General features: G+C 52.3%; 2 protein-coding genes and 1 pseudogene across 2 annotated transcripts in view; 1 reads left to right on the forward strand and 2 right to left on the reverse strand.

The window, feature by feature from the left end:
• The window catches only part of LOC129783530 (E3 ubiquitin-protein ligase RBBP6-like), a 5,065-nt gene extending 2,277 nt beyond the window's left edge, over positions 1 to 2,788 (reverse strand). The window contains exons 1-2 of the mRNA XM_055793481.1: positions 2,623 to 2,788; positions 322 to 421 (exon numbers count right to left, since the gene is read on the reverse strand). Of these exons, the coding sequence (XP_055649456.1) occupies positions 322 to 421; positions 2,623 to 2,788 (266 nt within the window). The remainder of the gene's footprint in view (positions 1 to 321; positions 422 to 2,622) is intronic.
• A 17,379-nt stretch (positions 2,789 to 20,167) lies between these two features.
• LOC129783561 (hydrocephalus-inducing protein homolog) lies at positions 20,168 to 92,324 on the reverse strand (annotated as a pseudogene).
• A 7,611-nt stretch (positions 92,325 to 99,935) lies between these two features.
• On the forward strand, positions 99,936 to 105,001 carry LOC129783529 (E3 ubiquitin-protein ligase RBBP6-like). Its single transcript, XM_055793480.1, has 3 exons — positions 99,936 to 100,101; positions 102,304 to 102,403; positions 104,944 to 105,001. Exons 1-3 carry the CDS (start codon positions 99,936 to 99,938, stop codon positions 104,999 to 105,001), a joined length of 324 nt encoding a protein of 107 aa, XP_055649455.1.
• The last annotated feature ends 29,453 nt before the right edge of the window (positions 105,002 to 134,454 follow it).

The raw sequence follows: 134,454 nt of genomic DNA on the forward strand, positions 1-134,454 counted from the left end.
AAGCATAAAGTAAGGAATCTCTCTGCTTAGAGGAAACAGGATGGAGAACTTGACTCTCAGAAAAACCAACCCCAAGAACAAACCCAATTCAAACGTCTGAACAGCTACCACTGTTGGACTTTGAATGCCACGTCCCAGCGGGCTGAAAAATCTAAGTCTGCTTTGGGACAGATACATTCAAATCTGCCCTGTCACAACACAATTTAACAGCAGCTTTAACAAGAAAGAGACAACCGGAATGCCTCCGTAAACTAACAGCCACAAAGAAGGTGAACACACTGAAACCCCTCCCACAGAACACAACGCGTTATGGCTACTTACCCAAGGTCTGTCTTGCCGGTAGCTTTAACTCCTCTAACGGGGACTCTCCTAACAGTTACCGATGAGTGCCTTGGAATAAGGGCATTGTCATCTGTGTATTCTGGAAACAACATCAATACAGAGAAAGCATCAGTCAGTTCGTAAGAGTGATATTAATATGTCATGACACAGCACTTCAGGGAATCCCTTTACAGATAGAAAGGCAACATTTTACACACAGCGTCATGCTTTTATCATGTCCACACACTCACGGTACCTTTCCAGAAATCTGCAGGTCTGATAGTCAAACACAAGCAGCAAAATCTTTTCCATTTGTTTTGAATCGTTTCAATGCCAACAGCAAAATGGTCTCTAAAGTCACTAAAGCAGAGTCTGCTAAAACATGAGGCTCTTTCCTGATCTAACTTTCATTGCTTTTGCTCCTGTTAGCTTATAAAACCCTAGAACATGTCTCTATAATAGCGAGCACGGAAGAGGACACCCCCACCCCGCCTCCCACCTTTTCAAACACATCCCAACCATCCATTTTGCCTTCCCACCATCTTCAAAAAGATTCCACCATCTCTTTTTTTTTTTTTTCCCCCAGTGATGTGTAAAATCCTGTTTACTTTTAGCTTCTATTAGCATTGCTTCTATTACGAGATTTCCGTGATCACGTGGCTCGGAAAAATCTGAACAAGTTGGCCATCTTCACTCAAGGTTCACTGAAGGGTCTTTCCAAGATCATGCCAACATTTAGTCAGGACTCCTGCACAAAGTTATAAAACCCACTACCATATCTCCACAGGGAAGATCTCCAAGAACCCCCTTTAGGCAGAGCATCCTGGCCTAGTTCTTTCCTTCGTCTTCTGAAGGTGACTTTAAGCACGTAGATGCTGTTCAATAAAAACGGAAATTCACGGTTATGTGTAAAACCCCAAAATCTGGCATACATGTGTATGACACTGAATTGTATTCCTTAGCTTTGCTCTGACAACCACTGGGGGATTTTTGCATTTTCACGGGGAAAACACCCTTACAAAAGTTCCAGTAAGCATCTGTGTCACAACCTGCACGTCTGCCTCTACCTGCATGTCTGTCTCTACTGCTGTATATGACACGCGATCCCGTAACACCCCCAAGACCCCTAACACCGTGCTGTTAAGTCTCCTCACAGATACTCTCCTGAACATGCTTTACCTATCTGTAGGTAAACAGCGTGTTTAGGTCCAACCACTTGAAAGGCTGGGGCCAAAGTTACAGTTACCGCAGCAGACATGTTATTCTGTTTAAGTTTTAATACATCAAAGAGGAAGAGGAAAAAATCCTGTGAGCACACATTGTCAAGAAAAGACTGTTGTGGGAATGTCACAGAACCACAGGAAAAAAGAAAAAAAACCCAACCGATAAAATTTGAATGTTTAAGGAATGGAGATGGTTTCCAAGTCTTTGTATTTCTGACAAGTCATATCCCAAAGTCTTTAATCACATGCAAGCTTTGCCAGACGGTAGATTACCAAACTGAAACAGCACACTCAGTAATACAAAACCATTACCGTCTCTGAGAATCAAGCACCATTTCTCAGATTCAAAAGAACTGAGGGTTTCTCTAAGAACATTTTTAGGTATATTCACCATAACTAATCTGCCATAAAACTTCAGTACTGCCCTGACACCGTTTGACAGAAATGAAGAAATGATGCTCAATAGCATCTGAATGAAAATGTCTTTGGTGTAGCAAAGAAGCTGTATTAGCAAGAAATGCCAAGTATACTTTAGACAGAACACCCGTCTACAAGATGGCTTGCCAGGGTCTGCATAGATTCTCACTCACAGATACACTCTTGATCCAAAACGTTGCTACTGAGCACTTTCTGCAGCAGCCAAGCACCACTTTTCCAATGCGGTGGAGTGAAAGTAGCTGAAGACAAATTTCAGTCACCAAACCCACTTTTTTTTCCCCTTTAAATTAGCCACCCACTCCTTTTCTATCACGATCAGCCTTCTCTGCCGGCTTTCAAAGAAATCTGGCAGGTCTGTGATGACAAGGCATTGTCCCACATTCCCTTATCGTTTTAGCTAGAAGGGTTCCCGGAAACCAAACCTCTTCCACGCGCGGTGTCGCACACGGACCCCGTACGCTGCTGTGCCTGGCTGCGCACACAGCCCTCATGCCAGCTGCCAGCGCACAACCACCCAAGAGCAGCTCTGAGGCCCCAGCACAAGTCACCGCTGCCGGCCGTGGCCCAACCGCCTCACTGGCCGCCTGCGCCGCCGCCAGCCGGCCGGTCCCCGGTCCCCGCGCCCGCCGCCCCCACGCACCTTCCATGGTCTGGGCGTTGGTGACCTGCAGGTCGCAGTGGGTCGCCTTCAGCCTCTCGCGGCCCATGATCTGGCGCCTGAGGTCGCGCAGGGAGATGTGGGGGCCGTGAAAGGTGACCACATCGGAGTTCAGCCTGGAGGAGAACTTGTAGTGGACACACGACATGGCCGGGGCCAGGCGGTGCCCGCTCCGTGATGGCACCTCACGCAGCCCCTGGCCTCGCGGCCCCCACAGCAGGTCAGGGCCCACCAAGGGGCTGGGGCCAGCAGCGCGGGCTGAGCCCGCCGGCTCCTCCTCGCAGCCCCGGTGGGAGGACGATGGGGACAGGCCCTGGCTCGGCCTCCGCTCCCTCCTCGCACCAGCGCTGCCAGGCCAAGCTGCTCGCTATGGCAACCCAGGCGGCTCCGCATTGTGACAGAGGGGCTCAGGGGGCCACTCAGCGCCCCTGGGGGAGGGGCCTTCATCAGCCCCGCCTGGGCCGCCGGTGTCCCTGCTGTCCCCCAGCCTGTCACCGCCCCGTGCCCTGTCACCCCCCAGGGCTGCGGTGTCCCTGCTGTCACCCCCTGGGGCCTTCACCACCCAGTGTCACCTGTCAGCCCCTGCGCCTGTGGGGGCTCTCCCAACAGCCCTGGGCACATCACCGCCCCGTGCCCTGTCACCCCCCAGGCTGTCACGGCCTGCTGTCCCCTCCTGTCACCTTCCAGGCTGTCACTGCCTGCTGTCCCCTCCTGTCACCCCCCAGCCTGTCACAGCCTGCTGTCCCCTCCTGTCACCCCCTGGCTGTCACGGCCTGCTGTCCCCTCCTGTCACCTTCCAGGCTGTCACTACCTGCTGTCCCCTCCTGTCACCCCCCAGGCTGTCACGGCCTGCTGTCCCCTCCTGTCACCCCCAGGCTGTCACGGCCTGCTGTCCCCTCCTGTCACCCCCCAGCCTGTCACAGCCTGCTGTCCCCTCCTGTCACCCCCCAGGCTGTCACGGCCTGCTGTCCCCTCCTGTCACCCCCCAGGCTGTCACAGCCTGCTGTCCCCTCCTGTCACCCCCCAGGCTGTCACGGCCTGCTGTCCCCTCCTGTCACCCCCAGGCTGTCACGGCCTGCTGTCCCCTCCTGTCACCCCCAGGCTTTCCCCAGCCGCTGACCCTTCCCGTCACCCCCAGGCTTTCCCCAACAGTTGTCCCCTCCTGTCACCCACCAGGCTGTCCCCATCAGCTGTCTCTCCTGTCACCCCCCAGGCCTGTTACTACCAGCTGTCCCCTCTTGTCACCCCCGGGCTGTCCCCACCTGCTGTCCCCTCCTGTCCCAAGGCAGCCTGGGGGAGATGCTGGGGCTCTGCCGAGTGGCACTTGGCTGCCCGCACCCTAGGGACAGCGCAGGGAGGGGACATCTCAGGGTGTCGCAGTGTTGTCCTTGTTGTACTCCTCCATGGTATTAATGATGGTTCCTTTTGTAACTGGCTTTTATTCACTCCGTCTGACGGGGCTTCCTCTGGTAGAACCAGTGCCAAGAGGAAAAAAGGGCGCAGTCCAGTCGTAACGGGCGAGGTGCACACTGTCATCTTTTGTAATGCTTCATAAAATAGCTTTTATTTAAATTCTGTATCCGCAGTTTTTTTTCCAAAAATGTTCAGTTAAGGGAAGATGAGAGAAAGGGTGAGTCCACTAGCACGAGCGGGGAGAGCCAGGTGACCTTGACCTTGAGCGGGGATAACCACGTGACCTTGAGCTAGAATGACAGCCCCGACTCTTCTCTCTGCCTCTTCTTGGATATGGTGGTGATCGTGGGTAGGAATGAGAGGGGGCACGACTAGATGATTGAGAGCAGCAGCGAGGGTGGGAAGGGCCTGATCTTGACTTGCAGTAGGTATGCGAACTTCTAGAGCGAGAGGAAGTGGCACAGGGAGACCTGGACCTTAAAAAACAGAACGCAACACAAAGGAAATGAATGAAGTTAATTCAAAACAGTCACTCACACCATTTTTTTTTTTCCCAGATTTTTTTGGGTTTGGGTTTTTTTCCTCTCCATACGCTTATGTCAAAGCTTCTTTCAGCTGCTGATATACTGCGCTGCAAACCAAAGAGCACGGCGGCATGTAAAGGTTTCTGCTTACGAGCCAGAACGGCTGCTGCTGTGGTAGTGTAAAAACACGCAGGAAGGGTAAGTCTGTTCCCACTCACTTCTATCGCATGGACTGCCCTAGCTATGGATGGATTCCAGGGGTGTCTACTGGTCTCTGCTGGTACATGGACATGCAGATGTCTCACTACCCAGCATCCACCTGCAGCGCAAATCACTCTTGTTGCCGTAAGATGCAAAACAAGTGAGTCTCAATGGCTACAGCGCAGTATCAACTGTCAGGAAAGCAGGGTTTAGCCTGGAGGCAGTAAAGCTCCATTTGAAAATGCCAGCTTAGTCTATTTAACTTCACTACATATTTGGCAATTTGTACAGGATGCAAAATGCCCCACTTCTAGCCAGTGGTAGCCAAATTCTGCACATACCTCTAGCTCCAACCAAGGCCAGTGACTGCATTTCAAGAAAAATCCTAGCTAAAAGCTTCTAAACTCAGTCTCTAGTAAGCTGACGGAATGCCACTACTCTGGGAAAGATACTGACAGCATTACTACAGAGAGCTCTTCAGATTCCTGCCCAAGGGCTTTTTAAGGACAGAAGACAGCAGCTATCTTTAGATTTTTCTTCACAAGTTATTCCACGTATGTTCATTCCTCCTCCAACTTAAGATTTCCTTACGCAAGTCTGATCTTTTAATTTGTAAGAAAAATTTAAGGATGTCAGCAGAATCTGAGCCAAAGGCACCAGTTTGCAGTCCAGGTTGCAATCCGTCTGTGTGAGATTAGATGACAGAGGCAACAAAGGCAATTCCTCTCACGGATCTCCTCCAAAGTGCTTTGAGGTAACAGTTACAGTCAGAGCACGGAGGCGCAGGAATCCACACCTGTCCAGTTTCTAGCCTCCTCAGGGCTGTCAGGAGGCGAAGGATGTCACTGCAGAGAAGCTCTGGCAAAGAGACACCCGTTCCTTCTCAACTGCTGCCCAGTTATAACTATCAGTCGCCTCCCTAAGGATGGCTCTAAAGTCGCTGAAAAGGAAAAAAAAGAAGGTAAGTTCTTAGCCTGGAATGCAAAGGCACCATCTTGGCTCCCAGGCAGGTGGCACAGATGGCCCAACAGGGTCATGTCCCCACCTTCCAGGGAAGATAAAAAAAGCGCAGGACGTCTTAGTGGGGTGGGTTTGTTGCATCCTTTCCGTTTGCTGAAAGCCTGAGGAAGGATGTATTCCACGGTAGGACCAGTGGCACATTAGACCTGAGGTTAAAAAAGTGCTGCACATCAGTGACGCTCCCCAAGCTGCTTTCACCACCAAACAGAAAAAGATTTGCTTTCTCCACTATGGTGGGAATGATACCATAAAGTCTGTCAGGGAGAAAAACCCTCTAAGACTTGCTTGCAAGTTTCAGAAGGCCGGCATTCTTTAAGGCAGTGCTGGGAGCACGGGGGAATGTTTCCTCTGAGCGTGCTCACCCAGTTCCTCGAGGGCACGCACTATGGACAGCAGAGCACTTGCACACTCATAGCGCATTACACATGCATTTTCAGTCAGGCACGGGATGGGTTACAAGTTGCTTGCTTTAATGCAAACGAGCACACACCCTCAGACAGCACTGCTGAGGTTTTTTACTAGCTCCCCGTGCTCCCCAAGCGGGGCCTTGCCCTCTCTCGGGGGGCTATCTGAGTCAGAGGTCATGATCTCCCCCCACAACAATTACCTTTGTCCGAATTCCAACCAGCGTTCTGCGGATCGCAGCACTCTATCGGCTTGTCTCCTCCTGCGGCCACAACGTCCTCACCCAGAGGCGCTTTCTGCATCACTGAAGAGAACGGAGATCTTTTCCCCATCCATTCCTTGATCCCCATCCCTCCCAAGGCTGACTCCCTGGATGAGAGGTCCCTTAATTCGTCACTTCTAACAGCTTTAGAGAGTCAGCTTGGCCTAACCTTTGTGCGCAGGTGTGTTTAACGTAGAGCTAAACAGCAAATCAGAGCGTGGTAACTGGGGAGCTCAGACATCTTGTCCCTTTGCCGAGCCAGCAGCCTTCCCTTAACAGAATCCCTGGACACAAACGTATATACAGTGGAATCTATACAGTGGCATCAAAGGTCTCCCCAGACACCACATCCGTCCCTAAAATCCTTCCCCCCAAACAACCCTGAAAGACTTCCCTTGACCCCCTCCTCCACCCTGGCTGTTCCTGAAATCATCCCCCACCTCCACCTCCCCGCCCTGGCCCTAAAACATTTCCCCTGGACCCTGGTGTAGCCCTAAAGTCCCTCCCCCAGACCCTCGGTCTAGCCCTAAAGTCCTTCCCCCAACCCCCCCGTCCTTCCCTAAAGGCCTTCATCAAACCCCCGTCCGTCCCTAAAACCCTTCCCCCAGACTCCCGAATCTGTTCTCTAAATAACACACACACCCTCTGCCCCCCCCACCCGGTTTATCAATACACACACACCCGCCTCCTCAAACCTCCCCCACCCCCCATACACCCACTCCCACAAACACACATCCTTGCCCCACCCCCCACCCCCGCACACCCCGCTCCATCCCTAAACACCTTCACCCATTCCCACCCATCCGTCCCTAAACCCCTTCCCCCCGCCCCCTCCCCTGCCCCCGTCCCTCTCTCCCTGGCATGGCCCAACTGCCCAGCACCACCAGACCACTCTGGCCCAAACACCGTAAGGCAATGGTTCCCACCTGACAATAGCAAGTCGAGGAACATTTTTTTTTCCCTAAATAGAGAGAGTTTTACTTCGTACGTTGCCAACTATGCCAAATTATGTTTTGCTGACTGACTGGATACACAGCAAAGCTGAACTCCACATCAAATATAATCAAGTCTATCAAGTATATCAAATAATGGAATACATCAAATGCAGTTTCTTATATTACAATAAAAGAAAATAGCATGCAATATAATAAAAGGAACCAGTAGCAGTTACTGTGAGCGATATGATAAAAGAGCAATAGGAGCGAAGCATCCATTTGTTATCCCAAAGTGTTAACGTGACTAAGGAATGGAGACATCACTGATTCCCACCCCAACAACACCCAGGCCCACCCTTCGGCTGGGAGCCCCCTTGCAGCCGGTGCCAGGAGTCTCTCGGGAACTGGGAAATTCCCCTGGAGAAGGTACCAGGAAGGAATTCTCTTGCTGCTTCCCACCGTGCATGGCAGCCATGTGAAGCACAGCACAAGAGTTCTGCTCCCTGCCTTCTGTGGTGAGAATATTGACACAGCACTTTTGAACTCATACAGAAGCAAAAAACGTGGCTTGGGAAAGTGCAGCGCTGCTCCCCTGGAGAGAGTTCCAGGCAGGAATTCTCTTGCTGCTTCTCACCCTGCCCCGGCAGCCATGCCAGGCACAGCACAAAAGTGCTGCTCCCTGCTACCTGTGGTGAGAACATTGACCAAAACCTTCTGCACTCATGCAGAACCAGAGCTCACCTTGTGAAAGTGCAGCACTGCTCCCCTGGAGAAGATGCCAGGAAGGAATTCTCTTGCTGTTTCTCACCATGCCCTGGCAGCCATGTGAGGCACAGCAGAAAAGTGCTGCTCCCTGCTTTCTAAAGTCAGCAAAATTGACTGTCCACAGTTGCACTCATGTAGAGATAAGACTTTCTTACTCAAAAGCAAAACCCAAAAAGCCACGTAGCATTAGGAGCCCCCTTGTCCTTCCGTGTGGCTGGTGACTTCCCATGGCTCTTCCACAAGGCAGGCGAAACAACCATGAATTTGGAAGCCCACGTAAATTCAAGTACACTTAGTCCTCTGACAGTCACTACTTATGGGCCAGCGGTCCTCTCACCCCTCCACAGATCTGCCTCTTAGTCCTCTAGCAGTCATCCTCCATGGAGGGACCACAAGTCCTCCATGCCTACCCACCAGCTCACCAGAAATGAGTCAGACCACACCAGAAGTGACACTGCCTGACCTGCAGGAGATATATTAGGCCTGTAACGATGGTTTCAAGACAGAAAAAACACCACCATCCACCAGCACAGCAGAAATACAACCAGAAGAAACTACGTACACTAACCAAAGGCCCCCATGCAAACCCTACAAAGGCAAAATAGCTGAAAAAGGGCACTCTCCACAAAAAAAACCACCGCACGGAACACATGTTAAAAATGCCCTAACCCTAGGAACGCAGGGCCAACAAACACAGATTCTGTCCGTAACAATAACACACATTGACACTAACTCACCTGACCTCTGGCATACCATAACCTTGTTGCCCCCAAACCACAGCACACTGTAGCCCTAAAGCAACACAAAATGGAACGCAAAGTCCCTGAAGATCTCCGCCAGGGCAAAAGCAAAGCACAGAGCCACACAGGAGGGTGGGGTTGGAAGGGACCCGTGGAGGTCCTCTGGGCCAAGCCCTCTGCTCCAGCACGCTCACCTAGAGCAGGTCACAGAGAACTGTGTGCCCTTGGCCTTCGAAGATCTGCAAGGACAGAGACTCCACAACCTCCTTGGACAACCTCTGCCAGCCTTTGACCGCCCCGAGGGGGAAGATTTGCCATTTCTATCTCTCCTTTCACTGTACCACATTCCAGAACAGCCATGACATGACAAGCTCAGGCTTGAAACCAAGTGCTGTGGCTGGCCTGAAATTCTGTCCCCCTATTTTTCATCCACTGGTAGCTAAAGGAGGACAAACAAGGATTTCTTTCAAAGGAGAACTTCTCTTTTCCTCTGTCCTTCTTCTCTACCAGTGATCTGGATCCTGAGTGCTGTGCCACTGTCCTAATGGCTGGGATAGGGATACTTCTTGTAGGACAGGGAGGAGGTGACAGTGGAGATGATCAGGCTGGGGAAGCTGAAGGAAAACGCAAGCAACTGGAGTTGCCTGGAGCACGAGTGGCCAGCTTCAGAGCTAGGTCACCTCGTGTCCTCAGCTCCCATGCAGGAGCTGAACCACACACATGGACTGCAAAGCAGTGTGGCCCATAGAAAAAAACCTGCTTTTGGCTCGGGATCGCCCAGGGGCATTTAACTGCAATTCCGCCCTTGTCAGCAGGAAGGAAACATGCCCTGCAAGCACACACTGAGGCACGACACCTTGCCCGGGGCTAAAGGGTACCTCAGGAGACCTACATGGGACCCCCCGGCACCTGGATTGCTGGCTGGAGTATGGGTAGGTCAAAGGACCCTGATGGGAGCCCTGCAGGCTCCATACATTGGACCAACGGGCACCTTCCCTGGTCACACAGAGCATCCTCTCGGACACTCTGCACAGTTTCTGGTAGATCTCTGGAGAAGAGCTTCTCCCCAGGCCTCTCCCATGGGCTTGCCCACCCCCGGTGCCCTTCCCAAGCACAGCCCCAGCAGGTGGATGCAACTGGCGTTGCAGGGAAGAACAAGCAGCAGGCACCACACTCAGCACTGCGGGAAAGCTGGGACCCCAGACACCCACCCAGGCTCTCCAATCCCAGCCTGGCCCACAAGAGTGCCTTTATATCCCTTTCCCAGAAGCGCTGAATTCCCCTTCCAGCATTAGCCACTGGACCCACGCTGCTTCTTGCTGCAGTGTACAACAGACAACAGAGAACTTGCTACATGTCTCTGATTTCCTGCATTTTTCCTGAAAAGGGCGGGTGTGTAACTCTCTGAATCGCTTCTATTTGAAGCAAGGAATTGCTTAGGGTCAACAGTGAAACGAGCCACGGGCCATCAAAAGCTGACTACTTTTCCCCTTCTTTGCCATGGTCACGGCCTACCCCACAGACTCGCCCCTGGCCGTGTCGGCCACCGGCTGGGTGAGGGTCATGGCTAACAGGGCAGGGGCTCCTGTGTGGCGCTCATCCAGCCCTGATTGCCAAGGGTGAAGCCTTAGCACCCAGGTGGAACAAAGCCTTCCCAAGCAAGGGTGGTGCTCCAGGGGCACCACAATTCCTGCCGGAGCTCACCACACATTTCATTTCCCTGTGGCACCTGGCAGGACACGAGCGGCTCTTGACTGCTGCTAGTCCCCCCGTCTTTTGGTAAAAATGGAAGTTTTTCCTCCTGCTGGGCCTGCTCCAGTTCCAGCGCCTTGGGGCCTGAGGCCTGGCACGGCCTGTGTGCCAGAGGCCTTCCGACCGCTAGGCCGGCCTCCACCAAGAGGAGTCTGCCTCAGGCCACAACGGTCATCTCTAGGGAAAACGGCTTCTTTTATCGAGCAGGACCCTGTCCAAACCCCAGGGCAAAGCGCTGGCCGCAGGCGCAGGGAGGTGGCCCTTGCCCCCTGCCCTGTCCTGCGCGGGGCTCCCCGGGGCGAGGCAGGCCCGGCCATACTGGAGAGGGCCCCAGCCCCGCCCCCGCAGGCCCCGCCCACTTTCCGTTGGGCTCAGACCGTTGGTCACGGGGAGCCCACGGCCACCACAGGCAGCAGGGCAGAGCCGTGCTGGCACGCAGCGGCGCTGGCAGGAGGCAGCCTCTGGCCCAGCAGCGCTGCCACAGCACCAGCACCCCGCTTCCCAGCCTCGCCGTCGCCGGCTGGGCCCCCTCCTCGCTGCACGGCCAGGGCCCTCCTCTCCCGGGCAGGATGGGCCAGGCCAGCTGCTGCTGCGGCTCCAGGTGGGCTCCCCCTGGGCTCGGGGACACGCGGGCACAGCTGGGCCACGCAGCACTGGCGTTGCTCATGCCCGCCGCTCTCTGCTCTGCAGGGAGGCTCTCAGCGACGCCGAGCCGGTGCTGAGCGCGGATGTGCGGCTGACCCGGGGCCGCAAGAGGAGCAGAGGCGCCTTCTGCTCCTCCACGAGGAACTGCTGGTCGCCAAGTTGCGGTAAGACCCTCAGAGCCCAGATCCTTGCCCCCAGCCCCGGCCCAGGGACACCCTGGCACCAGCCCCAGGCCCCGGCCCCTCGGTGCTGGAGGCACCAACGTCCGTCCCAAGGGCAGGTGGGGGACAGGGCTCTGCGCGTGGGGACCCAGCCCAAGGAGCCCCCCTCCAGCTCAGTGCCCGCCTCTGCTCTCTGCAGACATGGCACCAGCCTGCGCCCACAGCTCCGCCTGGCGCTGGACCAGCTGTGGGTGCTCAGCAGTGGGAAGGAGGCTGCGGGGCAGGATGGACAGGAGGAGGAGGAGCAAGGCACCGATGAGGACAGCACCTCTGTCATCCTTGCCTGGCCCACCGGCTCCTGCATCGCCACTTTTGGGTGAGTCGTGGTCGGGCAGCAGAGCTTCCCAGCCGTGCCCACGCCATCCCATGAACACAGGCCTCTGCCTTGCGTGCAGAGCTGGGCAGGGAGCAGGCAGCTCGGTGGCAGGGAGGGAGGGACGGGGGTTGTTTCCCCATCCTGCATCCCCTGGTCACCTTTTGGTCCCCAGAAGGGAAGGGCAAATGCAGCCACTCAGGCAGGACCGAGCGACCCAGGGCTTGGACAGCGCCTCTGTCCTGCCCCACGGGGCAGGGCTGTGCAGGCACCCACCTTTGCCCAGGGCTGGGGGCAGCAGGGCCTGACGCTCTCTCTCCTCTCTTTCTGCAGCTCCCAGGCACTGAAGGAGCTGTGGGTGGCCACGCTGCTGGGGTAAGCCAGGGGGATGCTCCAGGAGAAGCTGGATGGACGGATGGGGGAACACAGCCCCCAGCTGGGGAAGGTGCCCCCGTGGCTGCAGGCAGCTCTCGGGCACAGCTGCCTGACAAGAGACAAGAGACGGCTTGGGGCTCACCCAGCTCCCTCCCTCTCCCTTCCCGGTGCACAGGACACCAGAAGGACGCACGGGAGCCCACGTCACCCATCTGACATCCATCAAGCTCCTGGAGAAGGAGCTGAGCCGCCGCCACGCCGTGAGTGTCTCTCTGCTCTGGGCCCTGTCCCCAAGCACTGCTCCTGCAGCCGAGCAGCAGAGCCATGGCTGCTCACCTTCTTCCCCTCCTTCTCTCCCGCCCAGTGGAGGACAGTGCGCGCCAGGAGCCTGGAGAGGCTGATGGAGGCACAGGCAGAGGTGAGAATGGCTGCCTTGCACCTGCCTCTGGCTGCGCCGGGATGCGCAGGGACTGGGGTGACCTTGTGCGGGAGGGACAGAGGGTCTGATGGTGCCACTCAGGGAGCAGAGAGTTTTGGGAAGCCAGCAGCACGCCAGCACGTTCTGACTGGTGACACTGGGAGGAATCCTGCCACATGGGGAAGAGAGCCTGGGAGGGCAGAGGGTCCCAGCTCTGCCGCGCTCAGGCTGCTGGTGGCCCTTTCTGCTGCGGGGCTGCTCTGCAAGCACAGCCTGATTCTTGGTTCTTGCAGGCTCATCCCAAGCAAGGGCCTGCGACGGCCCCATCTGCAAACGCAGGGGGACTTTGCCCCGCACCAGGTGAGTTTGGGAAAGCAAGGCAACCTCCTGCAATGCTGTGCTCACTTGTCCCGAGTGTCGCCATGCAGGTTGGGCAGCCCACGGAAGGATGTCACCTGGACGGACAAGGACAACTGCTGGGCCGCGGCTGCTGGACGTGCTTCTGCGGGGACACGGAGCCTCTGCTGCAGCCCGCAGCTTGCAGGAGGGCAGGGCGAAGGCTGGCACAGGCTGACCCCGTGGCACGATGGCTCTCAAGAGCCTCTAAGTCAACACCTCCGAGCCACAGCCGCGGTTCCAGCTGCTGCCTCCCTGCCCATCCTGCCGCACCACACAGCACCGTGCTGCAGGCAGGGCAGCGCAGGGCAGGGCAGGCGCTGGGACCGCTGGCCTGGGGTCTCCATTGGTGGTGTCTTACTCTGTTTTCCTTTGCAGCAGGAGGGAGCAGCAGCGGGAGCAGCACCAGCAGGAGGAGGATGGGGCTGCCCTGGCCCTTCGCCCTGCGGCGCACCCCGGCCGCTGCCCAGGCGCCAGGGCAGGCGGGCTCCAGCTGCAGCAGGGCGCTCTTTGGGCAGCCCCTGGCAGCCCTCTGTGGGGAGGACAACACGCTGCCCCGGCCCATCCAGGTAAGCCAGCCTGGACAGACGGGGTCCCCAGCCCTCCCTCCGGCTGCTCTGGAGAGGGCCTGCATGTCCCCAGCAGCTGCGGGGACAGGGCACTGGACTCTGCACCCCCAGAACCTGCTTCTGGTCCCAGACCCTTTGTGGCGCTTAGGCAACCACGTCTGGGGCAGAGCTCTGGTCCTTGCCACCGCTTGGTTCTTCAGCCAAGCAAGTGGCCTCCTGCCTCTCCTGCAGGAGCTGCTGGCTGTCCTGCGCCAGCAAGGACCGACGACGGAGGGGATATTCCGCAGAGCTGCCAGCGGCACAGAACTTCGGCAGCTACGCGAGGCCCTGGACCGTGGCAAGGACATTGACATGGGAAGCCAGCCTGCACTGCTGCTGGCCGTCATCTTGAAGGTGAGCGCTTCTGAGCTGCAGCTGGAGGAGCTCCTGGCTGGCCTGCAGCGTTCAAAGGCTCACCTGCAGCCCTTGGCATTGCAGGACTTCCTGCGAAGCATCCCCACCAAGCTCCTCATCATCGACCTCTACGAGGACTGGATGGCAGCCATGGAGAGGGCCAGCAAGCAGGCCAAGGGGGAGGAGCTGAAAGCGTAAGTGTGGGCAGCAGCCTGCCTGGTGAGCAGGGACCGGGAGAGTTCTGGGACCTGCCTGCAAAGGCACGGGCTCCTCAGAAAGCTGTCTTTTCGGGCAGCTGCAAAGCTGTGCAACACGGCTGCGGGCTCCCACCCGCCTGGGGCCAGCTGCGGGGACGGCTGTGGGCACCCTCTGCTTCATCAGCCTTGTCTTCCTCTTCCCTCAGGGTGGCCAACAAGTTGCCTGCGGCCAACCTCCTCCTCCTGAAGCGGCTGATGGCCCTGCTGCAGCACATCGGCCACAACGCAGCCACCAGCAGAATGAGCTGCAGCAACCTGGCCATCTGCGTCGGGCCCAACCTGCTGAGCCCACCCAACGAGGACCTGCTCCCGCTGCAGGCCATGCTGGCGGTGACCGAGAAGGTACGCCCTACCCAGCAGCCAGTGCTGCCTTCCCGGCCCATCGGAGCTTGGCTGTTGCGAGGTCCCTGGCTGCCTCCTCCCTTGGGCCAGTGCTGGTGGGCTGGGTGCCTGGAAGAGCAACCCCCAGCCGCAGCCGCCTGCGCAGGCGAAGGGTCAGCAGTGGGAAAGGCTGCTTGACATGTCTGCAGGCACCTGGCTTGAGACCAAGGCTTTGATGTCTGCAGGTGAACGTGCTGGTGGAGTTCCTCATTGAAAACTGCGGGGACATCTTTGGGGGGGAGGTGGCCGGCCTCTCCCCTCCATCAGCCGAGGAGGTGCCAGCACCCATGGACAGGCGCACAGGTAGGAGGAAGGGCTGAGGCTTGTCACAGGCACTGGGGCTTGGGATGCCAGAAACCTCAACGTTGAGGAGACAAGCGGTGTAGGGCTTGTCTGGGCTTTGCTTAGGTGTTCTTGACTTCCAAGAAGTCATGCTGCTGCACGTGCTTTTGCTTTCCAGAGCTGCGGTGCGAAGAGCAAAGTGGCCCCGCAGGCACAGCAGAGACCCAGCGTCCAGCAAAAGCCTTTCTGGATGCAGACGCCTCTCTGCTGGACATCGACAGCGGAGCTGGGGGAGACACAGGGGCAGGGCCCAAAGCGGCAGAGGTACGGCAGCTCCACAGACGCTGGGGCAACATGTCTCAAGTGGGACAGTAATTTCCCAGGAGGCCGAGCAGCCGCTGGGCCTCCTCCTGGCAGCCGCTCTCTTGTGCCTTTGGGGTTCCTCCTCTCCCCCCAGAGTGGTGCGTGTTAAGGAAAACTGGAAAGGCTGTTTCTGGAATGCACTTCATTAAGTATGATCTGCTTCATCAAACAAAACATACCTACAAAATACCCACAAAAGGACAGAAAGGAGTAGCTGCCACCTTGAGAGGGCTTTTGCTCAAATCCTACTCCGTCGCAGCTTCATCAAGTCTAGGCTGCGTTGGCTGGACTGTGCAAAATGTGCACGATGCAAACCAGCATCTCCTCTGTAGAGCTCATACAGCAATTTGGCAGTCAGGCCCTCACTACCCCAGGCTGTCACTTGCCACCCGTTACCTCCCAGATTTCTGGTTTAGGCACCTCCAGATTTGCCTCCAGGCACCCCCGAGGGCACGGCACAGTCCCTGGCACGCCTGCCACAACTGACCAGCCTGCCCCAGGAAACCAGGTAGGAAGAGCTCCCCTTGCCTGACCTGAGAGCTCACTGCAGGGGCTTGGGGCTTTCCCCAGCTCATCACGCTGTGGGATGGAAAGGTTTGCAGGCTCCCACCAGGAGAAGAAAAAGTCAAGCAAAAGGAAGAGAAAAGAAGCCTGGGCAGAGGAGAGGGACAGCCAAGCACAAATAAAAAGGAGAAGAGAGGAAATGACGTCGTGGACCCAAACCTGAGAAAATGCAGGAAGCTGCAGCACGTCAGGAAGGCCAGGTGCGTACCACGCGCTGCTGCCCATCTTTCCCAGCCCTGAACACGGCCCTAAGTCAGCCCAGCTGGCTGGCAAGGGCCGGCGAGGGCTGGTGCTGAGCAGGGTTTGGGATGAGCCCCACGGCAGCTCCCCGGGGGCTCCCCGTCGAGCCCTGCTGCGCAGCACAGGGGCACTGTCAGCATCCCTGCGCACGCACAGCTCCCTAGGGACATCACCCCTGGGGAGAAGGCACCGGAGCCGGCCTCGAGTGGAGGCCAGCAAGAGCTGTCCCTTCTGGGCCATGAGGAATTCCTCGGAAACAGCGTCCCCCAAAGAGGGGGGAACCAAATCCTGCCTCTTCCTGCCTCTGGGGGCTTATCAGAACTTTCTGACTCTGTCGTTGCAGGTGCTGACTGATTTTCACCGGCTGAACAGCTGTGACTCCTGGGCCCCCGCAGCTGCTGTTGACAATAAAAGAATCTTTTCCCTCTCCTGACTGTGTCTGCCATAGGGTCTTGTGGAGTGGGGAGCGCTTGTGCTGGGAAGGACCCTCGGGGAGGAGTTTGGGATCGTCCCTTGCCCCAGCACCCTTTCCAGCGGGCATCGGGGCTGAGCTGAGGGGCTTTAGGAGGAAAAGCAAAGCACAGAGCCACACGGGAGGGGGGGGTTGGAAGGGACCCGTGGAGGTCCTCTGGGCCAAGCCCTCTGCTCCAGCACGCTCACCTCGAGCAGGTTGCTGAGAACTGTGTGCCCTTGGCCTTTGAAGATCTGCAAGGACAGAGACTGCACAACCTCCTTGGGCAACCTCTGCCAGCATTTGACCACCCCAAGGGGGAAAATTTGCCATTTCTATCTCTCCTTTCACTGTACCCCATTCCAGAACAGCCATGACATGACAAGCTCCCTACAGCTCTGGCAAAACCAAACTGGGTGTAAATCAGAAACTGGTACTGCTGTATAAGCAGCACAGCCTTTAAACCCAAACCAAGGGTTTCATTCTAAAGGTCAGCTTTTGGAGCACCATGAGGCTCTGGTGGGACAGCTCTGGAAAGAGTTAAGCCTACGCATCTTCAAAAGTTCTGCTCACCTTGGAAGAGGCCACATATGCAGGGCTAGCGCTGCCCGTACCCTGGAAGGTTAATTTAACCCTAATTTCTAAATAGCACTGCAGATACCATTTGAAGGGCACAGCACTGTCTGCCTCTGTCTCACTATGAGCAAACACTGACCCGCTGGCTAATTATTCAGCTGCTTTGGGGGTGCGGGGGGTGGTGGTGGTGGTGGTGGTAATTTGCAGTAGATTTAAAAACCACCCTCTTGCCAATTCAAGTCTGCTCCGACTTCAGTGAGAGCAGCTGGGGAGAACTGCAGTCAATGCTGACATGCTCTTCAAAGCCTTCACTGCCCCCAGCCTGCACGGTTTGCTCAGAGAGCAACAGAATTGCCCGTCAGCCAGAACAAGGAACAGAATCACTAAAGCAGCATCCCCTCATCAGAACTGTTTTTAAGTTTATCTCCTCCGTGTTTTGCTGTCTCTCCATATGGCCGTTTTGTTAATAAAGGCAGTGTCGCCAAAGGCTTGAGGTAATAAACAATTAAATGAGTAAATGAAAAAAATTGTGTGCTAGAGGGGAGAAGCCAGTATGGGAATGGGAACTGCGTGTTCTGCCCTTGCTTACACCACACCTGACCAAGAGCCTTTATACATTGCCTGAAAAATCAGTTATCTGCAGTGAATCCCAGTGACAAGACAAATAGTTACGGCTTTTTTTCTTTTTTAAAAAACAAACAAAACTTGGTCTCTTCTGCAAGGTCAGCTCCAGTTGAATGTGACAGCAGCGCATCCCTGGGAACGCCGAAGGGGATCTGCACTGAGCCACCAGGCACCCTCCTGAAGACGACGCAGCTGGCTGTATGACCGCTGCTGGAAACCAGGCAGCAGCGAGCTTCACCTGGAGCACAGGGCTCTGGATCAGGGAGGTCAGGGACCAGGCTGAAGGAGGCAGGACCCCGCATTACGACTGTCATGAGAAGAGGAAATCCCAAGGAAGGTCTTCTGCCTCCTCCCTCGTTACAAGGCGCTGGGAAACCATTTGCGCCCTGTGGCAGCACATAACAGACCCAGCACGGGGGTTATGCAGGCAGAAAAAAGCTGCCACTGATGAAGAAAACTTACACCCTAGGCCTGTCTTTTCTTTCCTGATCACAGAGACGTGACATGCAGCTGCCTTCTGTGATGCCAAGAGATGTCAGCCTTAGCAGCCACACAAAAGATCCCAGAGAAGACAGCATGACAAAGAACAAGGAGGAAATGATCTAAGAATGATGCTTTTTCCTTTCTGCAGGGAGAGCAAACACTTCGTTCAGTCCATAACAAGCCTTTGGCACTTGTCAATATGGCAAAAATCAGGCACTTAGGGAGGCAGGAAAAGAAGATGACAGTGGAGCAAGGAGGAGAAACAGCCACTTTTGTCAGCAGGTTACATCCGCCCCCAGCTAAGCTGCAACAGCTCCTTCATGTTGACCCATTCCTCCAGTCTTTTTTTACCCAAGACAGACACAAATCCTCCCCTTGCTGGATCCAGAGGATTCCCTAACAGGCTGGGCTGCCTGGCAGCTGGGAAAGCAATCTGACAGGGAAAAGCACACCCGACAGACACAGGATTCACTGGGTGAGCACAGGACGACACACTGGTCCCAAGGGTCGCAGATCTGCAGACACCCTGGCAAGCAGGGATAAGCCAACCGAGGACGCAGGTATGCAGTCCCTACACCCCTCTTCCAACCCAAAAAGCCCCGTCTCAACGCACAGATTTGGCGGGGTTTTATTTATCTTCTTTGGGTGGCAGAGATGCTCCCTGCTGCTCCCTGCAACTGAGAACAGAACAGACACAACTCACCCAGCAGAGAGGAGAGGGCTACAGGGAAGCTGGTGCCTGAGGGGTACTGCAAGCAATTCCTGAAGTCACTTTCCCAAAGTGAAGTTCACCACAAATCATGCTGGCTTGCTCAGGTAATGATCTTGTCTCCCCCAAAGCCAGCAGCAAGCTTGCCTTAACAGGAAGAGCAATTATCACTCGAGGGTTAAGAGTACCATTGAGGTGGCAGCACGGCCACCTGCATTACAGCATTTTCCTTTTCTGTTTCAAACAAGACACCAGCCTTTCATTTGCCCTGTGGCTGCCCCTTCAATTAACCTCATTCAGTTTGTCAAGCTGCCCGTCAGTCTGCATAACATTCCCGATGCAACGCTCCTGTGAAAATTTCAGTCGATAACTCGCCCTTTCAATTGGAGACCATGATCTCTGAGCCTCACAGCCACCGTTTGCAGATTGGCCAACAAATGGGAGACAGGGAAATGACGGCTCACCCCCCCGCAGCAACCTCCAAGCAGGAATCAGAGCAGCGGCTTTGGCGCTTTAGAGGACACAAGGCTTGGGTTCAGGGACACGGGGGAATGAAGGATGCCCGTGTCACCCATCAGCTCCGCTCTCAGATGGACACGTGCGCGTCACCCTGACGCCCGACTGCATCCCAGGCTTTATCTCCACAATTATTCAGTCCCCTCTGCTTCCCGTCAAGGAGCTGCCAGGCAGCGTAAGGCAGCCAAGGACAAAACTTCAACTGGGGCAGCAAAAGAGCGGCAGAGCAGGCAGCTGCTGAGGGCCAGGGCGCAGCTCGGGCACATCTCGCCCACGCCCGCGCTGCTCCCATCAGGCAGCCTCAGCAGCACCGTGCCCGGAGTCTGTCTGAAGAGCCCTTGGTGAAGAGGCTGATGGAGCAGGTTCCCAGGACCTGCCTCCTGGCACGTCTCCATGAGAGCAGCAGCTGCCCTGAAAAGCAGAGATGCTCACCATGGGGGAACTCAGCCCTGTGGAGTCAGCAGGGGGGACCATCATCACACACACAGTCACAGGGCGGCTGGGGCTGGCGAGACCTCTGGAGATCATCTGGTCCAAGCCACTGCTCAAGCAGAGCCCGTCTTTATTGCAGGGAAAGAAACCGTCCCTGAGCCGCCTCGTATTACTGCTCTAGTGACTGATCAGCCCCAGGACTGGCAGAGATGGCGGTGAAGCACGACAGGCTTTATTGCCCAGTCCCATGGGTTAGGGCCCTGAGGCAACGGAGGGGCAGATGTACCCTGCAAGCCCCCCGGCTACACCGCGAGCTGCCCGGGGAGGAGGGAGGCATTGCACCGGGACAGCAGGACCTGAACAGCTCTGCGGGTCACTGCCTGCGACAGGCATGCAAACCCATCATTTCAACACCAGTACCAGCCATCCCTGGTGGCTTGCTCTCGCCACAGGTGGAAAGCGGGTTTTCATGGTGGATTCAAAGAAAGCTGCCCTGGGAATCCCTCCCCCACTTGGAGGTTACCGTTGTCCCCCAAACAGCTGGAAGAGCAGCAAGGAGGAAAGTCGCCCCCCTCCTCCTTGGCCCAGGAGGCTGAGCCTGGCCTCTCGCACACTGCCTGATGCTTTACCCGCAGACCCAACCAAGCCCACAGAGCCAGGCCTGGGTGAACCAGCTCCACAAATCCAGCCCACCTAGCGTGGAGCAGAACAAACCTCCTCCCAACCCTGTTTTTAAGCCCCTCACAGATCCCACCTCCAGTGAGCGGCACATCCCACCCAGCCTCCACACGGAGCCCTCCCTGGCTGCACCAGCCCTGCCCCTCCTGCCAGGGCAGCAACCCAACCGCCTCCTGCCACGCAGCTTGTCAGCTGCAGCCTCCATCAGTTCAACGGCCTTTCCCTGCGGCTGGCCTCCGGAGATGCCCTGCAACGTGACGGAGCCCACACGCTCTGTAGCTACACAACCCTTACCGTTATATTTTTGTGCAACACCACAGCTGGTTGGGCCCCCAGCAGGTGTGAAACTCACCTCACCACAGGCAGGCTGAGGACAAACTTCACACCCCAGACTCTGTCACAAACAGCAGTCTGACACAAAGCAAACGCAGACCTAATGGGGAAAGCGTCGGGAAATCCATGCCCTTCCAGGAGCAAAGGGCCACAGGGGCCTCTTGATCTCAGAGTTCCAAAGACACGACTCTCTGTTAAATACCGTCCAAAAAACAGAGGGAAGACTTGTAAAGATGATCCAGACTCATTTCTGCACAAGCGTCTATGCAAGCTGTCTATTTTACTGAGGGGTGCCCCAGCTAAAACTGCCCCCAAGCCAGGCTCCTCTCGCTGCGTTGGGACGGAATATCTTGCTTTCTTTCCGAGACAGCAATATGGAAACGTTGCATGTAAAAATCAGGCCACAGGCTGCTACAGACCAGTCAATTTTCATTGGGAAACAGCCCCACAGATACTTACCATCTCTACACAGAAGGATGCAGGGATGACAGCCTGATTGGAGAGGTGGAGAGTTTTGGACGCATCTTGTAGAACTTCAATACTGCCGGAATTGATCTCACTCAGATGCACGTAGACAACCCGTCCTTCTCCAACGCTCACTAAACAGATATTCTGCTCCAGGAAGCAGGTAGGAAAGAAAAAAGAAAAGCAGGGGAAGTTAAAAAATATGAGACAGCTCTAAGTGTCCTCCTGGACGGGGCGATAAGTACGGCTGTTGGAAGTTTTCAGTGTTGCAAGGCTGAAACAGAAGGCCTGGGGCAAGTGCAGGCTCGGGAGTGACCCCATCTGAAAGCCACAAGCTCCCGTTCTCAGGGGACAGAGAAACCCTGGGTCCCACGCTCTCCTTTCCAGACCTCCTCCACAGTTAGCTCTCCTTTCTCTGCCTTGTGCCTGCTCCCGCTCCTTCTGCCGCTCAGCCTTGCCCCAAACCTCCCTGACCGCTGCTGCTGCACAGCGACACTTGGACAGTTACTTCTCTGACATTCCCAAAAATGCACCTCTGAAAACCAGCACAAGCCAGAAGCGAAGCAGGCTCTTCAGAGCAGAGATCGTGCAAGTTATGGCCTCTGATGTGTGCTTATGTGTATTCCTGGTATGACATGAATAACAGGCAATAATTATTCATTACATCATTCAAGCGGTGTTTTTTCTCTTGACAGTCAGACCCAAAAGCTTTCTCCTTGCAGAACTGGCACAGACTACTGGAGGAGGAACACAGATCCCTTTGCTAAACCACCTTCCCACATCATTAAAAACAACCAGTATTTGTCCAGTCTTGCGGTGGATTTCACTGGTTCCAAACACCTCAACACTTCAACAGGGTCTGAATGCATAGAACTCCCAACACTGACCAGACGCCGTAGGATTCACTGGAGGGCACAGAGTACGATTTAACCGAAAAAGAAACCAGCCTCCACGATGAAATACCTTTAATGATGTCTGGCTCAAGGAAGTGGTATTGACCGCTGTCAGAATCACCAGCCCAACTCAGCCAGAAGCAGCAGCATCCAGAAATGCTCATCCCTTGACAGGGCACTGCTGCGTGCAACTAAGAGCCAAAAACCTCACCTGCCAAGGCTGGGGCCTCCAAAATAAGGAACTGAAGCCATGCACGATGATGCATGTCTGGGCGATGCTGCCCAAAGCTCCCGGGAAGGAGGAGCTGCAGGGAAGAGCTGCGCCTCGCCAGCCAGCTCAGCTTCCTGGTGACAGCGGGACAGCAGCAGCAAAGGCAGGGCAGAGCCCTTTGGGGATGAGCGGAACAACATCTGGAGGATGCCCAGGAGAGCTGCCTTCTGGCAGACTGTGTACTAACACCACGCATCCTCACCACCAAGGAGAGGGCTTCAAAAACCCCAACCCCTTCATCTACAGGGTTCTAAAAGGGACAAGGAAAATGCCATTCAACAGCGTTACAGGCAACATGGCACAGGGAAAGGCAGCAAGAAGCGATGGCAGCTCTGCCACCAGTAACGCCAGCGCTGGGATTTACCAGCTCCTTCATGCAGATGCCACACGCCAAACTGGAGCGGGCACACGGTCACCTGCAAACCAAATACCCGACAACAGAGCTGTGGAGGGACTCTGCACAAGCTGGATGAAAGATCTGTACCATGTTCCAACTGTAACGGTAGTAAAGACCAGGCATCGACACTGGGCACCCCAGCCTAAGGCAAGAACGAGCTTTGAAGTTCTATTGGAACACGCAGCCATTCCCAAGGTCAGACTTGCATCCGTACGGGTAGGATCTGCCACCAGTGCAGGACACGTAACAAGACAGCCAGCTCTTCTGCCAGCCCAGGGTGCGTCAGCTACCAGGGAACTGCTGGAACTGCACTGCAACCAGAAGACAGACCTATAGAAAATGCAACGCATCTAGTCCTTTCCTTAGGGACAGCTACGCTTCTCCAGCTGAAATGCTCGCCCTTTGGGCAAAACATTGACACGTTCACGTCCAAATAGAAAAGATTAAGGTAAGGTCAACTTTCAATTTATAAATTGTTAGCCCAAGGGTCAAAGCTTTTCAAGGTACCTGTAGTTCAAAAACCAGCTGACTGGTTATTCCAGTGGGGAGAAGCCCTCCTCTTTCGGGGAAGCATGCCTTCTGTTTGCAAGCAACTGTTTTGTCAGACTTGAGACTTCCCTGCAAAGCCTGCATTGCCTGGCCTTGCTGTTGACTGGTTTACATGCACATCCCCAGCAGCCAGGGTTGAGATGATCAGTGGCATCCAGGGAATTTGGCATCATCGTTTCAATTCGGTTTATAAAAAGTTTATATCCCTGCAATTGTTTTCAAAATGTCAGCCTTCCTTTCTGTTACAGAAAGCTTCAGGTTCTTGGGAATCCTCTGATATCCCCTTCCGTGCTCAGAGAGAGGACTAGACATTTTAAAACAGCTGCTTCAAAAGTTAGTATCCTTTTAAATTAAAGTTTAATTAACTATATTTGTTCTCGATTTCAGCCAGTGGAAGCCAGGACACCAGATACAACATTCTCTTGCCCGCACTTTGTTGTTGCTGCTGTATATGCCTGAATGCAAATGTCTTGTAGGAGCCTTTAGTCCAGGAATGCTTTGCCTCACCCCTTTCCAAGCTTGGTAGGGAAAAAAAAAAAAAAAAGAGCAAAAAGCCTGTGCTCCAGATGCAAGCAGTGTGGAGTCTCATGCGTCTTTGGCTGGGGCTTTTGGCAAAGAGATACGATGGCTATTTCTCAGGCGGGATGGACCTTACTTTCAGGAAAGCTTAAATCCAGCTTTACAGAAATCATCATTTCAGCACGGTCTCTTACACCGCTCCTGCTTTTAGCAGCATTCAGCGATGTCCCCGTGAGCTCCTGAACAAGAGTTCTAAAGAAGCAGCAGTTGCTGCTCATCTCGTAACGCACGAGAGAGAGACACCCAGGAATTGCTCTGGGTTTCAGACCGGGCTTGTTATCCCGCCTCACACGTCCGTAATTAAACACCATCTCAGACACTTAGATTTCCACCTAAGAGGACACCACCCTTCTCTAGGCATTAGCTGCTACTTATGCCATGAATCCCTTCTTTCCGTGTCCGCACCAGCCACATATTATGACTTTCTCCTTTTCCCTGGCAGAACCCCTGTACACTTTATGCCCGCCAAGATGAGTCACACAAAGGCACGCATCTCGCCTAGCACTCACCAGCGGGGATCTTTCATTCCCAAACACTGAGACACCAGCCATAGTGTCCTGCCTTCCTATCGCCTGGGCTTCCAGCGTAAGCGGCATCTCCACCGAGCTGTGAGGCTGGATAATCCCACACGGCACAGGGCTGGAGTACCACACAGCAGCATCCTCCTTGTGCTCCTATAAGGGACAGAATCAAAGACAACTTCAGAGTGACCTCTGAGGAAACTTCAAGCTCCTTAACATCTACCACAATGGCAATTCACCCACATTTTTAAAAATCCCTAGGAGAAAGCAGAAAGGTGCAACACAAGGTGCAAGATTTATATGGGCCTAATTAGCATCCTTGCAGGATCCAAAAGCTGCTGCACTCACAGACACCCACTCCGGTGCTGGTGGCCTCCTTGCAGCAGCTTTTCACAACCCTCAAAGTTCTCCTGCATGAAAGCACCCCAAAGACTAGAACCGAAACTGCTTCCTGAAGAGTTCAAACCGCTCCTGAAGTTCATATTCAGGTACCTTCCCGTTCTCTCCAAAACTTTAGGTTTGAATATAAAACAGCAAGGTCTTATCCAAACCCCATTTTTTTCCTAATAAACCCCTCAATAACGATGTTTGAGGGCAGGAGGCAAACACGAGGCCAAGCCTGAGGAAGGACTCCATAGCAGCCTGGAAGATCGCTGTCATTCACAAGGGTCAGCATCCACTCGTAAGGGAACTTCAGAAAGCGCCGTCCAAATGTCAGAAGAGGGCTGAGCACGTGCAGCGGAGGAACGACACATCCGGGTGAAGAGACGACCAAAGGGAATTAGAGACACTGAGAGAATGTAGAAGTTGTTTACTCCCCAAACAGCATGAAACAGACACAACGCATTTGTCTGCCAGATAGACATTTCCTACCTCTACGGCAATCGATCACCTCTAACTCCTTTTTACTCAACAGCCTCTTGTAACGGAGGGGCAGCCCCAGACTCCCGTGGCAGAGGCTGCCCCGTGCCCTGCCCCAGTGCTCTCTCATCAAGCTTTGCCCCTCCCTTGCCCCAGGAGGCCGGCAAGGACCCTCCCACAGTCCCAGCAAGGCACGAGCTCTGCGGGAGCCTTCCCGCTGAGGACCAGCGCTCCCCAAAGCTCAAGGAAAACAAGACTCCCGCATCTCAGTAAAAGCACCTCCCTCCTCTCCCGTACCGCTCTCGCCCTGCCTGAAACCTCAGCCGCTTGCCCCCGCGATGGAGGGCACCAGCACCGCCTGCCTCTCGCAGTGGGTGACCAGCCGCTCCCAGCTCCTGCAGCTGCCTGGGTCCTCCACACACCAGCCCACACACTGACTCTTCCCATTCCCACTCGTTTTACAAAATTGCAGCCCAGGCACCCAGTGGGTGACTCTGCCGGGGAGAGGGAACAGCACCAGCGAACTGCGTCCCTCTCGTCATTAAACTGGCACCCGCTGCGGCGCAACGGCATTGAACGACGCTCCAGCTTTTGGCTTAAGTCTGGGAATGTTCATGCTCAAGAGAACCAGAGAAACCTGAGCTCACCTGCCACACCAAGGACTAGTTTCCCCTCAGCAGTCCTGCCGTAAGCCCCTTTCCCATTTGCACACGCCTTCACTAACTGAGCCAGACCCCAGCTTTCAGCAGGCTGCTCGCCGCCTTCCAAACAAATGTTGCATTTTGGGCCAACCCAGCACAAGCCCACCGCTTGCAGGGAGAAGCAGGGGCAGCCCTTTGGAGATTCGTTACTCCTGAAGTCCCAGACAACAGGCCAATAGTGAATATAATCACTGCTCCCTTAAAAAAATATAAAATAAAAATAAGACAGAGACATGGCGCTGAGCACTGAGCACAGGTGCTTCTCATTATGGGCTGCTTTCAAAGCACGGCTGTGCTCACAGCGAGCTGGGCAGAACTAGCTCGCTAAGCAACATTTCTCATTTGGAGCTGAAGCCAGGACACCCCACGCCAGGCAGCGTGCTGGGCATGGGTACGCGGGGAAAGGTGGCCAGCTGCAAGGAAAGCGCCGGTACCTGGCTGTGAGAGGCAGCGCCAACACCTCCTGGCCAACACCATCCACGTCCACCACCAGCGCCAGTTCGTATCGCCTCACCGTGCTGGAACACAGGGTGACCTGGTAGAGGAGAAGAGCATCAGATACTTAATCACTGCCAGAAGCCATCAGCCACGCGTGGTGTCCTCTGGCTCTCACCCACGGTCAGGAAAGGGAGCGATATTTTGCCTTAGTTCTTCTGCTGGTCCACGTGTAGACCACTGTCTTTCCGAGTAACAAAACTCTTCTGGCGATATCCGATTTATTAAGTACGCCTTGCATACCAGGGCATATGTAAGCTAAATTAAAGCACAATTCATGTTCTACTTGCCACTGGGACCAATTTTTACTCTCGACTACACCAGCATAAATCCAGAGGAAATCTGTTGACTTTCACAGAATGAGTCCAGCTTTACAGGGGGAAGCTGAGGGCAAAACGTGGCCCAGCAGCAGCTGTGCAGCTCACGGCTGCTGGAGCTTTTCCAGTGCTCGCTGCAGTGGATGCAACCATTCTGCTCAACACGAGAGGAAAGATAAGACCGGGAAGAATAGCAAACTGCTTTATGCAATGACATCTTTCTTTTAACAGTCACCTTCTGTCCCCATCCTTCCTCGGCCCACTTTAAATCAAATTGCTCTAAGCAGCTCGGACACGCACGCACGGCTTCTGTGCTTGACCGTAGGGTACATGATCCTTGGCTTACAACTTTGGAAACAAAACGGTGCTCCGCCCCAGAGTACCCCAGCTCACAAAAACCTAACACGAACACCGATCTCTTACTTGCGTTATGCCCAAAGCCAGCAGCACTACAGCCCTCCTGCGCACCAGTGAAGCTTCAGCTCTACCTGCTGAAGCACGTACGGCCGGGCTCGTGCCATACCTGGATCCCCAGGGCTCCTTGGGAGCGGACGGTCCCCTTGCAGGGCATTATGGTGAATTCAGTTGGCTTGATGTGATGTTGGGCTCCCTTTCTCCAGGACGGGCAAGTGTTGTCTGATATCTGAGCAAAACTGGTGACGCTGCGCTGTCCTGAGCCATCGCCAGGGATGCGAAGGTTGAAAGTCATGGGAACCAAGGAGGTGTTAGTGAGGTGACACAGCAGGGTGCGAGGAAAGCCTGGAAAGGTGAGACAAATATCAGTTAAGTCCCCGGTTATCCCGTGATTCCTGGTGTGACTCTCCTGTTAGGATAGACCGGTGCTTGTTGTTTATCTCTTTTCAGTGTGAATGAGAGGTAATGGAGAAGCTCAGGGAGGAGTGAGTTGTGACCGGATTTGCTTTTTCCATGGATGGCACAGCTTGCTTCCTTGGCAATGGGCAATGCCGTTGGTGCTGAAGAGCTGTCTCTACCTGTGAGGAGCTCTCTCACCTGCCCCCAAACCAGCCCAAACTCTTTCTCACTGATCAGTGTGCACCCAGACAGAGCATTTATTCTGAAAATTCAGTCTGTAAAATCCCCCATTAACTCCATGAGCATTCCTCCAGTTTTCAATATATGAAAGTAGGGCATTGTCGTGTAAGGAAAAGAAAGGATGAAACTGGGCACTACAACATGATGCATTGCACTCTAATGCAGTTTCTCTAGGCAGGACCCTTAAGGCATCTCCTGTTTCTGGGCAACCAGACTGAGCACATGACAACTCAGCCCACCTCACTGCAGGCAAACCTGATGCTTCCTTAGAAATGAGCAGGAACTGTGTCTCACCTTACCTAACACACGGGGACATCACATCCACACTGCCTTTGATTACTGCCCACAAAGCCTGACATCACTTCAGCTCTGACACTTGCTTTCCACAACGGAAAACCAGTGGTACAACCACACTGGGTAAGGGGGTGGCTGTTCTGCAGAGGCAGGACACCAGCCCGCAGCTTGGTCTGGAGCGGACACCAGCTCTGCCAGAAGACACCTCCCATGCCCTGCTTACCAAGTGCTATTTGAATAAAGACAGGGAGGAAAACCACCTGCAGACACAGCAGATAGTTCCTCTGTGCCCAGCAGCAGTGACCATTGTCCACCGCCAGCAATTACTCCGGCAGGGAGGCGGGGGTGGGGCACAGAAAGGACATGCACCGACTGACCCACTGCACAGCCCCAAATGGGACCGAAGCCACCAGATGCAGACAACAGCCAGCAGCACAGTGACAAGAAGCAAAAATACAATAGCTGCCTTCAGCTGAAAAGGCCTTGTTAGTGAAATCAGATTAAAGTAGGATGAATCTCCTATTACACAACCGCATTTCTGCTGGTGCGCTTCTTGTGGGTTTATTTACTCAAAAGGAAGCAGAGACGTGGCCGAGTGGTGACGCAGGGAGAGGGGGAAGTGGCTCAGGGAAAGTATCGAGTTTTCCTAGAAAGTCCACGAACAGCATGAAACCACAGAGGCATCCTGGGCACAGAATGATCATGGCCCTTCAATCAGTCCACAACTGATCTCACATTTAAACTTTAGATCATCTCAGTACAAAGCCTTTTCTCTGAGACTCGAGATGGAGAATCAGAATCTGCATTTCAGTGGAGAAGCTCTGGGTGCTCAGCCACCGGCTCCGCCAGCTCCACAGTGCTTTGGCTGGGGAAGAAGGAGCCCACATCTCTGGAGACATCACTGCCCAATCCAATGCCGAGCTACTGCCTGGGCTTATTACCGGGCAGGTGATAACGAGGAGCCCTCACAGCACAAATTAACAGCTCACACTAAAGGTCAAGTGGGTAAGTGGTGTCCTCGCCTTGCAACAGGAACGTTCACCCTGAGCAGCCACAGGCTAGCGTGTGGCTCCAACGCCCTTCTCCTGCAGCCCCATCCCCTGGGCCCTTCTGGGACAAAGGCTTTCACCATCATTCTGTCGCCAAGGATTGGGAGGTTGGGGCTGAGCAGGCTCTGAGGGCACCAGAAAAATACTGACTTTCTATTCCTTTGGTCCTGTTTGATCTCACGGCAGCAAAATACCACCTGAGCAAGCGGCAGCCCTGGTTCTAACACCCTGAAGGCTGCTGTGGAGGAACACAAGCGACAGACACTCCCGAAGCGCTTCATTTCAGAAAGGCACAGACCTCCCCACCAGCGGTCCAAGCCCAGGGCACACTCACCAAAGGAGACGTCACCAAAGTGGAGGGGAGGTGCATTGAAAGGGAAAGTCGGTCCGATGACACAGCCCCTGTAAGGACAAAGGCAGAGGAGGAACTGGCTTGGTTAAAAAGAACTGCAAAGTGTTCGGCTTTCGTTACCACCGGGACGGACAGAAGCTGGTCTCAGCAGCACGGTGGGTTTCAAACCAACCCGTCACCCCTGCGCTCGGCACAGCATCCCTGTGCACAGGAGGCAGCCAAAGCAACGTGGTCAGCAGGTGGCAGCTGCTGAGGTGGCTCAGGGCACCAGGGCAGGCAGGGTACACCCCCAGGTTGCTGCTGGCCCAGTGAAGGACCCTGAACAAGTGATGGCTCTGTGCCTCAGTTTCCCCATCTGTCATGTGACGGGCAGAGCTGTCCATGCAGAAGCAGGTTCATTGTAACTAGCCCTCTCAGCCACAGGTTCCCTGCTTTGGTATCTCTTTGCTGGAACTGGCCTTTCCATGGGCTATATGGACATCTTCCTCAGACCTTATTCCACACTACCATTATGCGTGCAGGATTTTGAGGCACGAATCCACAGGAGCCCCAGACATCTACTGAGAAACGCAGCACAAGTTCTACACAGTGGATGGTGGAATCTTGGAGGAAAGTATCAGCTTGTCACCAGTGCACCGGCTGACACATCCAAGAGCAAGACTGTTTGCACGACCGAACATGAGTGTCCCGAAGCCACCACACCAGCCCGCCCATCCCTAAATTCAGAGAGGTTCCAAACTCCAAAACTCACCAACATCCACTGAAATCAGCACTTGAAGCTGCACAACATTCATTAATTTCATGGTTGATGCCAATCAATGCCAGCTCTGCCTCTTGGTGAAAAAAACAAATACAGATCAAGGACCACAGTGACCTGTGCCTTCTAGTTTTATTCACAGGACTGCCACCGGGTCTCTCGTACACATGAACAGACCCCAGCCTCCCACAGGAGGGACCTGCACTCACCCGTGGTGTCCCAGTTCCAGCATCCCTTTCTAAAGAGCAAAAGAACAAGCGTTCAGGACCTCGTCAGGTCTGTTTCCAAGTAAAGAGTGATCACCTATGGTTTGGGCATCTTCTGACTGCACAATCAAAAAGCACTCAAAATCTGACTTTCAGGAGTTTCAATCCCATGCTAATTCTCGATTCCCGGAGCTGAATTAGTTCCTGAGAACAAGTTAGGTAGCAAATCCCTTCTGACAATGAGGTTCCCTCTCCAAGGACCTCACGTAATCAGACTTAACCTGCCAAGCCCCAGCATCCTACTCTGGATGGAGCAAAGGGAGCAGACATGCTTTCCGTAATAGCACTTGCCAAAAGACAATAGAAAACTGCCTCCAAACCAGCCACAACTGGGTCTCACACTGGGAAACTGCCAAGGGTGAGCCCTGCAGCGAGGGGGGAAATAACTGCCGTTTCTGCTGAGCACACAGGAGCTGTGCTCAAGGAAGTCAGACCTGAAGGACTGCCCAGAGGGCTCGGCCAAGCAGCCAGCCCAGAGCCCTGTGCGCTACAGCCGGTAACAGCACAGCTTGCAAGAGAACGGGGGAAGAGGGCAGTCTTTATGGCAACAGCCACATCTTCCAATAGTGCTTCTGAAGGGAGATCGGGGTCCTCACAGAGCAGGAAGGAGCACAAGGTAGGAGAGGAACCACCTGCATTCCCACCGCTGTTCCTTCCTCCGCAGCCCCGTGTCCCACCGGCCAGCTCACCTCCACTCAAAAGAACTGGGAGTTTTTCCCTCCCTGGAGAAGTAAATCCAGTGCACAACCCCCCCGAAGAGGGAGGCTCGGCTTGCCCCGGTGGGTGGGCATCTCAAAAGCATTTGAAACAAACAGCTTGAGTTGTGGGGCTGGAGAATGAGAGATAAGGGCTGGACAGGGGTCCTTGGAACAAAGGCAAGACAGAAAGCAAGGAGGCAGATGCCATCTTGAGGAGAGAAGTCTGCAGTGGGAATTACTGTGGAGGGTGCTCCCCAGGCTCCTGTAACCCTCCTCACCTGACGGTCAAGGTCACGGGCTCAGGGGACCCATCCCCACTGAACCGGAATCCTTCTGCGAACTGCCCCAGGGCGGTGGAACTGAAGGAGATCTGGATGACTTGGAGGACATCTGGTAAAACGATGCCCTCCTGGGGGAGAAAGGAGAAGCAGGAGCCCAGAGCGGTCGCTGGAGGGACCAACTTGAAGGGGGCATCGATGACTCCTTTGTTAAACAGGATCACCTGCAGCAGCAAGAAAGAAAAATGGAAATACATGAGGAATCTTCTTTCCTTACAGAAGGCTGATTTGTTTTCTAATTAAACATCTACAAAAGGCAGAAGATGCTGTGTGCTGCTGCTTGGCTGAAGCCAAAGAAAACACAACAGGACAGTTTCTGCCTTTGGGGTTTTGCATGCAAAAAAACCCAGTGGTAACTTCACATAAACAGAGTCACTCTGGGTTTATTCCACTGACACAGAGCAGTCCGCTTGGACTTGCAGGGCTGAGGATGTGCTCAGCATCACCAAGGCGATGCAGACCTGCCCCAAAGAGCAGCAAAGGGCGGTCGCAGCATTACTAGCGAATCGTCACCTAAATGCTCCCGCTCCAGATGAGCCCAGTCCTGCCAAGGGCAAAACGCATTCAGCTCCCGTTACAGCCAGCAAGTTTACTGGATGTAGAAAATACCTCGGGACAGCCCTATAACCAGCGTCAGCAGCACTCCCCGACTCTGCTAGGGTACATCAGTGAGGCGCATTTTGTTCTTTTCTTTGATCTGAGAGTCTCTTTGTCTTTGCTCAACCAGACATGTCAAGAAAGGATGAGAGTGAGGTGCATAGCAGCTCCACCTGCTCTAAAGAATCTCTTTCATAACTATTCACAGCCATCGTCTACTAATTTACCATTATTTACTGTTCCAACAGCTACACAATCCTGCAGCATTTGCTGAGATTCAGCAAGAAATGCCCACACCTGCCTGTGAGTATCAGCACACTGGTGGTCACCAAACCTACCCAAAGCAAAGCTCTACAGTTTCCGAAGGCTGCAGGTGAAATCCTGCCATTTCTGTGGACTTATCTACCTGCTTGGCAGTTATTTTCCCTAAGTTTTGTCCTCGCAAAACCTGTCAGAAAAACTGAGACAGAAGCAGAGGTACAGCCCTTATTTTTTTATTTTGCAGCTGCTGTTGAAAACATCCATGTATTCAAATTCTGCACTGGTAACTTGGAAACTACTCATATGTTTTACACCTTAATTACAAATTGCACTTAGGGATCCTACATGGAGGTTTACCTCCAGTCTGGCTACTTAATACAGCACTTACAGTATCATCTACTTACTCGCATTTTCTCCAGTAATGAAACCAATACATTGATAGATATATAGAATCAATAAAGAATCAGCATTAAAAATGCATACAGTGCACAATATTTTGGCAAGAAAACACCTTAACGTGTCCTTCCCTGCAACAGTCAAGCTTTTGAAAGTGTCTGGCATGATGTATTGCCTCATTTTCTACCTCTTCCAGTCACTGTATTTTTTTTATTTTTCATTTTTTATTTTTTTGGGGGGGGAAAACTTGCCACCATCGGCGGGGGGAGGCAAATACCCAGAAAGCTCCTTTGCTTCATTTCCAGAACTGCTCTGCTCTGTTCATAGAGCCAGAGGGGCACCAGGTCTGAAGGGTGGCAGGAGGCTGGTCAGCAGGGACAGCGCTCCCGGTGCCTGCGCGGGCAGCTCTGCGCGGGGAGGCTGCCCGGCTTCCCTCCGGCGCCAGGAGCCAGCAGGATGCGCTTCACTGAAAGGTGTTTGCAACGGACTCGAGTCGGAACACAACACCTTTGTTCCAGCTGCTTTTTAACCACCAGGGTACCAGGGTGCAGTGCATCTAGGGCTGAAACAAAAGCCTCTGGATCCTGACCTTTTCGACCCGGTGTTGCTTTCATGTGTCAAGGGCTGGATCTTCTGCATGAAGCCTCCCAGCTGGTCTCAAAGGGAGGTTGCCAAAACGCAGGGATTGGGGCTTTGTGGACAACATACACACCTTTCAGACCCCATCAAAACTATCCAGATTCTGCAAAAACTCCCACATTTAACTTACATCAAATAATGCGTGCACGTAACTGCCTGTGTTGCCAGAAATCCAGCAGGTGCACAAAGCTCACCGCTGCCCCAGGAGCCATCAGGATCCACCCCAACCCCAGCAAACCCCACTGCTCACCTCGTAGCTGGGGGCTGATGCAACAAAAACCTTCCCGATGTCCAGCTGGTCAAAGCTGAAGCGCAGCTGGGGCCCTATGCCGCTCCCTTTGATGCGCAGGGGCAGCCTGGTCTCACGGCCTGGGGAGAGGTTGCCATGTCAGTACAGAATTCCTTCGGTTCGCCTGGATTTTCCAGGCAGCCTCGGAGTCAGTCCCCGACTCCGGGCTGGGTGGCACCAGCACTAGATGCTCCGCGAGAAGATACGGGACCCTTCTCTTCCCTCAGCAGATAAACTTTGCGGCTGGTTTCTAACTTCTGACGGAGCCCTTGGGCTGGTTTGTAACTTAGCAATCAGTTTGCACCCTCAGAAAGTGATGCTGCGTATAAAACATGATTTCTGAATTCCTTCCCGTGCACGTAAATGAGCTTTGAAATCCATTCAGAGAAGGCACAAAGCTCACAAAACAGAACTGGAGAGAAAAATCTGCTGTCTGTATCGCTGCAATCGGAGACGACTGCACAGGAGCTGAGAAGTATGAGCCCAAGCAAGGCAGAGCAGCCTGCTGACAGCGATACCCCAGCAGCCTGCTGACAGCGACGCGCGCACCCGAGCGCTGCCTCAAGCAGGCAGAGCATCTCAGCCACCACCTGCGCCTAACGTAGGGCTCCGTACCGGGGTGCTCCAGGTCTCACCGCCTGCAGCAGCACCTTGTTAAGACGGGGCTTTACGGTCTCCAGAGAGCAGCACTCACCTGTTCCCACCATCAAACCAAGAGCTCAGCTTTGTAAAGACGCCCCACCTGAAGCATACTGAGCAGTTACGGAAATCAGCCTCCTCGCTACTGAAACCAGATAAGCTCTAAGTGTACTGCTAACACACATATCCCTTGCTGCAAAGGCAACTGACTCCACAAGGCTTACAGCTGAACTCCAAGATGCTGATTTTCTTCCTTAAGTCTGCTAAGATGGCATAGTGCAGGATCTTTCAGTCTGAAGCCTTTCTTGAACCACTGGAGCAGCCTAAAGTGCCTGAATTCTAGCTCACATTTTGGCTTAGGTCACCCTGCCATCCCATTCTACTCTTGTACGGAAAGCGAGTAGCACAAGGAGCAGAAGAAAGCCCCAGAAGTTGTACACAACCGTCACTGTGGCTTTTGTGCAAAACTATGCCTCTATCCTTTGAGCTCCTTTTGTGTGACACCCACCATAAACTAAAGCTTAGGGACTGAAAGTTGATTTCTTTTTTTACAAATGTCTGCTGCTTAGTAATTCCAGAATGTCCAAACCAACTTCTTATTGCAAAGAGCAGCCCATGTGTGACTAGATCACAACTCGGAAAAAACCCTCCTGGAACAGCCTTTTCAGTGATCGCTGACTTTAGGCTTGCAACCGTGGCACGGGGATGTTTGATCACACCCAAAGGCAGAAAGGAAGAGCTAGGGAGCTTTTGCTGAATTCAGTGGGTTTTAAGTGGATCCAGCCAAAGCCCAGCTGACAGCAGAGATGAGTTACACTTCACAGCTCAGGCACGCATCAGAGGGCTGTGTACTTCTATTGCACAGACACCCGAAAAGATGCAGATCCATCTTGCATCACATGTGGCTTAATTTTCATTACAAAACTTGATGTTCTAAACCATCAAAGCTCTTAGGAAATGACAAAGATTTCCAAGGGACAAGTTTTGCCCATAATCATGGGTGAGGCATGTCCCATGGCCACTATCATAAAAAAAAAATCAGTGGCCATTCTTTCCCTTCTGCAGCAGGCCCTCAGTCTCTCCTGGAAGGTCTGCGGAAGCTATCCTTTCTTCTGCCCCTACATTGATGCTGGAACTTTCGGAAACCCTGGGAGTTTTACGCTCTCTCCTTCCAGGTGAACCTCAGAGAGTGCTCTCCTGAAAGGAGGAGGAGCAGAGTGAAATGCAGACCATCAGCCGAGAGAAAAAGAAAGAAAAAAGAGAGTATGTCCCGCTCCTCGCTAGCAGCTGGGGCTTCCAGGAGCACCCAGTCTCTGCCCAAGGCCTGGGTACCCCGGGCTGGGACCGTGTGATGCTCCCACCACAGCATGTCCCAGAGCACATGGACCAGGGCATGGAGGGGCCGCAGCCTCCTTGTCCTCAGTCCCAAAGCCACACCTGGTTCTGTGGAGTGAGAATTCAGATCTCAGTCGGGTTAACACCTTGGCACATCATGGAGGGATTACAACTCGGCATTCAAAGAAACAGGGGTGTGGGTGGCCCAACAGCACAGAACTGTTTCCCAAGTCCCTAACTTCTGCTGCCTTCTGGCACTCATTTTTTTGCCCACAGAACGTCCCCAGGTTTTGAGATTGGTTTTGAATGTGATTCTCATCCAACCACATCAACACAGAGATCCAGTTTTACACGATGTAGGACATGGCAAGGTGGAGGAGTGATCAGCATTTAGGATTTTGCTTCTCCCTGCAAAAGTGGCTTAGAAATGGGTTTTGGAAGAAATCAGATGTAACCCAGTACATTTCCATATCCAGAAAAAAAAACCAAAAAAAAGAATTTTAGGTGATTGAGCCCTCCCACTATGTGCTTCCTTCCAGCACTCAAGAGCTATGGCTTTATTTGCATGAATAACTAAGAAAGTTCATTTTGAGCTTAAACAAAACAAATTTCAAACCACTTCTTAACTGCTGGCTTTGCAAGTTGCACAGTGCTGATGAGTTCTGTAAATCACCTGATCCAGAAGCGTTCGGCTAAGCAATTTATGGAGGCAACTGCAAAAAAACGTGGAGGCCAGCCGCTTCCCCATGGGGCTCGAGATCCAACTGCACATTTCACAGTGCTGCACTAGGGCAAAGCTTCTAAATATTCCCTGCAAGGGGCAGACACTGTCTGCAAATTGTCCTCCAAAGGGATCTGTGACTGGCATGCAAATGCACGAGGAAGGCTGTCACACTGCTCAGAGTCGTCAAGAAGCAAAATTAATGACTCCCTAGTTAAAGATCACTGGTTTCTTCTTTAAACTCTTTTTGCACCCTGGGACAGTTTCCACCCTGACGATACAGCGGCTCAGCTCTGTTTTGTGAGGGATGGGGGGTAGGTGACCTCCTTGAGGTCCTCTCCCAAGGGGCCCATGGTAGAGTTCAGACCTCCTGAGGGACCACGAGGGTTTTTCCAGAGCAGGCTCCTCTTTCTAAACACCGATCGCTTGCCCAGCTCTGTTTCCTGTAACTCCCAGGTTGCATGTAAGTAATTTTCCTATTTCTCTGCCACAACAACAACAACAAAAGCTCTCCAGGCACAACCCCTGGAGATCCCTGCAGCAAAGTGATGGACAGCCCCACCACCAGAGCAAAAATCCCAGGGCCAGGAGCACAGCGCTGAGCCAGGATTCCCTTGGAAGCAACTTTTTAAATCAATCCTTTTCTTCCACAGCTCTAACAACTGCAGCTGGCGGCCAGGAAGGCGGTTTGTTAACATGAGCCCTGGTTAATTACTGTAGGTGGCATTTGCCAAGTAAACCCTGTGCAATTACCATATAAATAAAAAGCTGTTTCATGGCCTTTGTATCTGTCAGCTTGGAGCAGTAAGGAATGGCTCGAAGCAGCTGGGTTAGTGATCTCAGCACCCTCCAGAACGGGAGCCTGGCTGCTGGGGACCACGGGCCTCGCACCTCCTTCCTCTTAGATGGGGAAAACCAGAGTGTTCCCTGGATGGAAATCTGACAGGGGCCTCCCACACTTGAAAACCACCTCAAGCAGCACCACACAGACGGAGAGGAAGGACAAGGTAACCTGAACCACGGAGCTTGCTGCAAGCATTCCCTGCCCCGTGCCAGCAAAGCAAGGCCAGCACCTCTGTAAGGGCAAAGGCGGCATAACTCGGTGGGTCAGTGATAACCGCTCCCAGAAAAAGACCTGACAGCACTTCTGTAAGTCAGGAAGAGCATAAAGCTTGTCTAGCAGGCTGCTCACACTCTGACTTCTGGGGAGGGTGCTCACCCTGCTGAGGACAGCGAGCCCTGTAACACGCGACCCAGATGAAGCAGAGACTTGAGCCACGAGGTGACGATTCCCACGCAGGGACAGCAGCACACGTGTGGCACGTTCACAGACACCCTGCGCTCAGCGGGGCTCAGCCACCTACGGTCTGGCAGTGCCTGGAGAGCGGGAGGTGACCCAGGGGCAGGGAGCACGTTTCACTCAGCTCCTACCGCCTCAGGAGCCCAGTGGTGCATCCACGTAATAAAGGCTCATCCTGGAGGTCTATAGGGGCTTAGTGCTCGTCCACCAAAGCTCTTCTGCTGTGTACCTCTCTGCCTTTACAAACACCTTGCAGCACAACGAATGCATGGTATGAAAGCTCGCTGCTTTGGCTGCTCTGGGATCAGCGGTCGGAGCCAGGCGCGCTAAGCCCTGGCTCTGCACAGACCAGCTGGGAGCCACAGGGACAGCAGGAAGGTGCTGGCACTGCCCTGCTGACCACCGGCTCTTCCTAGGAATTCCGTGGGAACCAACTGGGCTGGAAGAGTATTTGTGCCTCGCCTTTGCTGTGGGTAGCAGGAGGAGGAGAAAGGAGCTGTACCTGAGATGTCGCAGTAGACTGTCGATACACTCTGGCTTCTCGGGGTTTGAAGATCACGTCCATTTCAACTGAAGAATTTGGCCAGACATCTCCCTCCTAAGACAGGAGACAACAAACCATTTATCTTCAAACGTTACATTTCTTGTTTTCAACCACAGCCCTGTAAGCCTTTATTTAGAGCATCAATGACAAGCAAGGAACAAACAACACTTACAAAATGTGTAAGACTTTGGAATCAGCTGTGAAAAAATTTAAGTCCCTTACCTTTACTAGCACCTGGTAAAGGCTTGCTTTTTTTTTTTTTTTTTTTTTTAATTAGGGCTATAATAAAGGACCTAAACTGGCTGGCTTCAGCATATCAAGGATCTCTTCAGAAGTGCCAGCTGACCTAAAGAAAAGATACGGTTTCCCTCCAAACCTTCCCTTATATCCCTGTGTCACTACAGCCATGTGAACACGTTTTCTCAGATCAGAAGAGATTTAGCAAGTCAAATGGATTTTTCCATTCTTAGTTACAAAGATAGAAAGAAAGAAAACCATGCCTGCCTTCATCATTGCAGAAGAGATCTGCAAACCAGCTCACAAACAAAGGCAAGGTCCCGTCAGAGCTGGCTTCCCCGGCCAGGGCTCACTGTCCAAGCCTCCCTCTGCTTGCAGGCAACAACTGGCAGAAGAGGAATATCAGGGCTTTGCAATCTGCTCCAGCTGCCTGCAGGTCTCCACAGGGGGTATGAGACATTGCCCATGACACAAAGCCCTAGTTGTCCTGGCCTCCTCCCGTTCCTGCATCACCGCTGCTGTCGGAAGCGGAACCGGAGCTGGGTCAGTGCCCACGTGGCATTTCTCTGACACTAGAATGTGATCCTGGCTCAAAATAACCCAAACCGAACACCAAAATGGTGAACTTCCGCTGCACAAAAAAAATCCAGCTTCAGCAAGAACCTGGGAGAACCCTGCAAGCGTAAATCTTCAAACAGCGAGGGAGTGGCGATGGGTCCCTGCAGGTGTTATTCCCAGCGGCCGAGGCCCCAGTGGGATGATTTGCCCAACACCACTGAGACCACGGTGATTGCTGCAGTGTTGCTGGGATCTCTCTGTACGCTGTATAATTCACCAGATGTCCTGCCATGCTCCAGGAAGCCAGTCAGTGGTGCAATAAGATCCTGGTAAGGGACATATCTCCCTACATCCAGGGTGCTGCTGGATCCCAAGGCACAGTCAGATGAGACTGCTCTAAGGCATCAGAGGAGACAAGCCTACGGACGAGCAACACAACCCATCCATTCATATGCACCCGCACAGCTCTCTGCAACAATCCTAACGCAGCATTATTGATGGAGCCTTGCACTCATATCCTCCCTCCCAAGAAAACCTGCACCAGCAGTTAATAGACTCAAATCTCTGACATGAAATCACCGTTCTCCAGGATTCAATGTATTTGGACAGAAACTAGAGGCAGTACGTCCACAATCAGCTTCCCTGTATTGTCAGTGAAGCTGCACGCCAGACTGTTTGACTCAAAGGGAGAGGGCAAGAAGAAATCATCAGTTACACATTATTTTACTATTCTGCGGCTAAAAAAAAAATTGTGAAGGACATGACTGTTTTGGGAAACCTTTGTCATTTCTCCCTTCATTACTGCTGTATGTCAGACCATAAAACTGGAAAATATTGCAAGTTATTTCTCCTGGGAAATGAAAATAGGCTGTTGGAAAGGTTCCTCACATTCCTGCTACCCCACGGGAAAGAAAGAATTGCTGGTTAAAAGGATACACTTCACTACTCACCCTTGCGGGCTACTGCTACACAGGCGTACCAGCCCTAGGACACGGCAGGAGCCAGCGGTCTGCCGCGGCTAGCATATTCTCCGTAAGATGGCAGTTGAGTCAGATCATGGAAAACTACCGTGGATGCTTGCCAGGACAGAAATGCAACTATGCAGTGCTGTGAACACGATATTGCAACACTGCTGGCTTAATGTCAGCCTCAGGCAGGCTGCAGCTGGCAGGTGGCGTAAAATACAGACGGTGGATGTATGATGATCCAGCACAAAGCCTCCTGCTGTTGTGCCCTGGCTTTGCTACAGCATATGCCAACGTGATACCCGAGGGGACGGCACACCATGACTCACCGCTACAGAAGTGACCTCAATAAGGAGACCAACCGTAAATAGATGCAGATCCTATTTCCCCTCCCTCAGCCCCTAAATAATGCGAATCTCCTCCATCTCCACCAGCCTGAAAAGGAAAAAGCTGGTCTTGGAAAGTGGGGCACCACCAACTGTCGGCCTGCTTTGTTTGGTGGAGGGAGAAGGTGATCCATGGAAAGGAAATCACTGCTCAAAGCACACCAAAACCCCCAAAGGCAGAGCTGGCAACACAAGTACTGAAGTGACTCCCCAAAGTGCATCCTGTTAGTTCAGGGCACTCAGGGAAAAGGCAACGCCAAAGCCAGTATCTGCCCCTTCCCATCAATAACCGAACCCACAGCGAGCAGAGGGATGGACCATAGCTCCCACTGGAGATGGCGCCTTCTGCCAAAAACCAAAGTGCTCTGCAGTCCCCTCTCATTTGGATGGGGACCAGCTGGGCACCTCAGCTGAGGTGGACGTTTGCAGGAACAAATATCGCTGTTATCTCCTGGCCCAACCTCTGCACCAACAGCAGTAGCACTTGCGTAACCTGCACATCTTGAAGACCACCTCCATCGGCTCAGAGCTGACACGTGGCACTGAGGAGTCGCTACCAGGCAATGACAAGACAGTGATGACTTGTCAAGGTAAGAGCAATGATTACAAATCCTTTTCCTCCCTTTCCTCTGCTTTCCATTTCCAAGGAGTCAGCTCCCACGTGTCTGTACTGTGACTTACAGCTAAGCTGTGGTGGAGAAGGTGCAGCAAAGGACTTTGTCCTTTGAGAGCCACCTGGGCTTCTACCACAGATGCTTCTGCTGACATACCATGCGTCTTTGCAAAAATAAATCAAATTTGAGACGCACTCAGAAAGTCAGAGTTACAGAACAGCTTGTTTCCCACAGGCTTGGATGGCTGCTCAAAACGTTCATGGTCACAGGCTGACTGCAAAACCGCTCCTCCTCTTTTCTCTTATTATTTTCATCAGCAAGTTAACCTTATACAGGCTGAAATAGCCTGCTGCAGCTTCCACTGAGAGCAACCCCTGGCAGCTAACGGCCCGCTTACACAGCAAAGCTGTTGCACAAACCCTGCAAAGCCACCCTGCCCAGAGAGCCTTTCCAAGGCTATCGTCCCTCCAGCAACCTCCTAACCTCTGGAAACCTCCAGCCACTTGTTCCAAGGGTTTGATTCTTTCTATAGGGTGCTCCCAGGCACCACAGGTGATAGGTGGGAAGAGCAGCTGCCGCTTTTGGCCAGGAGGTCCGAGGCAGCAAGGTCCCAGCTCTGGTGGGGCCCCTCCAGCAGATTTACACGGCGCTGCAAGAAGGGTCTCTGTCCACGCTAGAAGACACGCCTCTGTCCCACGGGACTCTCACTGGGGAGAAGGTTGTGGAAGTCAGCAGCAGTGGATTTTTAGATTTTACATTTGATAGGAAAAAACCCTAACATTTGATGTGAAAACACCCGTACGCCAGGGGGGAAGACAGACATCAGCAAAACTATGAATGTGAAACCCATTGTTCCATAAATCATGGATTTAATGGAAATCTAAAGACTGATAATGCTGAACAGGACAGGAGGGGAACAACGCCTGTAGTATCCCACTTGCACCCAGTCCTAAGCAAACTGTAACATCAACACAGCCATTTAGGAAAGGTTTCCACTCAAGACTTGAGGCCAGGCTACACTCTGGGTCCGTACAGCGCTACACGGAGCACCAGGACTCGGCGGGCAGCCAGGCTGCTGGACCTCACCCTAATGCACTTCAGGAGCCCAAGAGCAGGTTAAGCTCGTTATGGAGACCTAGCCCAGTTGTAATGAAGCAGGAGCCCTGGGACATGCTCCAAAACCAGCTGGCACAGCTCAGGCGATCGGCTCCCGCTCTCTGCAATACCCCTGCTGCTCTGACACAGGCTCTTGGTCCCATCATGCTGCTCTCAGCTGCAGTGGTGTGAAACTGCAGCTGTGCTCACACGGGGGGCTCTCAGCCTCATTCGGGCTATAGGAGTAACCAAGAAGAGAACAAGATCCCCTTCCTTAAAAAAAAAAAAAAATAGTTTCACCTACTATAAAAGAAAGAAGAGGCTCTGATTATTCTAGGGTTTGCTCCAAGATGAGAAGGGATTTTGCATTGCTCAGGCAGCAGGCATTCTTCATCTCAGACCATGCAAATACTCAGAGTCAGGGCTCTGTTTCATTGAAGGACATGAGGTTTTGATTGCGCAAACACAAAAGCAAAAAGTTTTCTCCAAGTCTGCAATGAAACTCAAAAAGTCCGTTTAAACCTGCCAGCCTTGCGTGCAGGCTCACAGACGATGCTGGGAGGGAGAGTCACACATGGTATAAATCCAGATTATATGAAGGGATTGGTCTTTCCGTGATTAAACTTGGGCTGAACCTGGCCTCTTTTCCATAGAGGACCTTTTCATTCTTCAATAATATGTGAACTAATGCCCATGGTTAATCCCCATACGCTACATGTAAGGCCTGCCCTTATATATAATAATCAGTACCCCTGAACACTGTAAGGACACTTATGAAGTGCCCTTAATTTACAGCCCTTGCAGCAGAGCTCAGCTTTAGGCAGGCTCTCGCCGCCTGCCAGGAGCTCACTGTTTAGAAACGCTTTTTGCAACAACCTCTCCCAGCTTCACTAGAAACCTCATGTCTTCCCTCTCGGCACATCAAGACGCTGACGTGGGTATCTGCCAAGTGACCTCATTCAGGGAGGAGGAGGAGGAGGAAGAGAGGTTCTCAGCTATCACTTACCACTGGCTCAATGGCAAAAATATCACTGGAGAAAAGCACAGACTCTTCTCGCACGTTTGCCCTCTGGTTCTGGAAGGCACGGGAGAGAAGGGAAAGGCGTTCTTGGAGCGTGGGGTCCATTGCACACTGCTTGAGAAAAGAATTCCTCTCATTCTCCTCCTTCTTCTGCAGCCTCCGACAGCGCCTGCAGCCATGGAGAGACACAAACCAAGCAGATCATTTAATAAAATTTGCAGAGACTGTTGCGTAAGCGCAGGAGCAGCAACGCACTGGGGGAGGAACAGCAGGAGCAGCTCAGCAAGGGGCTGACCCCAAGCCACGGGGTCCCAAGCAGATCAGGTTATCACTTGTTCGCTAGCGTGGCAGGTAGTTTTACGCCACACTCACGAGCTAAGAGGAGGTTTTTGAAAGCTAGCAACCCTCAGGAGAGCCTCCTGGCTCAAAGCTACTGCCACGACTAATGGACAACCCACCAACACCCTCAGATGGCTTTTCCTCCCGTAGAGGTGCTTGGGGGAGATGGATGAAGATGAAGGAGCACACACTGCAGTGCTTCGCTGGCAAGGGGAGAGCAGCTGGGCTTCAGCTGCAGGTTACCAGCCTCACTCTTTTTTACCTTCCCTTTTGGACTGGCAGGGATAAGCAAACTAGATCTGCTCCGTTGCCTACACTGCCATCCAGCAGAGGATCCCAGAGCATTTCATAAGCAAACTCATGGATTTTCGGGCATTGCATCACTTCAGTGAAATTAATGGGTTTATATGCATGAAGACAGAGGCCCCGAGAGGTGCCGGACTTTGCCTAGCATCACCCAATAACGAAGGCAGGACCAGCATCTCTGAATCCAAACCCTTACATCCAGCCTTGAGCCACTTCAACATTTTTCTCTTTTTGGCCTTCTCCACAGAGCTTTGACACAGGTCACCTCTCCCTTACTCGGTAGTTGTAGCAGCAATCATTCTAGTGTTTAAAGCTCGCAACCGAGAGGTGAGAAGGGAGCACTGCTGCAGAGCACTTGCTTCCCAGCTGGCACGTTGCTGTGCCCCCTTCACGCTCCAGTCCCCTGGCCACCAAGGACCAGCAGGTGACTACTCGAGGGGGATGAGGGGAAGGCTCCATACACAGCACATCAGGGCAACGTGGTATAAACAGGACCGCAATCACCACCCAGCTAAATTCCAATACATTTAGAAAGGAAACACAGCCATGGACATTACTAGCAGCACGCAGACAGAGCCTCGGGCAAATGCTGTCACCAGTGCCAAAAATACTTTCTTTGGCTTGCTCCCTGTGGAGTGTCATGAGAAATGTTTTTCCACGGCTGACCTACAGCGCTGTGCATGAGGAGGGCTTCCAGGCACCGAGATGAGCAACCCTCAACTAAGCCTTCATCAACAGACAATAATTCCATTGTTGAATCCCAGAAAGTCCTGCAGGAGGGAGACACAGCAAACCCCTGGGTAGACCTTGTGATGATCCAGGTCTTTTTGGGTGACAGCCAAGCGCAGGGTGCTGAACTGCCTCCTCCCGTTGGAAAGGTCCTCTCTGCTCTGAGATCTCAAAAGCTTCTGCTACAGCAGGACAGTGGCCTCGGAGCTATGACCACCTCTAAGACTGCAAGTAAGGAAGAACAAAGCACTCTGCTCAGAGTATAGAACACGAGCTGGCATAAGATCAAGTGCCATTGGGAAAAAATGGGTTGAAGTTAACGGTGGGGAAACCTGGTTGCCTCTGAGGGGAGAGAGGATCACTCAGGGTCCCATCTGAGATAGGCAGGTGGGAAGAGATGCTAAAAGAATGGTGCAGGGACGTACTAAGAGAAGGTCATGAGACTTTTTCTGTTAACACACTAATCTTGCACAGAAGTCACACACTGCGCAATTAAAAACAGAGAACAGTGGAAAACTAGTTTTGGCCTTCAAGGCATTTCTGACCTAATTACACTGAACTTTATTTGCTCAGAAGCCCTTAAAAAGTGCTCCAGTTGAAGGCAGTTTCCTGACCAGCTCTGGGTTCAGACTAACTCCTATACACCTACAGCCATTCAACTCTGAGAAGGCACACAAGGACTCCCTAAATCACCCCAGCTTCTAAGTGTCATTTCCAGTGCATCCCCTTGGGCTAGAAGTGTTTCCCTGCTGCCCCAAACGGAATTTCAAAGCTTCAGAGACACCCTGTGGAGAGCCTGCCCCACCTCTCAGCACCACGAAGACACAGGTGCTGACGCCCAAAGGCACTTCCAAGTCCTGTCCCTGCCTTCCCCGCAGAACCCTCCACCTCCGAACTCTCCCCAGCCCCGGAGAAGGGGCAGGGATACCTCGCTGTGCTGGAAGCCAGGACAGCGCAAGGCAATTCAGCATCCTACAGCCGGATGGCCTCAACGTTCGGGGCCAGCAAAGCACCCTGCCCTGCGCACTACTGGACAAGAAGGCTGAAGAAGGTTGCCATCTTACCAAAGGTGGAGTGGAAGAAACTGCAGTGAATATCACAGCAGGTACGCTGCCTGCAGCTGTTAGGTGCTACCGCTCAACGCAGTCCCAGGTAAGGAGTGCCGACACCTTCCTCAGCCTCACAGACCCTCTGCGAGCCCAGGGACCTGGCCTCACTGACTTAGGGCTCCCACAGATGGGAATTTGCTCTCCGAGGAAATGCAACCTTTCCTCCCCAAAACATGAGCTGGAACATGGATGGAACCGGAATGGGAAGCACTGAGCTCCATTACCCTGAAGCCCAGGGGGGGACACCCTGGTGTCGTGGATGGTTTACTTGTCCTACGCCATTCAAAAAAGCACCAACATCCCTCTGAGGCCGTACGTTAGTTTTACCCTTGGGCAGCATGTCTTACTGAAACGAATCTTCCCAACGAACCTCAGGTTCTCCTGATCCTCCCCTTCTTGACTAACAAAAGCCTTCCACTGGAGTGGGCTATGACTTTACTCCGATTGTGGATGACCACGGATCTGTGGTTTGACAGCGTGATGTAGGTCTTCCCAGCTGTCAAGGAGTTCCTGTCTAGCCTGATGTTGACATCTTCAGCGGCTCCATGAAGGCTTGTGTGAATATCTTCACCTGGAACAAAGCAAAAGGGAGACTTTGCTCATCGCCCTTGCTGATGGGAGTACAAGGAATGGAGGAAGCCACAGGGAACAGAAGTGTCACAGCCTTTAGCTGTATTAGCAGTTCCACAGATCAATACCTTTATCACAGCCTGATAGTTGCATGTGTACAGCACGAGGATGTCCTGGACACCACCTTAAGCACCTTATTTCTGGGTGGGCTTGTAAAGATTTATTCCCAAGGTGACCCTGTCTACAGGGGGACTTTTTCAGATGTGCCCAGGTGGCCATCCCACTCGGGTCACAGGGAATTCTGCATCTGAGTCGTTCAGGTGACTCTCAGGAGTCGCACCTCGGTCACGGCTTGCCCAGAGTCTCCTGCAAGCACGCCACCGGGGTTGTGTCTCTCCTGATCCCTTGTTGCCAACAAGCGAAGGTGCCTGGGGCATGTAGGCAGAAGAGGGAGGCAAGCAAAGTGACAGCCCACGGCAGGATGGGACGCAGATGAGAACTTCACTGTGTTGGAGCAGCAGCACCCTCACTTGCTGTGTGTCTGTGCAGACAGGTCGGAACGAGACTGGTGGGGCACGGCCCACGCCAACCTGCCCATCACAGCCCTGCAAGCCCATTTCTTCTGCCTGGAGCCTGTCGGTGCCTGTGCCTGAGCGTGCAAGTCTGCACCGAGTATTCCCAAGCTGTCCCACAACCCGAGCGAGCACGCCTTTGCTTTCCACCTCAGACCGAAGAGGAGAGAGCCCCTGGCTGTGCACAGCAGCCGATTAACACCTGGAGTCTTGCTGGAGCACCTGCCAGCCCTTCACCCTCCAGAAGAGACCCCCACCAAAGCGCCCCTCACTGCCAGAGCTTCCAAACCTTCATTCTTCCCAACCAAGCAACACCCAGGAGTCAACCATCTCAAACTTGAGCACCGAGCCTACTCTGCCTGTTGCAGGTGAGGGTTTCCAGGTGAGAAGCAAACCACAAACACGAGACATTCTCCGTCGAAATGGCACTTCTGTGGAGCGTGTTTAAAGCCTCAGAGCCAGCCCCAGCTGAGAAGGGCAGCGACCCGGCCATCCCTGGAGAGCATCCCCCTGCCGAGGCAGAGCCTTCTCCTCGCTGCACGGGTTACAGCAAGGCAGCCAGGGGATGGACCTGCCTTTCCAAGGCTGCCACGCAACAGCACGGGGGAGAGCTGGCGGTGTCCTACACGGACTCCTTAAACCCTAAGCTGGACACAATGCGGCGAATCACAGCCGTGCCAGGAGAAAGAGAGCCCCTCTCTTGGAGGGAGGTTGGGAATGAATCACCCTTCAAACAGATCTCTGCAGCCATTCCCTCACCTCCACACATGGAGAGTTCGGCCTTCGTGCCTGTATAACCTCAACTTCTCTGCTCTTAAGGGAGCCCAGGAGGAGTGGGAGGGACTCGTGGCCAGAGATGAGTTATGTTGCGAGAGAAACAGCAACGTCTCCAATGACTGGACAGCCTGCTTTCTGGAATGGACAACATAGCATAGAAAAATAACTGAGGTTCAGAAGCGTTACAGAGGCAGGTGTGCTTTATAAGCACTGCCTCCCCCCTCCGCTGAATCCTCGGCGTACGTTGGCAAGCAGAGGAAGCAGGACCCAAGAAATGGGAGACATGCACAGTGCTTTGAGCATGTACAACTCCGGTTCATGGAAACATGACATGAAAAATGCTCTACAAGACAACTAACTACTGCAAAATAAACTCCATGAAAACTATCATGATCTCGCTGTCTAAACCATGGCCAGGTGGGTCTTGAAATAATGGGTATAGTTCTGATCTTAAAAACCAAGCTGAAGCCTTTGAAATTTAATCATTCTTTCTGCCCTTCTCCCAAGTACAGAGCAGCTTCTATAGGAAGACTGAACAGGATTCCTCAGCCTAGAAACCACATAGGAGATAGGTAGGTTTGTAGAAGTATGAATGGCCTGGGAAAAACTTAACGCGGAAAAAATTGTCACAATTTGTTGTAAAACAGGAACCCGAGGGCCTGAAATAGTATTAGTCAAAATTAGAGAAAAGCAGTACTAGTACTTTTCCAAGGAATATTCCTTCCTTTGGAACGTACTGCCATAGGTGCCTACAGACGCTCATCGCTATAAATCCACAAAGCAACTGGACAAAGGCTTGGAAGGTAAAACCATCAGAAGCGATTAAACAAAGATGTGAATAAAGCCTCCAGCACAGAAAAATGCTGCCCCCAAGGCCCACGAGGGAGAAAGCATATGCACTGCCTGCTTCTACACGCTTTGCTAAGCATCCCCTACTGCTGCTCTCCTGGAGAGCACTTACACTCCCGGCTGCAGGCACCGAGGACGCTTCTGAAGGCTGGAGGGCTTTGCCGGAGCACCTTCTACCACAGAGAGAAGGATCTGGCATCGTGCTGACTGTGTAAACCCACAAACCTCCCGGTACAGACGAGAGCGTGTGGATGCCAGCGAGTCGGGAGGGAGCAGCAGGTCTTTCTGCCAGGCAGATAAACTGACACAGCAGAGCTGTCAGGGTTGGCCCAGGGCAGCTGCAGGCTTCATGGCCTGGGTGCCAAATTAGATGTGACATTTATTTAAGACTCTTGGTTATTTAATATATAAGTCTGGAGGAAAAAAAAACAACCCAACAACAAAACAATCTCTGTACGGTAACAGCAATGTAGCCCTAGGTATTTCACTTGATGGGGTGATGTCCGTGGGTCTGTGCTTTGGGATGCTTTGCTGCCATGGAAGTACATTTACTGAATCCAGACGTACCTGCTCTATCGTTACTTACACAACACGATGATCTTATTACAGGCTGTCAGTTCTCTCATTCTTACATGCTTTTGATGTATTTCCCAGAGACAGCAGGACACAGCTCACTCTGCAACCTGAACAAAGCAACACCTGAACTTGAAATTAAAAGAGAGGCTTCTTATACAGCAGTAGAGCAGGTGCTTTGGGCTGTGCACTCCTGAACGATGCTCTTTGAGACAGCAGGAACACCACCGTGTTTTATTCCAGCATCCATCTGCATGGCTATGGCCACCGGTATCTTAGCACATCACGGTAACTTTTAACGATCTGAAAGTAAGAAATCCAGCACTGGGACATCCTCTGTGGGGCCTGTTGTGCAGGAGGAGAGGGTATATCTTTCTGAATATTAAGCAAACCAGATTTCAAAACAAATTTCAGGTTTTATGAAGAATGCGTTCCCAGCATTCAACAGCCAGTACCATCCTCCATCAATTACTGCTCTAAATATTAGGAAGCTGGTAGCCAGATGGATTAGACTGAAGAGAAACAAAACAGCACTCTGCTGCCTTTCGTCCTCACCGTAATATTCTCCCTCTATCCCTGTAACTCCCTCCTCGCTGAATTTGGATTTTAAACCTTTTTAGGACTGCATGACAGTCAGGTTCAGAATATTTGGGTAACAGGGAAAGCAAGTTTAAATTAATTTGCCCAGTTTGCCAGAAAACTATGCCTGGCTCTCACCTCTTCTAAAAGAGACAGGTCCTGCTGCTTTTTCACTGAAAATACAAGCAAGCAACGAAAGCCGAGCTCTTCACTCAGAAGGGTGTCATTGTACCTCCACATCGACCCTCTGAGCAGTTCTTTTGCTCCTGCTGCTATCACGATACCCAACTGCCTCACCATCACCAGCATATCCTGGGTTTTCAAACAGCATGCAAAGGTCTGCTGGTACCACTTCACCACCGGAGAAGGGAGTCACTTCACCAGGCTAACGATCTCTGGAAAGTGAGAGGAGTCCCCTGCGGCTGGATCCAGCCCTCCCCACCATATGCTTTTGGCTGCACCTCCCACAGAGCTACCTCGGTCAGAGCCAGGAGCGCTGCTCTGAGCTGTTTTGCTGTCCGGAAGCTAATGGCATCACCTACAAAGTGTGCTGGGTCTCTGACAAAGGCCACCTGTCAGTCCCCACGCTCGTATTTCCAGCACTAGAGCAAAACACAGGGCAGTGACAGTCATTTTTAAGTGTTTCTCTGAGGCAGTGCTCATGAGCTACCTTCAGACATCATTAAAACCATCGCGCTGGTTACTCCAGCCCTAGGAGCAGCTTGTTTATAAACCTCACCATTAAATAACTGCTGCCAACACAGGGGTTTCTACAGGACCATTGCCCAGGCTACAACAAAGCTCAGGGCACCCTAATCATCACTGCTGCCACAGCTGATGATGTCAACAGCTAAAGCCCCCAGCAAAGCCCCCTCTGAGCCCATGCAGCCCATCGCAAGGAAAGGATCTGCTACCCCAGAGCACTGCAAGCCACCGTGAGACAACAGATGGGCAGGAAAAGGGAGATGGAGAGCAATGACCAGCCACAGCGTCTACGGGACAGGTCGCAGGCTCTTCAGACGGCTCTCCTGCACTTAGGAGTCACCTTGCTTTCCACCAGGCTCCTTGTTGTGCATCCTCCTGTAATGGAGCACCCAAAGGATTCCCCATTACCTCCTCCGCACCGTGCTTAGGAAGGGCTGTTGGCTTTCTTACAGGAAGAAATACTCCAGCGCAGGAATATCTGGGAGCCAGCACAGAGCCTTTGTGCTGCCCAGCGTGAAGGACCCTCGCAGAACGGATTGAAAGGACAATGAAACTGTTGGATAACGCAAGACAGCACTGCCGCATATCCAGGATGCCGTGGGCTATTTTTAATCATTATTGCCACTACAGTCATGATACGCTGCGGCCCCTGATCAGCTGAAACACTGCTTTTGGCCCACGGGGAAAAAACAGGGCAGGAACCTTCATTCTGATTGCCTGGCAAAGGCGTGCTTAATACGCCACTTCATAAATCAATCACCCTTCAAGCTATTCTTCTGCTTCTCAGCAGACGTTGATTGATCCACGAGGAAAGGAGACTAATGAATGGTCAGTTCTGCCCCAAAACGCATCCATGGTTCATGGCACCTAAGAACATTTCCACTGATGATAGAAGAGACAAGCTGCAGTCCAGGATGCCCTGCAAAGAGCTGAAAACTACATTCTTCCAGAAATCCTTCACAGGCTAAGAACGGGATAGGCGGCATCACATGGAAGTCTGCTTCTGGGGATGAACAAAACAGCCAAAAGGAGACTTTTAACTCCAAATAACCCTCCTAGCACCCACCCCCCAGCCGTGCTCTTGCAGTCAACTCCACGGGTTGCTTTAGCAGCATTTTTGTCAGAAGGGGTGTCACATAGTTTTGGAGATATAAAGCCATGAATAACAAAAAAAAAAAAGATCAAGCAAATGAAGCACAAACTTAATTTCTTTTCTTCTACCCTCAAAGCGACAGACCATCGGCTTTGAAACACAAGGCCCTAGAGAGGGGCGAAGGCCATACTCTGTTTGCAAGAAATTTAACAACCTTATCTAAAACAGTATATATAAAGAAAAATCATTGTTACAAGCAGTTGTGGAAAAGGGGAACAAAGACAGGAAACAGTTGTTAACTGTTAGCTGATCTGACATAAAGGAACACTTTGGAGACCAATTATACTCACCCATCAATCTAATTGATTTGAACTATAAAAGCCTATATAACCAATTATTTGTATAAAGTATTAGTTACCAATCCTCAGTCCGTTGCAGCACTGCTACGATTAAGATGCAAAGTCAACATATAATTGCACAAACACCTATTTACACCTTTTTTTGCCTACAGTATCTGCCACCCTGCACTCGCTTTGAAGCAGACGTACAAGAACGTAAAAGTCCAACAGAAACTAGCCAATCCTGTTGGGTATTCTCACAAGTGAAGGAAGAAAAGCACAACATGCACTCACGACCGGAGGCAAGCAGAAAGGAAAATCCCTTTGCAAAGTTCTTAAATGCCTGGCAGTCCAAGGAAAAGCTAGAGAAGCCTCTTGTAATAACCACGGCATCAGAGCCTGGCTTACACCTTTGGATAACATGGGAAACAAGATCTTTAAAAACTCACCAAACAAAACAAGTTTGTCTGCATCTGCTAGCACTAAACACAAACGGAAATAATTACATCAGTTCACACACTACAGTAAAGCTCTGGAGCCAAGAGAGGCTGCTGCTTAGGGAAGCAGCAGGTTTCCTCACCTCTCAGCACTGGTAAGAAGCCACTACAAGCCTGCCTGGTGGTGAAGGATCGGAGAATTGTGCGGCGATGAAGAGCTACAGACCTGACCAGCAGTGGCACACAGCGGTGGCCACCAGAAGCTATGGGGCTGTTGCCGTGAATTTAGCTCGATAGGAACCGAACACACTGCGACATCAGAGCCCCTGTGAACGCTCACACCAGACCAAGGTTAAAACCAGAAATGGTTTTGGCATTTCCACCCTGGTATCCTGCACCACACAGGCACAGCTCAGGTCAAGATGCAGCGAGGCAGAGGGTTTGCTCAGGCAAGTCCTGAGCCTCCTCCACTCTGGCTGTAGTCAGCACAAACCGCGAGGGCTCAGCAACCTGAGTGATCTCAGGAACGTGAAACACAACAGAGCGAGGGCTGAACCTCAGCTAAACCCTGCTCCCTATCCACATCCATCCGTGGGTTTGCAGAGAGAAAAGACAAAGAAAAAGGCTTGATCTAGAGGCTAAGTCAATAGGATTTTCATTTTGTTTTCAAACAAGTTCCTGGAAGCTACTGATGGCAGTGCCAGCCTGGCAAGATGACAAGACCTTCGGTAGAAAGGGGGTTCTTAAAGGAAAGAGAAGAGAGGCATGCAGAGGTGGTTGTCTTCTCCAAAGTCTGCACAAAACCACAGACTAATATCACAGCGAGGTAATGTTTTACTCTTGCGAGTAGCTGAGATGCCCACAGGTGATGGCACATCCATGCTGCCGTTACTCGTTCAGCCTCAAACATCAATAAACACGTAGGGCTGGGATTTAATGAGCTTCCTGCGTGTGTACAGTGGCCACTAACACACCGCCAAGCCCTTGCAGAGGTGGCCTCATTTACCAACGTAAGCTGATTCAGCTAAGCCCAGCATCAATTTCAGCTGAAGAAAGGGATTCAGCATCCCAACACACCGACATTCCCGGCTGGGAACCCCATGCTGATCTGTGCAGGAGCTGAGCAGTCAGTAACGCCCCTGACAATTCCCCTTGGCCCATTTGCAACGCGATGCAGCCCCTACCACAGTTTCCCACCGTGGCCGAGATGCACAGGCTGTGCTTGCCCTGCTGCCAGCCGAGCACACCTGGTTCTGTAGTTACCGTCATCTTCACCAAACCCAAATGGCTCTAACACACCACATCAAACTCTCTGTTGTGCCACAGGTGACTGAAGAGCTCCACATCAGCTCCCTAATTAATCGTGTTTCATATGCCTTGATTTTTCCTGTGATCTCATGCCTCATTTTCCCCATTTGTGATGAATCCTCGGTGCTTTCTCAAGCTGGCGGTTATCACTCACAGCTCCAGAGGCTGCTGCAGCACAGAGAAGCTGCCTGTGGTTAGACCGAGAAGGGCAGAGGCACCTCAGGGCAGTAGCTCAGGCCGTCCTGCGTAGGGCAGAAGACCCAGATCTTCTTCTGACATCCCCTGCCACCCTGAGCATTGCTGCCGCACTAAATACAGTGATCCCCAGCCAGTTCTTCCAGATCTACCCAAGAAATTCTTTTGTTGTTATTTTTTATGCTTACGTTGCCCTAAGGAGATCTTGTCTATCGTGCAAGTGTTGGTGCTGGCTTAGAGGAAGGGGAAGATCTGAGGCCAGCTCATCACGCTTACTGACCAACCCAAACCACACATCCCAGTAGCTCTCCGGTGCTCAGTACCAAACCCCCCTGCAGCAGCCCCCCGCGTGCGGGCAGCCTAAGCAGCAGCTGCTGGCCAGCCTTTGGGACTGGGGGGGGTGGCGGGACCCTGCCAGGGAGGAGACGGCTCCGGCAGGGCTTGCTTCTCCACGCTGCAGGCTGGAATCACCACCCCTGACGCGTTTGACAAACACACAGATGTGGTGCTTCGGGACACGGTTTAGTGGTGGGCTTGGCAATCCGGGGTTAAGTTGGACTTGGTCATCTTCAAGGTCTTTTCCAACCTCCATCATTCTATGCCTCTACGAGGCTGATGGCATTTGCCCCACGCCTAGCAAGCAGCAATGGGGAGGAAACGGTGCTGGGGACCCCCTGCTGTCAGGGCCAGGCAGCAAAGCTCAGCGGCGGGGGAACAAGGCAGCCAGACCCCTCCCTGACCCAGGGCAAGGCAAGCTCTGCTCCACATCCAGCTCCCCGCGTGCTGCACTGAAGAAGCCTATTTAGCTGCTCCCTCCTGCCATATAGGAATAACCTGAATCTGGCACAGAGCAAGTTTTGCATCCCAGGGCTCAGGAGGGGAGACATGACTTCACCCACTTCCTACGGGGACAGGAACTGAGCCAGTGCAGGAAAACTCACTCTGATTAACAACCACGGAGCCAGAATCAGACCCTGCTCGCACTTTCTACCTGCCCTTGAAGTATGCAATTGAGGAGCCGAGGCTGAACTCCCCCATCTGTGCCCTGGGCGTGCAGGACCACAAAGGATGCTCTGAGCCTGGGTCTGCCATCCACAGCAAACAAGCCAAGATTTGCTTTAGCACAGCTCCTGCTCAGCAGCTGTCAGCCCTCCTGCAAGCTGTGTGGGAAGTTGAGGGAAAACAGGGTATTCATCTGCCAAACACCTAGATGGCTCCTCAGCAGGCTTTTAGCACAAGGCTGGAGGCTTCCAGCAGGACTAAAACCACCGAGAACTACTCCTGAGCCACACACGTTACCTCTCCTCCAGGGAAACCGCTTTTTGGGGCTCCGAACCAAGGGGAGACAGAAGAGTAATGGAATAGGCAGTCCTGCTTGAGGGCTGCCTCCTCTTGGGTATGCTGTCTCCTAAAATACTCCTGTGGGTATGGGTTCTGATCCCCCCCCCCAAAGAGGGTGAGATCCTGCCCCAGGCTTTTGCTTCTGCATTAGACTCACAGAGCTACTGAAAGAGAGCCATCCGCATCACTACTTTTATTACTGACAGCAATAAAAGCATCTCAATATATAGCGCCTGTCAGCCATGCACAAGCTCAGTGGTGCTTTGCTAATTACTGAAGTTTTCTGTGCTGACAAAGAGATGCCAAGGGATGCAGCAACCGATGGGGAAAAACTGCACAGAGGAATTTCAATACCGCACCACAGATCCCCTGGGCTAGAAGCGTGTTGTAGCGCCTTGCCACAAGGGCCAGTGGGCACTGGAGGCACCCACATACAGGCACAGGATCTGGTCCTACACCTTGAAGACCACCCATCATACTATACTAGTACTCGTTGGAGACAGGAGCCTAATGTGAGTCAGCATTTAGGGAGCTCTGAGTAGAGAAGCAATTCTCCTTCCACAACTCCAAGCATCTCGCCGGCACCTCCTGTCTCTGGCAGCCTTCTTCACCTGCATGGAGCACCTGCCGTAGACGTTATTGTTTTGGATGGCATTGGACTGGTGGATTTGCTTTGCACCTCTGGCACACCTCTGGGAACCCGTCATGCATCTCCTCAGCCACGTGTCCCTGAGCAAAGCTCACCTTCCCACACCAAGCTGGTGCTACGCTGCCAGGTTGCAATAAATGTTGTTACTGCAGCAGACTGGGTTTGGTGTACAATCAGCAGCACTCAGGGCAAGCAGCTTGGGCATCATCTCACTTGAGCAGGACTTGACAGCTGAAAGAATATCGAAATTTTATGAATACTGACTTGGTTGAGACTAGGACTTACCTCCATCAACTTATTTTCCCACATCCACACGGTCCACACAGGGTGGCCTGAACGTCATCTGGGAAAGGCCAAGTGACCGACAGGACTTTCAGTGGTGTTGAAACCTTTTCCAAAGCTGTACGAGTGCTTCACACGCAGGTTTCAGAAACCCTTTCAAGTACCATAATCTGATCTTAAGGTGCTGGACAGGGATATGCTGGAGCCCAGAACATCCCAAGTCACCCTCATTTCAGTACGAGCTGGGATTTTTCACACCCAGACACATGTACACAGGCGAAAAGGAGGAGTTTAGGCATGTAAAGCACTGAAGGACAAGTTTTCATTGTAAATCATTACGCTCATAGCAGCAAACATTTTCTCCACACTCATCCATAAATTTGTAGCAACAGAACCGCCACCACACACACAGTCTATCCAGGAGACAGTACCTGTGCTCCTAACCAGCCCAAAAGACACACAATTTAAATCAACCAAATCATACACTAAGGGAAAAATTGTGACTTGTTCACATGGAAGAGTTCCATGCTTGCTTAAGCAATGCTAGGGACAGATCTGACCCAGCTTCAGCAGAAATTTAAGCAACGTTCACCTGATCCTGCGTAAGTCACCCTAAGAAGGGTGTGATCCATTGAGAACGACTGCTGCCTGCGAGCAAGTCAGTACTGATACACAGCCAAGCGAGGGAAACGCCTCCCAACACCCTAAACTGCTGTTTTGCTCTTAGCACTTCTGCTTCTTAATAAACACTCTGTTGGTGGCTCTGAAAGAGCAACCCGGCTGCTTTCTGTACGCGCGTCACAGGGAGCCTGCCGTGGTGCCGGACACATTAGCCAGGGCTCGCCACGCGAGGTCAGGGAACGCTGTCTGGTGCTCTGCACTACTCCTGCAATAAGCTCTGCACCACACCTCGAAAGACTGATTGATTAAATGTTTCTGCTTCACTTTACCAATTCATCTCAGCAGCCTTTCACTTACCTATACGCTTCAAAGCTAGAGAGATAATCCCTTCATTATCCCCTTGCTCTCCTTTGCAATTCGTAGTTTATTTCAAAATAACTGCAACATTGTACTGGCAGGCAGGAATGAAATCCTGGGTTCATCTCCCAGGGAGCTGCACGTGCTCCTGGGAAATCACCCATCTCAGAGCCAGCAGAGAGTTTATCCCCGTGGCCTACCCATACAAATCACTTTTGCAAAGATTGACTATGGGGGAACCAGCTGTTTCAGTAAGAACAAGACTCTCAGGTTTTTCAAAGCAAGCCACGAAGATCCTGGCCCTAATTATTCGCTCACTCTGTTCCGTCACAAAGTATAAACCCTACGGCCCTAATCTCCACTGTCACTGCTCATCTCCCCAGAGAAATTCTAGCCCTCTGAATTTTATCCTATAGATTCTGTATAGGCATACAAATAAGGCACGTTTTTGTGCTTCCCTAGCTGATATTTCAGTCACCCTTCCTAGAAACTGTTACCCAAAACAATAAGCTCCTCTGAGTGAGCATCAACCATTCTCCGTGAATATGTCAATAACTGGAAAACATTAGACAAAGCTGCAGTAAGTTGTACGGCTACATAAGCGCTTGGAAGATACAGGAGCATTTGTAACTTCCACAAACCCAAGACAACTAAAATGCTCTTTGCCGGGCTAAAGCAGCACACAGCATCACCTCGGTTAGGACACCACACTTCCAAGGACCAACGCTGAGGAACAGGGACAAACCAAACCTCCCTCTCAGGTGAGAGGAAACACACGCCAAGTGCCTTCACGCAACTGAGGAAGCGCCTCGTTCGGCACCACAACATACCCCTGCTGAGCCAAGGCCGACAGAAGCATTCTAACATGGCGCCTTTTCCTAAAGATATTCCCCGCTTACTCTTAAGTGAAGCTTAAAGTTGATGGTGTTTCTGTGGCCTGACCTCATTTACACCTATCTCAGGAGGCAGCGAGCTCTTCCTGCCAAATCCCAAGAGCCCTCAAGTCCTGGCTGCATTAGTCCTGATGTCGTGAGCTGTGGGACGCAGGTGGGAAAAGGCAAAAAGAAGGAACAAGGGTCTGTGGCAAAACAACGTAGAAGCAGTGTGGGGGACAGATGTGTAAGAGACAGCGGCATTGGAGCGAGTCTGACAGAGGCACGCATTCCCACGTCGCGCTTCAAACATAGCACCGCCAAGGAAGGAAGCTTCACACGTGCATATGCACACCGTAACGGAGAATCAAGGTTCCTCCCGCCTCTGACTCAGCAACTCCCAGCAAAACCGGATTCCAAAAAAACTCGTTCTTGCTTGAGGGGATGCACTTTAGAAGCCCCCTAAACACCAACTATTTGTCACTTTTCTTTGAGGCAAAGCCGGGACAGGGGAGATGCACCTGGAGAGGCAATTAAGGTGACCGGGACAACAGGGAATGATGGCAGATGGCAGTCATGGGGGGTGCTGGGTGGAGAGCACCCAGCCGACACCAGCATCCCCCAGGGAGAGACCGGCACACAGCCACACAGAACAAGGGCACACTCAGCCTTTGCCCCTCACCTGCTCACTTAAGCACCGAAACATACAGAGGTTTTGAAAGAGAAGGTTTTAAAACTAGTCTGCAAAGCAAGCTTAACATTCTTCTGCTTTGAAAGGTCTCTGTTTTGAAGGACGCAGAGACTGGGCACCATGCAGTGCCCAGACCTTACCTGTGTCATAGTGAACTGTCAGGGGTCTGGAATAATCACCAGTCTTCTCTGGGTGGAAGTCCACCGTTACTTGCATGGCATCGCCAATCCCAAGAGTCCCAACGGAGGGATCAACAGAGAAAGGGCTGCAACACGGAGAGGCACATCAGGATTATTGTGGGACCTTTGGGGACTACGTTCCTTCTGCCGTCTAGCTCACTCCAGCTCACCTGTATTAGCAAGGGGCCAAGAAACCACAGTCAGCAGCAGAAAAAGAGAACATACAGGGCCAGGAACTGAGCCACCGACCCAACTCCTGAAGAGCTCCAGCCCTCAGAAGATCCTAAGCGATAAAATGACCTCGTCTCCCCCATACCCTGCATCCAGTTTTCTGCAGCAAGGCTCAAGAGTCTGACTGCTAGCGATACGATCGGAGGAGGGTTTTTGAAGGGCACGGAGATGGCAAGAGTTATTTGCATGCACAACTTGACACTGAGTTCCTCAGGAATCCATCTTTTCCTGCCACCTATAAACCTCAAGAGACGCAAATGTCAAGGCAATACCTGTCCCAGTGAGATTACAGCCTGGAAATCAGACAGGGAGAACAGAAGTTTATTCTTGAATGACCAGAGAATAATTAGACTTTAACTGGCAGAATTAATCTATCTTTTTTTTTTTTTCCCCATGAAAGGATCCTGGTTTTGCCTCAGAAAGGGCACATTTTATCAGCATTTCAATGAAAGCTGTTCTAAGCAAAGAAAAATCTGTACGAGTGCAAAGGCAGATTAGAGTGATACAGAAACAAGAAAACAAGACACAAAAGGAGTATCCCATTTACAGCCTGAACAATTAAATCTCTAGCTAAATGAAGCACCGCTAGCAGGAGCATATCAAGGCACCTTTAACAGGAGGTTTTCTGCGTATTCACAAGCAATGCAGTCTGGGGCTCTGGGTTGTAATCCAGGCTTGGTAACTGTTTGCTTGGCCTACTAGAGAAATTCTGTGCAATGTGTGGGAAATATTATGAAAACGTGTCGGTGTACTTTAGATTTAACAAGAGCAATTATGATTTGTCGCCAGGTAAACAGCTCTCAGCTGACAGACACATAATTTAGTCCTTTAATGCTCAGGGAAAAGTCAGATGCAACATGTTTCTGCACAACAGCAGCTAGGCTTTGCGGCTCTTGTACAGCCTCACTTAGAAAGCAAAAGTTATTGGATTTAGTGCTTTGCTGGTGGTCAATTTGTCACCTTAAAAATATGTTCTGCAGAGTTTTACAGTGATTGGGGAATGCAGCCCACAAAAATAATGAGAAAAAATGGAGCCATGCGCAAGCTGAGCTTCGCTCATGGAAGCAGTGACAGCTGATGAAATTGCTGGAGTTCCTGCTCATTAAGGAGACACTGATGCAATTGGGGGCCTGACCTGCTCCCATCACGACTAGCAAGAACATCGCCAGTGACTAATGGGGAAGCATTGGGCCCGCAATGTTCACGTGCTGGACCTGAGGCTTTTGAGAGGGAGGAGGAAAGCCAAGGCGCCGCCAGCCTCAGAACCGGGCTGCTCTACATGGCCCTGCACCTGCACTGGGGGTTGTGCCTGGTTATACTGGGCAGGGCTCTGCTGGTGCTTGGCGGGGATCACTGCCTGCTGTGGGAAAGGCACAGAAAAATTCCCCCCCACCTCTTTTATTTTATTATTTTTACCAGAAACATTGCCAGAACAGAAAAGCTGCTGGTTAAAGGCCACACTTCAGCACTACCTCCCATCCCATGCCCTTCCTACTCCATCCCCACGTCTGCATACCCCTGCCCTCAGATAGCTGGGATGGGAATGACACTCCTGAGGATGACTTCAGGGGATGCCCGAGAAAGTAGATACCTTCACATCTTCAAATTACTAGAGAAGAGGATCCCACCGAGGTCAGGACTCATTCTCAGGACTGAGAAACAGAGCCCAAGTCAGACACAGACCTCCTGCCTCCCACCCCACGCTGTACCCACAGGACAACTTGGTTCCTGCTGTAGCAGGAGCTTGGTATCCCTCACGTAGACCTGGTTTTCCAAGACCCAGAGGGATGTAAGGTCCATGCTTAACCTGAACTCTGAACTTCAGTCCACATCACTAAGCTGTTCCCTGCAGCCTACAGATAAGAGATGCTAAGGAAACGTCCCTGACACACTAATAGCCACATGAAAACCACTGCCAACAGATGAAGGTGGCAGGCTAAACTTTGGCCTTTTAGCCATTAATTGTGAGCTGTTCTTTACGGTAATTCTTGTCCTGTTAGATCTACCCTTGTAATGAATAACTACTGCTCCTGACAAAACAGGAAAGATAAGGTTTGGAGGTTTATTAATAGCTCTTCTTCTGACATGCTTTTCAACTACGTCCATTTGTACTTTTGCTTTGTTCTACAACATCTAAACTTTCACAGGTCCAGATCTCCCAGCGGTGCCTTGCAATCCCCAGCTTGTATAAACTCATCTAGCCGCACCAATCTGAAGGAGACCTTCCCAGCAGAACCTGCTGAGATCTTGCCCATAATAGCCCTTCAGAAAGGGAACAACACCAGATTAGTAAGCAATTTCATTGTGATCTGTCTTGGCGTTTACATCTGGCTTGCTTTCACCAGGCATCAGCTCCCCAAGCTGGGCAAAAGTTAAATCCCATGAGGATACCACGGGCAAAATACTCCTGACAATTTAGCAACCAACTGACAAGCGAACAACGCTGACAGTTCTGTGGCTCAGGCTTTCCCGACTACCGCGCTGCCTTTCCTCCTGGAACCATACGTTTAGTCAGTGCAGCGTGCAACGAGGCTGCAACATACTTCGTCCCATGGTATGTTTCTCTTCTACAACCAAAACCCCTTTACTCCTCTGGTGCCTTAATTTGCATTATAAAATCATCTGAGTTTGTGAGAATTGATTTCATTAAAAGCTGCCTCCAACCCCAAGACCGACAGTAAAATTACTGGTGATTGAATTGCCTCATCTGTCAACTAAGGCCTATTGCAGGAGAAAAACCCAAAGATCATCTAATCTTGGCATACATAATGTTTTGGTAATGGTATAAAAGCCAAAGTCAAGCACTGTAACCACTCCGGTAAAGACAGTCTCTTAGGTCAAAGCATCCAAGACTCCATCTCCATACTGAAAAAATCCTGCACAGAGCCAGCATCTCACAAGCTCTCTCTTTCCCTCTTTCCCTGCCCGTAGGCTCTGTTGTCACATCCCTGTACACCCCATGGTAACTCTCCAGCCCCACACCTCCGTGTAGTATAATGGGTACTGCAGGGAGGGATGCAAGGCGGCTCCTGGCACTGTGCCATGTAGGATCATTTCCTGAGCTTCCAGAGCTTGATGGGACATTCCTAAATGGACCTTCTCAGACAGATCCTCTCTAACCCATAGCACAGCACAGCACAGTGTAACGTCAGGAAAAGGCAGTGCTGCACTGAGATCTGCTTCCAGGCACCATTTTCCAGCTGAAATGTACTGGAATGACATTTATCTTCGTGAATGCCGTGGAGGAGAAACTCTCTATCCAGCCTTAACAATGAGAACGGCAGGAAGAGATTTTTTATATTTATACTATTATTATTTTGTTATTACTACGCTATGCAGTGAAGAGCTGGGTATGGACATGCAGGGGGAGGACAGGCACAAAGCCAAGCTGCATAATGCGGAGTGCTTCGGTGTTAGGGTCCCTGCGCCCCCCCCCGCCCTTATTAAAGAGGAGTCAAAACGTGGCCATGTTTTCTGGTAGATACCATGGCAAGGGAGAGTTCTGAACAAGCAACAGCAGAAGGATGCTGAATTGGCCCCGTGGATTCATTTGAGAGTTCTGCCGTGGAGTGAAATACACCACACAAGTCCTTAGATAAAGTTGTAAGAGGCAAGGAATGTCCTTATGAAGTGACCCGCTGCAAGAGCAGAGCTCGCAGTACTGACCGAGAGGAAAGGTTAGCATTGGAGATGGGCTGAAAAATGCACTGCAGGTGAAAGCTGGTAGGTTACACTTGATGCCATAGAGAAGGGAATCTTGAGAAAGGAGGCAGAGAGAAGTGACAGGAGCAGCGCATTGGACTAGGAAACTGTGGCGCCTGCAGCTGCCTTGCAAAGGGGCAAGAGCCTGAATTCGCCCAGGCCAGATGACAGAAGCTGCAGCAACTAAGAAGTCTCAGTTGTGCAGAGAGAGAATAAAGGACACCGAGGCCAGCTGATGGTCTACAAACTTTGATCTCTCATTCCCTTCTACTCCACTAAGCCTCCTCCCCCTCTCACGTGCACGCATGCTTACACATAGCAGCACACAAAACTATCATGTGATATTAATGTTTGCTTTAACACAACACTACAGCTGTACTCAGCAGAAGTTAAGCACACACTAAAGCGGCTTCAGTTCTCCACTAAATAGGAAGAAGCTAAAACAGTCCTGAATGTAAGTCTGTAAGGCTGGCACTCCTACCACCTATGCCATAACTCTTAAATACTGCATCTCGTATCTACACATTAAGCTCTCCAGGACAGGAAACATCACGCATTAATGTCCAAAGCACAGGTTTAAGTGTTTGTGATGCTGAACAATCATTACGGGAGTCATTCAAAAGCATGCATGACATTAAACTAAAAACTTCCCCTGTCGTTAATAATGATGCAGTCTTGGTCACAGCCTCTAACGCAGGGAAATTAATCCCCTGACATGAGGAGGAAAGCGGTCTCTCCCGCGAAAGCCTCTGTAAGTAGAGTTGTTCAAAGACAATTAACAGCTAATGACCTACTCGCCAGTGGAGCAGTGTATTGGTGTGACTCTCCAGCCAACTTGTCATGCCAGCCAGGAGGCCAGTTCTTTTCTGCTGGGGCTGCTGGAGCCACTGAGCTCACCTGGGACCTCGGGGCAGGCACCTGAGCAACTTCTCACAGCACAAGCAGCAGGGAACCCACTGTCACCCAGTGCAGTCCCCAGCACTGGCTGGGAAAACCACTCCTGGCCCACCATGGCCTCATCGCACAGGGAGAACGTGGTTGTTCTGCTCCTAGGCTGCAAGGGGACGTGGTGACCTGGTCAAGAGTGGGGAGCACTCAGATTTTGAGTGGAGGATACAAGCTTGGGGGAGTACCGTCGAGATACTGGAGGGCTGGGCTGCTATTCAGGGGACACAGCAGAACCGCATGCAGCCGAGGGATGGAAAATGCAAAAACCTGTATTTGGGATGGAAGAATCCCTGGCAGTGCAGGCTGGTGGGCACGAAAGCCTTTCTACAGAAGAGGAGCTTAGGGGCTGGAGCACAGCACATACAGGGAGATGCTGGGATAAATGGCTTTGCACAGCCTTGAGAAGGAAAGACGAAGGCTGGTATCACTTGGTCTTACTTTTCGTGTTGAGTGCACACCTGATCAAACTTTGACACTGGTCTTGCTTTGAGCACTGTGTTTGCTCAGATGATCTCCAGAGGTCTCTTCCAAAGTTATTCTATGATTTTATCTTCTCCAGCAGCCCAAATCCATTCCACATGTTCCTCAGATTTCTCATATTATTTCCTATACATCTGTGCATATATATAGGCAGATGGTAGACAGACAGGCATTAGAGGGACTCAACCTTTAAGAACGTTCCCAATGAGGAATTCATTATGACATTTTGCTGAACACTTAAAGCAAAAAAAAAAAAAAAAAAGAGCAGAAAGACAGGAACCTCAGAGGATTTAAAAAGAAATCTGAATGAAAGTGGGGGCGACCTAATTAGAATAAAACGCTGCTTATATTCAAAGATCATCAGCTTGAAATTTCAAACTGGCTTTCAAAAGTTCATAACGAAATGGAAGAGATGACTGATGCCTTTGGCTGACATGGGAAATCTTACCAGCTTTTGATCTCTGCACACATGCAATCCAGTTATTCAGAATTGTACTTTCTTGTGTAGTTTGAAATAAAGCTTTCGTAACGCTTCCCATCCCTTTGTTGCAAATCAGGACTGAAACATTCAATTGATGAAGTTCAGCATAAAATCCGTATCAAGCAGGATTCAACGTACGCTGTATCACTCAATAGAACAGTTGGCAAGGACATTGCCAAGAGATGCTACGCACGACTGGGTACTTGTTTTGGTGGTGACGACTAGATCTGGAAATCCCAGAGGGAAGCTGTACAGGGATTTACAAGTTCCTGCCTATGTATTTCCACAGTGAAAAGAAGCAGCCTGCTTGAACAGCATCCTGGAAGCCTGCTTCAACAGCCTTGCCAGGCTTTGGTAGAAGCCTCTTGGACCTTCACATTTCCCAGGAGAAAGAGCAAAGAGACTTCTCTTGACCCCTGTTTTCCTGGGGAAGAAACCGAAGCAACTCAGGTGCACTAAGGCAGAGAGCAGGTCTTTGCTGCATTCTGGACCTCAGCTCCTACACCAAAACCTCTGGGACCAAGCAACACGGAGCTAACTACCAGCCAGCTGAAGTGGTTTCCTTGCAGGTGCAGTTTCCAAAACGCATTACCCTCTCCAGTTCAGCAAACTGGAAAACCAGTGACTGTCTTCTCAGACCAAGAGGAACAGTACAGGCTGTCCACGACACAGCACACATCAGGCGCTTGACCAGGAGACTGCCGAAATGCCACGTGCTTGTGGCCTCCCAGGGAATGGGTATATTTGGTCAATAGGGCCACATAACCATTTCAGAAGGTTCTGAAGATCAAGGGGGTTGCTGGTAGCTACTACAGCATGCTAGAGCACTTTCCAGGAGATGTGAGAGAGACAAAGCTCTAGAAAAGGCTCCCAACCCACGCACCAGGTATCTGCTGCACCTTTTGCCTGTGCGCCCATTGGCATTCTGCTTTGGGGCTAAAGTGCAGGTTTGAAGCCACTGCTGGCTCATCTCCACTTAAGAGCTCATTCTAATGAAGAATAGTGGATCCCAGGGACCAGATCAAACCTACTGGAAAACCAGGTTCTGGACCCCACAGGGTTTTTGTCAGGGTCTCAATACAAGTTGCTTTGATCTATCATCTCTGATTGCACTTGCTACTATAGACAAACTGCTGATAAAGCTGACGATAAATTCCTAAATGTCCCTTCCACCAAGCTCAGAGCTTGCCCATTTCTTAACACTGCCTTTGGTCCTCAGGAACTGAGCTCCTAGAGCTGTCGTCTGCCCCGCAGGATCTTATACAGCCCAAGGGCAGTCCAGCTGCCTTCCTACATTTGCTCATTCAATCTAACAGAATCAGTCTTGCACGACTGTGCACTGAAGACACCGTTGCACTATAAAACTCCACTCTGCAGCTTGCAGAGTTTTAGCAGAGGCTGCGCCAGGCTTCAAACACTATAATCAAGAGCAAACCCCACGTGCCCTGCCCATTTCCAGCCACGGCAGCAGTACAGCAGCTCACATGCTCTGGCTCCTTTTTTGTCGCTGTTTACCAACTGTATTATCACACAACAGTGTTTTACGCAAAAAGAGATGAGCTCCCGACCTCTGAGGGCTGATGCAGCAGCAGGCCGCCCCGTTACCGACGTTGCGAACCAGCAGTGTTTTCTGGGTGCTGTACTTGACTGGACAGGCTGAGAAGTTCACCTGGTCGGGGAAGTCCAGGATAGCTCGGGCACCTATAGCTCGGAGAGGCACAACAAACTTCTCCCTTTCTGTGATGCAGATGAGCTCGTGGAAATAATCCTGCGGGGAAAGAAACAATCTCAGCACAATGCTTTCAGTACTTTCCCCAGGCAGAAGGAAAACTGCTGTTTTCTATGGCTGTAGCAGTATCATTCAGTAACGCAACAGTACTTTTTACCTTCATGAGCTTTCATTCCAGTAGCATGATTTGCACAGGGTCATTAACTTGCAAAGAAGAAACAACCCCATTGATTCACCTGCTTTTGCAGCAAGCTGGCAGCACCACAATTATCTGATGCTTTGATTCTGAGACACCACAACAGTCTCTTCATGCAAGGGATCACAGCACTAACGCAACCTGCTGCGATCGCCACTGCAGACTATTGGAAGCACCACTGAGAACCCAGCTGTGCCACAGCACTAACTCCAGTGCCAGCAACGCGGCGACCTCGTTGAAGCTTGGCAGGGGATGCTCAGGTACACTTTCAAAAGGACTTCACCACATGCATAGTCAACGGTCAGTCTTCGGTGAAATACTTCACAAGCTGGACACGGTAATTGCAGCAGCGTCAGGGCAGTGTAGGGTACGGCTGTATTTCCTGCCCCTTCTCACAGCGTTATAGGGCCAAGGCTGGGGACACGCACCCTTCAAAAGCCATCTGACCCATCTCCCCACACCAGAGCTGGCTCAGCTCCAGACCCAAACTGTTTTTGTGAGAGGTTTCACAAGTACCTAAAAGCGCTAACAGTTCCACCCCTGCCCTCAGCAGCCTATGCCACCTCTGCGCTAGAATTAAAGGGTGTTAGTTCTTCCTGTGTCTGAACTCCGTTTCCCTTTACATCTCACCCAGCCTCAGGGGACACAGAGACAGCTCTGGCTGATGCCGTAATCACACCCCTCTGTAAGGTCTGTTCTAGAGGAGTAAGTGACGGGGTGCCTGGTTAGCACACCCACCCCAGGCAGGCGGCATCGGGAGCTGCACACGGGGGACACTCAGACACCCCACCAGAGCAAAGCCGGCTGTGCAGTCCCAGGCACTGCCTTCTGCAGAACAGAGACAGGCAATCCCCCCCGTGCCCTGGCTGTCTGGCGTTTAGCAGCAGGAAGGCAAATCAAATTACCAAAATCATGTTACTGTAGAGATGAGCAGAGCAGTCTCCAGATGTATGGCGTGGCATCGCTGCGCTGGAACTATCACCTTGCCCCCACTGAAATCAGTGGTAAATCTGCTGCCATAGGGCCAGGAGCCATTACCCCCAGCAGCGCTCTTATGGATGAGCTGATAAAAACTCTGCTTCTCGTCACTCACTGGCTGCCCTGATTTTTTCCTCAGTGCTTTTAATTAATTTGATATTTTTATCATTGTTGAAGCAGCAAGCGCTTTAGGATTTTAATGATTTAGGAATGGCATACAGCAGCAAACTCCCTTCAGCAGAACCGATCCAGACTCCCCCACAGCTGGGATTGCCTGCTCCCGTCCCCATCCCCTCCTGGAAGGGCCCTAAGGCAGCCAGCCCAGGCACAGACACGTACCTATTGCTCTAACGCAAGCGCTGACAGCCAGCGCCTCACCCACCACCCAGCACCTCGCCTACCACCTGCTCAGCTGGGGTTTAAGCTTGTCAATACAGATGCTGCCCCATCCAAGACAAAAAGAATAATCTCTTTTTCTAGACATCTCAAATATTCACCCTAGAAACTGCAGAAGGGCTTTTGCTTTTCCTATTTGGAAGGTAAAATACTAGGAAGGGAACTGCAGCAAGCAACCTGCATGATTTAATACTGCATTTCAGGAAAGCGTTTCATCTTCAGCAAGTCGTTCTGAATTGGCAATTTTGTACTCAATCTTGCAGCCTAAGCCCTCTAAAATAAAAGCTATGGGCAGCCCATATGAATTTAAAGCACCTATTATCTGGGTACTTCACGTCCTGCACTGTTTCGATCCTCAGAAACTCATTAGCAAATGAAGAATGTTATTTGCTTTTGTTGTTGTTGTTCTTTTGGCCACACTACTGTAACAAAGGCATTGCAAAGCCAGTTGAAAGCCACCTGCCTTATTAAGTCTTGGCATGCCATATTTACTTGGCTCCCTCTTCCAGGTGCCAGGTAGGCAGAGGAGGATGCAAGTTAAGACCAGCAGGAGGATAAAGAAAAAAGGAACTTCAACAACTGGAGCTACTTGGAGGAAGTAAAAGGAAGTAATTGTCGAGGCATTGTCATTGCTAAGGAGCAAATGGATCAACAGCAATGCAATTAAGAGCCCAAGAAATAAATCCCCCCCAAAAGCAAGCACAGGCAGCCTTCCCAGCTCCGTTGCTGGTGAGGGGCGCTGGGACCACCTGCACAGCAATGCACAAGGGATTTCTCCAGGGACCTGAGGGCAAGGCTAAAGCAACAAGGATTTGGTTTCACAGAGACAACCACGACCTTGAGAGAGAAAGATGCCTCTCGCCATTCACGCAGATGCACATTATGCTCCAAGCCCCCTCTCCAGGGACACCGTGGGACATGGCATCCCGTGCAAGGCTTGACTCAGCACTTCAGAGCGGGCTGACCCTTCAGCCACACTCTACCACCCCACCAACGTGGGACCTTGCACCAGGCTGAATGCAGCGTCAGCCCAAACAGGGGGAAACCCAAGGCAAGAGGGGTGCTAGGCAGAAGCTGGCTGTTTGTGACACTGTGAACCCATGGTCCCTTAAGCTTTTGAAAGCTGAACTGCCCTCCCTTGGGGGCCACAGGTTGCAAAGTCTCTCCTGCAGCACTGCCTCATGTTACCAGGGCGCTAACCCTGCTACGCACTTGCTTGCAGCCTAGGGGCACAGCTGAGACCAGTTCAAAATGTTGTTCTGCTTCGCAACTGCAAACCCTTAGCAGACTGTTTAAGACCAGGTTTCTAAATAAACGTGCCTGGATGACAGAGGGGTTGCATCCCATCTATGCGTTAAAGTTTGCTGTGTTTAGACACAGCTTCAGGCTATAGGTTTTCATGAAAATACGACTTCATCCTGCATACAACTCCCCTCTCAATTTCACGGAAGATACAGACAGTTGTACGATGGTTCCCCTTCTTGTGCTCCCCTGTGACAAGCAGTACATTACAAGCTCTGGCCTTCCAGGTATCACCACTGGCATCTGAACTGGCACCCACTGAGACTGAAGCAGCTGCTCGTCTTGGGTGTTGTTTCAGGCTCTTTGTAAACTCAGGCTAACAGTAATTACTGTCACAGCAGTATCAACCCTAACGTCCCAGAACCCCAAACTCAGATGTCAGTTTCCCTGCATAACCTATCCCAAATGCTTCACTGAAGTCCTTGCAGCAGCCAACTTGCAAAGAAAAGATCCTTGTAGCATGAGGTAACGTGGCAAGCCAAGCAGGGAAAGCTCCCGCTGAAACCCTGATACCAGAAAGTCTGGAAAATAAGGGCCGTGACAGCAGAGGAGAGACCGGAGGATGAAGATCCGTTCGCAGCAGAGGGGGTGCCCCTGCGCCTGCCCCCCTCAGCCGCCGGTTCGCAGGAGTCTTTGAAATGAGTCACTTGGCTTCAGGTTCCTGTGGCACCGTGCCATTTGCCTTGGTCTTCTGCCCCTTTCCTCCTCACAAGAGTCATCTTAAAAGTATTCTTGGAATAGCTTCTGTGCACAACAAAACATCTAACAGGGCTGGGCTGACTTTTAAAGGACTTCATTTCAGTAACGCAATAACTCACTGTCCTGTCATATTTCAGAGTAATCAATGTGCATTAATTCAGTCTCCACTGAGCATCAGCAATGAAGTTCACAAACCTCACAGACTGAACTTGCATTGCCTGAAAACAGTGCACTGCTACAGTGAAAAGAGCAAGAGGACAACACAGAAGAAGCTGTGCTATGTTCTTATGTGCTTCTTACTTCCTTCTTCCTTTACAATAAACTACTAATAAGCCTGAAGGACGCACAAATGGAAGTATTTCTGTCTGTTGTTTATCTGCCAGTCAGTGCCACAATGGTTTCCAATTCAGCAGAGGCCGTCAGACCGTAATGCAAGAACACGTGGGAACAGGGGCTGGCACGAGAACACCCACGCTGTACAACTGGAGCCATAAAACAGAAACGTGCAAATCAGAAGCAGCAAGAGTAACAAACTGGAAATGTTGCCCAGCAGAAAAATCAGCAGTTCATTTATAACACAAGTGCCAATAAACCAAAAGGCACACCAGCTATTTCTTTGCTGACAGTCCGAGCACGTGGCACATTCCCAAATGACTGCGAGACAGTAGGAAACTGCTCATTTTCCAAGAAAGGGCTACGTGGCATTTCAGCCGCTAACAACTCACATGGCCCTATTACTTAGGGCTGAGGCACAATTTTACTCCTTTCAATCAGGATTGACTTCACTGAAGTCAGACTTACTCCAGGGAAGAACAGATTCAAAGCAAGAGAATGACATAAACCAACTCCTCATCAGGAAGACCCGGACCCCACTTCACTGGGTTATCCACAGTCCCTGTGGATCATGCAGTATCAGAGATGTAGGAGTTATTCAAAGGCAGCACTCCTGAGCCTGCCACAACTAACACACAGATACTCTGCAGGCAAGCAACTGCAAGCCCAACACAGGTGGCTTTACAGAACCGTCTCCCAAAGCCTGCCTCTTGGCCAAGGGCGTTTCAAGGTGCTCTGCACATCCTGACCATGCTACTGATGCATTTCTAGCTGAGCGACAGCGCTCCGGCACTTTGCTGACTCACACTCCATCAAGTACGAGACAAAAAGTCCGATTTGTACAACGTCCTGGTTCTGCTGTAGAGTCCCCATGTGCTCCTCACCAAGCAGCCCACATCCCTCTCCCAATGCCCTGCAAGGAGCACAAAACCCAGGTCGGCAGAAACCACCAGGGTGTCGCTCGAGCTGTGCAGAGGACCTCGCTGGCACAGCTCCCTAATGCCACACACTCACCAGTTCAAGGGCAAGACAAGGGGCAAAGTACTGGACATGAGTGCTCCTGGGGGTTCTCTCACCCTACTTCTATTTGGGGTGATGTTCATGTGTTGCTCTGCTGCTTCTCTCTAGTTGAAGAGCAGCTCTTTGCCCTTCATGGGAACCGATTTACTTCCATCCCAAAAATGAATGCTCATGAATACTAATAAATCACATTTTAAAGGAAGCAGTGTCCTCTGCAAAGCCTACCTCGGTGAGATTAAGCTCTTTTGTCATTTGGGCAGTATGGAGAACTGCCCTAGGCCAACATCATTTTAACCTAACGTAAAACAATTTCTCAGTCCCTCCCCAAAGCAACAGATCATTTCACAAGCATGGGGAGCCAGGCACCACAGGGCATTTCCTCTCTAGTTTGCTACAGCCATGCTGTTTGAGGATAGGACAGGGTGTTCAACTAAGTCTAAGCAGCAAACGGAAGATGAGAGAATAGCTGTGCCCAAAGAGAGCCTGCACCTCTGGCCTGGCACAGAAACACCAGCTGGCTCAGAGCGACCCCCTCACCTTGCATCACCCACAAAGTCACGCAAAGAACTGTGCCAAGAGGCAGCAGAGTGCTGGTGCAAAGAGTCAGCCTGTCTGTCTGTGTTCCCCTGCAGGGCTTCCTCCCTTCCATGCCAGGTACTAAACCCTTTTGCGTTAACAAGCCTCCAGGTAACACCGCCGCCCCTTCACATCACGGCACAGTGCCAGACTTGCCAGGGCCACAGCACCGATGTTCCAACCTCCGAGCAAAAGCATGGCACACGGGGCAGGGAATAGGTGCCAGCTGACACAGCAACCACAGCCCCATGCACGCAGGCACAGCCACACCAGCGTGACTGCCCAAAGGCTCCAGGCTAACACTCTGCCTGCAGATGCTACCTGCCCCTTCAATGCCTGGGTGTGCTCCAGATGCCTCAGTCCTCTGCAGCACACCAGCCTCCTGCTGGTTAAAGACATCTGGAGCTCAGCGTGTCTGTGCCAGGCTGGCTCCCTGCCACGAGCACAGCGCATCTTCTCCCCTAGAATCACAGCTGGAGCACAGGTGGGCAAGTGCTCAGGGGCAGCACAGAGGCAAGGCTGGAACACAGAGGGTATGAAAAAGCATCACCTTCGCTCCAGCCCAGGGTGAGGCAGGGAACTGGTTGCCAGATGGGAAAGGGGAAAGCTCTCTGGATCTAGCCATTCCCCTAGTGTTTTCCATCATAATGAAGCCCCTAACATCGAGTAGAGAGGTGCGATGGCTAAACACCTTATCAGCACCCCTCCCTGCCATTTCCCTACTGTCCCACGTGCGCCTTCCCCTGAAAACGCCCAGGAAAGCACAGGGAGGGAACGCACAGCTCGTCAGTCCCTGCTGCGGTGGCATCACATGGTGCTGCCAGCCAGGAGGTGACCAGCTGCAGGCTGCCTGACCACAGCCTAGAACAAACCTCGCAGCACGGCACGGGCTATAACCGGTGTGCAAGAAAAGTGCCGGCTTCAGACAGAGTGTTCCGCTGTCTCACTACTGCGGCCAACACGATACGCATTCAAGAAGCGACTCCAGTTTTCAAAGGTGGTGGTCCTCACTCTGATCAGGCTCAGCTTTGGGTCCTCCAAACAACAGGTTTGTATTTATGCAAACAGGCTTTTGTATTTATAATTATCAGAGCAAACCCGTAATTATGCAGCAATGGTCAGATACTAGAAACCAACACCATGAGAGGCCACCCCACCACACAGTGCACTCTTATCCCTGAAGCCAACAGACATGGCATTAAATGTTCCAGCACTGAAGGATAATCACAGTCTGAAGCATAGAAGAGCCTCCAGCCTATGACAGCATCATCTTCACCACAGGAAAAGTTTCCCCCAGCTGTAGATCCAGTGCAATGCCACCGAAACCAGGACAGTGCCTCAAAACCCACAGCAGATGCCCTGTTCTGAACCCAGCCCCGCAGGTTCACCTCCCACTGAAGGCACACATCTCTCGGGACCTCCAGTCTCACCTTGTTCTCATCAGGGGAGAAAACGATGCGGAAAGTCGCAAGCATGCCAGGCAGTACCTTGCGGCACACAGCATGGTGGCTGATCAGCTTGAAATAAGGTGAGCTCTCCAAGATGACCTTCACCAGCCAAGGAACCTGCAGAAAAGAAAGTACGATCTTGCAGCTTGTGGAAACAGGAGGAGAAGAGACCTGGTGATACCACCTTTGCAAAGCACTTTTAGCTCTGGAGGTACATGCACGTAACACATAAGAGTGAACATTAATCCCTTCTGCCTGGGCAAAACAGCTCGAGGCCAGAGGCAGCAGGGCGATGAAGGAAGGGCCAAGCAGGGAAGGCACCAGCAGCACGGCGGTATAATATCTGAATCAAGTCACCCGTGTATTCAATAAGCCCAGAGAATCTGCTGGCTTCTGCCCGTACACATCCAGGCAGACATGCCCCTAGAAGGGGCATGTATTATCTGAACGCCAAACAGTACGTGTTAATCCTGGCGGAAGGAAGAAATTCACTTTAACGTGCTGGGTTTGAGCGGGGCAGTCAAGCTGCGGTGCTACAGCCATGTAGGCAGACCAGCAAGAGGAGACCACAGATACTGTGGCCTTACTGGGAATAAAAGCAGCAAATGAAGAGCAAAAGGAGGAGACACAGGAAGACAAAGACACAACCCCAGAAACAGAGATGGCTGGGAAAATCCAAAGGGAGCTGGAAAGAAGCAAGGGAGAAGCACGATATGCTACAAGGAAAGGCTGATGCAGAGGATGAGAGCCAGCAACTTGGCAAAGTGATGGAAAGCCAGGCGACCCCCCAGGCTGTGCCTATCAACTAGGGGCTTCAAAGGCATTTTCTGCCCCGAGATACATGACTGGCACTGGCTGGTGGTGGTTTCATTATTAAAAGCCAACCTCTGCTCTCCGGAGGCTCCTGCTGCCTGTGGCTGTAGCCAGGCAGCTGCCAGCGCAGGCAAGCCAGATCCCTGGGGACCCCTGCCCACCCCCAGCAGTCCCTGCAGGCACCCTGCTGCACGGTTCTGCCCTCTGGGGCACCACCAGCACACAGACAGCACACAGGCATTTTCCTAGCACATAGAGAGCAACCCCTGAGCGCCAAATCTCAAAGTCTGAAGCAGGTGATTTGGACTGGTGGGCAGCTTCACGGATCAACAACAACCCCACATGAGGCTTGGAAAAAATGGAGGCTCATTCTGCACCACCCACCCGAGCCTGGTAACCCGTGGCCAAGGCAGTCCTGAACTCTCCAAACGCCCTTGGAACCCAGCAATGTCCTGGGGCAGCAGGTTCCCGGAGCCAACTTCACAGTGCAGACAAGCATTTTGGTCACCATGTCCCTTAGAAGGAGAGCACGTGTGGCTCAGACCTTCAGCAAAAGCCACCCAGAACATCTGAGGGTGCTGAGGAACAGTCTGAAGACAGAAAAGCAATTTTACAACACAGGTAAGAGCAGGAAGTATATAGTACAGCACTTCTGTAGTTGCATGATTACAGAGCCTCTATGTGGAATATATTTTGCTGTCAGCTGGATTTTTATGGGGCAGACAACTTCAGGCTACCATGCAGTGTAACTCAGTATGATTCAGAGGAATGTGGGAAACTGGCACGAAAAACTTGAGACAGAGCACAACGTTGCTTTTCTCCAGGACATCGCCAAAAGCCAACCAATTTAGAGTATAACACCCTCGCAGGATTATCCTCTCTGTCTTTCTGTATTTAAAACATACCAAAGATTTTCCTGGAGCTTACCTTACTTTTACACCCATGCTCTCCAATGGCTGAGCTCTTACTAGCTTCAAAACTACATTGTTTTGGGAAAAAAAACACAGCTCACACATTGCCTCCCCCTTCACAGGGCACGTAAATCCCAAGGTGCAGCTTTACACAGTACAAGTTTATTATCATTTACTGGGAATGGCAGAAATGTTAATGCAGATGATCTTTTCCACTTGAGGAAGCATGAATAGAGCAAATTAACTGTTTGCCTGTTGGCTGGTACTTGGCAAAGATAAACATTTTGAAGTGCTGCATGGGTAATGGAGCAGGTGAAGCCAAAGACTCAGTGGGAATGAAGCAGAGAGTAGGAAGAGAGAAACTGAGGCACATTTTAATCAGGGACAAGGATACCTACAGCAAAGACTGCCCAAAACTCAGCGCAGATCACACCAGTGGCATCCCCCGGGTGCAGGCGCCCATGCTGCATCTTATCAATGTTCCCAAGTTAAATGCCAGACCAGGAATGGTGCAGTACTCTCCCGGAATAACTGAGGGAGCACACCTGCATCCTTCCTTGCCAAAGGGTCTTCCATTTTCACCCATATCCCTGTCACAACCTGTTATCTCAGGAGATACTTGGACTTGCTGTTCTTCCACCTGCAATATGCCTCGACAGCTTTTTTTTGTTGTCCACCTGTTTGTCCTCCCCAACAGGGAAATTTGGAAAGGAGGCGAATTCACTGTCTCTTGTGCACACTTCCATCTTCCCATCCCACCCTGCCCTCATGCATACCTCTTCCTCTTCATTACAGAAGAGTATCCTTAATTACACCCCTCTTTCTGACCTGTCTCTACTGCCCGTACACTTACTGCTACGTATCAAGAGAAACCCCTGCGTGTATGAAAGTGCGCAGGGAGAGAACACCGAGCTCAGCTCCTTTCCTCCCTCCTGCCTTTTCCCACCAGCTTGCTCTTGGCACATGCCTCATTCCAGCAAACGTTTCCCCAGCTGAAGTTCAAAAGGTCCCAACTTCCCTCTTGACAATGGAACAAAACTGCTGACATTTTTCAACTTTTCCATTCTCAACTTTCTTGGGAAGTCTCAACATGATCGGTTTTTTTCAAGTAAAGGTGGAGACCTTTGAGGGCACTTTACCCCGAACATGCTGTGGCTCTCCAAAGGGCAAGCAGAGCATCAAGTTGTCTCAGGAAAACCTGAGCAGAACCCAACTAAGCTTAGCAGGAGCCTGAAGGGGCACCTAAAGGCCTCCCGCTGCTGCTGCTAAATCAGCCTGCTTCCACTGCTGTTTCAAAACACCTTTCCTGAAGCGCTGTTACCACTAATTATAACTTACTCCAGCATAAAGTGGAGAAGACCCCACCCCGAGCTCTGACAGCCCGTTCAGCTCTCTGTGCAGCTCACCCAGAGGCAGAGGTGCCCTGTGGAAACTGAGATTAACCACGGAGCCACCAGGACGCGGTGCACACTCGAGGGAAAGCACGAGGGCAGGGAAGAACTGTACAGCCCTCAACATTCCCAGCCGTGCAGGGCTTCCACGGGGAAAGGTGCTGACTAGAAAAGCTCCTTTCAGCGAGGAACTACCAACACACAGCCAAAACCAGGGCGAGAAACCTCAGCATGGGAAGATTTCCACCGTCTCGCAAAATAAAGGCGGTGAGACGTTTTATTCTGGATGCGCTGTGCTGCAGCAGGCGACTGGCTGTGCCATGCACCGCGCGGATGACACTGCTCTCCAGTTCCAGCACAGGGTTAAACTTCCACATCCCAGCACTTACCTTGTCCACGTTCCTCAGAATCAGTGGCACTTCATAGACCTCATCGGGGACGTAGCTCTGAAATACCACCTCTGATGGGAAAGGCTGGAACAAGCTCTGTTCCGGGGCAACTGCCGAGAACTGGAGATGCAAAAGAGAGCAGAGAGTTTCAGCCGCGGGGAGAAAGACTCATCGGTGAGAGAATACAACATTGGCCTCCAGCGAAGGACAGTCCCTTGGTGAGTACGCCTGCCCAGCTCACGCTAGGGGAACAGAAGCTCACCCACCTGTGTTCTGAGCAGATCAAAAGTTTCTGGGCCACGCCAAGCAGGCTCAAGTGAGCAGCTCTTTTGGCAGGTGTTTCTCCAGGTCTCCTTCTCCAACAGGCAAGGCAGCGCTTACCTCCGGCAGAGCCCTGGGCTAACACGGTCACACAGCTCCAGAGCACTCACTGCAAGAGCTGTAAGCACTCGTCGAGCAAGGGAAAGCCAAGAATTACAGGAGACCCCATGGGAAACAGTTTGGGGATCATCTTTACTTTGAGACACAGAGACCGAGCCCAACACATCCTCAAATCTCTTTTTTGACACACAGCCCAGAAACCAGGAAGAAGAGAAGACAGGCCAGAAAGGAACACCGCCGTTAAGAAAGCGACAGATGAGGTGGTAAGTTCCAGGTACTTTCCCAGCATCACTGGGCAATTTGAGCAAGGCTGGACTTGGCATCTCCTTTTCCCAGGAGCTTTAAATGGATGCGTCATTATATTCTATTATTGCCATTTTCTTTAATACCACTACAGAAGCAGGTCTGAAAACATACCGAAACAGCAAATGCTTACAGCGCCGAGGCGTTACTTTCAGAAAACTCCTCCCTGCTCTGCCTCCCCCCTTCCAGCTGAACTCTTCACACTCACAAGACACAGGCACGTCTCCTGCTTCTCCACAGGAGTCAGGGTCGTGCTGAAGCCAGCAGCCACAGCACACGGCCGGTTCTGTGTGTGCTCATCCGAGGCGTTCCCAACCTCACGCGCTGTCTAGGGCAATCCTTAACCAATTTGCTACAGGTCTCTCGCTGGCAGTTTTCCACTCAACAGCCTACCTCAGTCATCTACCCCTTTGGAACGTGTGTTATACTAAGCAGATCTGTAAGAAAAGCAGCTTTAAACACACGTGTAAATAAACATTGATCCAGATAAAGCACACCCACTCCCCTCTGCCCAGGGCCACTCCCCTGTGTACCTGGCAGCCTGAAAAATCTAACACCCTGTACGGGTCCCACTCGATGTTCCAACCCAAAGCATTCATGCAATTGCTTTAGCTACACCTTGAGTAGTCACCGTAGGCCCTCAGCCCTCAAAGGCCAACGCTGCCACCACTGAGGGCATCCTATGACCCCAAGCGTTTGACAGAGACTACACCAAACCAAGGGCTGGCTATTTCAGCAGGAAGGTGGGAAATGGCAAGCTTGCGTCCTTGTGGCCTGCCCCAGCCTTCCCCCAGTATCATGCTTTAGCCACAGTAGCTCATCTCCAGCAAAAGCCACCAACTTCAACAGAGGTTGTTTATATGGGCTTAGCGCAGGTCAGGACTTCAACATCTCACTGGGGAAAAATGTTTTACCTTTCCCCCAGCAGAAGGAACTCCACACCGGCAGCAGTCTGAAACAACAACAGGACTTAGTCACCAAGGCATTTAGATAAGCTGGAGGCAAGCCTGTCACAAGCACGCGCTCTCTTCAAATGTCACAGCAAACAGCAAGGAAAAGGGCAAGAAAAGGCTACCTTACGATGGGAGGCTTCGCTCATGTCTAGAATCTGGATAATCTGGGGTCGCCGCATCTCCCGAGTGCTGGCCAGCCTCTGCTTGGTGGTAAGAGACGTCTCCTTCAGGAAGGCAGAGGGAGTCAGCTGAAATGCAAAACACCAGCAAGAGCTACAGAAGTGCCTTTATTCAGAAAGGCTTTTCTTCTTCAAGAGCCACCAATGAATAATTTGTGATCATAGCCGCTAGGATAGTCCTGGAAGTCCCATAATTACCTGTTGAAATATTTACCATTAGTAAATTAATGATAGAGAGTGCAATACACATGCTCCAAACAAGCAGCTTTGTCCCGTTAGCTTCTCCTTCGTGATTTGATGTGACATGTTGGGGGATTTTGCTCTTCGGGCATTTGTTTCCTTTCCAGTTTGGCTGGAGTGAGCCAGTGACCTTTGAAAAAGGTTGGGAGGAGTTACCAGAAATCCCTTAACTCCATCCCTGCACAACGCTCACAACCACCACACATGTGGAGATGTCACTGCTGGGTGAGTCAGGAAAGCAGAAAATCAGTGTTGTGCCAAGACCGAAGTGGAGAGGAATGGCTCCAAGTTTTAGTTATCTCTTTTGAATTAGCACTTGTTTTCTCTGTTTGGGCCTCCGAGACCCCTCCACAGAAGTATGCAAAGGTATCTCCTCAACAGAGCTTCAGCACCAGGTCATCTTCAGCCAAGTGAGCTCTGGTCAGCAAAAGGGACGTCTGAGGATGGGGAGGAGGAACTGCCCTGACTCCGCTGCTGTCTGCAGCGCTGGATCTGTGCTCCACACGGGATACGGGACAGAACAACTGTTTTGGAACCTGTTCCATCTGGGACCAGCCATACCTCTCGAAACCTTCAAGCAGAGTTTGAGCAGCCCACCACGTGCCCAGCTGCCTGGAGGGCAGGTATGGTCAGAGCAGCGCTGGCAAGCATCCCGACGTGACAAAACGTTACTGCCCACACAAAGGGGGCAGAGAGAAGCACACGCTCATGCTTCAGCTATTCCGGTGCAATTCCCGGTACGTTCCTTTAAACTGGCTCCAGTGGCACATCCAGACACAACTCTGGGCTTGCCCTGAAGCAGCACACAGTCCATCCCCTACCGCACCATGGTCACCACCTCCGACAGAAGCATGGCAGCAGAGAGACAGGGAGGTGGTGTCCAGCTTCACAGTGCTGCCAGACAACAGGAGGGGCAGGTAGAGGAAGGACGCGGGGGCAGTTTCCAGCCTTACACAGCTCCTACCTGGCCGCAGCAGGTACTTACAGTTGCAGGCTTCTCTGTCCCTCTGGCTAGCTTCGGCTTACGAGGCACTACCACTTGCCTCGGGAATCCACCAGCCATCCTGGAGGACCCCGTGAACCAGCGGGGCTTTCCAGTGGCCATGCCTCAGTTGACCTGCAAGGAACAGCAACGGGACTTGGAAAATCCAGCATCCCCTTCCATGGCAGACCCAAAGGAGACAGCTGTGTCTCCGGGCTGTGGCATCCTTCATAACTGGAGAGCAGCCGGCATCCCCACCCTGTTTCATAATTAGACCATATTTCAGTGGCAGAGTTAAGACTGATAGAAGTAAAAGCCCAGAACAAACACTCCAAAACAGCCTTTTGCTGTGGGCGCAGTCCCACAAGCCACAAACACGCATCAAAGACTGCTGGCACTTCTCATCTTCTCCCCCTCTTCCATGTATTTTGGAACTATTTGCTGGAATTATTATCCAAATTATCCAAACACCCAAACTGTCCTTTATTACTCTTTAAAAGTTTTTTGGTGGGAACAAAGGATAAATGTCACTTCACTGCTTCATTTTGCAAAAACAGCTGACCCGATGTGACTTTGTGCCTGACCCTACTAAGTGCTCAGAGTATTATGAACAACCTTAAACCCAGGGATCGCTGCTGCCCCAAGCATCAAAATCAGACTGCTCTCCTACTTTGCAAACCAAACACCCATCCTTTGTGCAAGGAGGTTGGTGATGTTTTTGACTAAGGGACCATAGAGTTCAATACTCTGATTAACAACTATGGTTTCTCAAAGCTAATTTGGTTAGGTTACAAAACTTATCCAGCAAATATGACTCCTTCCAGGCATGAAATTACCATGCCCAAGAGCCTTTCTCCATGGAGAATGAGGGCCTTATTTTTCACTTACTAACACCCAAACTCTAGGCTCCCTACAGGCATTAAAAGCTGTAGCAGCAGAAATAAAAGCATGAAACCATTAAAGTCGCATGAGCAATTAGCTCAAATATAAATACAGCATATGTGAAAGCTTGGCCACTTCAGGCTATCCTAATGGCAGTTCCTCTCAAGCACCCTTATCCTGCAGGCAGCATGGCTTAACAGGTCCATGGGCCATCCTTCTTCTATCACCAGCCTGCTGACAGCCTCCCCATCTGTCTCTCAAAAAGTGGGTGTGCAAGAAAGGGAAAGAAAACACCCCCAGAAAGTGGGTCTCAAGCACCGACAAAAGTCAAAGGTGAGTATGTACAGCATTTACTAAGCACTACTTTGGACGAGAAATCGTTTCCCCTCCCTTTCTGGCTAACTGGGCCAAGGAACAGATGGATGTCCCCACCTCTTTTTTTTTCTGGGACTTGAAAGACCAGTGGCCTCAAACCCAGCTCTACCCTAAAATTATTGTACATCCTGACAATAAGTAAAAAATCACAGATCCTACCCCCTCCTGTTTCCTCCTGTTCCACATCATTTTTCTTCATGTGGACTTGCTGTACACAGCTAGACACCATTCTATGCAAAGACCACCATTCCCTTCCCCTCAAGTTTGACCCACATCCTGCAAACGAGGCAATACTTTCAGCTCATTACTCCCGAAACAGCTACAGCATTGCGCATGTTCACGGTACCAGGCCCTTCATAGTTTCAGGGAACAACAGGGTTGCCATTTCCTTTTGTCCTTGCCAGGAACATGAGAGAACAGCACGGTCCTACGGACACAAGGGCATGCTGCAGCTGGAGCTCGGATTGAAAGCCAGAAATAACTATTCGTTAAGAGAGAAATCTAATGGGGATGATACAACACTAATCTGGGTATCAGTGCTTTATTACTGGGTCTTGAGAGTAACTGGATTATTTGTTTCAATTTTCTAACTATAATTTCACTTCACTTGAAACTAATCCTGCTCATCATGCCCACACCAGTTATTTCCAGAGGGCTTCCAGTCTGCATGCCCCCATACCAGTCCAGCAGCTTCCCCTACCCTCTAGCCCCAGAGTTAGGCACTTCCACAGCCCCACTTCCCTGGAGCCTGCAGGGACCAGCCTCCTGCATTAGGAGGAAAGCAGCAGAACTAAGAAAGCAGCCACATTCTCCTGCGGGGGCAGGACAAAACAGCAACCGCAACACAGCCCACCTCCAGCCACCACCCCTGGCTGCTGCACGGGGAGCTCCATCTTCCCACCTCAGAGAGCCCTTCACCCCCCCCAGAAATTAAGGACAGACTGCAACTGCCCCTCTGCTCCAGGCTCAGGGCACAGACGGCTCGGGCACCTCGACTGTGGGTTCAGAGCATGAACGCCCCAACCCTGGGCAGGGGAACCAGCTGCGCCAGGACACAACAGCTACCATCACCTCAGAAAAGCAATGAGGAAATATACCCGGGGCTGGGGTACAATTCCTGACGTGTCTCAGGAAACCCAGGTGTGCCAGAGCAGGGTGCCAAGCTCCAGCCTCCTCCCCCACGCTCCCTTTACTCCAGTACCTACTACTATGTACTGCTCTGCTTTTGTGCTGTGCCTCACATGGCTGCCAGGGCAGGGTGAGAAGCAGCAAGAGAATTCCTGCCTGGCACCTTCTCCAGGGGAGCAGCGCTGCACTTTGCCAAGGTGAGGTTTTTTGGCTCTGCATGATTTCAAATGTGAGGGGTCTGTTTTCTCACCACAGAAAGCAGGGAGCAGAAATTTTGTGCTGTACCTCACATGGCTGCCAGAGCACGGTGAGAAGCAGCAAAAGAATTCCTTCCTAGCATCTTCTCCAGGGGAGCAGCACTGCGCTTTCCCAAGGTGATTTTTTTGTTCTGTGAATGATTCCAAGTAGGAGAGGTCAAATTTCTCAGAACAGAATGCACGGAGCAGAACTTTTGTGCTGTTCCTCTCATGGCTGCCAGGGCACGGTGGGAAACAGCAAGAGAATTCCTACCTGGAATCTTCTCACCATGTCCTTGCAGCCACATCACGCACAGCAGAAAAGTTCGGCACCCTTCTCTCTGTGGTGAGAAATTGGACGCCTATACATTGACAGTCGTGCAGAGCCCCAAAGAGTCACCTTGGCAAAGTGCTGCACTGTCCCCCTGGAGAAGGTGCCAGGCAGGAATTCTCTTGCTGCTTCTCACCCTGCCCTGGCAGCCATGTGAGGCACAGCACTAAAGTTCTGCTCCCTGCTTTCTGTGGTGAGCAAAACTGACCCTTCAAAGTTGCAACCGTTAAGAGCCCAAAAAAGTCACCTTGGGAAAGTGCAGCACTCCTCCCATAAAGAAGGTACCAGGACAAAATTTCTCTGGCTGTTCTCACCCTGCCCTGGCAGCCATGTGAGGAACAGCACAAAAGTTCTGCTCCCTGCTTTCTGTGGTGAGAAAATGGACCCAAAGTTTTTGCACTCCTGCAGAGCCAAAAGAAAAAATGTATCTTGGGAAAGTGCAGCAGTGCTCCCCTGGAGAAGGTGCCAGGAAGGAATTCCCTTGCTGCTTCTCACCCTGCCCCAGCAGCCATGTGAGGCACAGCACAACAGTTCTGCTCCCCGCTTTCAGTGGTAAGAAATTTGACCCAAGCATTTTGCACTCATGCAGAGCCAGAGCTCACCTCAGCAAAGTGCAGCACGGCTCCCTGGAGAAGGTGCCAGGCAGGAATTCTCTTGCTGCTTCTCACCCTGCCCGGGCAGCCATGTGAGGCACACCACAAATGTTCTGCTCCCTGCTTTCTGTGGTGAGAACATTGACCCTTCAGAGTTGCAGTCGTTAAGAGCCAATAAAAATCATCTTGGGAAAGTGCAGCCCTGCCCCCCTGGAGAACATGCCAGAAAGGAATTCTCTTGCTGCTTCTCACCCTGCCCCGGCAGCCATGCCAGGCACAGCGCAAAAGTGCTGCTCCCTGCTTTCTGTGGTGAGAACATTGACCAAAACCTTCTGCACTCATGCAGAACCAGAGCTCACCTTGTGAAAGTGCAGCACTGCTCCCCTGGAGAAGGTGCCAGGAAGGAATTCTCTTGCTGTTTCTCACCATGCCCTGGCAGCCATGTGAGGCACAGCAGAAAAGTGCTGCTCCCTGCTTTCTAAAGTCAGCAAAATTGACTGTCCACAGTTGCACTCATGTAGAGATAAGACTTTCTTACTCAAAAGCAAAACCCAAAAAGCCACGTAGCATTAGGAGCCCCCTTGTCCTTCCATGTGGCTGGTGACTTCCCATGGCTCTTCCACAAGGCAGGCGAAACAACCATGAATTTGGAAGCCCACGTAAATTCAAGTACACTTAGTCCTCTGACAGTCACTACTTATGGGCCAGCGGTCCTCTCACCCCTCCACAGATCTGCCTCTTAGTCCTCTAGCAGTCATCCTCCATGGAGGGACCACAAGTCCTCCACACCTACCCACCAGCTCACCAGAAATGAGTCAGACCACCCCAGAAGTGACACTGCCTGACCTGCAGGAGATATATTAGACCAGTAATGATGGTTTCAAGACAGAAAAAACACCACCATCCACCAGCACAGCAGAAAAACAACCGGAAGAAACTTCGTACACAAACCAAAGGCCCCCATGCATACCCTATAATGGAAAAAAAAGCTGAAAAAGGCACTCTCCACAAAAAAACCCACCACACAGATCACAAGATAAGATAAAAATGCCCTAACCCCAGGAACGCAGGGCCAACAAACACAGATTCTGTCCATAACAGTAACATACTTTGACACTAACTCGCTTGACCCCTGGCATACCATAACCTTGTTGCCCCCAAACCACAGCACACTGTAGCCCTAAGGCAACACAAAATGGAACACAAAGTCCCTGGAGATCTCTGCCAGGGCCTTCAGGTGGTCCCTGACCTCAGGTATCACAACCTTCAAGTGAGAACAAGATGGAGGCACCAGGACAACACCGGCATGCATCTTCACACCCTGGAAAAGGGCCTGAGATAAACGCTCCTGGGCAGAGAGGCTGAGGCACTCGGAGGCTTTGAGCCAGCCCTCCACCATCACAGGGCTTCAGCTCATCATTTCTGTGTCAGAGCCACCAGGCAGGTGGCCCCATCCTCCCTGACAGACCGCTCAGGGCACCTGTACCCAGCTCCAGGGGGCTGGACACACAGCCTCGGATCCATGGGGGGAGGGGTGCTTTAATCCTGGGAGCAGGATTTCTGACAGTGCCCCTGGGGAGGAAAGCCTCCTCAGGCCTGGAAGCCTGAGAGACATCCCTGCGCTGCTCCACACGTCACCAAAAGCAGGGGCTGAGGAAGGCTGCTTTGGGGCCCGTCGAGGGAACCAGCTCCCCTGGGCTGCTCTGCGGCCACCGGCTGCCGTTGCTGTCGCGCGGGTCTCAGTGCTGCTCTGCAGTCGGCCGTCACCTCCCCGCGGGACACTCCCCAGCGCAGCACACGTCTGCACTGGCTCTCCCTGGGGACAAAGATCACAAGCGAGGGACGGGCTTGGCTTTGCCCCCAGTCCCAGGCTGCCCCCAGAGAGACCTGCCACCCCCGCCCCAGCTGTGCGATGTGGGCACCACGTGCAGCTGCAGACGTGGGTCAGGGCAGCTGTGGGCAGGGGGCAAGCCCCGTGGCGGTGCCCCCGGCGCTGGCAGCAGGCAGAGCTGGGGAGAGCGAGGGGCAGCCCAGGGCAGCCGGCAGCCGGCGGCGGGGCCCGGCAGGGTGCAGCACCCTCAGCAATGCCCGGCTCCTTGCGCCTCGGCCCCAGGGCTGCAGCGCAGGGCTGGCCCCAGCCGGGGCTGGGCTGGGAACAGCCAGGCAGGGCCCCTGGCAGCCCCGGCACGCACCTGCTCCCTGCGTGGGGCGGCCTGGTCCTTTGCAATCGACCCCGTGGCACCCAGAGAAGAGCCCTGCCCTGAGCCTGAGCCATCGCTGCAGGGATGAGGCCTTCCTCGGCGTCCGTCCCTCAAATCCCTCCCTCCGGCCCCCACGGTCCGTCCCTAAAACACCTCCCCGGTCCCTGCTCTCCCTGAAGGCCGGCCACAGCACTTGTTTCCAAGCCTGAGCTGGTCATGTCATGGCTGTTCTGGAATGGGGTACAGTGAAAGGAGAGATAGAAATGGCAAATTTTCCCCCTTGGGGTGGTCAAATGCTGGCAGAGGTTGCCCAAGGAGGTTGTGCAGTCTCTGTCCTTGCAGATCTTCAAAGGCCAAGGGCACACAGTTCTCAGCAACCTGCTCGAGGTGAGCGTGCTGGAGCAGAGGGCTTGGCCCAGAGGACCTCCACGGGTCCCTTCCAACCCCCCCCTCCCGTGTGGCTCTGTGCTTTGCTTTTCCTCCTAAAGCCCCTCAGCTCAGCCCCGATGCCCGCTGGAAAGGGTGCTGGGGCAAGGGACGATCCCAAACTCCTCCCCGAGGGTCCTTCCCAGCACAAGCGCTCCCCACTCCACAAGACCCTATGGCAGACACAGTCAGGAGAGGGAAAAGATTCTTTTATTGTCAACAGCAGCTGCGGGGGCCCAGGAGTCACAGCTGTTCAGCCGGTGAAAATCAGTCAGCACCTGCAACGACAGAGTCAGAAAGTTCTGATAAGCCCCCAGAGGCAGGAAGAGGCAGGATTTGGTTCCCCCCTCTTTGGGGGACGCTGTTTCCGAGGAATTCCTCATGGCCCAGAAGGGACAGCTCTTGCTGGCCTCCACTCGAGGCCGGCTCTGGTGCCTTCTCCCCAGGGGTGATGTCCCTAGGGAGCTGTGCGTGTGCAGGGATGCTGACAGTGCCCCTGTGCTGCTCAGCAGGGCTCGGCGGGGAGCCCCTGGGGAGCTGCCGTGGGGCTCATCCCAAACCCTGCTCAGCACCAGCCCTCGCCGGCCCTTGCCAGCCAGCTGGGCTGACTTAGGGCCGTGTTCAGGGCTGGGAAAGATGGGCAGCAGCGCGTGGTACGCACCTGGCCTTCCTGACGTGCTGCAGCTTCCTGCATTTTCTCAGGTTTGGGTCCACGACGTCATTTCCTCTCTTCTCCTTTTTATTTGTGCTTGGCTGTCCCTCTCCTCTGCCCAGGCTTCTTTTCTCTTCCTTTTGCTTGACTTTTTCTTCTCCTGGTGGGAGCCTGCAAACCTTTCCATCCCACAGCGTGATGAGCTGGGGAAAGCCCCAAGCCCCTGCAGTGAGCTCTCAGGTCAGGCAAGGGGAGCTCTTCCTACCTGGTTTCCTGGGGCAGGCTGGTCAGTTGTGGCAGGCGTGCCAGGGACTCTGCCGTGCCCTCGGGGGTGCCTGGAGGCAAATCTGGAGGTGCCTAAACCAGAAATCTGGGAGGTAACGGGTGGCAAGTGACAGCCTGGGGTAGTGAGGGCCTGACTGCCAAATTGCTGTATGAGCTCTACAGAGGAGATGCTGGTTTGCATCGTGCACATTTTGCACAGTCCAGCCAACGCAGCCTAGACTTGATGAAGCTGCGACGGAGTAGGATTTGAGCAAAAGCCCTCTCAAGGTGGCAGCTACTCCTTTCTGTCCTTTTGTGGGTATTTTGTAGGTATGTTTTGTTTGATGAAGCAGATCATACTTAATGAAGTGCATTCCAGAAACAGCCTTTCCAGTTTTCCTTAACACGCACCACTCTGGGGGGAGAGGAGGAACCCCAAAGGCACAAGAGAGCGGCTGCCAGGAGGAGGCCCAGCGGCTGCTCGGCCTCCTGGGAAATTACTGTCCCACTTGAGACATGTTGCCCCAGCGTCTGTGGAGCTGCCGTACCTCTGCCGCTTTGGGCCCTGCCCCTGTGTCTCCCCCAGCTCCGCTGTCGATGTCCAGCAGAGAGGCGGCTGCATCCAGAAAGGCTTTTGCTGGACGCTGGGTCTCTGCTGTGCCTGCGGGGCCACTTTGCTCTTCGCACCGCAGCTCTGGAAAGCAAAAGCACGTGCAGCAGCATGACTTCTTGGAAGTCAAGAACACCTAAGCAAAGCCCAGACAAGCCCTACACCGCTTGTCTCCTCAACGTTGAGGTTTCTGGCATCCCAAGCCCCAGTGCCTGTGACAAGCCTCAGCCCTTCCTCCTACCTGTGCGCCTGTCCATGGGTGCTGGCACCTCCTCGGCTGATGGAGGGGAGAGGCCGGCCACCTCCTCCCCAAAGATGTCCCCGCAGTTTTCAATGAGGAACTCCACCAGCACGTTCACCTGCAGACATCAAAGCCTTGGTCTCAAGCCAGGTGCCTGCAGACATGTCAAGCAGCCTTTCCCACTGCTGACCCTTCGTCTGCGCAGGCGGCTGCGGCTGGGGGTTGCTCTTCCAGGCACCCAGCCCACCAGCACTGGCCCAAGGGAGGAGGCAGCCAGGGACCTCGCAACAGCCAAGCTCCGATGGGCCGGGAAGGCAGCACTGGCTGCTGGGTAGGGCGTACCTTCTCGGTCACCGCCAGCATGGCCTGCAGCGGGAGCAGGTCCTCGTTGGGTGGGCTCAGCAGGTTGGGCCCGACGCAGATGGCCAGGTTGCTGCAGCTCATTCTGCTGGTGGCTGCGTTGTGGCCGATGTGCTGCAGCAGGGCCATCAGCCGCTTCAGGAGGAGGAGGTTGGCCGCAGGCAACTTGTTGGCCACCCTGAGGGAAGAGGAAGACAAGGCTGATGAAGCAGAGGGTGCCCACAGCCGTCCCCGCAGCTGGCCCCAGGCGGGTGGGAGCCAGCGGCCGTGTTGCACAGCTTTGCAGCTGCCCGAAAAGACAGCTTTCTGAGGAACCCATGCCTTTGCAGGCAGGTCCCAGAACTCTCCCGGTCCCTGCTCACCAGGCAGGCTGCTGCCCACACTTACGCTTTCAGCTCCTCCCCCTTGGCCTGCTTGCTGGCCCTCTCCATGGCTGCCATCCAGTCCTCGTAGAGGTCGATGATGAGGAGCTTGGTGGGGATGCTTCGCAGGAAGTCCTGCAATGCCAAGGGCTGCAGGTGAGCCTTTGAACGCTGCAGGCCAGCCAGGAGCTCCTCCAGCTGCAGGTCAGAAGCGCTCACCTTCAAGATGACGGCCAGCAGCAGTGCAGGCTGGCTTCCCATGTCAATGTCCTTGCCGCGGTCCAGGGCCTCGCGTAGCTGCCGAAGTTCTGTGCCGCTGGCAGCTCTGCGGAATATCCCCTCCGTCGTCGGTCCTTGCTGGCGCAGGACAGCCAGCAGCTCCTGCAGGAGAGGCAGGAGGCCACTTGCTTGGCTGAAGAACCAAGCGGTGGCAAGGACCAGAGCTCTGCCCCAGACGTGGTTGCCTAAGCGCCACAAAGGGTCTGGGACCAGAAGCAGGTTCTGGGGGTGCAGAGTCCAGTGCCCTGTCCCCGCAGCTGCTGGGGACACGCAGGCCCTCTCCAGAGCAGCCGGAGGGAGGGCTGGGGACCCCGTCTGTCCAGGCTGGCTTACCTGGATGGGCCGGGGCAGCGTGTTGTCCTCCCCACAGAGGGCTGCCAGGGGCTGCCCAAAGAGCGCCCTGCTGCAGCTGGAGCCCACCTGCCCTGGCGCCTGGGCAGCGGCCGGGGTGCGCCGCAGGGCGAAGGGCCAGGGCAGCCCCATCCTCCTCCTGCTGGTGCTGCTCCCGCTGCTGCTCCCTCCTGCTGCAAAGGAAAACAGAGTAAGACACCACCAATGGAGACCCCAGGCCAGCGGTCCCAGCGCCTGCCCTGCCCTGCGCTGCCCTGCCTGCAGCACGGTGCTGTGTGGTGCGGCAGGATGGGCAGGGAGGCAGCAGCTGGAACCGCGGCTGTGGCTCGGAGGTGTTGACTTAGAGGCTCTTGAGAGCCATCGTGCCACGGGGTCAGCCTGTGCCAGCCTTCGCCCTGCCCTCCTGCAAGCTGCGGGCTGCAGCAGAGTCTCCGTGTCCCCGCAGAAGCACGTCCAGCAGCCGCGGCCCAGCAGTTGTCCTTGTCCGTCCAGGTGACATCCTTCCGTGGGCTGCCCAACCTGCATGGCGACACTCGGGACAAGTGAGCACAGCATTGCAGGAGGTTGCCTTGCTTTCCCAAACTCACCTGGTGCGGGGCAAAGTCCCCCTGCGTTTGCAGATGGGGCCGTCGCAGGCCCTTGCTTGGGATGAGCCTGCAAGAACCAAGAATCAGGCTGTGCTTGCAGAGCAGCCCCGCAGCAGAAAGGGCCACCAGCAGCCTGAGCGCGGCAGAGCTGGGACCCTCTGCCCTCCCAGGCTCTCTTCCCCATGTGGCAGGATTCCTCCCAGTGTCACCAGTCAGAACGTGCTGGTGTGCTGCTGGCTTCCCAAAACTCTCTGCTCCCTGAGTGGCACCATCAGACCCTCTGTCCCTCCCGCACAAGGTCACCCCAGTCCCTGCGCATCCCGGCGCAGCCAGAGGCAGGTGCAAGGCAGCCATTCTCACCTCTGCCTGTGCCTCCATCAGCCTCTCCAGGCTCCTGGCGCGCACTGTCCTCCACTGGGCGGGAGAGAAGGAGGGGAAGAAGGTGAGCAGCCATGGCTCTGCTGCTCGGCTGCAGGAGCAGTGCTTGGGGACAGGGCCCAGAGCAGAGAGACACTCACGGCGTGGCGGCGGCTCAGCTCCTTCTCCAGGAGCTTGATGGATGTCAGATGGGTGACGTGGGCTCCCGTGCGTCCTTCTGGTGTCCTGTGCACCGGGAAGGGAGAGGGAGGGAGCTGGGTGAGCCCCAAGCCGTCTCTTGTCTCTTGTCAGGCAGCTGTGCCCGAGAGCTGCCTGCAGCCACGGGGGCACCTTCCCCAGCTGGGGGCTGTGTTCCCCCATCCGTCCATCCAGCTTCTCCTGGAGCATCCCCCTGGCTTACCCCAGCAGCGTGGCCACCCACAGCTCCTTCAGTGCCTGGGAGCTGCAGAAAGAGAGGAGAGAGAGCGTCAGGCCCTGCTGCCCCCAGCCCTGGGCAAAGGTGGGTGCCTGCACAGCCCTGCCCCGTGGGGCAGGACAGAGGCGCTGTCCAAGCCCTGGGTCGCTCGGTCCTGCCTGAGTGGCTGCATTTGCCCTTCCCTTCTGGGGACCAAAAGGTGACCAGGGGATGCAGGATGGGGAAACAACCCCCGTCCCTCCCTCCCTGCCACCGAGCTGCCTGCTCCCTGCCCAGCTCTGCACGCAAGGCAGAGGCCTGTGTTCATGGGATGGCGTGGGCACGGCTGGGAAGCTCTGCTGCCCGACCACGACTCACCCAAAAGTGGCGATGCAGGAGCCGGTGGGCCAGGCGAGGATGACAGAGGTGCTGTCCTCATCGGTGCCTTCCTCCTCCTCCTGTCCCTCCTGCCCCGCAGCCTCCTTCCCGCTGCTGAGCACCCACAGCTGGTCCAGCGCCAGGCGGAGCTGTGGGCGCAGGCTGGTGCCATGTCTGCAGAGAGCAGAGGCGGGCACTGAGCTGGAGGGGGGCTCCTTGGGCTGGGTCCCCACGCGCAGAGCCCTGTCCCCCACCTGCCCTTGGGACGGACGTTGGTGCCTCCAGCACCGAGGGGCCGGGGCCTGGGGCTGGTGCCAGGGTGTCCCTGGGCCGGGGCTGGGGGCAAGGATCTGGGCTCTGAGGGTCTTACCGCAACTTGGCGACCAGCAGTTCCTCGTGGAGGAGCAGAAGGCGCCTCTGCTCCTCTTGCGGCCCCGGGTCAGCCGCACATCCGCGCTCAGCACCGGCTTGGCGTCGCTGAGAGCCTCCCTGCAGAGCAGAGAGCGGCGGGCATGAGCAACGCCAGTGCTGCGTGGCCCAGCTGTGCCCGCGTGTCCCCGAGCCCGGGGGGAGCCCACCTGGAGCCGCAGCAGCAGCTGGCCTGGCCCATCCTGCCCGGGAGAGGAGGGCCCTGGCCGTGCAGCGAGGAGGGGGCCCAGCCGGCGACGGCGAGGCTGGGAAGCGGGGTGTTGGTGCTGTGGCAGCGCTGCTGGGCCAGAGGCTGCCTCCTGCCAGCGCCGCTGCGTGCCAGCACAGCTCTGCCCTGCGGCCTGTGGTGGCCGTGGGCTCCCCGTGACCAACGGTCTGAGCCCAACGGAAAGTGGGCGGGGCCTGCGGGGCGGGGCGGGGCTGGGGCCCTCTCCAGTATGGCCGGGCCTGCCTCGCCCCGGGGAGCCCCGCGCAGGACAGGGCAGGGGGCAAGGGCCACCTCCCTGCGCCTGCGGCCAGCGCTTTCACCTGGCTTTTTGACAGGGTCCCGCTCGATAAAAGAAGCTGTTTTTCCTAGAGATGACCATTGTGGCTAGAGGCAGACTCCTCTTGGTGGAGGCCGGCCTAGCGGTCGGAAGGCCTCTGGCACACAGGCCGTGCCAGGCCTCAGGCCCCAAGGCGCTGGAACTGGAGCAGGCCCACCGGGAGGAAAAACTTCCATTTTTACCAAAAGACGGGGGGACTAGCAGCAGTCAAGAGCCGCTCGTGTCCTGCCAGGTGCCACAGGGAAATGAAATGTGTGGTGAGCTCCGGCAGGAATTGTGGTGCCCCTGGAGCACCACCCTTGCTTGGGAAGGCTTTGTTCCACCTGGGTGCTAAGGCTTCACCCTTGGCAATCAGGGCTGGATGAGCACCACCCAGGAGCCCCTGCCCTGTTAGCCATGACCTTCACCCAGCCGGTGGCCGACACGGCCAGGGGCGAGTTTGTGGGGTAGGCCATGACCATGGCAAAGAAGGGGAAGAGCTTTTGATGGCCCGTGGCTCGTTTCACTGTTGACCCTAAGCAATTCCTTGCTTCAAATAGAAGCGATTCAGAGAGTTACACACCCGCCCTTTTCAGGAAAAATGCAGGAAATCAGAGACATGTAGCAAGTTCTCTGTTGTCTGTTGTACACTGCAGCAAGAAGCAGCGTGGGTCCAGTGGCTAATGCTGGAAGGGGAATTCAGCGCTTCTGGGAAAGGGATATAAAGGCACTCTTGTGGGCCAGGCTGGGATTGGAGAGCCTGGGTGGGTGTCTGGGGTCCCAGCTTTCCCGCAGTGCTGAGTGTGGTGCCTGCTGCTTGTTCTTCCCTGCAACGCCGGTTGCATCCACCTGCTGGGGCTGTGCTTGGGAAGGGCACCGGGGGTGGGCAAGCCCATGGGAGAGGCCTGGGGAGAAGCTCTTCTCCAGAGATCTACCAGAAACTGTGCAGAGTGTCCGAGAGGATGCTCTGTGTGACCAGGGAAGGTGCCCGTTGGTCCAATGTATGGAGCCTGCAGGGCTCCCATCAGGGTCCTTTGACCTACCCATACTCCAGCCAGCAATCCAGGTGCCGGGGGGTCCCATGTAGGTCTCCTGAGGTAGCCTTTAGCCCCGGGCAAGGTGTCGTGCCTCAGTGTGTGCTTGCAGGGCATGTTTCCTTCCTGCTGACAAGGGCGGAATTGCAGTTAAATGCCCCTGGGCGATCCCGAGCCAAAAGCAGGTTTTTTTCTATGGGCCACACTGCTTTGCAGTCCATGTGTGTGGTTCAGCTCCTGCATGGGAGCTGAGGACACGAGGTGACCTAGCTCTGAAGCTGGCCACTCGTGCTCCAGGCAACTCCAGTTGCTTGCGTTTTCCTTCAGCTTCCCCAGCCTGATCATCTCCACTGTCACCTCCTCCCTGTCCTACAAGAAGTATCCCTATCCCAGCCATTAGGACAGTGGCACAGCACTCAGGATCCAGATCACTGGTAGAGAAGAAGGACAGAGGAAAAGAGAAGTTCTCCTTTGAAAGAAATCCTTGTTTGTCCTCCTTTAGCTACCAGTGGATGAAAAATAGGGGGACAGAATTTCAGGCCAGCCACAGCACTTGGTTTCAAGCCTGAGCTTGTCATGTCATGGCTGTTCTGGAATGTGGTACAGTGAAAGGAGAGATAGAAATGGCAAATCTTCCCCCTCGGGGCGGTCAAAGGCTGGCAGAGGTTGTCCAAGGAGGTTGTGCAGTCTCTGTCCTTGCAGATCTTCGAAGGCCAAGGGCACACAGTTCTCTGTGACCTGCTCTAGGTGAGCGTGCTGGAGCAGAGGGCTTGGCCCAGAGGACCTCCACGGGTCCCTTCCAACCCCACCCTCCTGTGTGGCTCTGTGCTTTGCTTTCGCCCTGGCGGAGATCTTCAGGGACTTTGCGTTCCATTTTGTGTTGCTTTAGGGCTACAGTGTGCTGTGGTTTGGGGGCAACAAGGTTATGGTATGCCAGAGGTCAGGTGAGTTAGTGTCAATGTGTGTTATTGTTACGGACAGAATCTGTGTTTGTTGGCCCTGCGTTCCTAGGGTTAGGGCATTTTTAACATGTGTTCCGTGCGGTGGTTTTTTTTGTGGAGAGTGCCCTTTTTCAGCTATTTTGCCTTTGTAGGGTTTGCATGGGGGCCTTTGGTTAGTGTACGTAGTTTCTTCTGGTTGTATTTCTGCTGTGCTGGTGGATGGTGGTGTTTTTTCTGTCTTGAAACCATCGTTACAGGCCTAATATATCTCCTGCAGGTCAGGCAGTGTCACTTCTGGTGTGGTCTGACTCATTTCTGGTGAGCTGGTGGGTAGGCATGGAGGACTTGTGGTCCCTCCATGGAGGATGACTGCTAGAGGACTAAGAGGCAGATCTGTGGAGGGGTGAGAGGACCGCTGGCCCATAAGTAGTGACTGTCAGAGGACTAAGTGTACTTGAATTTACGTGGGCTTCCAAATTCATGGTTGTTTCGCCTGCCTTGTGGAAGAGCCATGGGAAGTCACCAGCCACATGGAAGGACAAGGGGGCTCCTAATGCTACGTGGCTTTTTGGGTTTTGCTTTTGAGTAAGAAAGTCTTATCTCTACATGAGTGCAACTGTGGACAGTCAATTTTGCTGACTTTAGAAAGCAGGGAGCAGCACTTTTCTGCTGTGCCTCACATGGCTGCCAGGGCATGGTGAGAAACAGCAAGAGAATTCCTTCCTGGCACCTTCTCCAGGGGAGCCGTGCTGCACTTTCACAAGGTGAGCTCTGGTTCTGCATGAGTGCAGAAGGTTTTGGTCAATGTTCTCACCACAGGAAGCAGGGAGCAGCACTTTTGTGCTGTGCCTGGCATGGCTGCCGGGGCAGGGTGAGAAGCAGCAAGAGAATTCCTGCCTGGAACTCTCTCCAGGGGAGCAGCGCTGCACTTTCCCAAGCCACGTTTTTTGCTTCTGTATGAGTTCAAAAGTGCTGTGTCAATATTCTCACCACAGAAGGCAGGGAGCAGAACTCTTGTGCTGTGCTTCACATGGCTGCCATGCACGGTGGGAAGCAGCAAGAGAATTCCTTCCTGGTACCTTCTCCAGGGGAATTTCCCAGTTCCCGAGAGACTCCTGGCACCGGCTGCAAGGGGGCTCCCAGCCGAAGGGTGGGCCTGGGTGTTGTTGGGGTGGGAATCAGTGATGTCTCCATTCCTTAGTCACGTTAACACTTTGGGATAACAAATGGATGCTTCGCTCCTATTGCTCTTTTATCATATCGCTCACAGTAACTGCTACTGGTTCCTTTTATTATATTGCATGCTATTTTCTTTTATTGTAATATAAGAAACTGCATTTGATGTATTCCATTATTTGATATACTTGATAGACTTGATTATATTTGATGTGGAGTTCAGCTTTGCTGTGTATCCAGTCAGTCAGCAAAACATAATTTGGCATAGTTGGCAACGTACGAAGTAAAACTCTCTCTATTTAGGGAAAAAAAAATGTTCCTCGACTTGCTATTGTCAGGTGGGAACCATTGCCTTACGGTGTTTGGGCCAGAGTGGTCTGGTGGTGCTGGGCAGTTGGGCCATGCCAGGGAGAGAGGGACGGGGGCAGGGGAGGGGGCGGGGGGAAGGGGTTTAGGGACGGACGGGTGGGAATGGGTGAAGGTGTTTAGGGATGGAGCGGGGTGTGCGGGGGTGGGGGGTGGGGCAAGGATGTGTGTTTGTGGGAGTGGGTGTATGGGGGGTGGGGGAGGTTTGAGGAGGCGGGTGTGTGTGTATTGATAAACCGGGTGGGGGGGGCAGAGGGTGTGTGTGTTATTTAGAGAACAGATTCGGGAGTCTGGGGGAAGGGTTTTAGGGACGGACGGGGGTTTGATGAAGGCCTTTAGGGAAGGACGGGGGGGTTGGGGGAAGGACTTTAGGGCTAGACCGAGGGTCTGGGGGAGGGACTTTAGGGCTACACCAGGGTCCAGGGGAAATGTTTTAGGGCCAGGGCGGGGAGGTGGAGGTGGGGGATGATTTCAGGAACAGCCAGGGTGGAGGAGGGGGTCAAGGGAAGTCTTTCAGGGTTGTTTGGGGGGAAGGATTTTAGGGACGGATGTGGTGTCTGGGGAGACCTTTGATGCCACTGTATAGATTCCACTGTATATACGTTTGTGTCCAGGGATTCTGTTAAGGGAAGGCTGCTGGCTCGGCAAAGGGACAAGATGTCTGAGCTCCCCAGTTACCACGCTCTGATTTGCTGTTTAGCTCTACGTTAAACACACCTGCGCACAAAGGTTAGGCCAAGCTGACTCTCTAAAGCTGTTAGAAGTGACGAATTAAGGGACCTCTCATCCAGGGAGTCAGCCTTGGGAGGGATGGGGATCAAGGAATGGATGGGGAAAAGATCTCCGTTCTCTTCAGTGATGCAGAAAGCGCCTCTGGGTGAGGACGTTGTGGCCGCAGGAGGAGACAAGCCGATAGAGTGCTGCGATCCGCAGAACGCTGGTTGGAATTCGGACAAAGGTAATTGTTGTGGGGGGAGATCATGACCTCTGACTCAGATAGCCCCCCGAGAGAGGGCAAGGCCCCGCTTGGGGAGCACGGGGAGCTAGTAAAAAACCTCAGCAGTGCTGTCTGAGGGTGTGTGCTCGTTTGCATTAAAGCAAGCAACTTGTAACCCATCCCGTGCCTGACTGAAAATGCATGTGTAATGCGCTATGAGTGTGCAAGTGCTCTGCTGTCCATAGTGCGTGCCCTCGAGGAACTGGGTGAGCACGCTCAGAGGAAACATTCCCCCGTGCTCCCAGCACTGCCTTAAAGAATGCCGGCCTTCTGAAACTTGCAAGCAAGTCTTAGAGGGTTTTTCTCCCTGACAGACTTTATGGTATCATTCCCACCATAGTGGAGAAAGCAAATCTTTTTCTGTTTGGTGGTGAAAGCAGCTTGGGGAGCGTCACTGATGTGCAGCACTTTTTTAACCTCAGGTCTAATGTGCCACTGGTCCTACCGTGGAATACATCCTTCCTCAGGCTTTCAGCAAACGGAAAGGATGCAACAAACCCACCCCACTAAGACGTCCTGCGCTTTTTTTATCTTCCCTGGAAGGTGGGGACATGACCCTGTTGGGCCATCTGTGCCACCTGCCTGGGAGCCAAGATGGTGCCTTTGCATTCCAGGCTAAGAACTTACCTTCTTTTTTTTCCTTTTCAGCGACTTTAGAGCCATCCTTAGGGAGGCGACTGATAGTTATAACTGGGCAGCAGTTGAGAAGGAACGGGTGTCTCTTTGCCAGAGCTTCTCTGCAGTGACATCCTTCGCCTCCTGACAGCCCTGAGGAGGCTAGAAACTGGACAGGTGTGGATTCCTGCGCCTCCGTGCTCTGACTGTAACTGTTACCTCAAAGCACTTTGGAGGAGATCCGTGAGAGGAATTGCCTTTGTTGCCTCTGTCATCTAATCTCACACAGACGGATTGCAACCTGGACTGCAAACTGGTGCCTTTGGCTCAGATTCTGCTGACATCCTTAAATTTTTCTTACAAATTAAAAGATCAGACTTGCGTAAGGAAATCTTAAGTTGGAGGAGGAATGAACATACGTGGAATAACTTGTGAAGAAAAATCTAAAGATAGCTGCTGTCTTCTGTCCTTAAAAAGCCCTTGGGCAGGAATCTGAAGAGCTCTCTGTAGTAATGCTGTCAGTATCTTTCCCAGAGTAGTGGCATTCCGTCAGCTTACTAGAGACTGAGTTTAGAAGCTTTTAGCTAGGATTTTTCTTGAAATGCAGTCACTGGCCTTGGTTGGAGCTAGAGGTATGTGCAGAATTTGGCTACCACTGGCTAGAAGTGGGGCATTTTGCATCCTGTACAAATTGCCAAATATGTAGTGAAGTTAAATAGACTAAGCTGGCATTTTCAAATGGAGCTTTACTGCCTCCAGGCTAAACCCTGCTTTCCTGACAGTTGATACTGCGCTGTAGCCATTGAGACTCACTTGTTTTGCATCTTACGGCAACAAGAGTGATTTGCGCTGCAGGTGGATGCTGGGTAGTGAGACATCTGCATGTCCATGTACCAGCAGAGACCAGTAGACACCCCTGGAATCCATCCATAGCTAGGGCAGTCCATGCGATAGAAGTGAGTGGGAACAGACTTACCCTTCCTGCGTGTTTTTACACTACCACAGCAGCAGCCGTTCTGGCTCGTAAGCAGAAACCTTTACATGCCGCCGTGCTCTTTGGTTTGCAGCGCAGTATATCAGCAGCTGAAAGAAGCTTTGACATAAGCGTATGGAGAGGAAAAAAACCCAAACCCAAAAAAATCTGGGAAAAAAAAAAATGGTGTGAGTGACTGTTTTGAATTAACTTCATTCATTTCCTTTGTGTTGCGTTCTGTTTTTTAAGGTCCAGGTCTCCCTGTGCCACTTCCTCTCGCTCTAGAAGTTCGCATACCTACTGCAAGTCAAGATCAGGCCCTTCCCACCCTCGCTGCTGCTCTCAATCATCTAGTCGTGCCCCCTCTCATTCCTACCCACGATCACCACCATATCCAAGAAGAGGCAGAGAGAAGAGTCGGGGCTGTCATTCTAGCTCAAGGTCACGTGGTTATCCCCGCTCAAGGTCAAGGTCACCTGGCTCTCCCCGCTCGTGCTAGTGGACTCACCCTTTCTCTCATCTTCCCTTAACTGAACATTTTTGGAAAAAAAACTGCGGATACAGAATTTAAATAAAAGCTATTTTATGAAGCATTACAAAAGATGACAGTGTGCACCTCGCCCGTTACGACTGGACTGCGCCCTTTTTTCCTCTTGGCACTGGTTCTACCAGAGGAAGCCCCGTCAGACGGAGTGAATAAAAGCCAGTTACAAAAGGAACCATCATTAATACCATGGAGGAGTACAACAAGGACAACACTGCGACACCCTGAGATGTCCCCTCCCTGCGCTGTCCCTAGGGTGCGGGCAGCCAAGTGCCACTCGGCAGAGCCCCAGCATCTCCCCCAGGCTGCCTTGGGACAGGAGGGGACAGCAGGTGGGGACAGCCCGGGGGTGACAAGAGGGGACAGCTGGTAGTAACAGGCCTGGGGGGTGACAGGAGAGACAGCTGATGGGGACAGCCTGGTGGGTGACAGGAGGGGACAACTGTTGGGGAAAGCCTGGGGGTGACGGGAAGGGTCAGCGGCTGGGGAAAGCCTGGGGGTGACAGGAGGGGACAGCAGGCCGTGACAGCCTGGGGGTGACAGGAGGGGACAGCAGGCCGTGACAGCCTGGGGGGTGACAGGAGGGGACAGCAGGCTGTGACAGCCTGGGGGGGTGACAGGAGGGGACAGCAGGCCGTGACAGCCTGGGGGGTGACAGGAGGGGACAGCAGGCTGTGACAGCCTGGGGGGTGACAGGAGGGGACAGCAGGCCGTGACAGCCTGGGGGTGACAGGAGGGGACAGCAGGCCGTGACAGCCTGGGGGGTGACAGGAGGGGACAGCAGGTAGTGACAGCCTGGAAGGTGACAGGAGGGGACAGCAGGCCGTGACAGCCAGGGGGTGACAGGAGGGGACAGCAGGCTGTGACAGGCTGGGGGGTGACAGGAGGGGACAGCAGGCAGTGACAGCCTGGAAGGTGACAGGAGGGGACAGCAGGCCGTGACAGCCTGGGGGGTGACAGGGCACGGGGCGGTGATGTGCCCAGGGCTGTTGGGAGAGCCCCCACAGGCGCAGGGGCTGACAGGTGACACTGGGTGGTGAAGGCCCCAGGGGGTGACAGCAGGGACACCGCAGCCCTGGGGGGTGACAGGGCACGGGGCGGTGACAGGCTGGGGGACAGCAGGGACACCGGCGGCCCAGGCGGGGCTGATGAAGGCCCCTCCCCCAGGGGCGCTGAGTGGCCCCCTGAGCCCCTCTGTCACAATGCGGAGCCGCCTGGGTTGCCATAGCGAGCAGCTTGGCCTGGCAGCGCTGGTGTGAGGAGGGAGCGGAGGCCGAGCCAGGGCCTGTCCCCATCGTCCTCCCACCGGGGCTGCGAGGAGGAGCCGGCGGGCTCAGCCCGCGCTGCTGGCCCCAGCCCCTCGGTGGGCCCTGACCTGCTGTGGGGGCCGCGAGGCCAGGGGCTGCGTGAGGTGCCATCACGGAGCGGGCACCGCCTGGCCCCGGCCATGTCGTGTGTCCACTACAAGTTCTCCTCCAGGCTGAACTCCGATGTGGTCACCTTTCACGGCCCCCACATCTCCCTGCGCGACCTCAGGCGCCAGATCATGGGCCGCGAGAGGCTGAAGGCGACCCACTGCGACCTGCAGGTCACCAACGCCCAGACCATGGAAGGTGCGTGGGGGCGGCGGGCGCGGGGACCGGGGACCGGCCGGCTGGCGGCGGCGCAGGCGGCCAGTGAGGCGGTTGGGCCACGGCCGGCAGCGGTGACTTGTGCTGGGGCCTCAGAGCTGCTCTTGGGTGGTTGTGCGCTGGCAGCTGGCATGAGGGCTGTGTGCGCAGCCAGGCACAGCAGCGTACGGGGTCCGTGTGCGACACCGCGCGTGGAAGAGGTTTGGTTTCCGGGAACCCTTCTAGCTAAAACGATAAGGGAATGTGGGACAATGCCTTGTCATCACAGACCTGCCAGATTTCTTTGAAAGCCGGCAGAGAAGGCTGATCGTGATAGAAAAGGAGTGGGTGGCTAATTTAAAGGGGAAAAAAAAGTGGGTTTGGTGACTGAAATTTGTCTTCAGCTACTTTCACTCCACCGCATTGGAAAAGTGGTGCTTGGCTGCTGCAGAAAGTGCTCAGTAGCAACGTTTTGGATCAAGAGTGTATCTGTGAGTGAGAATCTATGCAGACCCTGGCAAGCCATCTTGTAGACGGGTGTTCTGTCTAAAGTATACTTGGCATTTCTTGCTAATACAGCTTCTTTGCTACACCAAAGACATTTTCATTCAGATGCTATTGAGCATCATTTCTTCATTTCTGTCAAACGGTGTCAGGGCAGTACTGAAGTTTTATGGCAGATTAGTTATGGTGAATATACCTAAAAATGTTCTTAGAGAAACCCTCAGTTCTTTTGAATCTGAGAAATGGTGCTTGATTCTCAGAGACGGTAATGGTTTTGTATTACTGAGTGTGCTGTTTCAGTTTGGTAATCTACCGTCTGGCAAAGCTTGCATGTGATTAAAGACTTTGGGATATGACTTGTCAGAAATACAAAGACTTGGAAACCATCTCCATTCCTTAAACATTCAAATTTTATCGGTTGGGTTTTTTTTCTTTTTTCCTGTGGTTCTGTGACATTCCCACAACAGTCTTTTCTTGACAATGTGTGCTCACAGGATTTTTTCCTCTTCCTCTTTGATGTATTAAAACTTAAACAGAATAACATGTCTGCTGCGGTAACTGTAACTTTGGCCCCAGCCTTTCAAGTGGTTGGACCTAAACACGCTGTTTACCTACAGATAGGTAAAGCATGTTCAGGAGAGTATCTGTGAGGAGACTTAACAGCACGGTGTTAGGGGTCTTGGGGGTGTTACGGGATCGCGTGTCATATACAGCAGTAGAGACAGACATGCAGGTAGAGGCAGACGTGCAGGTTGTGACACAGATGCTTACTGGAACTTTTGTAAGGGTGTTTTCCCCGTGAAAATGCAAAAATCCCCCAGTGGTTGTCAGAGCAAAGCTAAGGAATACAATTCAGTGTCATACACATGTATGCCAGATTTTGGGGTTTTACACATAACCGTGAATTTCCGTTTTTATTGAACAGCATCTACGTGCTTAAAGTCACCTTCAGAAGACGAAGGAAAGAACTAGGCCAGGATGCTCTGCCTAAAGGGGGTTCTTGGAGATCTTCCCTGTGGAGATATGGTAGTGGGTTTTATAACTTTGTGCAGGAGTCCTGACTAAATGTTGGCATGATCTTGGAAAGACCCTTCAGTGAACCTTGAGTGAAGATGGCCAACTTGTTCAGATTTTTCCGAGCCACGTGATCACGGAAATCTCGTAATAGAAGCAATGCTAATAGAAGCTAAAAGTAAACAGGATTTTACACATCACTGGGGGAAAAAAAAAAAAAAAGAGATGGTGGAATCTTTTTGAAGATGGTGGGAAGGCAAAATGGATGGTTGGGATGTGTTTGAAAAGGTGGGAGGCGGGGTGGGGGTGTCCTCTTCCGTGCTCGCTGTTATAGAGACATGTTCTAGGGTTTTATAAGCTAACAGGAGCAAAAGCAATGAAAGTTAGATCAGGAAAGAGCCTCATGTTTTAGCAGACTCTGCTTTAGTGACTTTAGAGACCATTTTGCTGTTGGCATTGAAACGATTCAAAACAAATGGAAAAGATTTTGCTGCTTGTGTTTGACTATCAGACCTGCAGATTTCTGGAAAGGTACCGTGAGTGTGTGGACATGATAAAAGCATGACGCTGTGTGTAAAATGTTGCCTTTCTATCTGTAAAGGGATTCCCTGAAGTGCTGTGTCATGACATATTAATATCACTCTTACGAACTGACTGATGCTTTCTCTGTATTGATGTTGTTTCCAGAATACACAGATGACAATGCCCTTATTCCAAGGCACTCATCGGTAACTGTTAGGAGAGTCCCCGTTAGAGGAGTTAAAGCTACCGGCAAGACAGACCTTGGGTAAGTAGCCATAACGCGTTGTGTTCTGTGGGAGGGGTTTCAGTGCGTTCACCTTCTTTGTGGCTGTTAGTTTACGGAGGCATTCCGGTTGTCTCTTTCTTGTTAAAGCTGCTGTTAAATTGTGTTGTGACAGGGCAGATTTGAATGTATCTGTCCCAAAGCAGACTTAGATTTTTCAGCCCGCTGGGACGTGGCATTCAAAGTCCAACAGTGGTAGCTGTTCAGACGTTTGAATTGGGTTTGTTCTTGGGGTTGGTTTTTCTGAGAGTCAAGTTCTCCATCCTGTTTCCTCTAAGCAGAGAGATTCCTTACTTTATGCTTTTGCTTGTAGTGCTTTTAGAGTAAACGGAGAGACACGTTGCAGTGTGAACTGGTGATTTGTTCCCATCTGCCAGCAGTCCGAGTCTCCGTGTTTGACTGCTTCCTTTGTCTGGGGGAGGGGGGCAGGGTATTCTTACACCCCAAAGGGGTGGGGGTGGCGGGGCTGCATGCTGTCTCCAGAGGAAAGACTGAGAGTGGCCAGCTGGCAAACCGTGCAAACAAGAAGTTTCATTCTTCAGTGGTTCCTATTAGTTTCCTAAAGACAATGCCTGTGTCGGGCAAGAGAAAAAGAGCAACGTCCTAAAGCGCATTGCCTTTTGTGCCAGGACGGTGAAGGAACAGTTGATCTTCTCCAAACCTGAAGCTCAGAAAGCAGTTGAGCACATTCCCAAATGTTAGTAGTTACCTTTCTAAGTTTGATTTCCCCCTAAGCTGCTCTCTGTGCTCCAGGTATTACTGCTGTATTCCTCAGATTTATGGAGGACAGAGATCTGATTACAATTGCAGATACTCAAATGTAAGCCTGACTACAGCATTGTTGCTGTCAGCGATGTATTCGTACAGTCCAGTTCTGTATCAGCTGCATCAGCATGGTTTGAATGGTCATGTTTTCCAGCCTTCTTCAAGATAGACCTCTCCTCCACCATTAGTAGATATTATTGACTTGTGGTTTTGCCGTGTCTTTCTAATGTTAGTTCTCAATAAATAAAGTATACTGGCGAGTTACAGCGTGTCTCAAACAAACAGTACAGCAGCATCCTAGTACCCACGAAGCATCTGCAAGCAAACCCCCCTGAACTTATGTGGCTCTCCTGTAAGCTTTGGGCGTATCAGTGCTTCCAGGCACTACCAAGAGTTTCTGGATGCCACAGCACTGTGCTGCTAAGCATGGCCTTGTTTGGGGGGTTAATTTAGATCGGGATGCTTAGTGCTGTCTTGTCAATAGAGCCTCCATTTGTGGTTGGATGGCACTCTCTCCTGGTGTTGGAATGCTGCCCTAAAACGAGAGGCTAGGTGCCACTAGCATCAAAGATCCAAGAAATACCTGCACGTGGGGATAAGGGATGAATGCCGCTGCTCTCCTAAAGTTGCAAATGGATCAGGCAGGTCAGCTTTCTATTCCTTCAGCTGGAACCATTGGGGAAACAACTGGTAGAGTCGTTAGTGTTTGGGAATGGTGAATGCATGCTGTCACGGTGGAGAGGCCTTCAGGAATGCGTTAGTCACCTTGTAGTATCTTCCTCAAGGCAAGTGGATGAAGAAACCATGGTGTGGTAATCTAAAGCGTTTCCTCGCGCTTCCTCATGTTCGGGAGGTACGTGGCTGTACTTGCGAGCCTGGTGGTGGTGTAGCAGTGGCAGGAAGTATGAGCCTTTCTATTTGTGCAGGGCTTGCACAGCAGCCTTTGGGTTGCCTCTGCTCGTGGGACGCTTTGGATGATGTACGAATTGTTTGTTAACTGATGGACGGTTGCATGTTTGATTCATGAGTAGCATGCAGGTACGGACCAATGAGTATGTGGAATCTCGGCAAGGGCTTGTGTGTCATAAGTGTTTCCTAAAATACTGTAGCATGTTCCAGATGATCTTAAAGCAAGTTCTGGTAATCAAGACTTTTTTTCTTATTTTTTTAACACAGGCCTCCTCGACCACAGAAAATCCTAGGAACTGCTTTCAGGTGATGTTTCTACTGCTATTTGTAGTCACTTTAGGCTAAGTATGGTAGGTACCTGAACACAGTGCTTGGGCTTCCACAAAGAAGCACTTTTCTACAGACAACTGTTCTTGTTGTGTCAGGGGAGTGTAGAAACCAAAGTGCTCTATCTGGTACCTGTTTGTGATAGTGGGGCTATACAGATTGCCTGAAGGTGCCTTCGTATTTGGATGGCTGACTATTTAAGAACAGAAAAATGTAGCACAGTCTTCACAGTTTTGGTACTTAGAGAGCAGAAAGAAAATATCTGAGGACTTCTTCTTGCACTGCTGTATTCTGTATCTTAGAGTCATTGGGGACAAAGAAGGAATGGGATTTGGGGTTTTATTTCAGTTGCACTGAATGTACCGGGAGAGCACATTTATGTATCGAAATAAATTTCCATATTCATAAGACTACCAGTACACAATGTTTTGATGTTCAGGTTTTATAAACTGTTTTCACTGCTTTATGTTGGTTACAAGTGCTTTATTTTAAGTTCTGATCATCTTTCTTTCTTCTTCTAGAAGTCAAACTGAGCCAGCGAGTAGAACATCAAAAGAGGTATGTAAAAACACAAGCTGAAACTTTTTTCTACATGCTGCACCTAAGTCTAAGAAACGTAGCCTTGTACTAATTTTTTAATATATATAAAAATATATAAAATATACATGTTTTATCTATGATATTTATAATATATATATCTCAAACATATTTGCCAGCGAAACATAGTGTATGCTGTAAATCCAATGCATTTGATTCAGCATAGTGAAAACTGAGCAATGCCAACATTTGCGCGGTTCTAATGTGAATAATGGTATTTGTGCCTAGTAACGCATTGCATTTCGTACTGAATAGGCTAGACTATTTCTTGTATGACTGTGTGTTGTACCAATAATGTATGCTCATTTGTAGAGCTTGCAGGTTCAAGGTTTGCACCGCTGAACTTGGTGCCACTCTTCAGTACACCACCGCTTTGAATTTACATTTGGAGAAGGGGCAGCATTTTCCTTCCGGTCAGGAAACACTGTTGTTCTGCTGCTAAAACATGAATAAGTAACTCGAGGAGATACTTGACTAGTAATGGCCTAGATCTCCATTTGGCCCTTGGGGGGAATGCTACGTGCAACGATGCATTTCAAAATAGCCCTCATAGTACAAACATTACTTTGCGGTGGTGTTTGGTTTTCATCTGTAAGTATAACTGCTTGTTCTTCACTAGCATGGAGTGAGGCATTACACGAGCTCTAGGTCACTGGATCTGATCACTTTGTAAGCTCTTAGGATAACTTAATCTAGAAATTCGTGAACTTGGGGTCTAATGAAAGTAAATGAAAGACAGCGCAAAAACTATACTGCGTTCATGAACCATACCTGTGTGCATTTAGTAAATGCTGAGCTATTAACTGATTAATTTATAAACTGCACTGACAACGTTTCCTGTAGTGACACTTCCTTCTGAAATAAACGGAAATAATTTTTTTAGATCCTTTTGAGCTGCAAATGGACAGCTTCCTTAACCCTCCGTCTTTTAAGCAGTTGTGAGCATTTGACAAGGGTCCCCCTCTGAGGTATTCTGAGCAATAGGTTGATCTCAAGAGGGTTGGTTACTTTAGTTTCTTCTCATTAACAACGTAGGCTGTTTAACCTTAACTTAACCTAAACAACTTAAGCTGTTTAAGGTTTGGACTTTGTTTTGAACAAGTATAAATTCCACTGGCTTGGAGGTGGCTCTTCCGGTGACACTCAGAGGATATAGCGCAGGCTTTCATACAGCAGTAGGGGTGAACTATTGCTATGTTTTGGTTGTAGAACTTGAATATGTGTTTAATTTTTCTGAATAGATTGGCAACCCTTCCGCACCTCTTTCTCTGGCCCAGCTTATTAAGGTATGCTTAGATGTACTTGCTTGCGAAATAGTGTTTTTAAACCTTACACTGTGCTCTCTAGCTGGGTATCTGCCGTAATATGAGCAAAACATTAATTGTTAATAATTCAGAGTGTTTCTCCTAACTTTAAAAGGTGCGTATACTTTGATACTATCCTGTAGAGAGTAGTTCCCAGCTTGGGAAGATGGAAGGGGAGCACCTTATTGGCCTCAGCGTAATGCTGCAGTGTTACTCATCTGCAAGACACAAAGAAGCAGCACTTCAGAAGCTGTTTACCATTTTTCATACGTCCCGTTAATTGTTCTTTGGAACCTAACACAATTTTTACAGAAGGATGTAATTTGCTCTAAGTTATGGACATTTCTGTGGCCTTTGCAACAGCCAGAACAGACGTGTTTCTGGAACACGGACAATTGCATGGCTGTTTTTGAATTTCTACTCATTACAGTTACAGATCCATTCTTTGAATGGTGCGGGACTGCTTGAATTGTGGCATACAGACAGAGGACGACGCAACCTAATTTGTTTACGTGCAGACTGTGAAAAGTGTGCAAGTGCACCTAATTGTTGATAGGACTGTGCCAGTGTTTATGCGAGGCACACCAGCAGATGTGACCGCCTGAAAGCATGTTTTGTAATGGAACTGCTTGTATTTTGTGCTCAGCAACGTGTAACGCTGTCTGGGGAAACACTAGTGATTGCACTTGGTGAAGAGGCGTAGTGCTAGCCACAGAAGTGATTAAAAACATAGTCTTTAAAGTTACAAAGACTAGAGAAGGCAGGGCCTAACGCAGAGGAGCTAGTTCTTTCCTCTGAAAATGAAGGCCAGAGCTCATTTCCAGGAGCAAGAAATCCTTCCCACTGGGAACATCTTCCCTCGCTCACTGCATTTATTTAATTTATTTTTTTATTAAATTTAATTGTGTTAATTAACATTTTGCGGCAGGGTGGTGGTGGTGGTGGTGGTGTGTGCAGAATTAGTTTGGGAAGCAGCCACCAAAAGACATTGGTCTCCCTCAGGGCTGTCCCTTGGTTCTGTAAAGTCATGTGCAATTTACTCTAAAATGTGGAAAACTGTCCAAGCTTTTGAGAAATTCAAAGATTTCAGAAATACGGAGATAGGTAACAAAGCAGCTCCGAACTGTTACCCTAACCTCTTTAGTGCAGGCTGGCACAGGAGGCAATGTGTAGTAAGAACTTTTCTGCTTTGTTATGACTATGTATTGAATGCCATATTTGAATGGTGGTCTGTTCCTAGAAATGTGTTGTGGGTTTTGGATGTGTTTTGTAAACCATTTGGGTTCAAACAAATCAGTCAAGTGTCTATAAAAGTTCTCTGCAAATGTTACTGGAAATGATTTCATAGATGGCGATCTGGATTATGTTCCTGCGTGTATGGAACAGCTAGATGAAATAACATGTGGAAACCAGTTGGTTGCTTTCGTGAGTGAATGCATGTAAAAAGAAAAACATGAGCAGCTGGTCTGTAGGATAGGTGCTTGAAGTTCCAAATAATTTACAGTCACCCCCTTCGACCCTGCTTGTATCTGGACTAGTGTGTAATAGAAACATTTGAAGAAGTACTGTGTAAAAAAACCCACACCTGGCTTCCATAGTTCGAAGATCTAGTTCTGCGTAAGGTTTATATTACAATTTGCGTGTTAAAAGGACAGTGCCAACTGGAAAAAAATTGTAGTTCAGTCACTTCCTATGAAGAAGCGAGTGCCGGCGGGGGAGGGGGCGGAACCGTGCGGTTTGGACTGCCTACAGCACATGGTGGTCAGATGTCTGCTGAAAAGAATCTTTTCTCTTGCTGAGGGCTTACAGAAAGCTTGATTCCTTTTAATGCTTCTGGGTCTGAGGCTGAATTTCAGCAAGCAAAACCAACTGCCACGACTCTGAGGTTGTGTGTCCTTTTGATGCTGCAGAATGTAAATACTGCTACTTGCACACATCTTTCTCAGTTAAATGTACCATGGCTAGCTTCTTCAACTAGTCTGGAGCTTAAAGACCAGCTTCAAAATGCTGGCTGGTGGGCTTTTTTCTACACATAGCTTCAGTCCGCTTGGACAAAACTTGGGTTGGCTTCACAAGTCTTTATGTAAGGTACAAAGAGAGCCTATTTGTAGCCTAATGTGTGTGTCAAATAACCATTACCTGTTAAACAGACTGCCAACCTGGCTGAAGCCAATGCTTCCGAAGAGGATAAGATAAAGGCGATGATGATACAGTCCTGCCATGAATACGATCCATCCAAGTAAGTATCAAATGTGATCTTCAAAGGTCATGGAAAAAGTATGGAGATGTTTCTTTTAAGAAGAGAGACACATGCATACCTTTTCCTTTTTTTCCCCAAACCTTCTAGTTACTTGAGGGAACCCTTGGATCTGCCTCCACCGTCATCCAGTTGCTTTTGCTGTGGAAAACCTGGCCACTACGCCAAGAACTGCCCGGTAAATAGGGTAAGATTGGGGCAGGCCTCTGGTGTTACCGAGCTTTTAGGGTTTTTTACCTTGGCATTTATGTGACAAAGACATGAACACTCCCAGTAAGAACCGTTTCTCTCGGGGCGAAATGTTACATGGCAATGTTGCAAAGCCCTTCCAAATTCAAGGGAAACCCGGAATTCTAAATGTGAAACTTTTTTTTCTCTAGGTCACAGACATTAAAGATGTCCATAGATCTTTCTCAGTGAACTTTCATACATATTTGCATCTATTTCAATAGCACTGGAAATTTTCCTGGTTCTAACTCTGTCTAATGACAGTTCAAAGTTGTTGGTATTTCCTCTAAAAACAAGAGGTTTCTGTTGACCCCGTCTATTGAGCATCTGTCAGTTTTAACTCCAGAAGCCTCTGGCTGAGTATTCATGCTGTTTAACATCAGCCACTGAATGTATATGCAAGAGGTATGAATTCAGCTTTCATAGATGGATTATTAAAGAATTTCCACAAGCCGAATGGGTTTCTCTAGGTTTGCTTTTAATCACAATACAGAGTTGGGCATCACCTCAGTGAGTGGCAACTTGCAATTTTTCATTTTGCATCTTAGATAGATTTCTTAAAGCAATTACATAATCCCTAAAGTCCAGTCATATGAGTCCACTTAAAGTTTCATCATCTTTCCGATTCTTCTGTTCTTCTTGGTCAGCCGGAAAGTACTTTGAATTCTCACCCGTCAGCTGATCCTCATCATTCAATCCAATTGTTGGCCGTGTAGGTCATGCTGTTCTCTTCTTGACTCAAAATCATAAAAGTCATTTATATCTAATCATAATCATCTGACAGGCTTATTTGATTATTGCTTACTGTTTAACATACACATTTATTTTTAACTACCGATTAACTCAGTTGAAGGCTAAATCAATCATGGAAAGAATTGTACAATGGACGTGGTTGTATTGTTATTGCTGCACCTGTGTTTTCACTGCTGCTAACAACTAATCTTACTACTTTAACCTAGACAATACTGCTATTAATCTATGATTAACCTTGAACATAGATGGTGAATATAAGTTTCCCCAGGGACTTGTGGATATTTCTCGAGCTAGCTCGACAGCATCAGTGAGCAAAAAACTGACCTTGGGAGAGAGACACAGTTATGCTTGTTGGGAGGAAGTCATGGGAGCAAGAAGAGAAACTTCAAGATACGGAGTTGTCTGCAGAGCTCGTGGCCTTGTAGGTAAAGGCAGTTGCTAAGTTGCTGTGTCTGCAATAGAAAAAAGAGCTACAGTGGAAAATTACTGAGCACAATCACAGGCTGATACGTCAGCCCACTGTAAAGGCAAAAAGGCTTGCTTGATTTTAGTAAAGTGTCTTTGAGGTGTCTTTGATTGTCTTCGAGTCTTCAATCTGCTCTCAGAGTCCGTGCATCAATAAGCCACAGGGACTGATTCAGAGCCCTGAATGAAGCTCTCACTCTGCAAAGCGTTTTGGAGGGGCAGTGGGTTTGTGTCTCTGCTCCGAACAGATGGTGAGCAAAGGGCTGTTTCACCCTGAAGGGTCCTGAAGTTAAGCCAAAGAATGACTGAGTCCAAAACACTGCTCAAACCTCTGGTACGCCCTGGCTATATTCACTGAAGAAAGTAGATATTTCCGTCGAGCAACCCTTATGCTAGGTAAAAGGGGAGGATTAAAGGCTTTCACTGCTTAAAATAATCACTGTAATGTCATATTAAGGGCCGCAGAGCTGCCTGTCCTGTTGAGAATGTTATGCAGAGGTTTCTGTGATTGTATATTTACAAAAAAACCCCAACCCCAAAAAAAGGAAATAAAAAGCTTTTCTTTTTCTGGCTGTGTCCTTGGGTGTGATTGCAGAGTGGTCTGTGCATCCCTCTGCTCTGGCAGTGGTTAGAGAGGGGCTTTGTGGTGCCTGTTCATTAGTAGGCATTGGGTTGCAATCCAAGCTCCCGGACCCTTCTCCGCCGCCTGAATAACGCTGCAAGAAGCAGCAGGGTCAGGAATGGATTTGCGTGGCAGGGACATACCCTGAAAACTGGAGCTCCTGCCTAATGAAATTCGGCTCAAATGTTCGGAGGGAGCACCTACATCTTGCTGTGGGACCGGGAGACCTGTCACAGGACCCAGTTCTGATGGTGCCGTCCAGCTGACTTGAGAGGACTTGGGGCAGTCCTGAAAGTCAGGACCAGACCTTGCCTAGCTTCAGTGCAGAACAGCACGAGAGTTTGGGTGAGAACTGCGAGCCAACAGACAGAAGAGAAACTGCCCACAGTGGGATTGATCTCGGCAGCTCTTTTTTTCTAGCATGGGAGTCATGATGCAGCCTTTGACCTTTGTGAAATGTGTCCTGGAGTCCCTCACTGGTGGGAGGCAAAGGTCTAGCACTGCCTCTGGCCCACGGCAGAGGTGGGAGAGAGTTGTCTCCATCAATTGTCTCCAAAGGCTTTCTGTGGTGGGTGTGTGGCTCTAGGGAAGGCCTGGGCCGTGATATTTCTCACAAACTTTCTGATGCCAACCATCTGGACAACACATCTCTCCGGTGAGAAGGGGCTGAGAGAGATGGGACTCTTCAGCCTGCAGAAGAGAAGGCCCAGGGCACCTTCTCCATATAGGTCACTATCTGAAGGCAGGGCGCGAAGAAGCTGGAGCCTGGCTCTTTCCAGGGGTGCCCAGCATCCATGCGGCTCAGGGTGACCCTCCTTCAACAGGGGCTGGCACCAGGTGGCCCCCGGAGGGCTCTGCCAGCCCAACACACTGCACCAGCGTGTGATGCTGGCACAACTACCAGCAGCAGCAGGGACCGCCTGAAAGGGGCCTGAGCAGACACGGAGGTGTGAAGCAACGCTGCCGGAGGGGCTTTGCATTGCAGGGTCTGTCTCTGAGGCTGGGCGAGTGCCTGGGTGCGCCTGCAGGTGCACCCCTGAGACCACTGTGATGTCACCAGAGGGTCACAGTCACCCCTTGACTTCACTTGGGCTGCGCAGCAACACTGCCAGTGTCGCGTACTGCCAGCGTCGCGGGAGACATGGAGTCCTGTGGGCAGCACCCAGGCCATCGAGTCCTGCCACAGCACACCAGACGTTGAGAGCTGCCAGCAGCTGAGGAGCCAGAGAGTCCTGCCCGTGGAACCCGAGCCTTCAAGTCCCACCAGCAGCACCCGAGCCTTCGAGTCCTGCCGGCGGCACCCATCCAGCCCTGCCAGTGGCAGGTGAGATAGTAAGTGCCGCCAGCAGCTGACAGGGCACCAACTTCCAGCACCAGCGATGGAGGCGTCCAGGCATGAGCCAGCAGCACTGGGAGCCGCCAGGATCTCCCGGCGGGAGGACACCTGCCCCATCTGCTTGGGTCCCCTTGAGGGCCCCGCTGCTGTGGATCCGTGCTGGCATGCATTCTGCCATGCTTGCATCCAGCTGGGCTGACACCACCGTCGCTGCCACCTGCCCCATCTGCCGGGGGCGCATTGTGGCCATCCGCCGCCTGCAGGGACAGGTGGACCACAGTGGGGCAGCCCGCCATCATCACAGCCGTCTCCATCCTCAGGTAGAGCTGGGGCGGTGGCAGGGGCGGTGGCAGCGGTGGCAGCAGCGGGGCCCCGGAGGTCCCCGGCGCCGGAGGCTCTCTGACAGCTCTGGGGAGCACAGACTCCCCAAGCCCCACCAGCGCATCCGCAGCATGTCCAGCCCGCAGGACAGAGACCGCAGCCCCCTCCGCCGCTTGCCGGACATCAGCGAAGGTCTGCAGTGGCTGCGCAGGTTCTTGGAGGATGAGCCGGGCTCAGGGGACCATGCGCGCCGCCTCCCCTTGCCCTGCTACCGAGTGAGGCGGCCGGGCCCCCCAGGGCCCCTCTGAAATAAAAACACTGGGGATGCTGAGAGGGGCCACACCTGGTTTCTTCTGTGTCTGGTTGCTCATCGCTGCACAAGTCGGGGAGTGAGAGGGGTATGGCCCTGGGAACTGGGGAAGAGGCTGGCATATGGCTCAAGAACCGGGAGGGAGGGAGGAATGTGGGTGTCAGAACTGGGGGAGAGGGGCCACTGCTGGCTTCTTCTCTGCTGCTTTGCTCATCGCTGCGCGGATGGGATGCATCCCCAGAAGGGGAAGGGGGAGTGCCCTGGGACTCTTGCCAGCAGGTCCCCGAAGGGGCCAGTGCCTGCTGTCCTGGAGGCCAGGGCGAGGCAAGCAGCTGAGATGGGGGTTTCAGGGAGACCCTCCTCTCCTCTCCTGCCCCCACACCCCTGTGCTGCTGAGGGCTGGGGGAGGCAGCCCTGGCACAGCCGCCTGCCCAAGGGCAGCTGCCTGCGGGAGAAGCAGCCCCAGCTGGGATGTGCCCCACGTTTTGGGGTCACTTCTCCAGGGAAACCTGCAGCCCTTGCCTGCTGCAGGGCAGCCCCACCAGCTGTGCTGCAGGGTACAGCCTGTGGCCCTGCTGGCGGGGGGGCTGTGGTGGTTTTAACCCCCACTCGCAGCCTCTCCCCCCGGCAGGCTTTGGGGGGACACAGGTTCCCTAGGAGAGACCCGCCCGGGCTGCGGCACTGCCAAGAGCCTCGCTTGCTTTTCCGGGCATTCACAGGTGGTTCTGTCTGGGCTTCCTCCCATCCATGGCTGCCTGGCAGGGCTGGCGCTTGCTGTCAGCTCCACTCGCGGTTGACTGCTTCATGGCATTTGACTTTTTGGTGTAGCGGCACTTTGCTGTTGACACAGCTGGATGGGCTACAGCCAGCTGCCATTAAGACGGCACTGCTGGAGCTGGTGCGGCGTGCAGAGGTCACCGCTGGAATGCCAGCTGTCACACACAGATGCAGTCATCTTGGCTGACCAGCAGCTGAGAAAGACAGCAGTGCTGAACAAGCTCTCACAGGGAGTAGGTACCAGCATGTTCTTGCACCTGTTTGGTATTCTCTGATAACATGTGAACCAAGTGACCGGCTGCAAGGTTTGAAGGGGGACAGGTGAGGTGTGGCTCTCGGGAGAGAAGACGCTACTTGGACTCCCGCAAATACAGTGCTGCCTCGTTCTGGACTCCAAGGCTCAATTTTGCAACCTAGTTTCTACACGCCATAAAAGCAACCCATAGATAACGGAGAGCACGAGTTTGTGCACATGCAGCCAGTGCCATAACCCTACTCCCTACACTCACTGACGTGCCAAAAGGTGTATGTGCCTACGCGAACAACACCGAACTCCATAAAGGCAGTCCTAACTGCCCTGCCTTCCCCTGCCTGTTTTAAGCTGTCGGCTTTCTCCTTTCCCAGGACCAGCTGTATCGCCTCCTTTCTGTAGCAAAAGTAATAAACCTTCTCCCAGGGGAGCAATGCTGCACTTGCCCAAGACGTACTTTTTTGGCTCTGCATGAGTGCAGAAGTGTTGGGTCAATTTTCTGACCACAGAAAGCAGGGAGCAGAACTTTTGTGCTGTGCCTCACATGGCTGCCAGGGCAGGGTGAGAAGCAGCAAGAGAATTCCTGCCTGGCACCTTCTCCAGGAGAGCACTGCTGCACTTTGCCAACGTGTTTTGGGGTTCTGCATGAGTGCAAAGGTGAGTGGCCAGTCTTCTCAGTACAGAGAGCTGGTAGCAGAACTTTTGTGGTGTGCCTTTCGATGGCTAGGAGGGCAGGGTAAGAAACAGCAAGAGAATTCTTCTGTGGCACCTTATGTGGCAGAGCTGTGGCTGGATATTTCAGTGGAGCATTTGGGCTCTGTACGAGTGCGAAAATGAGCTCTTAAATTTTTCAACACAGAAAACAGGTAGCCAAACTTTTGTGGTGTCCTGCACATAGGCACCAGGGCAAGGTGAGATCCAGCAAGAAAAAACCTTCTTGACACCTTCTCTGGGGGAGCTGTGGCTGGAGGTTTCCATGGAGCATTTGGGCTCTGTACGAATGCAAAAGGGAGCACTTAAATTTCTCAACACAGAAAGCAGGTAGCAAAACTTTTATCATGTCTTTCACATGGCTACCAGGGCAGGGTGAAAACCAGGGTAAACAGGTCCAGCTCCCAGCCTTTACTCCCAAGAGAGATGCTCCAGGTCCCCTCATGTTTGGATCCATACACTGGACCTGCTCCAGTAGTTCCCCATCTCTCTTGAACTAGGAATTGCAGAACTGGATAGAGCACTCCAGATGCAGCCTCACCAGGCAGGGTAGAGGGCACCCCAGACAGCGCTGTAGACAGATTTTGTGCCTTTGTGCAAGGCACAGTTTGCAGCACCTGCAGTGCGTAAGGTCTGTCCCTTACTGGGAAACGATCAGCAGCAGCAGACGAGGCCGAGGGGATGGCACCTGGAATCTTAAAGCTGAAACTGGATGCCAAGGACGTGAGCAAACGCTGCTGTCCTCAACAGCAGAGAGAAACACGACTGGGAAGCACAGCCCTGACAAGAAAAGAGGTTGCTGACAGTGCTGTCTCTGATGCCCATGAGGGCCTTTGGTGGAGGTGAAGGTGATCGCCAGGAACGATAAGGTGCTGCTGACAGGCTCACTGTGAAAATGGTTGGTGTGTTCATTGACTGTGTCATCAATGGGGAGAGTAGTGGCCAGTGGTGAGAAAAAACAGCAGTTTGAGGACGTAGTCACACGAGCGGAGACACTGGTGTGATGTGCATTGTGGATATATCAAGATGAAGTCCCTGGCGGTCTCGCAAGACGTCGTGGGTCACCTGAAGAAGACAAAGGCCAGCCCCATCGCTGTCCAGCTGTTGGAGAAGCTCCTGCCCCTCTTTGCTGTGGTAAGGCTGATGGGGGAGCCCAAGCCTCGTGGGCAGGCAGGCACTGGTTGGGGACAGCTACCTACAAGGACGCAAGTCCTACTCTGCTTCTCCCTACCAGGGCTTCAGCGAGCTGAGAGAGCTCTCCATCAGCCTCTTCAGAGACCTAATGAAGACTGTGGTGAGGAAAAACAAGAGGCAGGTGAAGACAAAAGTGGAAGTGGGCTTGTTCCCTCTCATCTTTCACATGAGTGACCAAATCCACAGCGTGGCCAAGGCACAGATTCCAAAGCTAAGCAGAGATATAGGGATGAAAACCTGAGATGTTTGGGCCAGGGTACTTCCCAGCTTCCTAAGGGCAGGATGACCCCAGGAAGAAAGGAAAAGGCAGGGAGATGCCAGATCTCCTTCCCCAGGCCGTGGTGCCACCTCCCAGTTTCTGCTGTTCTGCAGGCCTCCAGGGAAGCCCTCCTCGCTGCAGCAGAGCTCCTCAAGTGGAAAAAGCTCAAAAACCTGCTGCAGAGCCATCAGACATGGAGGATCGCAGAGTGCTTGGTGAGGACAACCCCTGGAGGAGGGCTGCCCCACGGGTCTGCCCTGTGCGCTCTGCAGCTGTGCCTCACCTGCCCTGCTGCAGCCCGCAGCCCACAGCCTGGAGCTGCATCCTTATTCCCTGTCCTCGAGAAGAGAGCCCCAAGGGCTCTTCTCCACACCCCTCTCCCCGCACCCAGCGGGAGGGAGGGCTCTGGGCAGCGGCGGGTGCTGGCAGGCGGGACTGCTCTGGCCAGCTGGGGAGGCTGTGTGACATGCCCATACCCTTGTGCTCTCTCCAGCTACGGCGGGACAGGCGCAGGACCGAAGGGTACTTGAATCAGAGCCTGCCATACCTGGAGGATGCTCAGGCCACCTTGCGAACAACGGCCGTCAGGTTCATCGGTGAGCCACAGCCCCCAGGGTCCCGCTTTTGGCAGCCCAGCCCCAGTCCCGCTGCTGCACCGGCAGCAAGGAGCAGCCCTGTGGCTGCCAGAGCCTCGGCTGCCCCGTGCAGGGCCTTGGCCTCTCTCTCCCACCCTTGACCATGCAGGTGGGCTCGGTGGCTGCCTTGCTCAGTCCCACCGGCCTCAGCTACTGCTCTTCCCTGGGGTCAGCCCGGTGAGGGGGAGGAGGGCGTGCAGCCCAGCCAGCTGAGCTGGGGGCTGTGCTGCTGGGAGCACGCTGGGGAGTGGGGGGTCTGATGTAGCTCTGTCCCTAGGGCTTGCTGGGCAGCTCCTGAGGGACCAAAGGGAGGAGAAGCTGGCTGAGATCTGCAGCAGTGAGTAGGGAGCATGGGCTGGAGGGGATGCCTGGTGGTTTTCGCAGACACGGCAGTTCATCTCTGCTCCGTTTCTTTCCATCACAGCCCTTCAGGCCTTGGAGGAAGACAGTGGACCCTCCATCTGTTCCCTGGCAAAAGATGTACCAAGGCTGAGGAAAGTGGCAAAAAGGGAAGAAATGCCGTAGCATAACTTTGGGATGGCAGGTGAGGTTTCCATCAGTGTTCCTCAAACGTAGCAGCCTCATTTGGTTTGCGGATGTGGTATTGAACTCAAACTGCGAGCCTGGTTTCCTTTATTGCGGGTGGTACTGTAGCGCACGTACCTTTCATGTCCCAAGGAAGTTGCCAAGGCTGTAGTTAACCTTCCGCAGAACCACCTCAAATTTTCCGTAGCGCGTGATTTCCTTCAACAGTCAAGTCCAGGTCTGTGGCATACAATAACCCCTACCCCGTTTGGGATCTGGATGTGGTTGATTTTTAATTCAGACTTATCTGCTGTTAGAGATGTTTGGGTTTTGGTCCAAATAGGGAAATGCTGATTGTGTGCATTCTTTTGCTTTTTCCATAGTGTTGTTCCATGTTTAGTCATTTGTTCCTTACAAAAATAATGTATGGGTGTCTATGAAGCTGGAGGTGTTTACGTTCTTGTGGCTGAATGTAGCAGTGGAGCTATCTTGCTGTACTTAAAGCAAGAGCAGCTTAATGTAACTTCACTTAAAATCTGGTCTTGGTAGGCAAATCCTACCCTGATAAGCATTTAAAACAAGCAAACAAAAAATTCAAACCTGTGACAAGGTATAGGTGGAGCACCTGAACTGGTGCAAGGCAGCAGTTCTCTCGCTGATACCCACACATTGCAGGTTGCCATCACGACCTTGAAATAGTGCGCCATTAATGTTAACTACTAGCAGCGACCTTGAAATAGTGCGCCATTAATGTTAACTACTAGCAGCGACCTTGAAATAGTGCGCCATTAATGTTAACTACTAGCAGCTTGTGAACCTAACAGTCAAGGTAGAAAATAATTTCCCACTGCCACCTTTTTTTAGTTTTCTTTTATGTTTTAAAGTGTCTGATTTGATACTTTCTGGTGTATTTGAAACCTGTGTCATATCCTACGTAGTTTGTGACAAGTGTGTGGCAGATGGGACTTTTCTGCTTGGAGAGGTGGTGAGATGGAGAGTGGAGAATGGTTATATGGCACAAGCGCAGAAGTATAAAAAGGGATTAAGAGGCTTGTGTACCTTGCTGCCAGTTCAGTGGCATGAGAATTCCTGTAACGACAAATTCCTTCTGGCTCTGAAGGAAGGAACGTGCCAGCCTGCTGAGTTTCCAACCAGAGCAACACTAGCAACGGATGTTGTTCCCAAATGGTGAGGTGGTTGTAAGCTTCATCAGTAGTAGAAGCTGTGGAGAAAGTCAGGAATCGTCTGCCGTTCTGCAAGTCAAGTGCTTGGCTCTTTTGTCACTAGTGTTGATTTAAGGGTGCATCGCTTATAAAGAGCACTTGACCTTTGTAATTCTTCATACTGCTAAGTTCTGGGTGCCATCAGAGAACCACTGTGCTGTGAAGGCCCTGTAAACATACGGCGATGTTTGTGTTTATCCATTTTGCCTTCCCTTAGATGATGTTATTTTGTCATTTGAAACCTTAGTGGCAGGATTTGGGGCTTTATCCTGATCAGGCATCTAAGGGCCAGCTCTCGGCTGCAGCTGCAGCAGAAGTGTTCAGGTGGTTTGAGCACCAAATGAAACTTCCACTTGGCTGTCATTTTGGCTTTTCCCTTCCTCTTTAAAATTTATATTTTAATTAAGAGTTTTAAGTATTTGGCTTCCTTACAGAAAAAACCCCCAGTGCTCTCCTTGTCCTGTTATGATAAGGCCCTAATCTGGAGGGCAGAAAGCGGAGACCACCAGGAAGATGTTGAGAGGAAGGGGAAGAATGTTAGAGCCATGAGTTGGGTGTTCTGAGATCTGAGGAGATGGAAAAGGTGCCTCCCAGGTAGCTAAAGGGAAGCACAGGAGAGCAGCTGGGAGCCAGAAGTGTGGTGTGGGCATATGGAAGTGCTACGCTGTGGTGTGTTAGGCAAATTATTTTTAGGAACTTTCTCATTTGTTGTCATTTCCCAGGCTCCTGAGGTGCAGGAATGCTGGAGGCAAGAAGCTGCCAGCATCAACTACGTGGAAAATGAACACTTCTATCTCCATTTCACTTTCCTCACTTCTGTGTTGCGGTGGCAGGGCAGTACAGACCCTGACCCGGACCAGGACCCTGACCCTGACCCTGTGAGTACGCAGGCAGCTTGTGTGGCCAGTGCCGGTGTGGTTCTGGCACAGAGGATCAAGCGCTTCCTGCTTCAGAGCTGTCAGGCTGACACTCTTCAGCACTCAATGAAGCTCTAAATTACAGCTAAAGGAGGACAGAAATTTTGCTTCAGAGCTTGATAATGTCGTTCTGATCCATCCTTTTGCTTGTTCAGTGGCTACAGAAGGGAACCACTGCCTTGGTAGGAGCATCCATTGAGTTCTTCGTGTGTGATATTAGAGGATCATTGTGTCTGTTTACGCATGAGACCATTACAGTAGGTGTTTTGAAGATGTTCACGTGTGGTACATAAAACCTTTGCCAGTAAAACAGTAAATCCACGCAGTGGGGTCTAAAGCACACAGATCCAGTGCAATCCTCCAAAGAGCTTTGAAAGTGTCTCCCCAAGGGTACAGACCTGGCTGTTGGTGATTCTGTTGAACTGCCAGTTGCTTGGTTGAAGTTGCTATGTCAGAAGTCATCTTCTGGGGGCCGAATGCTGCAAATGGTAGAATGTTTAAGGAAGCAAATGAATAACCTTCAGACTTGATTTTACTCTTTTAACAGATTGTACACAAATGGGAGGCCTGAGCAGGCTGCCTTTAGCAGGGGAACGTGACCTGACTGCACAGGAGGCAAGGAACTCCCTTCTCTCGCTGACCATGAGCCCTCAGTTTCAAGGCAGATGTGAAGAGGAATATTTGACCCGTGGGAAATGCAACTTCAGATACGTAAGCCAGGTGGGACTGCCATGTGAGCCCTGTGATAGGAGCCGTGTATCCCAACCGTGAACGTAGAGGCTGGGCCCAGTTTTTAGCTTGGTTCAATATGAGCTCTGCTGACTGATTCTGTGATCAAGAGCAGGCAAGTCTGCCCCCTGAGAGGATGTTGTCGTGGGTGGAAGGGTTGAAGTGCAGTGACTGCGTCAACAAACAGGTGGTTTGAAAAGTCTTTTGGGCAAGGATCTGGTACGCTGGTGTAATGCCTTTTCCCTTTACAAAGGTGTCCAGTAAACACAAGTGTTCCTGCATGTGTCCAGTAGCGCAGAGACCTCTGTACTTTCTTTGGACTGATTGTTGTGTAAGATCTGGGGGTTTTGGGACAGTTCTGAAAATTGTTCAGAAGGTGTCTTGAATGTTGGGTGAAATGGGTCATCACTTCCGTAAACCTCTAGCCTGTAAAGAAGAGCCATGGATGTAAGGAGATTTTCTTTTTTTCTCTCCTTATTGTTACTGGGAGGAAAAGCAGTGATTAACTATTGACCTGTGATACCCCCAGGTGCAGACTGTGCAGTGCGTTTGAGGTGGATCGCTCCTGTACTGCCAAGACTGAGCCCAGACTCCTCGATGCTTTGCACACTGGCACTGGAAGTCCTTGTGCAGCTGTGGGTACTGGCTTTCTGTGCTGCAGTGTGAAAAACACAAAACACCGGGGTTGGGGTTTGCAGAGAAGTGGGAAAAAGTTGATTATTTTGTGCTAGGAAGAGAATGTCCTGTAGTTTTCAGACTTTGCACCTCTCCACTTGGAATTTAAAAGCTGCTTTTAACTCTGCTGCTATGTTTCAGTGGGCGGGAAGGTGTCCGGTTGTCACAGATGATGCGTCCCATCAAGAAGGATCTTTCCCTTCTGAGTTGAGCTTTCTTTGCTTGGCGTGGAAAGTGCCTTAAGCTGAACGATTTCAGATGGCAGTGAAGGAATTACATCGACATGGGGATTTAGCAACAAACCCAAAGGTATGTCGTCTTACATTTCAGTATATGATTTTTTAAAATCAGGATTTGCTGGGTTTTGAGCAGGAGACCCATTTTGCATGTGCCTACATAAACCCCATTTTCATGGATAGATGCATGCAGTATGTTTTGTGATGTGATACTCAATTACGTATAAGCTGTTCTATGCTGTGCTCTTCTGGGCTTGTCGTAGTCCTTTGAAACACAGCCCTGTGCATCAAGGGGGCAAGCTGTGTCACCTGCTTTCCCCCACAACATAGAGCAATGTAACTGTCATAAATACAGGCTGAGCAAAACTAGTTGAGAGATTTGTGGGCTACTGTTAGCATCACAGTGGGCCAGGAATTAGCCCATGCTTACTAATAAGTTCCTGTATTTTAATTATCCTACGCCACCCGAGGGGCAGGACAGTGTCAGGGCACTTCCCCAGGGCATAAAACTGGACATGTCTGCTTCTCTCCGAGGGTCCGCTATGTACAAAGCATCCTTCAGCACTATCTGGGTGCCTGGTGTTCTCAAAGGGTCCCAAATGGATAAAGTTCACTCCTGCTGCCTGCTTGTCAGCAGGAACTCTGTCTGCAGCTGTGCTTCTGTGCGCTGAGAAACTTCCTCATGTTCTTTGCTTGGCAGACCTGGCGTGTCTTCTGTCTTCCTTTGCTTCCTTTCGATTCAGTGTTTCAGCGATGGTTAGATATGGAGCAAAGATTTCTTAGGCTTGTGTCTCGCCAGCTTTCAGTAAAGATACTAAACCTATTTAGACTTGGGTAACTGAACAGCTCTTCTGGCTTCCTATCCTCAGGAGTGTCAACAGGGGAGACATAGATGTTCATCTTTGCATACCTCTCGGACCACTGATGGTTGGGTTTCCATGCTTGTGCTTGAGAACAGCTTCACGCTCAGGTTCTCAAGGCCAGTGTTTGGGAGGTTAACGGAACATGCTAGCGGGTGGTGTGGCAGGCTCTGTAAGGAAAGCTCAAGACTTAATTGCAGAACTGGTATCTCCAGTGGAGGTATTTCAGTTATGTTGCATTGGAGTTGGTATTGGCATGTGGCATGGGGTACTCACGTATTGAGGTATTTACTGTCAGTGAAGAGGTTCCGTAGTTGCTTTCTTATGGAAAAGACTGGTTTTCCATGCTTGTAATTCTATAAATAAGTCGTATATCTAAACCGCGGCATTTTTATTCAAAAAGAGGACAGATGCAGTCTGCTCTCTGGAAGTCCAAGGGAGCAGTTCTGCTGCCCCCCCTCCTTACTTCTCAAGAATCAAACCTCTTAACATGTCACGATGGCCATGGCCCAGATGGCCTCCAGCCATCACATCGCCCACAAGTCCTTCTCTGTTAGCAAACAACAGCTGCAGGGTGCTCCTTCCCTAGCAGGCTCCCTCACCAGCTGGGTCAGGAAGGTCTCGTCCGCACAGCTCAGGAAGCTCCTAGAGCCTTTCCTCTCTGCTGTACTGTATTTCCAGCAGACATCTGGGAAGCTCAATTCCCTCATGAGAACAAGGGTAGCGATGGTGAGATTTCTCCCAGCTGCTGATTGATAGAATATTTCATCTGCCTCTTCATCCTGCTGTGGTGGTCTTAAGAGCCTCCCACCATGACATCTGCATTGCTGGCCTTTCCCCTCGTTCGTACCCATAAACACTCGGCCCTTTCATCACTATCATCAAGCTCTAGACAGTCAAAACACTCCTTAGCGCAGTGTCAGTCTCGGTCTCCACTGGAAGCCCTGCCTTCCTGGGGTGGGGTGTGCCAGGGGGGTGCTTGGGTGGGTGGCAGCATGCCGGGGGCATGGCTGCCCTGAGGAGGCTGGGCTGTGAGGTCACAAGCCCCAGTGTTCCACACCATGATACGTTGTGCCGTGGGCGTGGTCCATCAGTGCCAGCAGCAGCAGCAGCAGTGGTGACTGCAGCAGCAGCAGCAGCAGCAGCAGCAGCAGCATGGTGCAGGCACAGGGGGCTGTGTCCCTCTCCTGCATCCTTATCCTCTTCCTCCTGGTGGCCCTGCAAGCCCAGGACACTTGGGCTGCTCCGTGGCGATTAGGTAGGTTGGCGGGTGAGGGCTGGAACCCAACCCTGGGCAGTGTGGTGTGGCAGCCTTCCCCGGCCTGCGAGTCGGGGCCAGAGCTGCACAGCAGGGCCAGGCATTAGTCCACGGGAGTGCTTGTCCTCTGGCTGGGTCACAGCCGTGCCTGGTGCCGTGACTCCACTGCTCCTGGGCTGCGCTCTGGCTATCAGCTTTGGGGACATCTGTCCTTGGGAGATGTCCATTCAGGAAGGCGGGAGCATTCCTGCTCTAGCCCTGCAGTGCTCTCCTTGGGCAACCCCAGGTCCCCAACACACAGCCCCATCTCGCAGGCCAGGGGAAGTAACAGGGCAGCTGTGGTGCAGCAGACTCTCAGTAGTCTCAGAAGTAGGCACTTCTCCATGAGACAAAAAAAAAGGTGATTTTTTTTTTCCCTCCAGTCCTTTCCTGTGGGCTTCTTTAGTGCCCAGTAGAGTTGTCCCAGTAAGAATTCCTAAGAGGCTGTATGTTTGTCCACCTGGTCTTTGAAGGGTGTTGCACGTGGCCTGGAAACAGTACTTTGAAAGCTTTCCGGTCCCAGCCAACAGGTGTGTCACATTAAGAAGGGGGATTCCTCAAACCCTTCATATTTGATCAACCTGTCAATTTCCCCAGACAGACGATACCCTCATGGCCGACCAGCTAGCCCGCTACCTGCGTTTTGACAGCCCACTGTAGACGAGAGTGATTCAACTAACCTATTCAACGTCACTGAGCCAGATCCTTATATCAGTTATTCAGATCTCCAGAGACTTACACAAGCTCAAGATTTTTATTATACAAACTGCTAGTTTATGAAAGGATAAGGTTCAAAGACTGCTGGTGATAATATAGTAACTGCAAATCAAGCTTAAAACAACGCACCTAATAAAAGCTGGTATGAGATAGTCACTGAATATAGTTCTTACCCAGTTGGCATCTCTATGTGGGAGAAGACAGGTTCAGCCTGTCGACAGATCCCCGAAGATACGATGGAATCTTCCCTCCCTTCCCCCGTCCAGTGCACACTTCTTATACTTCATAGTATATTGAACCTTCCTTATCATACACAGGACTGATTACATGTTTCTTGCTTCTACAGCAAAATTGTACCCATCCTGAGACAGCAGTGCTGAAGGTCTTTATGCATGCTCTCCGGGCAGGGTTTTGCCCTCTTCTGGAGGGACCTATTTGGGTTGGAGGTCGTGACCTCCCACTGCCACATTTGTCTTTGTCCTATTTTCACCTAATTTTCTGTTGATGTCAGCGGATGGCAAGGTCTTGTCAGCTTGCATTCTCTCGCGACCAAAACTTTCCTCACTTGAAGGCTCTGTTCTGCATTGCTTAGATAATGGTGTTCTTACTGCTCTCTGGTCTTTGTTTCCCGGCTTTCCTAAGGCTGCCTCCCTTCATGAGAAGTCCCTTCATGCATAACTGCTTCAGAGAGTGGGTCAGCTTGACCGGAACTTTGTGCACAGATTTGTTTCACGTGTAGTTACCCTCTAAACCAGAGTGTAGTAATTTGGGAGTTGAGACAACAACTTCCCCCTTTTGGGCTTATTTTGGTCCCAGACCAGTGCGTTTTCTTGACACTCAGGTGGAGCCTGAGTGACTCCAGCCCTACACATTGTAGTTACTATTGGTATTGCGTGCCCTGTGAGGTGTGGCAGTACCTGGGAGGCGGGTGACTTTGGGGCGGAGGTGTGTGATTTCAGGGGAGCTTCTCTGTTCTGTTTGTTTACAGGCCTGGCTGCAGGCGATGGATATGCAGCTTCCCAGCGGGGTGCCAGGGCTGACGGGCTGGGAGACGGCATGGGTACGTGATGGCTTCTTACTTGGAGAGCTGCCCGCTCCAAGCCCAAATGTGAGCGAGGCGTCCCTTGCAGGTGTGGCAGTATAGACCTTTGTCATTGCGTGTGCCATGCCATGACATGATCCCCTCAAAGGTTCTGCTCTTCCGTTGTGCCAGCGTCTGTCACAGTGCATGTCACAAACTTCTCATGGGTGTTTGGTTGCAGCTGTGGCTCCAGCTCCTGCTCTGGATCCTGTGCTGGAGCTCACCTGGTATGCCAGGGGCGCATCGTCAGTCCTGGCTGAGTTCACAGACGAAGCACTCCTGCTAAGTATCTTATTAGTGAGAGCTTTAACTTGATACTTTCTTTCACGTGCCTCAAGGAAGAAAACCTGTTGGCAATACAGAGAAGCCTCCCCACGTGTCATCGCCAGACCTAGATGAATTCATAAAAGAGCTGTATAAAGCAGCACCAGGTGGGTATACGTCCCTCTGAACCAGAGAAGTTGGGAAGCTGAGGGCAGAGGCATGTGTGGAGAAGCCGTAGACTCCACAAGCAGAAAGGGATCGATCAGAGCCTTGCTGCACTGCACTGATGCTGGATTTCATGCCTTGCAAGCACTGGTGAGCTGCAGAGATGGTCCGGAGTCTCTGCTGCGGCTTGTGGTTCAGGCTGAGTCCCAGGCACAGCTGCGGCCCTGGTGACACCGTTCCCGGCCAGAGCTGTTGTGGGCAGCTGTTGGTACCCAGCTGGCAGGAACTGGAGATGCTCGTGCCTTGCTGCCAGTTGCCGGAGGGGAGACTGCCCGTGGGTGGCCGAGAGGATGCACAGGCAGCTTGGGGTCACTGAGCCTGGCAGCCTTTGCTGCGTCTGTAGGCATGCCCTGGCCAGGATCGCAGCAGCCCCAGCTTCACAGCCTCCTTCATGCCCGTTGTTCTCCCTGACGGGTAGAAGACTCTCCGTGACACCTTGGGGGCAGGGAGAGGTGGGGGCTGGACACCCAGCTTCAGGCAGGACGCCTGACTTGAAGGCAGCTAAACTGAAGGGCTGTGCATTGAGTCAGTGGTGCTTTACCTCTTTCTAGTTGTGGTTTTGGTACCTTGGTCATGCTTTTCCTCTTGTTTTGGGAGACCGTGGGCTCTTCTATGCCTCAGCTAACACTGGTGAAGGACTTTACTAAATACGCGTGCTTCCCAGGCAGGGTTTTGCCCTCTACTGGAGGAACCTATTTGGGTTGGAGGTCGTGACCTCCCACTGCCACATTTGTCTTTGTCCTATTTTCACCTAATTTTCTGTTGATGTCAGCGGATGGCAAGGTCTTGTCAGCTTGCATTCTCTCGCGACCAAAACTTTCCTCACTTGAAGGCTTCATTCTGCATTGCTTAGATAATGGTGTTCTTACTGCTCTCTGGTCTTTGTTTCCCGGCTTTCCTAAGGCTGCCTCCCTTCATGAGAAGTCCCTTCATGCATAACTGCTTCAGAGAGTGGGTCAGCTTGACCGGAACTTTGTGCACAGATTTGTTTTACGTGTAGTTACCCTCTAAACCAGAGTGTAGTAATTTGGGAGTTGAGACAACAACTTCCCCCTTTTGGGCTTATTTTGGTCCCAGACCAGTGCGTTTTCTTGACACTCAGGTGGAGCCTGAGTGACTCCAGCCCTACCCATTGTAGTCACTATTGGTATTGCGTGCCCTGTGAGGTGTGGCAGTACCTGGGAGGCGGGTGACTTTGGGGCGGAGGTGTGTGATTTCATGGGAGCTTCTCTGTTCTGTTTGTTTACAGGCCTGGCTGCAGGCGATGGATATGCAGCTTCCCAGCGGGGTGCCAGGGCTGACGGGCTGGGAGACGGCATGGGTACGTGATGGCTTCTTACTTGGAGAGCTGCCCGCTCCAAGCCCAAATGTGAGCGAGGCGTCCCTTGCAGGTGTGGCAGTATAGACCTTTGTCATTGCGTGTGCCATGTCATGACATGATCCCCTCAAAGGTTCTGCTCTTCCGTTGTGCCAGCGTCTGTCACAGTGCATGTCACAAACTTCTCATGGGTGTTTGGTTAAATTGTGGCTCCAGCTCCTGCTCTGGATCCTGTGCTGGAGCTCACCTGGTATGCCAGGGGCGCATCGTCAGTCCTGGCTGAGTTCACAGACGAAGCACTCCTGCTAAGTATCTTATTAGTGAGAGCTTTAACTTGATACTTTCTTTCACGTGCCTCAAGGAAGAAAACCTGCGGACAATGCAGAGAAGCCTCCCCACGTGTCATCGCCAGACCTAGATGAATTCATAAAAGAGCTGTATAAAGCAGCACCAGGTGGGTATACGTCCCTCTGAACCAGAGAAGTTGGGAAGCTGAGGGCAGAGGCATGTGTGGAGAAGCCGTAGCCTCCACAAGCAGAAAGGGATCGATCAGAGCCTTGCTGCACTGCACTGATGCTGGATTTCATGCCTTGCAAGCACTGGTGAGCTGCAGAGATGGTCCGGAGTCTCTGCTGCGGCTTGTGGTTCAGGCTGAGTCCCAGGCACAGCTGCGGCCCTGGTGACACCGTTCCCGGCCAGAGCTGTTGTGGGCAGCTGTTGGTACCCAGCTGGCAGGAACTGGAGATGCTCGTGCCTTGCTGCCAGTTGCCGGAGGGGAGACTGCCCGTGGGTGGCCGAGAGGATGCACAGGCAGCTTGGGGTCACTGAGCCTGGCAGCCTTTGCTGCGTCTGTAGGCATGCCCTGGCCAGGATCGCAGCAGCCCCAGCTTCACAGCCTCCTTCATGCCCGTTGTTCTCCCTGACGGGTAGAAGACTCTCCGTGACACCTTGGGGGCAGGGAGAGGTGGGGGCTGGACACCCAGCTTCAGGCAGGACGCCTGACTTGAAGGCAGCTAAACTGAAGGGCTGTGCATTGAGTCAGTGGTGCTTTACCTCTTTCTAGTTGTGGTTTTGGTACCTTGGTCATGCTTTTCCTCTTGTTTTGGGAGACCGTGGGCTCTTCTATGCCTCAGCTAACACTGGTGAAGGACTTTACTAAATACGCGTGCTTCCCAGGCAGAGTTTTGCCCTCTACTGGAGGAACCTATTTGGGTTGGAGGTCGTGACCTCCCACTGCCACATTTGTCTTTGTCCTATTTTCACCTAATTTTCTGTTGATGTCAGCGGATGGCAAGGCCTTGTCAGCTTGCATTCTCTCGCGACCAAAACGTTCCTCACTTGAAGCCTTCGTTCTGCATTGCTTAGATAATGGTGTTCTTACTGCTCTCTGGTCTTTGTTTCCCGGCTTTCCTAAGGCTGCCTCCCTTCATGAGAAGTCCCTTCATGCATAACTGCTTCAGAGAGTGGGTCAGCTTGACCTGAACTTTGTGCACAGATTTGTTTTACGTGTAGTTACCCTCTAAACCAGAGTGTAGTAATTTGGGAGTTGAGACAACAACTTCCCCCTTTTGGGCTTATTTTGGTCCCAGACCAGTGCGTTTTCTTGACACTCAGGTGGAGCCTGAGTGACTCCAGCCCTACACATTGTAGTCACTATTGGTATTGCGTGCCCTGTGAGGTGTGGCAGTACCTGGGAGGCGGGTGACTTTGGGGCGGAGGTGTGTGATTTCAGGGGAGCTTCTCTGTTCTGTTTGTTTACAGGCCTGGCTGCAGGCGATGGATATGCAGCTTCCCAGCGGGGTGCCAGGGCTGACGGGCTGGGAGACGGCATGGGTACGTGATGGCTTCTTACTTGGAGAGCTGCCCGCTCCAAGCCCAAATGTGAGCGAGGCGTCCCTTGCAGGTGTGGCAGTATAGACCTTTGTCATTGCGTGTGCCATGCCATGACATGATCCCCTCAAAGGTTCTGCTCTTCCGTTGTGCCAGCGTCTGTCACAGTGCATGTCACAAACTTCTCATGGGTGTTTGGTTGCAGCTGTGGCTCCAGCTCCTGCTCTGGATCCTGTGCTGGAGCTCACCTGGTATGCCAGGGGCGCATCGTCAGTCCTGGCTGAGTTCACAGACGAAGCACTCCTGCTAAGTATCTTATTAGTGAGAGCTTTAACTTGATACTTTCTTTCACGTGCCTCAAGGAAGAAAACCTGTTGGCAATACAGAGAAGCCTCCCCACGTGTCATCGCCAGACCTAGAGGAAATCATGAAAGATCTGGATAAAGCAGCACCAGGTGGGTATACGTCCCTCTGAACCAGAGAAGTTGGGAAGCTGAGGGCAGAGGCATGTGTGGAGAAGCCGTAGCCTCCACAAGCAGAAAGGGATCGATCAGAGCCTTGCTGCACTGATTCTGGATTTCATGCCTTGCAAGCACTGGTGAGCTGCAGAGATGGTCCGGAGTCTCTGCTGCGGCTTGTGGTTCAGGCTGAGTCCCAGGCACAGCTGCGGCCCTGGTGACACCGTTCCCGGCCAGAGCTGTTGTGGGCAGCTGTTGGTACCCAGCTGGCAGGAACTGGAGATGCTCGTGCCTTGCTGCCAGTTGCCGGAGGGGAGACTGCCCGTGGGTGGCCGAGAGGATGCACAGGCAGCTTGGGGTCACTGAGCCTGGCAGCCTTTGCTGCGTCTGTAGGCATGCCCTGGCCAGGATCGCAGCAGCCCCAGCTTCACAGCCTCCTTCATGCCCGTTGTTCTCCCTGACGGGTAGAAGACTCTCCGTGACACCTTGGGGGCAGGGAGAGGTGGGGGCTGGACACCCAGCTTCAGGCAGGACGCCTGACTTGAAGGCAGCTAAACTGAAGGGCTGTGCATTGAGTCAGTGGTGCTTTACCTCTTTCTAGTTGTGGTTTTGGTACCTTGGTCATGCTTTTCCTCTTGTTTTGGGAGACCGTGGGCTCTTCTATGCCTCAGCTAACACTGGTGAAGGACTTTACTAAATACGCGTGCTTCCCCGGCAGGGTTTTGCCCTCTACTGGAGGAACCTATTTGGGTTGGAGGTCGTGACCTCCCACTGCCACATTTGTCTTTGTCCTATTTTCACCTAATTTTCTGTTGATGTCAGCGGATGGCAAGGCCTTGTCAGCTTGCATTCTCTCGCGACCAAAACTTTCCTCACTTGAAGGCTTCGTTCTGCATTGCTTAGATAATGGTGTTCTTACTGCTCTCTGGTCTTTGTTTCCCCGGCTTTCCTAAGGCTGCCTCCCTTCATGAGAAGTCCCTTCATGCATAACTGCTTCGGAGAGTGGGTCAGCTTGACCTGAACTTTGTGCACAGATTTGTTTCACGTGTAGTTACCCTCTAAACCAGAGTGTAGTAATTTGGGAGTTGAGACAACAACTTCCCCCTTTTGGGCTTATTTTGGTCCCAGACCAGTGCGTTTTCTTGACACTCAGGTGGAGCCTGAGTGACTCCAGCCCTACCCATTGTAGTCACTATTGGTATTGCGTGCCCTGTGAGGTGTGGCAGTACCTGGGAGGCGGGTGACTTTGGGGCGGAGGTGTGTGATTTCATGGGAGCTTCTCTGTTCTGTTTGTTTACAGGCCTGGCTGCAGGCGATGGATATGCAGCTTCCCAGCGGGGTGCCAGGGCTGACGGGCTGGGAGACGGCATGGGTACGTGATGGCTTCTTACTTGGAGAGCTGCCCGCTCCAAGCCCAAATGTGAGCGAGGCGTCCCTTGCAGGTGTGGCAGTATAGACCTTTGTCATTGCGTGTGCCATGTCATGACATGATCCCCTCAAAGGTTCTGCTCTTCCGTTGTGCCAGCGTCTGTCACAGTGCATGTCACAAACTTCTCATGGGTGTTTGGTTGCAGCTGTGGCTCCAGCTCCTGCTCTGGATCCTGTGCTGGAGCTCACCTGGTATGCCAGGGGCACATCGTCAGTCCTGGCTGAGTTCACAGACGAAGCACTCCTGCTAAGTATCTTATTAGTGAGAGCTTTAACTTGATACTTTCTTTCACGTGCCTCAAGGAAGAAAACCTGTTGGCAATACAGAGAAGCCTCCCCACGTGTCATCGCCAGACCTAGAGGAAATCATGAAAGATCTGGATAAAGCAGCACCAGGTGGGTATACGTCCCTCTGAACCAGAGAAGTTGGGAAGCTGAGGGCAGAGGCATGTGTGGAGAAGCCGTAGACTCCACAAGCAGAAAGGGATCGATCAGAGCCTTGCTGCACTGCACTGATGCTGGATTTCATGCCTTGCAAGCACTGGTGAGCTGCAGAGATGGTCCGGAGTCTCTGCTGCGGCTTGTGGTTCAGGCTGAGTCCCAGGCACAGCTGCGGCCCTGGTGACACCGTTCCCGGCCAGAGCTGTTGTGGGCAGCTGTTGGTACCCAGCTGGCAGGAACTGGAGATGCTCGTGCCTTGCTGCCAGTTGCCGGAGGGGAGACTGCCCGTGGGTGGCCGAGAGGATGCACAGGCAGCTTGGGGTCACTGAGCCTGGCAGCCTTTGCTGCGTCTGTAGGCATGCCCTGGCCAGGATCGCAGCAGCCCCAGCTTCACAGCCTCCTTCATGCCCGTTGTTCTCCCTGACGGGTAGAAGACTCTCCGTGACACCTTGGGGGCAGGGAGAGGTGGGGGCTGGACACCCAGCTTCAGGCAGGACGCCTGACTTGAAGGCAGCTAAACTGAAGGGCTGTGCATTGAGTCAGTGGTGCTTTACCTCTTTCTAGTTGTGGTTTTGGTACCTTGGTCATGCTTTTCCTCTTGTTTTGGGAGACCGTGGGCTCTTCTATGCCTCAGCTAACACTGGTGAAGGACTTTACTAAATACGCGTGCTTCCCCGGCAGGGTTTTGCCCTCTACTGGAGGAACCTATTTGGGTTGGAGGTCGTGACCTCCCACTGCCACATTTGTCTTTGTCCTATTTTCACCTAATTTTCTGTTGATGTCAGCGGATGGCAAGGCCTTGTCAGCTTGCATTCTCTCGCGACCAAAACTTTCCTCACTTGAAGGCTTCGATCTGCATTGCTTAGATAATGGTGTTCTTACTGCTCTCTGGTCTTTGTTTCCCGGCTTTCCTAAGGCTGCCTCCCTTCATGAGAAGTCCCTTCATGCATAACTGCTTCGGAGAGTGGGTCAGCTTGACCTGAACTTTGTGCACAGATTTGTTTCACGTGTAGTTACCCTCTAAACCTGAGTGTAGTAATTTGGGAGTTGAGACAACAACTTCCCCCTTTTGGGCTTATTTTGGTCCCAGACCAGTGCGTTTTCTTGACACTCAGGTGGAGCCTGAGTGACTCCAGCCCTACACATTGTAGTCACTATTGGTATTGCGTGCCCTGTGAGGTGTGGCAGTACCTGGGAGGCGGGTGACTTTGGGGCGGAGGTGTGTGATTTCAGGGGAGCTTCTCTGTTTGTTTACAGGCCTGGCTGCAAGCGATGGATATGCAGCTTCCCAGCGGGGTGCCAGGGCTGACGGGCTGGGAGACGGCATGGGTACGTGACGGCTTCTTACTTGGAGAGCTGCCCGCTCCAAGCCCAAATGTGAGCGAGGCGTCCCTTGCAGGTGTGGGAGTATAGACCTTTGTCATTGCGTGTGCCATGTCATGACATGATCCCCTCAAAGGTTCTGCTCTTCCGTTGTGCCAGCGTCTGTCACAGTGCATGTCACAAACTTCTCATGGGTGTTTGGTTGCAGCTGTGGCTCCAGCTCCTGCTCTGGATCCTGTGCTGGAGCTCACCTGGTATGCCAGGGGCGCATCGTCAGTCCTGGCTGAGTTCACAGACGAAGCACTCCTGCTAAGTATCTTATTAGTGAGAGCTTTAACTTGATACTTTCTTTCACGTGCCTCAAGGAAGAAAACCTGTTGTCAATACAGAGAAGCCTCCCCACGTGTCATCGCCAGACCTAGATGAATTCATAAAAGAGCTGTATAAAGCAGCACCAGGTGGGTATACGTCCCTCTGAACCAGAGAAGTTGGGAAGCTGAGGGCAGAGGCATGTGTGGAGAAGCCGTAGCCTCCACAAGCAGAAAGGGATTGATCATTTTTTGGACATTTCTAACCTCCTGTGAGATTGCCATGACTGTGCAGGACTCACTAACGTGCAGATTTTTTCGACAGGAGTAGAAGGCCAGAGCAGCTCAGATGCTGAGGATCATGAAAGTTTCCGGAAGTACTGCATTGAAGGTGCTGTGGCAGTTTTGGGCTCCGTCCTATATGGGATGGTGTTGTGTTGTGTCATCGTTGTGTGGAGGAAGAGGAGACGGTGAGTTGTTGGGGTTTTTTTCCCCAAACTTCCATATTAGCTGGCTGCTTTAAGCCATGAAGCATTTCGTGGTAGGGTCTTCTGGAATGCCGAGTTAGTTACTGGCCAAAGTCCGCTGAGAATTCTGCGGTGAGGTGTTTGACCGGGCCTCTCAATTCTTGGGTTAGCTACGTGTTACCTTGCTAACTTGCTAAGCAAGTGTTTGCTAGAAGCAACCCTGCCTCGACAAGAGCAGACCAGGTGACAGATATGGGCAGAGCAAGGTCAGAAAGTCAAAACAACGAGGGATGAGGCTGCCCCAGAAAGGGAGAAATGCCAGAGCGGCATCTCTCTCCCTACCAGTGAGCCTAGGAGAAGAAATCACCCTGCTAGGTGATGCCTTAAATCCCAGGTGTTCACCTCAGCCAAGATGTCCAAGCAACTGGGATTGGTGAGGAAGCTGTCAAGTTTTCTTTGGAGAAAGAGAGTCAATCTGTCCCATGTGCTTTCCAGCACTGCCAGTGTGCGTGTTGTCAGCACGGGCAGGGGTTTTGCCTGCGCAGGGCTCTGGATACGTATTCTGCAGAGAGCATCCTCTCTTCAGAGCACCCCACCGAACAGAGAGCCGAGGCTGTCCCCTTGTCTGGTCAGGGATGGACAGGGGAGCTGAGTGCTGGACTCCACAAGCATGCTGAGAGAGAGAACAGGAGGCTCTCCTAGCCCTGCAGTGCCGTGCCCAGCTTTGCTCCCCTCAGTCTGCTGGAGTCAGGTCTCCTTTCCAGCGTGGGCAGAGCAGGCAGGTCAGGATGGTCAGGGCCGAGAGGAGACAAGCCATGGGCAGGCGAGCAGAGCCCCAGCCGACGGGTGCAGGGAGCCCACTTTTTGAAGAGAGCTCTCTGTGCCCACAGCTCCCATGTGCACCCCACAGTGCACCGGGTACTGCCCCCACCCTAACCCCCATACAGCACCACAGCTGCCGTAGGGTCTCAGCAGCCTCCTCTCTCCACAGGCGCCTCGCTGCGAGAAAACAGGCCAACAGCAGCAGCTGACCCTTGCGCTCAGACAGCCGTCCTGCACATCCCAGCATGTACTGAGAGCCAGACCCGGCACCAGCACCCATCATCCATGCCTGGAAAACTGGACCATCTGCCACAGAGTACCAGGGAACTGGCCCCCTACCAGTTCAGCACAGCCACCAGGCTTCAGTGGTCAACCATGTATTGCTGAAGAACAGCACAAAAATAAACACAGAGCAGTAGCACAATTGCCTCGGTCTTAACAACAACAAAAGCAGGAACTTGCAAGTTGTGGGCTGTAGTCTGGGCTGAGGCATGGGGTTTCTGACAGGCCAGTCAGACATGCTCCCCACACCCATTGTATTGAAATTATGGGTGAGAGCATGTGAGGAAGTTGTGAAGAGGGTCTATACTCCCCCATCTGCAAGAGAGCCCTCGCTCACATTTGGGCTTGGAGCGGGCAGCTCTCCAAGTATAAAGCCATCACGTACCCATGCCGTCTCCCAGCCCGTCAGCCCTGGCACCCCGCTGGGAGGCTGCGTATCCATCGCCACAGCCAGGCCTGTAAACAACTTGAAGTGAGAACCACAAACAGAAGTCCTTCCTGGCACCTTCTCTGGTGGAGCTGTGTATGGGTGGTGCCATGGAGCATTTTGGCTCTGGCTGAGTGCACTGCTTTAGCTGCAGCCTCTC

Source organism: Falco peregrinus, unplaced genomic scaffold, assembly GCF_023634155.1.
Source record: "Falco peregrinus isolate bFalPer1 unplaced genomic scaffold, bFalPer1.pri scaffold_51, whole genome shotgun sequence".
NCBI classification, from domain to species: domain Eukaryota; kingdom Metazoa; phylum Chordata; class Aves; order Falconiformes; family Falconidae; genus Falco; species Falco peregrinus.

Excerpts from the sequence above, each read along its gene's own strand:
- LOC129783529 (XM_055793480.1), top strand. The coding sequence starts at position 99,936 with ATGTCGTGTGTCCACTACAAGTTCTCCTCCAGGCTGAACTCCGATGTG. Across the intron at positions 100,102-102,303 it reads CAACGCCCAGACCATGGAAG|AATACACAGATGACAATGCC; the intron begins GTGCGTGGGGGC and ends TGTTGTTTCCAG. Across the intron at positions 102,404-104,943 it reads ACCGGCAAGACAGACCTTGG|AAGTCAAACTGAGCCAGCGA; the intron begins GTAAGTAGCCAT and ends TTCTTCTTCTAG.